This window comes from Nerophis ophidion, linkage group LG12 (genome assembly GCF_033978795.1).
Source record: "Nerophis ophidion isolate RoL-2023_Sa linkage group LG12, RoL_Noph_v1.0, whole genome shotgun sequence".
In the NCBI taxonomy this organism is placed as follows: domain Eukaryota; kingdom Metazoa; phylum Chordata; class Actinopteri; order Syngnathiformes; family Syngnathidae; genus Nerophis; species Nerophis ophidion.
Genome location: NC_084622.1, coordinates 49,941,051 through 50,072,607, shown reverse-complemented (window position 1 = coordinate 50,072,607; position 131,557 = coordinate 49,941,051). Strand labels below are relative to the sequence as shown.

Sequence of the window (131,557 nt, the reverse complement as noted above, 5' to 3'; positions counted from 1 at the left end):
GGACCAGGCACTCTACAGTGCTGCCAGAGCCAATCTGAAGAGAGGTATCAGAGAGGCAAAAGCCGAGCACAGGAGGGAAATGGAAGACCACCTGCAGAGCAACAACACCAAGGAGGTATGGAAAGGAATAAAAGACATGACCAACTTCAGACCCAGTAACCCTTCGGCTGATGGCGACGCCTCTCGAGCGGGGGAGTTAAACAGCTTCTTTGCCCGATTCGAAAGAAAAACACCTGCAGCCGTCACAACACCCCCACCCAACACCCACAGCAGCTGCACCATTATACTGGACGAGCATGAGGTGAGACGCACACTGAGGGCTGTGAACCCGAGGAAGGCTACGAGCCCAGATGGAGTCCCGGGACAGGTACTAAGAGACTGTGCAGACCAGCTGGCCGGAGTATTTACGAAGATCTTCACCCAGTCCCTCTCTCAGGTCGTCAACCCATCTTGTCTGAAGACCTCCACAATAATCCCGATGCCGAAGAAGAACTCTGTCAGCTGCCTGAATGACTACTGTCCAGTGGCACTTACACCTATAGCTATGAAGTGCTTCGAGAAGCTGGTACGGACCCATGTCACCTCAGTCCTCCCTCCGGAGCTCGACCCACTCCAGTTTGCCTACAGAGCCAACAGGTCCACAGAGAACGCCACAGCCCTACACTTTGTGGATTATAGTTTGGCATTTAACACCATTATACCTGATAGACTGGTGTCCAAACTGTCAGACCTGGGTCTATCGAACTCCATCTGCATGTGGATTAAGGACTTCTTATCCAACCGCCCCCAGAGGGTGCAGTTGGGTCGCCACATGTCATCGAGCCTGTACCTCAGCACCGGCTCTCCACAAGGCTGCGTGCTGAGCCCCCTTCTCTACTCCATCTACACATACGACTGCACACCTGCCCACTCCAGCAACTCCATCATCAAACTTGCGGATGACACCACCGTAGTGGGGCTCATCTCGGAGGGAGACGAGGCTGCATATCGGGACGAAGTGGAGAAGCTGTCGGATTGGTGCAAAGTCAACAACCTGGTCCTGAACACCTCCAAGACCAAAGAGCTGGTCATAGACTTCAGGAGGAAAAAAAAGGACATCCTGCCCCTGATCATCAGTGGTGACTGTGTGGAAAGGGTCTCAGACTTCCGCTTCCTTGGAGTCCACCTGGCCGACGACCTATCCTGGAGCACCAACACCACGGCTACCATTAAGAAAGCACACCAGAGACTGCACTTCCTGAGAATACTCAGGAACAACCACCTCTCTCAGAAACTGCTGGTGTCCTTCTACCGGTGCTCCATTGAGAACATCCTGACCTACTGCATCTGCGTGTGGTTCAGCAGCTGCACGGCCGCAGAGAGAACGGCACTCCAGAGAGTCATAAAGACCGCCCAGAAGATCATCGAATGCCCCCCCCCCGGCTGACCTGTACAGCTCCCGCTGTCTCAGGAAAGCACAGAGCATCCTGAAAGACCCATTCAGGCAGACGCTACAGGGTGCTAAAAGCGAGCACCAATAGACTAAAAAACAGCTTTTACCTAAGAACCATAGTAGCATTAAACAGGCACTGAGTGAGCACAATATGTCCATCATGTCCTCGTGTGTAATGTTTAAATTTTTTTTCAATTTTTTCGGACTACAATGTGCAATAATGTTATATGTATGTGTGTATATATATTCATATGCATGCATATATGCATCTGTGTGGATATATATACATATGCATGGATACATCTCTCATCTTTATCTTTTTTTTTACTATTTATATTACCATATTGTATATGCACCTTGGGAGGATCTGCTCCAATTCCGTTGTTCTTTGAACCTGTTCATTGCAATAATGACAATAAAACTCTATTCTATTCTATTGTAACTTTAATCGGCAATATTTCCATAGCAATAATAAATAAGTATGGAGACAAAGGGCACTCTTGTTTTGGACATCTTAATAGAGATATTGTCCCTGTATCCATTATTGATCATTCTACAGCTAGTTTTATTATATATAGCGTCTTGATCCAGTGTAATAAGGAGTTGCCAAAATTTGAACAAACTAAGCTTTGCGTGTGAACAGAGGCATATTGGACATGTTTCAAACATTGGCGGGGTTTTTGCGTGAGACAGAGCCTGCGCCTTCATTTACCAAGCTGCTGCACGATCACCTGTCTGTGCTTTTAAAAGAGTTTGAGCGCTACTTCCCAACTTCAAAAGACCCACGAACTGCCAAGGAATGGATTCGCGACCCATTTGTCAACAAAGCAGATGAATCCAGCATGTCTGTGCAAGAAAAAGATCAAACGCTGGAGATCGCAAATGACGGCAGCCTTAAAAGTGTATTTCAGACAAAAACTCTGCCTGTTTTCTGGATTAAAGTCATGGCAGAATACCCCGAGATCGCCGCCACAGCACTAAAAGCACTGTTGCCATTTCCAACATCCTATATGTGTGAAGTGGGATTTTCTGCAGTGACAGCCACCAAAACAAAACAAGGTAGCAGACTGGACATAAGCAACACACTTAAGGTGTCTTTGTCTCCCATTACCCCCAGTTGGGACCGTCTCGTGGCGGAGAAACAAGCCCAGGGCTCTCATTGATTTATTGTTACGGTGAGTTAAAAATCTCATGCACTTTATATACGTTTTTAATGTATCTGCATCTTATTTTGAAGGCATGTAAACGTTACCATAGCAACGAAAATCAGAGCGCGTTTGGGCAGAGGGAGGTGAGGGAGAGGAGAGCGCACAATCATGCAGGAGGCTTATCTGACGGTTCAAACTGACAACTTTATTTCAGCTGTTGAAAAATAACATTCATAATGACAGTAGTGTGAAATTGCTGGTTCTTGTCATTTATACATTTTTCCACATCCATCCATCCATTTTCTACCGCTTATTCCCTTTCGGGGTCGCGGGGGGTGCTGGCGCCTATCTCAGCTACAATCGGGCGGAAGGCGGGGTACACCCTGGACAAGTCGCCACCTCATCACAGGGCCAACACAGATAGACAGACAACATTCACACTCACATTCACACACTAGGGCCAATTTAGTGTTGCCAATCAACCTATCCCCATTTTTCCACATGATTTTTTTATTTATGTAATGGGTAGAGAGGAAGTTTGCAGTTACTTTGATGTTATACTCATGTTATGTTGTTGGCGCAATGTGCTAATAAATGGGTTGTACTTGTATTGCACTTTTCTACCTTCAAGGTACTCAAAGCGCTTTGACACTACTTCCACATTCACCCATTCACACACACATTCACACACTGATGGAGGGAGCTGCCATACAAGGCGCTAACCAGCACCCATCAGGAGCAAGGGTGAAGTGTCTTGCTCAGGACACAACGGACGTGACGAGGTTGGTACTAGGTGGGGATTGAACCAGGGACCCTCGGGTTGGGCATGGCCACTCTCCCACTGCGCCACGCCGTCCCTAATAAAGGTCCATATGAGTACACAGTGGATTCACGTATATTATTTTACTTTTTTCATGACAAAAAAAAACAAAAAAAAAGAACCCCCCCCAGGCTCCCCGCCAGGCCGCGGGACAAATGATCAAGCGTTGACCGGTCCGCAGATACAAAACGGTTGGGGACCACTGCTCTAAGGTACGCGCCTGTGCAATTGCACACTGCTCACGTGTCCTCTGCGCACGGCAAATCTAGGCCGCGCACAAAATCGAAAAAAAGATAAGCGCATAACAGTGTGCAGGTCTGCCGACGCTCACATGTGCGCTCAAGGAGTTTGGGCGTTTGCTCACACCTGAAAAATTGGAGGGAAAATTGTCGTAGACCATTTGATAACATTCAAAGAACATAATATGTAACGTTTTGGTAACTGAAAAAATGCAAAAGGTTTTTGATATCAAATTTATTTACATGCTTATCTAATTACATTACACATATATTTATATAGAAGTACACATACTTCAGAACTGTATAACTGTTTTGAGTCCAAAGACTATAAAAATGTGACCCATTACCTCCCTGCTTGGCACTCAGCACCAAGGGTTGGAATTGGTGGTTAAATCACCAAAAATGATCCCCAGGCGCGGCCACCACTGCTGCTCAGTGCTCACATTACCTTTGATTATGGGTCAAATGCAGAGGATAATATATATATTATGCTGCTTGTTGCTTTCACTAGTAAAATTATGTTTCCTGCATTGAACTTGCTGCACTTGCAAGACACTGTTTTCTTGACATAAAACCACATCAGTAGTAGCGTTCCACGTTACATCAAGCTATCACTAACGGCGATTATTATTTTTTAGATTACTCGTTACCAACGCTATTATATTATAAGGCTGTTATTACGAACACCGCTTAAAAGTAAGCCTAAAAAGTTAGGCTCCATTCATCAAAATGCGTTATATTGATGTTAATATGCATTGGATGTTTATGATGACTGATTACTGAGTTTTACATGAATGATTTTACGTGATTGGTTGAAAAGTTATCTTGGTGGCAGAGAGCAGTATGTGCATATGAACAATGTAGATTCAGACAAAAAGATCATAACACATGGAGTACCCCAAGGTTCTGTACTGGGACCAAAATTGTTTTTACTGTATATTAATGATATTTCTAAAATTCTTAAACTCAACCGTATTCTTTTTGCTGATGATACAAGTATGTACTGTTCTGGGCAAGACCTTGACCAACTCCTACGGACTGTAGAGATTGAACTCCACATACTAAAGCAATGGTTTGATGCCAATAAACTATCAATCAACCTAAATAAAACTAAATATATAATTTTTGGAAATAGGAAAAATAACATACACCGTCATATAAGAATTGATGATATGGAGATAGAAAGGGTGTTGTTGTGATCCGGCTTCCGGATCACACATCTCTAGCATGTTTGTCTTTTTTGTATTGTCCTACTATGTTTTGATCATGTTTTGGACTCTACCGATCCCGTTTGTTAGCGCACTTCCTTGTTTTGTATTGTCACCATGGCAACCTAAGTATGCCTCCTGCACGGACTCATTACGCACACCTGTTTTGAATTATTTGTGTTGTATTTAAGACCACCTGCTACCTTAGTTCCTCCTGGCTGTTTTGTTTGCTACTTGCAACACGCACGTTGGTTCTTATTTTCGTAATCACTATTGCTAAGTCTCGCCTTAGCTTTGCGTGCGCTCTGCACCTCTATTCCTGTACTCTGCTCTCGTTGCTAATTATTAGCATAGCTCTCCGTGCATTCGGCACGCCTTTTCTTTGCATTTTGTACCAGTATTATTTTTGTTTTTGTATTAAATCTAATCTTACCTGCAACTCCTGCCTGTCCTGGTCCTCTTGCATCCCTGGGGTAGCAACACGCATCCATTATGCCTCGCCATCGTGTCAGAAAACAGCCAGCACAACGCCGCCTCGCAGTGGACCACCAAAAGTCTTCCCTTCGCCAAGCCGCGAAGACTTTTTCCCCGGACAGCAGCGCGCAGACAACAGCCCAGTACTCTTCCCTGAGGTTTGGAAGTTTTGTTTTTTCTCCATATTCCAACCACTCTTCCGACTGGGCTGTAAGGCCAGGGCATACCTCCGGCCCACCGGTCCATCACGGTGACGTCATTTCGTCAACGCCCCCTGGTGACTCAATACCACCCCCTGTCGATGATATTTTTTCTGAGGATTTTTATATTGTTGAGTCTTATTCTCAACCTGTTTCAAATATTGACTATGATTTTTTGGACTCTATAGACACAACTAAGTTCTATACAGATGTTATTTCTAGATGCAAACTAAGGCAACATGAGCTACCTACTTTTCTTCCTCCACCTGTGTTTCCCCCGGTCAAGCCACTAAGGCCACCTAGACCTCCTCCACCGACTTTTCGACTCGCTAGTCCACTACCTCCAGTGCGCCCTCCACCACCGGTGTTCAAGCCTAGTCCCAGTCCTGGTCCGACTTCTGGCCAACGTTGTAGATCAACTCGTAGACTGAGTCGTAGTCCGAGTCCTAGCCCAAGTCCTTGCTCAAGTCATTCTCTTAATGGTAGTCCAAGTCCCGGTCCCAGTTACGTACCTTCGTGTAGTCTTGATCGTAGTCCGTGTCCTAATTCCCCTCGTGGTCTTAGTCCTCACAGTAACCCTAGTCCTTGCCCAAATTCTTGTCCGAGCCCCAGTGTCACTGTAAGTCCTAGTCTTTGTCCAAGTCCTTGCCCGAGCACCAGTATGATTGTAAGTCCCAGTCCTTGCCCTAGGTTGACCTCAAGTCCTAGTTCCTGCCCAAGCCCTGGTTCGACTGTAAGTCCTGGTCCTTGCCCAAGTCCTTATAAAAGCACTAGTTTGATTGTAAGTACTGGTCCTCACACAAGTCCTTGCCCAAGTCCTAGTGTTAGTCTAAATCCTCATAGTAGTCCTAGTCCTCCTCTCTGCCAGTCTCTTAGTGCTCCTCGGCTGACGCCGACACCTGCTCCTCGGCTGACGCCGACACCTGCTCCTCGGCTGACGCCGACACCTGCTCCTCGGCTGACGCCGACACCTGCTCCTCGGCTGACGCCGACACCTGCTCCTCGGCTGACGCCGACACCTGCTCCTCGGCTGACGCCGACACCTGCTCCTCGGCTGAAGCCGACACCTGCTCCTCGGCTGAAGCCGACACCTGCTCCCAGTCTGGTTCTCACACCAGCTCCCAGTCTGGTTCTCACACCAGCTCCCAGTCTGGTTCTCACACCAGCTCCCAGTCTGGTTCTCACACCAGCTCCCAGTCTGGTTCTCACACCAGCTCCCAGTCTGGTTCTCACACCAGCTCCCAGTCTGGTTCTCACACCAGCTCCCAGTCTGGTTCTCACACCAGCTCCCAGTCTGGTTCTCACACCAGCACAAACTCCCAGTCTGGTTCTCACACCAGCACAAACTCCAAGGCTGGAGCCCACTCCGGTACCAGCACCACGACAGGTACCGGTGCCAGCTCCGTGCCGCCAAGCACCGGTGCCAGCTCCGTGCCGCCAAGCACCGCCGACGACGGGGCTGGAGCCCACACCAGCGCCGACGACGGGGCTGGAGCCCACACCAGCGCCGACGACGGGGCTGGAGCCCACACCAGCGTCGACGACGGGGCTGGAGCCCACACCAGCACCACCGACGACTCCTGCGGCTCCCAGGCCGCCTCCGACGACTCCTGCGGCTCCCAGGCCGCCTCCGACGACTCCTGCGGCTCCCAGGCCGCCTCCGACGACTCCTGCGGCTGCAGCACCCGCATCATCCTCGCCAGCTGCACTCGGGCCTGCTTTGGCTGCAGTCCCCGCACCCTCGTCTGCTGCTTCCAAGCCTGCTGGGATTTCGGTGCTGAGGCGTCGTCCACCACGTCGACCACGGGCGTGGCCTCTGCGAGGTCATCCTCCTCGCCAGATACTCCCTCCTCCATGTCGGCCACGGATGTGGCCGTGCCCGGGTCGTCCGCCTCGCCGGGCACCTCATCCTGCGAGGCGGCCACTAATGTGGCCTTTTCGAGGTCGCCCGCCAAAACTTTTTCGGCAGCAGCGTTCCACCCGCCGCCGCCACATGATGTGTCCTCGGTGGATTCGGGGACATGCGATCTGGCGACCCTCCACCGTGGACTCCTTCCGCCCTCCCTTCGTTTGTGAACTTTCTGGTTTTGGGAGGGGGTTCTCTTTATTGCAGTTTTTTGGGGGCATCTGGGATCTGCCCCTTAAGGGGGGGGTAATGTTGTGATCCGGCTTCCGGATCACACATCTCTAGCATGTTTGTCTTTTTTGTATTGTCCTACTATGTTTTGATCATGTTTTGGACTCTACCGATCCCGTTTGTTAGCGCACTTCCTTGTTTTGTATTGTCACCATGGCAACCTAAGTATGCCTCCTGCACGGACTCATTACGCACACCTGTTTTGAATTATTTGTGTTGTATTTAAGACCACCTGCTACCTTAGTTCCTCCTGGCTGTTTTGTTTGCTACTTGCAACACGCACGTTGGTTCTTATTTTCGTAATCACTATTGCTAAGTCTCGCCTTAGCTTTGCGTGCGCTCTGCACCTCTATTCCTGTACTCTGCTCTCGTTGCTAATTATTAGCATAGCTCTCCGTGCATTCGGCACGCCTTTTCTTTGCATTTTGTACCAGTATTATTTTTGTTTTTGTATTAAATCTAATCTTACCTGCAACTCCTGCCTGTCCTGGTCCTCTTGCATCCCTGGGGTAGCAACACGCATCCATTATGCCTCGCCATCGTGTCAGGTGTATTCAATAACATTTTTGGGAATCTATATAGATGATAAATTAAATTGGAAACTGTACATAAATATACTTAAGACAAAGATGGCAAAAAATATTGCTATGTTACATAAAATTAAAAACTCTGTGAATCAAAAGGCTCTTATCATGTTGTATAATTCTTTCATACTCCCATATCTTAACTATTGTGTTGAAATCTGGGGAAACAATTACAAATCAAACATCAACTCTATATTTTTACTTCAAAAGAAAGCGATTAGAATTGTAACTTATGCGAATTATCATGACCATACCAATGCTATGTTCATTAAATTAAAAACATTAAAACTGCACGATCTTGTTGACCTCAATATTACTATTGTGGCTTTCAAAGCTCATAACCACATGCTGCCTGGGTGTTTACAAGTGAGATTTAAACCCAGAGAGAATCCCTATGACCTCAGAGGTTCAGCTTTCTTTCAGAAAGCAAAAATAAGAACAAGCTTAAAAAGTAGATGTGTTTCTGTTAGAGGAGTTCCACTGTGGAACAGCTTGGATGATTCCTTAAAATGTTCCAGTTCCATTCACACATTTAAAAAACACTTTTAGACCAATGTCTTGAAAAAATATATCACTCTTGAATTAACATTGTAGTTAATACTATGATTAATGTTAATTAAAAATTAAACATGAGATATAAATAATAATAGAAGTACAATTGTTTGTATATATTGTATATATAATTAGTGCAAAGGTCTATATGTACACAGGGATATTTCACATGCCTGTACTGTGTATAAAATTGAACTACGTTCATGTTGTTTATAATGTGTATTTATAATAAGTTGTGCAAAGGACATTTTATAACTTTCGGAAGTTTATTTTCTACTTAAAATAGTTTATAGGGTTAGGCGCAATAAGTGTTTAACTTCAGCCTAAACCCTTTCGGTCTGTAACATTTTTTATTTTCAATCTATGAATGTACAACTTTTTATTTTCAATCTATGGATGTACGGTGGAAGAGGGGTTAGTGCATCTGCCTCACAATACGAAGTTCCTGCAGTCCTGGGTTCAAATCCAGGCTCGGGATCTTTCTGTGTGGAGTTTGCATGTTCTCCCCGTGAATGCGTGGGTTCCCTCCGGGCACTCCGGCTTCCTCCCACTTCCAAAGACATGCACCTGGGGATAGGTTGATTGGCAACACTAAATTGGCCCTAGTGTGTGAATGTGAGTGTGAATGTTGTCTGTCTATCTGTGTTGGCCCTGTGATGAGGTGGCGACGTGTCCAGGGTGTACCCTGTCTTCCGCCCGATTGTAGCTGAGATAGGCGCCAGCGCCCCCCGCGACCCCAAAAGGGAATAAGCGGTAGAAAATGGATGGATGGATGTACAACTGTTTGTTTGCTTTGTTGACCATTGACCGAAGAACAATAAACTTGAATAAACTTGAAAAATGGTGATTTCAACTTTGGTAATAAAAACTCCAACTCGATTCCCAGGTAGCAGAACTTGGTACTGTTACAGTTCAAATGTGAAAGGTACCCAAGTCATCACCCCTCGCTGCTCCGGGATTGTTATTATTACTAGACATACATACAAAGCTATAAAAAAAAACATCACAGTATCCAGAGGCTACAACATGTTGGTCATCATGAAAAAGTTTAATGAAAAAACATTCTAAATACGGCCAATGTAAATTCTGAGAGTATATTAGCTGTCTAGTTATTCATGAAATGCATTGAATTGTAAAGAAATATATTTGCTCCTTATCTGACATTGTAGTTTACAAGCTACATCCTCGTTAACGTGCTCGTCTAACGAGCATTTTTTTCAAATAAACCAACATTTTAAACAGGGCCATATTTACGTGTAATACTTCATTACTATGAAAATCAAGCATTTTCATAATAATACTAGGGCTGGGCAACGATTAAAAATTTTAATGGAAGTTATTCGCACTATTTCTCCGATTAATCGCGATTAACTGCATTGTATACGCAAAGCCCAATAATGAATTCAAAAGTAGTGTGTAGTGCACCTTCATTGGAATACTCTCCCACATGAACGAAAGCGCCAAAACATTTGTTGTGCAAACACAATTTAAATCAGTCCTTGTTAAACAGTAGCAGTTAAATAGCATATTTTATGAAAATCAACTCAAAAAATGTAAATACAAACATTTAAGCTTATTGCCACTGCCAGAGTATTTAAGTTATCCTGTTTGTTATGGAAAATAAATATAATCTACATACAAATCTCTGAGCCACAATCATAACATCTGAACAGGCAATTTCTGAGGTAACAGCAGAAACATTTTTTTTATCAGGGTCTTATGTTTAAAAAACCTATATTATAGGTAGTGGGCTGTTTTAGGGAATTTTTGATCAAATTATCCGTAGTAGCAATATTAATAATGTTGTGTTTATTCTGCGTAGTGCACTTAAAATAATTATGACCATATCTAGGAATTGATATGATGGGAATTTTCCGATTGTTTGCTTGGTGCTTTGATAAACTGAACGCATATACATGGTACTATATTGTGATGTTATGAGCCAGGGAAAAAAAGAACTACCCTACCCAGCATGCAACAGGAGTGACAAGCATGCGCGGTAGCCCGGTATAGGTTGTGACGCCATGACGGCATCTTGTATGTTGTGATATGCACGCTCTGAAAGCAAACGTTAAGAACTCAGCCAACACTCCTCGTCTGCATTATTCATAAATAGACAGACAACACATATACTCCGCAAAGTATTCCCATGCTAGCTAGCCGGTCTAGCAAGCACGCATCATTCAGTCCAAAACGGCCCGATCTATCCACATCCAGAATTGTCTGGCGGTCTTAAGTGATCCCGGAGTGACCACGCTGTCAGCCAGCCATGAAATTTGCAGAATTGTCCGGTATTTTTGCCAAATGTTCCATTTTTACCAATAGCCCCTCGACGCCGGGCGACGCCATCTTGTTAAGAAAAGGCGTTAACAAAATAAAAGCATGTAAACAACATACGCAAATGTGCAATAAAATAATTGTCGGCGTTAATAGATTGATGAGTTAACTCATAATTAACGCGCTAATTTGCCCACCCCTAAATAATACATAATGCTGGATATACCTACCTAGTGGTTAGAGTGTCCGCCCTGAGATCGGTAGGTTGTGATTTCAAACCCCGGCCGAGTCATACCAAAAACTATAAATGCTGAGTGTCAGGCACTCAGCATCAAGAATTGGAATTGGGGGTTTAAATCACCAAAAATTATTCCCGGGCGTTGGTGGCCACTGCTGCTGCCCACTGCTCCCCTCACCTCCCAGGGGGTGAACAAGGGGATGGGTCAAATGCAGAGAACACATTTCACCACACCTAGTGTGTGTGTGACAATCATTGGTACTTCAACTTTAACTTAACTTTTATACTGCAGACATCTTGAATTATGTAAGTGTAAATATGTGCTACATGTACATTAATGTAACTGACAATTACCATTATCATAATACAATCAAACCTGTCTAGCGACCACAGCAATAGTGGCTAGTATACACAGCCAAGCTGCCAACTTCATTTTTCAGTCCGTCCATTTACATGTGTGATTGAGTAATAGGAATAGCAATGTAGTTGTGGAGAATTAGGATTGTTAGATGTTGTTTAGGGGACTTTCTGGGACACCTCATCCACACAGACTCTCTTATTAAAAAGCAAGGTTTGGACACTGCACAACAAATAACTTAGCTTGATTGGTCAGTGTTGTATGTGGGACACAGGGGGTGTCGGAGACATGTTAGGGACATTAGTCAGAATTACCCCTTACGTACATTACTGAAATGCTGTCATGTAAAAAACTGAAAAAATATTCTCTCACGCAAACTACTGAAATCCTGTCATACACACTACTGAAATGTTTTTCTCTCATACACTACTGAAATCCTCTCACACGCTACTCAGATTTCTCTCTCTCTCACAAACACTGCTGAAATCCTTTCATACACTCAACTGAAAACCTTTCACACATACTCCTGAAATATATTTTCTCTCATACACACATACTACTGAGTTTGTTTTCAGTAGTGTGTATGAAAGGATTTCATTAGTGTGTGTGTGTGTGTGTGTGTGTGTGTGTGTGTGTGTGTGTGTGTGTGTGCGCGTGCGTTTGCGTGTGTTCATGTGTTCGAGATGCCACCTCAGTAGAAGCATTTAAGTCTCACCTTAAAACTCATTTGTATACTCCAGCCTTTAAATAGACTCCCTTTTTAGACCAGTTGATCTGCCGTTTCTTTTCTTTTTCTCCTATGTCCCACTCTCCCTTGTGGAGGGGGTCCGGTCCGATCCGGTGGCCATGTACTGCTCGCCTGTGTATCGGCTGGGGACATCTCTGCGCTGCTGATCCGCCTCCGCTTGGGATGTTTTCCTGCTGGCTCCGCTGTGAACGGGACTATCGCTGCTGTGTTGGATCCGCTTTGGACTGGACTCTTGCGACTGTGTTGGATCCATTATGGATTGAACTTTCACAGTATCATGTTAGACCCACTCGACATCCATTGCTTTCCTCTTCTCCAAGGTTCTAATAGTCATCATTGTCAACGACATCCGACTGGGTGTGAATTTTTCCTTGCCCTTATGTGGGCCTACCGAGGATGTCGTAGTGGTTTGTGCAGCCCTTTGAGACACTAGTGATTTAGGGCTATATAAGTAAACATTGATTGATTGATAGATGTGTGTGCGTGCGTGTGCGTGTGTGTTTGTGTGAAAGGTTTTCAGTAGTGTGTATGAAAGGGGTTCAGTAATGCGTGTGAAGGAATTTCAGTAGTGTGAGTGAGAGAATTTCAGTGATGTGAGAGAGGATTTCAGTTGTGTATGTAAGAGGTCATTCTGAATATGGTCCCAAACGGCCCCTCATATTTTGCCATGACATATCAAACAAAGGACTTTTCACAAAAAGTTATCAACTCGACATTTCGCTCTGCCACAAAGCTAATCTCGTTATAAAAACAAGATGAGGTATTTTTATAACAAGCTCAGCTTGTTATAAAAATATTCTGTTTCATGACAGTAAACATTTTTGTGACTTTCACAGTTAACCAAACTGCAAAGGAGGAACATGTTAATACGGGAATGATGCATAAAAGCTGTCCTTTTCTTCTTCCGACATCTGTCTGGCGAGAAAACAGAAGTGCCCCTCAATCATAGTAGTCCGACACTATAGTTTCGCTCTACCAATTCCCAGTAATATTATCTAGTCTCACAACAAAGTTTTGAGTGTACCATACAAGCAAATAATATCACATACAGTACTGTGTAATAACGCTGAAATATTCAGCATCATTTCCTAATTGACTATTGTTAATGGGTCATTAACACTCACCTTTCTCACAAACACAGACAGTCTGTAAAGGAGAATAAACCCCATTTGTTGCAAAACATTCAACAGGTGTGGATTGCTGCCAGGATCTGCGGTGGTTGGGCCCATAACGAATAGCGTTGTAGTTAGATATGCTAAAAGTATATAGCTGCTGCTAGCTGATTGGTTGAGAATTGAGGGAAAGGTTGGCGTATGCAAACGTCCACATCGTAGCTAGCTAGCGAGCATCACTATTAAATGCTGTTTGAAGGGCAGGGTCGTCAAAAACACGTTGGTATTGAACACGTGGCTAATGTAAAAGTGGGGCGTGTCGGTAAAAGGAAAACGAACATTATTGAATGAAACACAAAACAATTCATTTTGAGCAAGTTTTGAAATTACAGAATAAAACAAATTAAACATTTCGGGATGCAAAAATCGGGCAGCACGGTGGAGGACGGGTTAGTGCATCTGTCTCACAATACGAAGGTCCTAAGTAGTCCTGGGTTCAATCCCGGGCTCGGGATCTTTCTGTGTGGAGTTTGCATGTCCTCCCCGTGACTTCCCTTTGGGTACTCCGGCTTCCTCCCACTTCCAAAGACATGCACCTGGGGATAGGTTGATTGGCAACACCAGGGGCGTCGCCAGACATATTTCACTGGGGCACGTGCCCTACTGTTGATCTGCAGTGCCCCAGTAAAAATTTCACCAATAAAAAAAAAATGCTTCAGAGTTTTAAGTCTACATAACATAGAAAACAGCGCACATACTACTTAGTATGGTAATTGATTGCTACTGTATTCACTCCACGAAACAGTGAGCACATGGCTACTTAATATGGTAATTTATTCACGTGTGGATCGAGACTTCGGTTGAGAGAGAGAGAGAGAGAGAGAGAGAGGGGGGGGGGGGGGGTTCGAATTACTGCGTGAGGTAGGTGACGTTAGCCAACAACAATTTGTTAATTACAATATTTTGATTTTGATATGACTCAAACTGTAACTCCTAGATGGATTTAAGAAAGTTATTCGCCCGCAGCAGAGAAGAAGCAGCAGGAATGAGAGATGTAAGTGAAGTCCTAGCTAGCTAGGCAACATCATTGTCTTAAGTTGATGCTAAGTTTGCTAACGTTCTTCCTTGTATCAAGACAAACATATTCATTTGCTGTACGAGCTGTCGGGGGAATTTCCAATGAACAAGAAACATAATGTTGGTTATTGTCTGCTGGTTCTGCATCAATGATGATTTGGAGTAAGCATGTGTGAGTTGAGTGCTTCTCAAATGCTTTATCTTCAGGAAGAAAAACATTTTTCCATATCATCAAATCGTGAGCCAAATTTTTAAATCATTCAAGTTTATTTCACAGAAAAATAGCACGGTGGACATGTCTTGTTAATCGGTGTGACTTTGACTAACATAATCTTGTTTTGTCACCAGAAAAATGGCTACAGCTAAAGCATCTGGTTTTATTTCCAGAAAAAATAGTAACATTTCTGTATTTGTTTTCAAAAAGATGGCTGAAAATATCGGGTTTTGTTGCCCCATTTAGATTTTTTAAAAATATATTTCCATGTCTGTCCTGAGTCCTCCTCCAACTTGTTAGTCGGTTTGCCTTTTGCTAAAATACTCACTAATAGTCACTAGAAAAAAGGCTAAAATAATCTGGTTTTGTTGCCACAATCTGATTTTTTTCTCCCTAAACTTTTTTTTTTCATGCACACATCTGACTGGACTCACTGAAAATGACACACAATCCACTTTTATGTCACGACCCAGCAGTTGGGAACCACTGGTCAACTGTATAACAGTTACTGTAATATTTCCATGTCTGTCCAGAGTGATTGACCACTTTGCAAAAATGAAAAGGAGACGTTACAGTTTACTTCTCAGAAAATGATTCCCTGAACAGACACACAACAGTTGTTCATTTATTTTACTACTGTGGCTTTATTGTTTTGTGTATATTTTATAGTTTTGTGTATCTGAAATAGGATTAGCCACATTGCCATAAATGGAAATTAAATAATATAAAAGAACCCAGAGATGTAGGGGTGCTTTATTTTTTGTTTTACTTTTGTAGATGTTAAATTTGCAGATGATTACTGCAATAAATATTTAAAAAAGATTCATTGCTCTTCCTTTTTGCTTTTACCAGTAGCAGTTTAGAAGTCTGGAGTAAAAAAGTGCACAAGTAGGTCAAATGCATTAGTTAATTTCAGGTGGTTAATCAAAGATCCATACAACATAATCTGATATGATTTCATAGTTTAAAGCACTATTTATGTATTTTTTATGATAAATAAGTGCTAAAAATGTTTTTGCTTGCACGCTTTGCATGCTCACATGAATTATTTGTGCCCAAGGTGTGCCCCAGTACAGTATTAGGTCTAGTGACGCCCCTGGGCAACACTAAATTGGTTCGAATGTTGTCTGCCTATCTGTGTTGGCCCTGGGATGAGGTGGCGACTTGTCCAGGGTGTACCCCGCTTTCCGCCCAATTGTAGCTGAGATAGGCCCCAAAGGGAATAATCGGTAGAAATGGATGGATGGATGGATGTGATGCAAAATCAGCGGCCGCTCACGACAAACTTATAACATTAATGTGTGTGGCTGCTATCGGCAAGAGGTCGCCATAGAAAGGTGTACTCTGTGATGTTGCAGTTGAATTTGTAAAGTACATATACTCTCTGATAATGAATTCATTGTGTGCTTCTTTTCAGACATTTTGAGAACTGGACCGGTGCTCGGACATTACAGGATGTTCACATGGAGCTGTTCACTGGCTTGCAGAGGCTGTATGTCATTAAGAATTCCCTCCAAATGTTTTTTTTGTCACCTGTTTCATATTACCCTACCCTTGCCTTACCCTAATTTAGGTCTCTCCAATTAATACCCAAAATATAGGTTCTCAGGCTATTGAACCGATCGCAGCTGGACTGTTTAATCAGTTCATGCTCACGTAGGGCAGGGATGTCAAACTGGTTTTCATTGAGAGCCACTTCGCAGTTATGGCTTCCATCAGAGGTGCGCTTGTAACAGCGAATTATGTATGAATTTGCCTCTGGATTTCATTATTAATTATATAAATTGTTTTAAGTAGACTGTCGATTTTACAGTAAAAACTTAACATTTACAAAATTTTACTGTAAAGTATAGTATATTTTTTTTGTGTTGTTTACAACATTTTACGGTAAATGGAAAAAAAGTACCACTATTTTTTGGGGGGAAGGGGCGTTACGAAAAAACCTAGCAGCTTTGGTGCCAGAATTTTGCTGTAAATTGACATTGTTTTTTCACATCATTATATTGTTAATTGAAAAACAGTACAAGTTTTTATTTTTTATTCTGGCAATATAGCTGCCGTAAAAACAAATGTACCGTCTTTCCATTTACAGTAATATACAGTTAAAAACAGCAACAGTAGATTTTACAGTCAAAAACTGGTAGTTTTTTTCAATTTACTGTTATATGCTGTAAAGAACACTGTACGATTTATTATCATTTTTATTACCGTATTTCCTTGAATTGCCGCCGGGGCGCTAATTAACTTAAAACCTCTTCTCACTCCAGCGCTTACCAAAGACATGCAGTAAAAGTAAGCATGCGTTAATTATTTTAAAACTTTTTCTCACTCGGGCACTTACCAAAGATATGCCGTAAAAATTTGAGTGTGATGTTAGCTTGGACCTTAAATCCTACTGAATAGCTCTTAATCTTCTTCCCTTTATGCGATTTCAAATTACCGGTATTGAAATCAGCCTCCTCCATTTTGAAAATGATGACAGAGGAAGTGTCACTCGTGACGTCAGGAGTTTGACCAGGCGGTAATACTAAGCTAATTATTTTGGGAAGCGAGTTTGACCCGGCAGTAATTCAAGGCAGGCACATACTATATGCCCTGCGGCAATTCAAGGAAATACGGTAATTTCATTGGTAGTTTGCTGTAAGTTAAGCATTTTAATTTATCTTTATTAAGACAGAAAGTATGATAATATACAGTAATATTGGTTGAAATATTGGATACTATTGAACTTTAAAAGGCATGCAATATCAAGAAGTACATATATTTTTTTCTGTCAAAATAAAATAAAAAAAATCTGTTTCATTTAGTGAAAAATTATTGAGTATTTTATTAACACATATAATTCCCAGGTGATTGCGGGCCAGATAAAATGATGTTGTGGGCCAGAACTGGCCTGTGACATAGGGACAAGAAAGAGCAAAGCCCTCTCAAATAAATGTATTTTCCTCTCAAATCAAAATGTGTTAAGTTGAGAAAGTACATTTTAATATACCCACAAAACGTGTATATTACAAACTGACAACATTATCTGCAATAGCAGATAAATCCGCATAAAAAGGGGACACGCTACAACAGTGGTTCTCAACCCCTGGGAGTACTTGAAGGTATGCCAAGGGGTACGTGAGATTTTTTTAAAATATTCTAAAAATAGCAACAATTCAAAAATCATTTATAAATATATTCTTTGAATAATACTTCGACAAAATATGAATGTAAGTTCATAAACTGTGAAAAGAAATGCAACAATGCAATATTCAGTGTTGACAGATTGATTTTTTTGTGGACATGTTCCATAAATATTGATGAAAAAGATTTTTTTTTTGTGAAGAAATGTTTAGAGTTACGTTCATGAATCCAGATGGATCTCTATTACAATCCCCAAAAAGAGCACTTCAAGTTGATAATTACTTCTATGTGGAGAAATATTTCTATATAATTGAATCACTTTCAACACGTTTTTAGTTATTTGTTAATCTTTTTTTCCAAATAGTTCAAGAAAAAACACAACAAATGAGCAATATTTTGCACTGTTATACAATTTAATAAATCAGAAACTGATGACATAGTGCTGTATTTTACTTCTTTATCTCTTTTTTTCAACCAAAAATGCTTTGCTCTGATTAGGGGGTACTTGAATTAAAAAAATGTTCATGGGGGGTACATCACTGAAAAAAGGTTGAGAACCACTGCGTTACAACACTCAAATGACCTCTTTTCTGTCCGCCAACTGCTTCAGGCTGCGCTAGTCTGCGCTAGTCTGCGCACACAGACGCACACCCCCTTCCTCTAAACCCTCACTAAAGCAGCGTTGACCAATAAGAGACTAAAAGTTGTCAGAAACGAAGGTGGGCCATAAAACGGATGCTGTTCTTTCTGGGATGAGGCAGTTCAAGTTGAATGTCTCCCTGGCAGAGCCAAAACTAGAAGATGTGAATTTAACATGTTTTACATCATAATTTGGCATAAAGGCAAAAGGATACATTTTATTATTTGTTTTAAAAACCCCGTTTCCATATGAGTTGGGAAGCGGTGTTACATGTAAATATAAACGGAATACAATGACTTGCAAATCCTTTTCAACCCATATTCAATTGAATGCAGTACAAAGATAAGATATTTAATGTTCAAACGCCATCCATCCATTTCCTACCGCTTATTCCCTTTGGGGTTGCGGGGGGCGCTGGTGCCTAGCTCGCTACAAGCGGGCAGAAGGCGGTATACACCCTGGACAAGTAACCACCTCATCGCAGGGCCAACACAGATAGACAGACAACATTCAGACTCACATTCACACACTAGGGCCAATTTAGTGTTGCCAATCAACCTATCCCCAGGTGCATGTCTTTGGAGGTGGGACGAAGCCGGAGTACCCGGAGGGAACCCACGCATTCACGGGGAGAACATGCAAACTCCACACAGAAGGATACCGAGCCCAGGATTGAACCCCAGACTACTCAGGACGTTCGTATTGTGAGGCAGACGCACTAACCCCTCTGCCACCGTGAAGCCATGTTCAAACTCATAAACTTAATTTTTTTTCTTGCAAATAATAATTAACTTAGAATTTCATGGCTGCAACACGTGCCAAAGTAGTTGGGAAAGGGCATGTTCACCACTGTGTTACATCACCTTTTCTTTTAACAACACTCAATAACCCTTTGGGAACTGAGGAAACTAATAGTTGACGCTTTGAAAGTGGAATTCTTTCCCATTCTTGTTTTATGTAGATCTTCAGTCGTTTAACAGTCCGGGGTCTCCGCTGTTGTATTTTAGGCGTCATAATGCGCCACACATTTTCGATGGGAGACAGCTCTGGACTGCAGGCGGGCCAGGAAAGTACTCCCACTCTTTTACTTCTGAAGCCACGCTGTTGTAACACGTGGCTTGGCATTGTCTTGCTGAAATAAAAATAGGCGTCCATGACAACGTTGCTTGGATGACAATATATGTTGCTCCAAAACCTGTGTGGACCATTCAGCATTAATGGTGCCTTCACAGATGTGTAAGTTACCCATGCCTTGGGCCCTAATACACCCCCATACCATCACAGATGCTGGTTTTTGAACTTTGCGCTTACAACAATCCGGATGGTTATTTTCCTCTTTGTTCTGGAGGACACCAAGTCCACAGTTTCCAAATATAATTCGAAATGTGGACTCGTCAGACCACAGAACACTTTTCCACTTTGCATCAGTCCATCATAGATGATCTCGGGCCCAGCCAAGCCGGCGGTGTTTCTGGGTATTGTTGATAAATGGCTTTTGCTTTGCATAGTAGATTTTTAACTTGCACTTACAGATGTAGCGACCAAATGTAGTTACTGACAGTGGTTTTATGAAGTGTTCCTGAGCCCATGTGGTGATATCCTTTACATACTGATGTCGGTTTTTGATGCAGTACCACCTGAGGGGTCAAAGGTCCGTAATATCATCGCTTACGTGCAGTGATTGCTCCAGATTCTCTGAACCTTTTGATGATTTTACGGACCGTAGAAGGTAAAATCCCTAAATTCCTTGCAATAGCTCGTTGAGAAATGTTGTTCTAAAACTGTTCGACAATTTGCTTACAAAGTGGTGACCCTCGCCCCACCCTTGTTTGTGAATTACTTAGCGTTTCATGGAAGCTGCTTTTATACCCAATTATGCGACCTACCTGTTCCCAATTAGCCTGCACACCTGTGGGATGTTCCAAATAAGTGTTTGATGAGCATTCCTCAACTTTGTCAGTATTTATTGCCACTTTTCCCAACTTCTTAGTCACGTGTTGCTGGCATCAAATTCTAAAGGTAATGAATATTTGCAACAAAATTTTTTTTTATCAGTTTGAACATCAAATATGTTGTCTTTGTAGCATATTCAACTGAATATGGGTTGAAAAGGATTTGCAAATCATTGTATGCCATTTATATTTACATCTAACACAATTTCCCAACTCAAATGGAAACGGGGTTTGTATGTTGCCATCAGCAGGCAAGCCATCGATGTCTACAGACTGTAAGTTAAAGCTGTGTGTATTTACTGCTTCAGATGTTCTGACGGTAAAGTAAAACATAACTTAGAAAAAAACATTACTATGTCAAGAGTGGGAGCAGTCTTGTTAGTTTAATTTGAGAATGCAGAAACTTTTTGAGGCATGATTAAGCTGACCTGATGATGAACTAGTTTGAGAAGAATGTTTGTGTATTATTCATAAGACCCCTGTAGTTTCCAGTTTTGTAAATATTGAGTATTGTGTGTGAAGTCTTACTTATGGTTAATTTCAGTTTAAAAATCAGGCCATCAAGGTAAACGTTGTGATGGTTGATATAATGTGGATGTAGTAGGGCTGGGCGATATGGCTAAAATCTATATCACAATATAAGTTATTTTCATATCGTTCGATATCGATTATTTTTGATATGTTTTGTGACCTGAGAAGAATATGATAAATGTTAAAAAAAAAAATTTTTCAAATGCAATCTTCCTCTGATTAAAATGCCCACAACTATCGAGGCAGGAATGAATCCCTCCATCCATTTTCTACCGCTTGTCCCTTACATGGTTGCGAGGGGTGCTAGAGCCTATCTCAGCTGCAAACGGGCGGAAGGCGTCGTACACCCTGGACAAGTCACCACCTCATCGCAGAGCCAACACAGATAGACAGACAGCATTCACACTCATGTTCACACACTAGGAATGCAATTGTCAAAGCAGGCATGGAAAACAATGAGTCAATGTAAACAAAACTCTAAAATCACAATAAACACTTAAAAATAACCTATTTCTGTTATGTACTAGAGAAGGGAAGGAGGTGACAACCAGGGCAGGACTGCGGTTTACAAGGTTTATTAAAAACGTTTGAGGAATACGTGGCGTGTTTATACTACTCAAAGGGAATGAGTATAGACTTGGGGTGCCCACACTTTTTCTGCAGGCGAGCTACTTTTCAATTGACCAAATTGAGGGGATCTACCTCATTTATATATATCATTTATATGTATTTATTTATGTAAGAGACATTTTTGTAAACAAGTTAAATGTGTTTAATGATAATACAGCATGTGTAACTCATATAGATGTCTTTCTTTCACGAAGACAAGAATATAAGTTGGTGTATTACCTGATTCTGATGACTTGCATTGATTGGAATCAGACAGTAATGATGATAACGCCCACATTATCAAATGGAGGAGAAAAAAAGTTGTCCTTTCTGTACAATACCACATGAAAGTGGTTGGTTTTTGGCATCTAATTCATCCAGCTTCCATACACTTTACAAGAAAAACATTGGCGGCAAATTCCGTAGCTTGCTTGATTGACATTCACGGCACCCGAGGGTCTTGTGAGATGACGCTGGCTGCTGCCAGTTCATTATTATGAAAAAATGACAGAGAGGAAGGCGAGAAACACTTTTTATTTCAACAGACTTTTGCGCCGTCCCCTCCGTCAAAACTCTAAAGGCCGACTGCACATTTCCTATCTTCACAATAAAAGCCCTGCTTCATGCTACCTGCGCTAACAAAATAAGAGTCTCGGAAAGCTGGCGTGCACAAGTGATGTGCACGCCAGCTTTCTGAGGGATCGCTTGTGCACGCCAGTTTTCCGAGACTCTGTATTTAGTTAGCGCAGGCAGCATGAAGCAGGGCTTTTATTGTGAAGATAGGAAATGTGCAGTCGGCCTTTAGAGTTTTGACGGAAGGTACGGCGCGAGAGTTTGTTGAAATAAAAAGTGTTTCTCGCCTTCCTCTTGATCATATTTTAATAATAATGATCTTGCAGCAGCCAGCGTCATCTCAAAAGACCCTCCGGTACCGTGAATGTCATTTAAGTGACGTCTTGGTGAAGATTGATGATCACTAATTTTTAGGTCTATTTTTTTTAAAAGCCTGGCTCGAGATCGACTGACACCCCCCGCGGTCGACTGGTAGCTCGCGATCGACGTAATGGGCACCCCTGGTGTAGACTATGTGTAATATTATATATGTAAATGTTGGTTGTATCTTTCGTCGTTATCCAAGAAGGCAAGGTGAAGAGGCAGGTCGTGGACAGGCAAGAGGTCATGGACAAGAGCAGGGCAGCGTGGTCTAGGTCCGAGCAGGCAGATCGTGGATCGAGGAGAGCAGTCGGGAATCCAGATGGGAGTTGAGTGACAAGACACAATCATGGAGGACAGGGGAGTCACTGAGGAAATACAAAAGGACATGAACCAGGGGAAAACACGGAGAGATAGAGCAAAACAAGGGCCAGAAAATCACTTGGAAAACAGGGAATGCCAGATGTGATGCTTACTGGAAGGTTAGCGACGTTCTGGCAAAGGTTCCTCGGGTCTGCTGGTCTTTATGCTGCTCCCTCTCATCAAATCCAGGTGTGTTGATTATTGATAGGCTGCAGGCTCGTTGCTGCTTGGGCGTGCTGCACTCAGCACGAGTGAGGGCGTGTCTGAGTGCGCTGTCAGTAGAGGCGCACGCAGCTCCAGCCGCCGAGGAAACGCGGGTTCAACTCCGCGTCATGACAATTTCAAGCTAAAAAAAACAACCTATAAAGAATATGTAATAAATGCCTAATAAAGTGTAACAGAATAGTGCAAAGTGTGAAAATGTAAACTTAGGGAAACCTGAGAAAAACAAGTATTTGCAGGTTTTATGCCACAGAGTAATTTAATTCAGTAATTAAAATCTTAATTTTCCATCCATCCATCCATCATCTTCCGCTTTTTCGAGGTCGGGTCGCGGGGGCAGCAGCCTAAGCAGGGAAGCCCAGACTTCCCTCTCACCAGCCACTTCGTCTAGCTCTTCCCGGGGGATCCCGAGGCGTTCCCAGGCCAGCCGGGAGACATAGTCTTCCCAACGTGTCCTGGGTCTTCCCCGTGGCCTCCTACCGGCTGGACGTGCCCTAAACACCTCCCTCGGGAGGCGTTCGGGTGGCATCCTGCCCAGATGCCCGGACCACCTCATCTGGCTCCTCTCGATGAATCTTAATTTTATTGGACAAAAAATATCAATATAAAAATAGCACATTTTTTATATTTTGTTATTTATTTTAGTTATACAGTCCCACACTTTAGTTCCTACCTGTACATCGGGATAGAGAACAGGACATGAGTTGATAAGAACAGATGAGCGCAGCAAAGGACTATGGTCCGTTCGACAAAAAAACAACAACTGTTGAGGTGACTTTTCCTGGTTTATACACTATTGTCAGACCACAGAACACTTTTTCACTTTGCATCAGTCCATCTTAGATGAGCTCGGCCCAGCAAAGCCAGCGGCATTTCTGGGTGTTGATGATTAATGGCTATCGCTTTGCAATGTTAGAGTTTTAACTTGCGCTTAGAGATGTAGCGACCAACCGTAGTTACTGACAGTGGTTTTCTGAAGTGAGGTATCCAAGGTCACCGGCATTCAATGTTACGTGCAGTGATTTCTCCAGATTCTCTGAAACTTTTGATGATATTACGGACCGTAGATGGTGAAATCCCTAAATTCCTTGCAATAGCTTGTTGAGAAATATTGGACAATTTGCTCACGCATTTGTTCACAAAGTGGTGACCCTCGCCCCATCCTTGTTTGTGAATGACTGAGACTTTCATGGAGGCTGCTTTTATACCCAATCATGGCACCCACCTGTTCCCAATTAGCCTGGTCACTTGTGAGATGTTCCAAATAGGTGTTTGATGAGTGTTCCTCAACTTTCTCAGTCATTTTTGCCACTTGTGCCAGGGTTTTTGAAACATGTTGCAGGCATCAAATTCCACATGAGCTAATATTTGCAAAAAATAAAGTTTTCCAGTTCGAGCGTTAAATATCTTGTCTTTGCAGTCTATTCAATTGAATATGGGTTGAAAGGGATTTGCCAATCACTGTATTCTGTTTTTATTTACGATTTACACAACGTGCCAACTTCACTGGTTTTGGGTTTTGCACACACATGCACACACACACACACACACACACACACACACACACACACACACACAGCATGTCTCACACTCTCTATTTTTGTACATTTGTTTATATTATAGAACTGTGACCAGCAGCAGCCTACAGACAGTCCAGCCAAGTGATTTCTTCAACAACCCACAACTGAGTTACATGTAAGTGTTCCCACTTGTGTCACTTTAGAAAAAACCTTTACAATATGTGTAGGCATTCACACAATTTGGAGTCAAATTGTGCGTATATAACCCCTCCTCTAGGGTTGTCACGGTACCTGAATAACAGTAGTCGTCACCAATATCAATGCATTTCCATGAACCTATTTGATACGACAATAAAACTACAAAAAACTAAACTCATGTACTTTTAAATTCACTACTTTTATCGACAACTGTTTCAAAGTGTCATGTATGGCCTACTGAAATGAGATTTTCTTATTTAAACGGGGATAGCAGGTCCATTCTATGTGTCATACTTGATCATTTCGCGATATTGCCATATTTTTGCTGAAAGGATTTAGTAGAGAACATCCACGATAAAGTTCGCAACTTTCGTTGCTAAGAGAAAAGCCCTGCCTCTACCGGGAGTCGCAGACGATGACGTCACCCGTGTGGGGACTCCTTACTTATTCACATTGATTTTAATGGGAGCTTCCAACAAAAAGTGCTGTTCTGACCGAGAAAACGACAATTTCCCCATTAATTTGAGCGAGGATGAAAGATTCGTGTTTGAGGATATTGATAGTGACGGACTAGAATAAAGAAAAAAAAAAAAAAGAGTTAAAAAAAAAAAACAACGGATTCCGAAGTTTTTAGACACATTTACTTGGATAATTCTGGGAAATCCCTTATCTTTCTATTGTGTTGCTAGTGTTTTAGTGAGTTTAATATTAGTCGGAAGGGTGTCTCCACGGGTGTGTTGACGCGCAGTGTCTCAGGGGAGTCGACTGCACAAACTCAGCTTTTCTCCGGTAAGAACTGACTTTTTAACCACAATTTTCTCACCGAAATCTGCTGGTTGACATTCCGTCATGATTCATGTTTGCTTGACCGAGCTCTGATCCATAGGAAAGTTTTACCTCCAGGAATTTTAAACAAAGAATCACCGTGTGTTTGTGTGGCTAAAGGCTAAAGCTTCCCAACTCCATCTTTCTACTGCAGGGGTGCCCACACTTTTTCTGCAGGCGAGCTACTTTTCAATTGACCAACTCGAGGGGATCTACCTCATTTATATATATCATTTATATTTATTTATTTATGAAAGAGACATTTTTGTAAACAAGTTAAATGTGTTTAATGATAATACAAGCATGTGTAACACATATAGATGTCTTTTTTTCACAAAGACAAGAATATAAGTTGGTGTATTACCTGATTCTGATGACTTGCATTGATTGGAATTGGACAGTAATGATGATAACGCCCACATTTTCAAATGGAGGAGAAAAAAAGTTGTCCTTTCTGTACAATACCACATGAAAGTGGTTGGTTTTTGGCATCTAATTCATCCAGCTTCCATACACTTTACAAGAAAAACATTGGCGGCAAATTCCGTAGCTTGCTTTATTGACATTCACGGCACCCGAGGGTCTTGTGAGATGACGATGGCTGCTGCCAGTTCATTATTATGAAAAAATGACAGTGAGGAAGGCGAGAAACACTTTTTATTTCAACAGACTTTCGCGCCGTCCCTTCCGTCAAAACTCTAAAGGCCGACTGCACATTTCCTATCTTCACAATAAAAGCCCTGCTTCATGCTGCCTGCGCTAACAAAATAAGAGTCTCGGAAAGCTGGCGTGCACAAGTGATGTGCACGCCAGCTTTCTGAGGGATCGCTTGTGCACGCTAGTTTTCCGAGACTCTGTATTTAGTTATATTCTTATATTCTTGTCTTCGTGAAAGAAAGACATCTATATGTGTTACACATGCTTGTATTATCATTAAACACATTTAACTTGTTTACAAAAATGTCTCTTTCATAAATAAATAAATATAAATGATATATATAAATGAGGTAGATCCCCTCGAGTTGGTCAATTGAAAAGTAGCTCGCCAGCAGAAAAAGTGTGGGCACCCCTGCTGTAAAAGATCAATCTTGAGGACGTGATCTGTGAAGTAAAAGAGGAATGACGTTACTATGTCCTTAATGTTTTGTGTTTTATCGTTTATCAGAATTATAGTTAATATAGTAAGTCGCTTACGATCACCCTCATGTAATCGTGACAGCCAAAATTGTGATTGCGATAAACATTTGGTGAATTGCGCAGTCAGTAAGCCAGTATTAAAAACGGTGTTTTATTATGAAAATCAACCACATTTATTTTGTTTGTGTTGTACTTCTTGTCGCCCTCATCCCATCCGTGCGAAATTTCTGCGGCTTTTTCCGGCATTTGGCAAAAATAAAAGCTCCGTGTATTTTTACGGCAGACTCTGGGCTGTCAGAGTCGTTCTGGATCCATGAAGCAGTGCGTCCGCAGGCAGTTGAAACTGAAACATTGCCTGGAAAGGAAACATTTAGGCTACGACGCCATCCAATAGCGGCGCCGCAGCCATTATGCATCCAGTGGAAATCCGGGGTCATCTACCAACATCATGCATCATTGCAGCAAACTCAGTGAAAAAAATAATAATAAAAACTTCAGGATGTTGGCCATGTTATACAGGGTGGCAGTGTGGACAAGGTTTATAACACTACTTTTCTCTGCGTGGGAAATTTTGGTGGCCAATAAATAGGTGGCCACAAACAATAATTGAGTGTAGTAAATAGTCATTGAAACAAAACAAATTAAAAACAAGTACAGAGTAACTTATTGCACTAATTAACAATGGGCTTTGCTTATTAGAAACAGCTGTTACAACTTCGCAATTGTAAATTGCTTTACTAAAACAGATCTGGACAAGGTTTTGCTATAACACTGTATCTGCTTTGTCACCCACCCGCCTGACGGAGAGCACACATTGATTTTAATAATCATCTATTTTTCCAATCCCTTCTACAAATGCTTTACTCTTATACTTTGTCCCGCAGAAACCTGTCCAAGAACCCCATGTTGACGACTTTGTCCTGGAAGAGCTTTGAAAACGTCCAACTCATTGAACTGTAAGTTGTCATTTTCCAAAGATTACAGTAAATACAACTGAAAACTGATACTATATAGGCAATGTGTATGATAAGCAAGGTCAAAATGAGTTAGCCTGTTGGATTGTGTGCACTGAGCTCTTATTCTATTACATAAAGAGGTCAATTTAAATATAACATCCAATTTAAACGTAATGTGTTAGATGTTGTTGTAAAAACAAAATCTTAACAATATAAGATACGATTAATATGTAATTGGTGTCAGGTCAGTCAAAAGAAAAGCGTCGGTAAATAATTGTATAAATCAATGGTGTTAAAATAACATATTTCTGAAATGAAAGACAGATTGGCCCTGGACCCCGAGATGAGCAGTCGCATTTTCTTTCGATCCCGCTCGGGAATACAATCCACCGCTCGGATCATACCACTCTTCCTCATTTTTCTACTGTGGATCACGGATTTATATTTGAAACCACCATGGATACAATACCCTCTTGGAAGTGAGAGTCGTGAACGCGAAATGGACAATCACTGCGATTTCTACCTCCTCGGTAATTCATCGGCGAAGCACCTGGGCTTCGGAGGTAACGTGACCCACTCATGCCTCACAGCGGATCGGAACAGAAGAAACAAGCCCCTGACTGGTAGGATAGACCGAAAATCTACAATTTTACTGTTACTTCTACTCTCAGGAGACACTGAACTAAACCCTGGACCAATAACCACCCGGTTAATGTTGTCTCGCCTGGCAAAGCCTAGCAATGTTGTTGCTAACGACGCCGAGGAAGCTAGCGTAGCTGCGGGACCTCGTCGGAGCTATGCTAAAAACATTAGCTCTCCACCTACGCCAGCTCTCACTTGTTCATCACCACACGAGCTCACCTACGTTCCGGCGGTCGGCGGCACGACGGAGGCCTTCATTTCGATCATCGGTGCGGTTGGCGCCCCGGAGACGGAGGAAGACAGCTCAGACACCGGTGAGGACAGCGGCTCGGTGGCGGACGGCGTAATGGCTTTTGACGACACCCTGGCCGCCATTAAAGTCAGCAGTGCGGAGGTCCTCTTTACCTCTCCCGAAATCCTGAGGGTCATCGCCGCGTAACCTGGAACCCCCACTGCCTACACAGGTTTCGGGGGACTCTTTGTGGATCCCTGGTAATTGTTCTCCACCTCACCAAAACTCGCGAAAACCACGTCAACCCCCACCACTCCTACCTGGCCTCTCTTCCCCTCCCCCAAGTCTTGCCACACAAACCTCAATAACAACCAACATCCCTCCATCTTATGGACAGTACCTCTCCCCAACGGACTCTGATGTTCTTTTTGGTTTTGGTCGGCTACACATCATCCATGTTAATGTGAACAGCCTCTTTGGAAATAAACTCGACCAAATCAGAGAAATGTTCCACAACAATAAGGTAAAAATCCTGTGTTTCTCCGAAACTAAATTAAATGAAGTATTTCTGACTCAGAAATAGAGATAGAAAACTTTTCGGTCATCAGAAAGGACAGGAATAAACATGGTGGTGGTGTTTGTATGTATAGTCCCCAGGATATTAAATACATAACTCGCTCTCATCTTAACCACAATGCCCTTGAATCTGTGTGGGCAGAAATCAAATTCACAAACACTAAACTGATAGGGACTGTATACAGACTCCCTAATCAGAGGGATTTCTATGGTGCTCTTGAAGAGTGCTTAGCTGGTGTAGACAACGTGGAGAAAATTATAACTGGAGATTTGTGCACAGATATTCAACGCAGAGATGCGCCTGTCTTCAAATCTTAGAGCAAGTTCTGTAATCTACACGCTCTCTCCCAGTTAATAACACTCCCCACACAGGTGTGTGATTTCACCCAATCAACCATAGATCTCATCCTCACATCAGACCGGCATAACATAAAAAATAGTGGGGTCATGATCTGTGGTCTTTGCGACCACTATATAACCCAAAGCCAATGGCCACATAACAGCTCAATCCAGATCCCTTAAACATACTCCAGTGATGATTTGAACCTTAAATTAGGTGAGTGGGACTGGTCCCCTGTGCTCACGAGCAACCTGGTTGAAGATGCTTGGGATTGCTTCAAAACAGCATTCCTAGCAATACTAAACAATATGGCTACAGTGATAACAGTCAGGATCAAAGCCCGCTCCGAACCATGGATCAATCCAGACCTATTAGCTGCCATAAAAGACAGAGACAGAAAATACTTCTAATACCAAAAGTGTAAAACCGAATTAAATAAACAACCCATTCATAATAACCTCAAATCACTCCTTTCAATGGTCAAAAAGAAATGCAATAAATTAAGAAATAAGACAAACAACCTGATTAAATCCTTAAAAATATATATATATATCAACGACAAAATAGAGGAAACCACAAATAAGCCACGTGAACTATGGAAAATTCTCAACAACTGTCATGATCCGCTACTCGGATCATGGCATATTCTGGTTCCGGTTCTGTTGTTGTATCTCTTGTTATGTGACTTCCTTAGTTCCTGGTGTCACTTCATGTTTTGTTTCTTTGCATAGTTATGCATTTAGTGTCACCTGCTTCTTGTTTTTCGTCGCGCACCTGCCTCCTAATTTCTGCCTATATTTAAGCCTGCCTTTGTTTGCCATTCGGTCTCGCAGTGTAAAAACTTGCCTTCAATGCAACAGGTGACGTCGCTATCCCGCATTGTGGTAAATACATTTTTGAACTCGATTAGCTTCCATGCCATTTTGTTTGTTTCCCTAGCTCACATGCTAGCGTTATTTGTTCCTTCTAGCTCACATGCTGGTTCTGTTGGTTTTGTTTGTTAGTGCCTTAGTGCAAGTATTTCTGTTCTTAGTTTATTCTTAGTATAAATAAATATTTTCTTACCTTTACGCTGTGTCCATTCTGCATTGCATCAACGAGAGAACGCAACCACACCACGATTCCAGCCAAACGTCACAGTACACTGCACAGTACACTGCATTCTTCGCATTGGGAATCGAAGAATTCAATGACTTTACGGGGAAGATAGCCCAAGCGGTGGAGGCTGGGACATTTCTCTACATGCCGGAGATGATCTGGGGCCCTGGAGGTCTCCAAGCCCCACTCGACTCCAATTGGCACAATGATGTTCCCTCTCGCCCTGCTCGCACTCGACAGCGAAGGCGGAAGTCGCAGAGGAAGGCTTCGCCTCGCGATGGAGACACGCTCACCCCACCATCACTCTCTCAGGGACACAGCCATTTCCAACCCGTCCAGGAGTCACCCTACATGTCTGGTAATAGTTTTTTTTTGTCCCTCTATTGACTCCTCCGGCTGGCCTGTCAGTCACGGGTACTTCAGTTGTGACGTCACTCCTCCAACGTCTCCTGAAGATAGTGGAGACGAGGAGTTTTTTTTGAAACATGCACTCCCTCAGTCTTCCACAGGGGGCTTAAATGAAGCCATAACGCTTCTTAAAGCCATTTGTTTTCAGTCCAAATATAAGTCTTTATTTTCTGAAACCCCGCCACCTGTGACTTGGGCCCCGCCCCCAGTTACTTTTCCTCCCACCCAGTCTATCTCTGTCCTTACCTCCCTCCACCCACCCCTAGAGGGATATTCAGACCACGAGGAACGCGTCTGGCATCCGCTTTTTGAGGGGGGGGTTAGTGCTGGTAGCCTCAAACTCCAGCTAGACCTCCTCCACCGGTCTTTTGTCCAGCCAAACCGCTACCACCTCCTAGGCCGCCTCCACTGGCACCGCGGCTAGCTGCACTTGTAGCTAGCCCAAGCCCTAGTCCAAGCCCTAACCCAAGACCTAGTCCAAGTTGTAGTCCTAGTCTGACTCGTGGTCCGACTCGTGGTCTGAGTCAGAGGCCGAGTTGTAGCCCAAGTCCTAGCCCTAGACCTAGCCGTAGTCACAGTCACAGTCCTAGCCATAGTCATAGTTCGAGTACTGGTCCTAGTCCTTGTCTTGGTCTAAGTCTTGGTCTAAGTCTTGGTCTAAGTCTTAGCCTTGGTCCTAGTCTTAGTCCTTGACCTAGTCTTAGTCCTTGTCGTAGTCCCAGTCTTAGTTCCAGTCTTAGTCCTAGTCATAGTTTGAGTCCAAGTTTTAGTCCGAGTCTGTGTCATAGTCTTAGTCCAGGTCTGGATCCCATTCCAGCACCTGACTTTTTGCTGGAACCCACTCCAGCACCGGACTTTGTGCTGGATCCTATTCCAGCACCTGACTTTTTGCTGGATCCCACTCCAGCACCTGACATTATGCTGGATCCCACTCCAGCACCAGACTCAATGCTGCATCTCACTCCAGCACCTGCTCCTCGGCTGACACCAGTACCTGCTCCTCAGTCGGTACCAGTGCCTGCTCCTCGGCTGACACCAGTACCTGCTCCTCAGTCGGTACCAGTGCCTGTTCCTCGGCTGGCACCAGTGCCTGCTCCTCAACTGGCCCCAGTACCTGCTCCCCGGCTGACACCAGTGCCTGCTCCTCGGCTGGCACCAGTGCCTGCACCCCAGCTGGTTTTGGTTCTGTTGTTGTATCTCGTCTTGTTATGTGACTTCCTTAGTGGCACTTCCTGTTTTGTTTCGTTGCATAGTTATGCATTTAGTGTCACCTGCTTCTTGTTTTTCGTCGCGCACCTGACTCCTAATTTCTGCCTGTATTTAAGCCTGCCTTTGTTTGCCATTCAGTCTCGCAGTGTAAAAACTTGCTTTCCATGCAACAGGTGACGTTGCTATCACGCATTGTGGTAAATACCTTTTTTAACTCGATTAGCTTCCATGCTATTTTGTTTGTTTGTTTCCCTAGCTCACATGCTAGCGTCTTTTGTTCCTTCTAGCTCACATGCTAGTTCTGTTGGTTTTGTCTTAGTGCCTAGTGCAAGTGATTTTGTTCTTAGTTTTTTTTGTAGTTTAATAAATCATCATTCTTATCTCAACATTTTGTTCCATTCCGCTGCATCCACGAGAGAACGCAACCCGCACCACGATGCCAGCCAAACGTCACAACAACCAGCTTCCTGGATACAGCCAGAAACTCAAAACCAGACTTATCAACATCAAGGAGGGTGACTCCCTCATTACAGACAAAATGGAGGTAGCAAGCAGACTTAACACCTTTTTCACCAGCATAGCCACACCTCTCGTTAACAAGGTGTCCCATCACTCTGGTCGCTTTGGTGGAGGAACACATTAGAGCCTTCTACAGAAAGCTAGGAGTAAACAACAATTTCAAATTAGAAATGGTCTCAGCTAACAAGGTGCTTAATGAATTGAGCGCGCTCCACCCAAACAAGGCCACCGGCCTTGACAAAATCCCCTCCAGATTCCTCATGGACTCTGCCACCACCATTGCCCCAATAATCACTCATATAATAAACCTCTCAATCAAACAAGGCCAAGTACCCAAGGATTTCAAGATAGCAAGCATAACCCCCTTTTATAAAGAAGGAAGCAAATTAAAACCTGGTAACTACCGACCTGTTTCTATTCTCAGTTCCATTTCAAAAGTAATGGGAAAAATAGTTTATGAACAGTTTAATAGATACCTTACTACTAATAAACTAATGTACAAATTCCAATCCGCCTTCAGAACTAACCACTCCACTGATGCATGCCTTCTCTATCTGACCGACCACATCAAACATGAGGTGGACGCGGGCAAATACTGCGGCATGGTCATGCTGGACATTCAGAAGGCCTTTGACACCATTAACCACGCTATACTGTTGGATAAGCTCAGAGCAATCGGAATCTATAAAACCTCATCGAGCTGGATGCAATCTTACTTGGAGGGGAGGAAACAGGTGGTAGAGGTGGACGGCACCATGTCCCCTCCCCTCTCAGTAAGCTGTGGAGTCCCCCAAGGCAGTATACTAGGACCTTTACTGTTCCTAATATACGTAAATGACATGCCATCAGCACGCCACTGTGAATTGTTCCTGTTTGCTGATATCCGGCAAGGACAAGTCACAGGTGGAACAAACCCTCAGTGCTGAACTCTTTAATATTTGCACCTGGCTCGCTGACAACAAGCTATCCATACACTTAAGTAAAACGGAATCCATCCTATTTGGGTCCCATATCAACCTTAAGAAAGTCAGTGACTTCACTATAAAAGTGGGTGACATTATCACCAGGAAAGATGAGATCACCTACCTAGGTTCCATTCTAGAGGCCAATCTTTCCTGTGATTAAATGGCAACCAAGGTAATCAAAAAGGTCAACCAAAGAACGAGATTCCTCTACAGAATCTCCTCTCTGGTCAACAAAAACACCTAGAAGATTCTAGCGGGAACTGTCATTCAACCCTTTTTCCATTACGCTTGCACTTCCTGGTTAAGGGTTTTGGAGGTGCTGCCTCCAATCTTTAAGATTGGATTTAATCTTAAATCTAGACTCCAAACATCCCAGAACAAGCTAGTCCGGTTACTTTTAGACCTCCACCTCAGATCACACCTCAATCCAACCCACTTCTCCAAAGTGGGCTGGCTCAGGGTGGAGGACAGAGTAAAACAACTTGCACTGAGCCTAGTCTATAAAATCCACTACACTTCCCTGATACTGAAGTACATGTCAAACTACTTTCTTAACGCAAATGACCGCCATAACCACAACACCAGGGGGAGCTCCACAAACCATGTTAAACCCAGATTCCAATCTAACAAAGGTCTTAACTCATTCTCTTTCTATGCCATATCAATGTGGAATTCACTCCCAACAGGTAAAAAAGTAAGTGCATTTCTATATTCCTTCAAAACTGCTCTAAAACAACAACTTCAACCCTTTACTAATACCCTCCTCCATTCACATCCCACCTCCCCGCATTGTAAATAACCTAATGTAAATAATCAAATGTATTTCAAATGTATATACTTGTTCTTATGCTATCTTAACTCACTATGTACTCTGCTGGCTGTACATATCCTACCAAATAAGACCTACACTGTTTCAATGTCCATTTCTCTGCTGATGCAATTGTTGATGACTGAAGTACTGATATCAACCAAAGCTCCTCATCCCACCCCCCGGATTGTAAATAATGTAAATAATTAAATGTATATACTATGATGATTAACCTGTGTGATGACTGTATTATGCTGATAGTATATATTTGTACCATGAATTGATTAACGTGGACGCCGACTTAAACAAGTTGAGAAACTTATTCGGATGTTACCATTTAGTGGTCAATTGTACGGAATATGTACCGAATTGTGCAATCTACTAATAGAAGTTTCAATCAATCAATCAATGCGAGCAAGCTAGACCAAGATAAGACGGCTGAGCAAATAGATGGGTTGGATACATCCATCCATCCATTTTCTACCGCTTATTCCCTTTTGGGGTACAAACAATATTATTTCTGTCACTGCACATCTTCATCCAAGATCATTTTCATCATTTTCGGTACTATACAACTTCAAAAAAGTACCGATCGACTCTAGCTAGCTAGGTTTATGTACCACCACAGTCTCATAATGAACCGAAAATATTTATCTGTTAGCCGTGATGCTAATTTTCTCTATGTTAAATCCCATTAGTTTATGCTAACAAAATTAGCGATCCGAATTTACCTTTTTTGTGATCTGTAAAATATTTTTAAAGACTACTCCATATGATTAGCTGACTCTTCATATCTGTGTGGCATTGATCAGTGTTTCACAAGCTTCTCAGAATAAGATGGATGGTGTCCAACTTTGGATAATCAAAAAATGGTCAAAATTCAGTTGAACTTAACTTCCCGTGGTAAATTTCCGGAAAGTTTCCGTAAATTTACTGGAAACTTTCCACCCCTTTGCAACCCTAATCACAACATCTTGTTTCATTTTATAAATGTATATCATGTTTATAAACTCAGGAAATATTGTATGTCACTGGACACATGCAGACTGTGAATATGACCAATGTATGATCCTGTAACGACTTGGTATCAAATGTAAAGTATCAAACAACAGAAGGATACGTGATTATTACTTTTTAACAGAAGTGTAGATAGAACATGTTGAAACGGAAAATAACCAGATATTAAGAGTAAATGAGCAACTGGATTAATAATCCATCTTTGTCCTTTATCATTTTGACAAAACAATAGAATGGAAAATGACGCAATATGTCACTGCATATGTCAGCAGCTTAATTAGGAACCTTTGTTTGCTTACTTACTAATAAAAGACAAGTTGTCTATTGTTCACCATTTTATTTAAGAACACACTTGCAATAAGTAACATATGTTTGATGTAGCATAATGTTTGTTGTTAAAATACAGCCAATAATGCAATTTGTTGTAGTCCTCTTTATTTAGAAAAGTACCACAAAGTATCGAAATAATTTTGGTACCAGTACCAAAATATTGGAATCGGTACAAAACTAGTATGAACTTAACATAAACTTGTAAACGCCTGTCTGGATTTATTTATGTTCGTATTCTCCATATAGTTCAGCAGTTTTCTTGAGGATACTTCAACATGGAATGGAAGAAAACATCACTAAATAGTATTAATATCCACCCATCCATCCATCCATCTTCTTCCGCTTATCCAAGGTCGGGTGGCGGGGGCAGCAGCCTAAGCAGGGAAACCCAGACTTTCCTCTCCCCAGCCACTTCGTCTAGCTCTTCCCGGGGGATCCCGAGGCGTTCCCAGGCCAGCCGGGAGACATAGTCTTCCCAATGTGTCCTGGGTCTTCCCCGTGGCCTCCTACCGGTTGGACGTGCCCTAAAGACCTCCCTCGGGAGCCGTTCGGGTGGCATCCTGACCAGATGCCCGAACCACCTCATCTGGCTCCTCTCGATGTGAAGGAGCAGCGGCTTTACTTTGAGTTCCTCCCGGATGGCAGAGCTTCTCACCCTATCTCTAAAGGACAGCCCCGCCACACGGCGGAGGAAACTCATTTCGGCCGCTTGTACCCGTGATCTTATCCTTTCGGTCATCACCCAAAGCTCATGACCATAGGTGAGGATGGGAACGTAGATCGACGGGTAAATTGATAGCTTTGCCTTCTGGCTCAGCTCCTTCTTCACCACAACGGATCGGTACAACGTCCGCATTACTGAAGACGCCGCACCGATCCGCCTGTCGATCTCACGATCCACTCTTCCCCCATTTGTGAACAAGACTCCTAGGTACTTGAACTCCTCCACTTGGGGCAGGGTCTCCTTCCCAACCCGGAGATGGCACTCCACCCTTTTCCGGGCGAGAACTATGGACTCGGACTTGGAGGTGCTGATTCTCATTCCGGTCGCTTCACACTCGGCTGCAAACCGATCCAGTGAGAGCTGAAGATCCCGGCCAGATGAAGCCATCAGGACCACATCATCTGCAAAAAGCAGAGACTTAATCCCACGGCCACCAAACCGGAACCCCTCAACGCCTTGACTGCGCCTAGAAATTCTGTCCATAAAAGTTATGAACAGAATCGTGACAAAGGCCAGCCTTGGCGGAGTCCGACGCTCACTGGAAATGTGTCCGACTTACTGCCGGCAATACGGACCAAGCTCTGACACTGATCATACAGGGAGATAAGACAGTCCGATACCCCATACTCTCTGAGCATTCCCCACAGGACTTCCCGAGGGAGACGGTCGAATGCCTTCTCCAAGTCCACAAAGCACATGTAGACAGGTTGGGCAAACTCCCATGCACCCTCAAGAACCCTGCTGAGAGTATAGAGCTGGTCCACAGTTCCACGACCAGGACAAAAACCACACTGTTCCTCCTGAATCCGAGGTTCGACTATCCGGCGTAGCCTCCTCTCCAGTAAACCTGAATAGACCTTTCCGGGAAGGCTGAGGAGTGTGATCCCACGATAGTTGGAACACACCCTCCGGTCTTCTTAAAGAGAGGGACCACCACCCCGTTCTGCCAATACAGAGGTACCGCCACCGATGTCCACGCGATGCTGGAGCGTTTTGTCAACCAAGACAGCCCCAGAGCATCCAGAGCCTTAAGGGACTCCGGGTGGATCTCATCTACCCCCGGGGCCTTGCCACCGAGGAGCTTTTTTTAACTACCTCAGCAACCTCAGCCCCAGAAATAGGAGAGCCTCCTCTCTGAGCTGCCATCTTACCGTGGTAGAAGAGTTTGCGTGTCCCAATGATCCTATGTTGTCCGGGGGCTTTCATGCCCCCTGGTAGGGTCTGCCAAGACAAACAGGTCCTAGGTGAGGGATCAGACAAAGAGCAGCTCGAAGACTTTTATGGAATTACAACATAATGGACTCAGATTTCCTTCGCCCGGACGCGGGTCACCGGGGCCCCGCTCTGGAGCCAGGCCCGGATTTGGGGCACGATGGCGAGCGCCTGGTGGCCGGGCCTGTCCCAATGGCAACGAAGAGGCAACGTGGGTCATTTCTCCAATGGGCTCAGCACTCATAGGAGGGGCCATAGAGGTCGGGTGCATTGTGGGCTGGGCGGCAGCCGAAGGCAGAGCACTTGGCGGTTCGATCCTCGCCTACATAAACTTGCTCTTGGGACGTAGTATTATAATGCTGGATTAATTAATCTCTGGTAGGCAGCATATTCCATAGCAATGATACACTGTTTTAGCTCCGCATTAGTAGTCTGTGGACTGGAAGGGAATAATTGACGGCAGCGCCAGTGGAATGATTTCACTGACTGTTGGAGCCTATCTATATTATTTATTTAATAATTGTTTTGACAATGGAATCAAATCATGCCAATGATGATATTGATGGATTATTGTATGTTTCAGATAAATTCTATTGACTGATTGTTTTCAGCTGCTCACGCTCCTCTTGGTGGGCCACTTCCTCCTCCTATTAGTAAGAAGAGAACTCACCTGGGCCCTTTGTCTGTTTGTCATGCTGAAGGAGTGAGGAGTGATATAGTTTGTTTACCACTAAATAAGTTATTTTGATTATGTAGAAAGTCAACCACGGAGAATATTTTTTGTTTGTGAAAATAAATTATCAACATTTTTTGAATCTAGAAATATCTAAGCGAGTCATAAACCCCCTCCTCAAGGATACTCTGCTAACTTTATATTTATTTTTTCGAAACTTTTTTGCAACGCAAGAGTACCCGTAACACTGACAGTTATAAAGTGATTAAATGTGCGTCAATGGCTGGGTCTCTCCTTGGATGAGGATCAGCCAATCCCAGCTAATTAACCAATGTCTTGTTCTTGATGTGCAGGCAACAAAAATACCTTGCAAAAAAGAGCCAGGGATTCATGTGGTGTCGACGTTTCTCTTATTTTTCTTACTTTGTTTTTCCTTCTAGACATTTAGAAGATATGACCTTTGATTGTGGCTGTGAGATCCGCTGGCTGCAGCTATGGCAGCAAAGAGATGCTATGGGGCTAAGTAGCCAACAGATATATTGTTCCAACAGCTCCCAGAAGATACCTCTGCAAGAAATGAACATAAGCAATTGTGGTAAGTGTTAAGCTTAAAGCAAAAAAGGTATTTTGGGTATGTGTGGTTTCTTAGTCATTTAGGGCATGGACATCTTGAAGGCTGAATCAGGGCAATTGGTGTTATTACGTGAATGCTAAACAAGCGTTCACATGTAGGTTTCTTATTCCGCTCCATGTTTTGATAGGCTTCTCTTCTCACATTTCTTAACCCATTTGTATTGATGGTTATGGTCATTCAGGACATCTAAGCTTTCTTTCAACAATTTCTGTGAAATGTTCTCATTTTGCCATTGGAAATGAGTGGACATTTTTTTTCTATGGACTGACACTCAGCCCCTCCCAAAAGGAGACAAGTCTGTGCTCATATAATTGGTTAAGTTTAACTTTTTGATTAATTGTGTACCAATGTTGTCAATTAGCAGAATTTTGTGTTATCAAATTAGGCATCTTAGTAGGCAGATCAAGGTCCTTTTGTTACTACAGGGTTCCTTTCAGGCATTAACAGGAAATCTCTCAAGAATCAATCTTATACAAAAGTACTTTACATGCAATAGGGGATTGTCTTTTCTTGTTATAACACACACACATTCCTGTACACATGCACAAGCACACACACATGTACACACACACACACGCTGGCGGCGCACAAACACACACGCACAGTGACATGCTTACTTCGTGGCCATCTTAGTGAGGGCAAAGTTTTAATTAAAAATAATGCATGTAGTTCCTATGGTGCGTTCCACTTTTACTGGAAAGTAGGAATTTTTGAGTTCCATGTCAGACATTTCAACTGGAATGCCGCCACTCGAGATCGGATTCTGCTAGGAAAATCTGAGATCCTCACTACCCCCTAGGTGACTTTAAAAATGGCTGCGCTGATTGTTAACAAAAATAACACTTATGGCAATTTTTCCCACACTAAATAAGCCATATTCCATAAATATGGTATATGGTATGGTAATGTTACTTTACTGTAAATATTTTTTCTTGTTTTATATGTTTTGCATCACTAGCACTAGCATCTTTGTGTTTCCTTTTCATTCACCATATTTAAAGGTTGCAGAAGAAGTGCCTTTTTTTTTCATAAATTGTTTCAGAAAAGTCAAGCGCAAAAATAACTTTCATGGTTGAGGTTATCTTGATTTCTCAAAACTCATAAATTGCTCATAACTCTGCTGTGACTTCATTGCCAGCTTTATCTTTCATCTTCTAAGATTAATGAAATGCACCATCAGTGCGGGCAACATTTCCATGAGAGGCAATGTATGTTGTGCCTATGTGTCGGCCATCTTGGTCAGGGCAATGTTTCTAACAATGACAATCTACCCTAACTTTCTCATTTCTCAACCGATTTTTAAGTGTTTATTTTTTATCAATGTCAAAATGTGTGTAGAAAGCATTTGCTAAAAGGCCAAAATCTAGTCTTGCTCTTTCTTTGAAAGCCCATTTCAACTTCAATGGGGTGTGTCTTTGCTTACTATAAGTGACTGTACTTAGTATTCTGCTTACTTACCTTTGCCATCTACCGACTGCTTACCTAACTAAAGTTGCATTTTAGCTCAATGTATATTTCTGCACACAATTACGGCAATTCAGGTCAGTGTCAGCTTTTGAAGCATTCACACACAACTTCTCTAGAAATTGTCACATATATTGTCACTTCTAGTTACAGTAGTTAAATATGTTTATCCTTAATCCAAAAGGCTTCTGAAGTTCAACATTTTTTGATGCACAGTTCCTAAATAATGTCCAACCCGAAGGCACAGGAAATAACCCTCTCGTTCACCGGAGATGAGTCCAACACACATGCGCCAAGCTGGGTAGTTTATTATAAGCCTACACCTGCTCGCAGCCTATACCCCGCAGCAACTCCAGAATATAGCAAAGTCCAACCCCGCTCAAGTAGTTTGGTTGCAGAGCCTATTTTGTGCGTTGAGTTGAGCCGGACTATGTCTAGAGCAGGGGTGCCCACACTTTTTCTGCAGGCGAGCTACTTTTCAGTTGACCAACTCGAGGGGATCCATCTCATTTATATATATCATTTATATTTATTTATTTATGAAAGAGACATTTTTGTAAACAACTTAAATGTGTTTAATGATAATACAAGCATGTGTAACACATATAGATGTCTTTCTTTCACAAAGACAAGAATATAAGTTGGTGTATTACCTGATTCTGATGACTTGCATTGATTGAAATCAGACAGTAATGATGATAACGCCCACATTTTCAAATGGAGGAGAAAAAAAGTTGTCCTTCCTGTACAATACCACATGAAAGTGGTTGGTTTTTGGCATCTAATTCATCCAGCTTCCATACACTTTACAAGAAAAACATTGGCGGCAAATTCCGTAGCTTGCTTGATTGACATTCACGGCACCCGAGGGTCTTGTGAGATGACGCTGGCTGCTGCCAGTTCATTATTATGAAAAAATGACAGAGAGGAAGGCGAGAAACACTTTTTATTTCAACAGACTTTCGCGCCGTCCCTTCCGTCATAACTCCAAAGGCCGACTGCACATTTCCTATCTTCACAATAAAAGCCCTGCTTCATGCTGCCTGCGCTAACAAAATAAGAGTCTCGGAAAGCTGGCGTGCACAAGTGATGTGCACGCCAGCTTTCTGAGGGATCGCTTGTGCACGCCAGTTTTCCGAGACTCTGTATTTAGTTAGCGCAGGCAGCATGAAGCAGGGCTTTTATTGTGAAGATAGGAAATGTGCAGTCGGCCTTTAGAGTTTTGACGGAAGGTACGGCGCGAGAGTCTGTTGAAATAAAAAGTGTTTCTCGCCTTCCTCTCGGTCATATTTTAATAATAATGATCTTGCAGCAGCCAGCGTCATCTCACAAGACCCTCCGGTACCGTGAATGTCATTTAAGTGACGTCTTGGTGAAGATTGATGATCACTAATTTTTAGGTCTATTTTTTTTAAAAGCCTGGCTGGAGATCGACTGACACACCCCCCGCGGTCGACTGGTAGCTCGCGATCGACGTAATGGGCACCCCTGGTCTAGACAGTAGCTCTCGACCTCATGCACAAGCTCAGGCTCCTTCCCCACCAAAGAGGTGACGTTCAATGTCCCGACAGCCAGATTTGGTAACCGAGGACCGGGTCGCAGAGGCATTCGCCTTTGTCTGATACCTACTTCACATAGTACCGGACTGTTGTTGATTCCCTGGCAAGGGGGTGGGGGGGTGAGACCACGTTTCTCTTTTGGGCTGTGCCTGGCCGGGCTGCGGTTCCTCAATTTTATTTTTTTTGTAAGAGTCTTTTGAACTGCTCTTAGTCTGACCCATCACCTTGGACCAGTTGGCCTTGGGAAACCCAACAACATAGCTCCATGAATCATTTGGGTATTCAAACTCCTCCACCACGTTAAGGTGGCGATTCATAGAAGACAATATTGATATTAATACAGGTATATGTTTGATGAAATTTGGTTATATGCATAAGTGTATGTATGCATATGTGCTTGTATATGTATGTTTGTACCATGATTCCGTAAGTACTGTATTTGTGTATGTTTGTACCGTTAGTGTGTATGCTCTGTATTTGTGTATGTATGTGGGAGCGTATGTGCCTATGTATTAGGGTAAGTACTGATGTGTGCGCGTATGTATGTATGTTTGAATGAATGTACATATATATGTATGAATACTTGTGTATATGTGAGTATATACTGTATGTGTCAGAGTTGCCACTGACAGTTTTTTTGTGTTTGAGTTTCTCCTCTGTGTGTTTAGTATTTCCTGTCCTTAGTTCCTGTCTAGTGCTCTTATTTTGGTTCAGCTTCCTGTTTGTCTCCCTGTGTCCTGTTTTCACTCAGCTGTGGCTGATTGGCATCTGGTCACACCTGATGTCAATCAGCCATCTCCTATTTCACCTGCTTTGTTCCTCCAGTCAGTGCTGGATCATTGTATTGTCGTTGCCACATATCACTCTTGTCGTGCTACCTGTCGTGTCGTTTTGTTACAGCTACTACCTGTTATGCTACATTTTGTCCTGGTCGTCGTAGCGGTAAGCTGTTTCTGTTAGCATTAGTTATTTCCAGTTTTTCTGTTTACTATCCACTAGCTTCCAGTGCTAGCTCCCTTAGTTTGATATTCCGCCAACGTGCGTGCTTTTTGTTTGTTCTTGTTTAGTTTGAATTAAATCATGTTTTCATATTCTATGCCTGCCTCCGTCTCTGCATCTTGGGGTTCGTCAACAACAAATAACTCTGACAGTATGTGTATTTATATGTACAGTATAATTGTCTCCCGGCATGTGCGGGAGCCAAAGTACATCCCCAGCCACCCAGAGAGCCCAACCCAAAACAGCAGGTGATATGCCCAAGGCCCGCGCAATCAGGCCGGCCAGCGACATGAACCCCAGCATGCCAGCAGCAGGCCATAGACAGACGCAACCCGCAGAGGACAAGGCACGGGAGTAGCAGGGGGCAGCCAGCCCTTAAACCAGCCAAAGACCACACCCCACACCACCAGAAAGACTGGATGCCCTGCCCCGTGAGACCCAGAGACCCACCGCCCTGTCCCACTAGCATCCGGAATAGTGGGGCGGAACAGTGTGTGACCTCGGGGAACATACTTTTTCTCCGTACCAGAATATGACAGCGTATGTAACACTTGGCTACATACAGGGTACGCCGTGGTGAAGTTTGGAGAGTGGCCGTGTCAGCAATCTGAGGGTTACTGGGTCAATCCCCTACCTTCTACCACCCTAGTCACGTCCGTTGTGTCCTTGGGCAAGACGCTTCAACCTTGCTCCTGATGGTCTTGGTTAGGGCCTTGCATGGCAGCTCCCGCCATCAGTGTGTGAATGTGTATGTGAATGAGAGAATGTGGAAATACTGTCAAAGCGCTTTGGTCTCCTTAAAAATGGGTAGAAAAGCGCTATACAAGTACAGCCATTTACCATTTTTCACTGTAACCACTTTTGGAGACGAGGAAGGGCCGGTGTGATGTCACAGCAGAGAGTTTGGGGGAGGGTGGGTTTGAGTATTTTCTTCTTCCTAGAGGGGGGGCGCAACAAAAAATCATTGAGAAACACCGAGCTAAATAAACTTCTCCATGACTTGAGCTCCAGAATTCTTCTGTTGGTTTGAGATTGTCGTTACAGCCATGAGTGGTGGAAAAGTGTATTACAAGTGCTTAGCTGCGGTCCAAACGGACCACAGCTGAGCAACAGATATTTTTCCGCAGTCCTCAGAGGTGCCTCGGTGGTAATGTATAAACAACATTTCGAAATTTTCTTTTGGGAATTGGTTCTTTCAGTGGACTGGGGGTGTTGTTCTGGCTGGGGGAAGCGGCTAGAAGTGCAAATGTGATGTTTGGATGAAACACTTCAGAGTTTCTCTGACAAACCCAATAATGTAAGGGAACACAACATGTCCCCTTATGTTTTTTCACCCTTTGTTTCTTGGTATATTTCACAGAAACAACACCTCTCTGTTGTGTGTATGCTTTTTATGTCCTCTGTCTTTTTGGTAGGGATGGTCTCTGTTGTGTAAAAAGCTTGCAAGGGTTTATGCAAGTGATGGGAAGAGTGGGTGCTGGTCTGTGTGGTTAAGTTTTTGTAGACCTCAAATGCTTTTATTCCAAAATGTGACTTCTTCCCGTAAATTGATAATAGCGTTGGTCAACAAAGCCAAGATGGCTGTTCTGGAGCAAGCAGTGCGTAATCTATATGAGCACGCAAGGGGCCTAAATCTTCCTGCAAAAAGAAATAACAATTAAAATCAAACAAAAACAAAAAATAACTATTCAATGGAATAGGTCCCTACACAATATCAAAAAAAGATTTGTTGAGGGATATCAAAGATTGTCACCGATTCTGTTCATAACTTTTATGGACAGAATTTCTAGGCGCAGTCAAGGCTTTGAGTGGTTCCGGTTTGGTGGCCGCAGGATTAGGTCTCTGCTTTTTGCAGATGATGTGGTCCTGATGGCTTCATCTGACCGGGATCTTCAGCTCTCACTGGATCGGTTCGTAGCCGAGTGTGAAGCGACCGGAATGAGAATCAGCACCTCCAAGTCCGAGTCCATGGTTCTCGCCCGGAAAAGGGTGGAGTGCCATCTCCGGGTTAGGGAGGAGACCCTGCCCCAAGTAGAGGAGTTCAAGTACCTAGGAGTCTTGTTCACGAGTGAGGGAAAAGTGGATCGTGAGATCGACAGGCGGATCGGTGCGGCGTCTTCAGTAATGAGGACGTTGTACCGATCCATTGTGGTGAAGAAGGAGCTGAGCCGGAAGGCAAAGCTCTCAATTTACCGGTCGATCAACGTTCCCATCCTCACCTATGGTCATGAGCTTTGGGTCATGACCGAAAGGATAAGATCACGGGTACAAGCGGCCAAAATGAGTTTCCTCCGCTGGGTGGCGGGTCTCTCCCTTAGAGATAGGGTGAGAAGCTCTGCCATCCGGGAGGAACTCAAAGTAAAGCCGCTGCTCCTCCACATCGAGAGGAGCCAGATGAGGTGGTTCGGGCATCTGGTCAGGATGGCACCCGAACGCCTCCCTAGGGAGGTGTTTAGGGCACGTCCAACCGGTAGGAGGCCACGGGGAAGACCCAGGACACGTTGGGAAGACTATGTCTCCCGGCTGGCCTGGGAACGCCTCGGGATCCCCCGGGACGAGCTAGACGAAGTGGCTGGGGAGAGGGAAGTCTGGGTTTCCCTGCTTAGGCTGTTGCCCCCGCGACCCAACCTCGGATAAGCGGAAGAAGATGGATGGATGGATGGATATCAAAGATGTATATGTCAGTGGAGTTCCCGGACGTATTGAACTATCTTGTGCTCTGCGTCATTCTACACGACAAAACAGATGCAAGTTTACAAAAGCATGGAGGCCTACAACTCCTTTGTGGTTTGGGAGAGTCAAGACTCTCCCGGATAAATACACATTGTTTTTACTCAGGTAAGGTTGCATTTCATGATTTATCTTTGTGTCTTGCGTCCATGTAAACAAATTACTACCTGACAGCTCGACACCCGTGATTGCATATCCATTTAACAAACTGACAATTACTGAATCCTCACCACATTTGATTTTAGTCTTGTTTTCATATGTAACTCTGATGCATTTGTGTCCGAGTATCATTGACTCTGACTTTCTGGTTTCTTTTTGTTAAAATTAAAATACAAATCATTTCAAGATAATACTAAACGAGTAAGGTATCTTAAAAGTGTATCAAACAAACGTAGTGGTCACTGCAAACGTGTGCATTCTTAGACTCTTCTCCCTTGTACTGGAGTGTGTGCCACTTTTGTCAAAGTCTTTTGTAAAATCTTGCACTCTTACGCCCTTCTTAATTACCTCTCGAGGAACTCTGAAGAAATGTTCGTCCTTTTTGTGATTTGAACAAATCATACAGCATAAAACAAGGCAATCTTAAGGCATTTTACTTTTAGAAAGGCCAAATGCCGCCTGTTACCCATTGAGCAAAGATGATGCTTGAATATGTGTGGTGACCCAAGCAAAATTAAGGCCTTAATCTAACCCTGCATTTAGTTCACAGTCCAGAACGGCAGTGCATCTTCTTTGCTAGTTGTCACTATTCAACATTCGGCCTGAAGGCTTAATTTTTTTATATTCGTGGTCATATGTTTAACTTTACGAATGCCATGCTCCTCAACCAATTTCATAAATTTTTCCAGTGACTTTTCAATATCTGTATTTGCAAAACATACGTTTGTTTTTTTTTTTGGATGGAAAGTTCATGAAAATATGTTTTTACTTATTTTTGCTACGTTGGGCATGTGTGGAAGTAATTGTTTTTGTTGTATATTGCATTTTCTTTTGTTTACAGACCTTCCAGAAATTACCATGAGCCACAGCGTCATTACAGTGAAAGAGGGCGAAAGTGTAACAGCGACATGTAATGGATCTGGATCCCCATTACCTGAGGTTGACTGGCCTATTAGCGGGTTACACACTTTAACATTACAAGAGGTAAAAGCACCATTAGATACAGACTTTATGTCTTTTGTACTGTACTTTTGATACACAGGCTTTTTGTCATGTTAATGTGCCCCAAAATGCACATTTTACATGTAAGCATATATGTGTGTGAAAAAAATATTGACAAGTCTATTTTAAAGAGTTTTATTTTAAAGTGTGCTTGGTTTGAACTTTGATAAAGTGACTCGTTTCTTGTGACCATGTCACATTTGAGTGTTGACAAATGTTGTTTTTTGTCTCATTTTTGCCCACTTTGTTTATTGCAAACAAGTCAAAGAGGTTAATAAAAAGCTGATTAAAGGAGCACATAGACTCTTATAAATACTATATATATTGACCAAAATATATTTTTTAAAGTTCATTTTTTTTCGTTCATATTTGAAATTGTAAATCCTAAATACTTATTTTAAATACATTCTGGGTGCCGTATTTAGTAAAAATCTGTTTTGAGAAAAAAATAAAACCCACTGTGGCCTGCAAAACAAACTTCTCCCTGTCCCTTTTCTCTAATAATGCATATGCAATTATTATACATATTACTTTTGTTTAGTTTTTAGTTATGATCTAATGAGCATGTATTTGCTGCAGGCCAGAATCTACGACAACAGCACCGTTCGTTCTATAAACATCACTTTGGTAAACGTAAGCAGAGATGATAACAATTCCCTTTTGACCTGCGCAGCCACCAATGTTGTAGGCACAACCAACGCTTCCATTCAGCTTATTGTCCACTGTAAGTACACACACACACACACACACACACACACACACACACACACACACACACACGACGTGATTGTATGAATTCAACAACCACATTAGCATTACTGGCAATAAATTAAAAAAAAGAAAACCTTGAAAGTGATGTTTGTTGTTGCAATTTACAATTAAGAGTTAAATTGAAGGATTTTGGTCTTTTTGATGATGTCATAGTGTTGGTGCAGCACTAATTTTATTAGAGGAGGAATATTATAAAGGGAGTCACACGCACGCTCCAAAAGATTACAAGTTCCTGTTATTGTCTTGCAAGTGGGTGCATTGGATGCCCTACAGCACAGGTCTCAACCTGATTGATTGATTGATTGATTGAAACTTTTATTTGTAGATTGCACCGTACAGTACATATTCCGTACAATTGACCAGTAAATGGTAACACCCGGATACGTTTTTCAACTTCTTTAAGTCGGGGTCCACGTTAATCAATGCATGGTAAACTCAGAACTCGCCCGCGACATCATTTTATCTGGCCCGCAAACACCTGGAAATGATATGTGTCAATGAAGTACTTAATATTTCCTTGCAAATGTAATTGATTTTTTTCAATTCGACAAAAATAAAAAAAGTGTACTGCTTGAAATTGCAAACCTTTTAAACTTTAATAGTGTTTGATATTGCAACAAATATTACAGTATATTATTATACTTTCTAAACATGTATTTGTCTAAATAAATATAAATACTTAACTTTACAGCAAACTACCCATCAAATTAATAAAAATTACATTACATTTTACATTGTTCTTTACAGCATACAACTGCAAATTGAAAAAAAACAAGTATTACTCTTTTTGCGTTAAAATTATTTTGAATGAGCTGCCAGTATTTGACTCTAAAATATATGGTTGTTGTTTTTAACGATGTTTTACTGTAAATGGAAAGATGGTACATTTTTTTTACGGTAGAAAAACTGGCAGCTAAGTTGTGGGAATAAAAAAATAATAATCATACTGTTTTTCCATTAACAATATGATAAACCAATTTAATAGTAAAAATCTGGCATTCAAGCTGCCAGCTTTTTCCCGTTAATAACCCCCCAAAAAACAGTAATACTGTTTTTCCATTTACCGTAAAATGTTGTTAAAAAAAACAAAGATACTATTTTACAGTAAAATTTTGTAAATGTACATGTGACGTTCTTCTTAGTTCTGGGTTCTTTGAGGACCAACAATGCACATCCACACCTTTCGTTGGCAGAGTGACAACAACTTTTTATTTATCTTTTTAAAGTCTTTACGCTTTGCAGCAATCTCAGGCTTCTTCTGGGCATGTGTATTTCCAGCAGTCTTGCTCTTCTTTCTTGTGTGCTTTTCGGCAGTCTGGTCCTTTCCCTTTGTTGGCCGTCTCGCCTCCTGTCACACTCAGCCTCTCTCCCCCCCTCATGGGGACAGGTGATTAGATAACTTGTTCCAGCTGAGATATCCACTCACCTGCTTGCTGCTTCACAGCTGGGTTCCGCACATGCCCTGCCCACAGGGACCGCGTGGACCATGCTCCTTCCACAGTAAAGTTTTGACAATTTATATAATTATTGAAATAAAAATCATACGTTATTCGCTGTAACAAGCGGCCCTTTAGTGGCAGCCATAACTGCGATGTGGCCCTCAATGAAAACCGTGTTTGACATCTCGCTCGGACATTACATTGATGGCAGCAATATTTGAAATGTGTCACTTGGCGTTTGGAGTTTTTTTCTCTCTGGACAATTACTGAACTTTTTTAGTTGGCTTTGCTAGCGAGCTAGCTGTGCCTGTGAGCAGTCTCTAGTATCCAGAATGTGACAGCTTGTACTGCAACATGGATGCTGATTATTTTGAAAGACTGCCGACGTACGAGATTAACTTCCAGCAGTGGGGGAAGAGTGGATCGTGAGATCGACAGGCGGATCGGTGCGGCGTCTTCAGTAATGCGGACGTTGTATCGATCCGTTGTGGTGAAGAAGGAGCTGAGCCGGAAGGCAAAGCTCTCAATTTACCGGTCGATCTACGTTCCCATCCTCACCTATGGTCATGAGCTTTGGGTCATGACCGAAAGGATAAGATCACGGGTACAAGCGGCCGAAATGAGTTTCCTCCGCCGTGTGGCGGGGCTCTCCCTTAGAGATAGGGTGAGAAGCTCTGCCATCCGGGAGGAGCTCAACGTAAAGCCGCTGCTCCTCCACATCGAGAGGAGCCAGATGAGGTGGTTCGGGCATCTGGTCAGGATGCCACCCGAACGCCTCCCTAGGGAGGTGTTTAGGGCACGTCCAACCGGTAGGAGGCCACGGGGAAGACCCAGGACTATGTCTCCCGGCTGGCCTGGGAACGCCTCGGGATCCCCCGGGAAGAGCTAGACGAAGTGGCTGGAGATGGGGAAGTCTCTGGGCTTCCCTGCTTAGGCTGCTGCCCCCGCGACCCGACCTCGGATAAGCGGAAGATGATGGATGGATGGATGGAGAAACTTTGTGCTACGTGGGTGAAGCAATTTGAAGCGGCCGCCCGTGCCCAGGTCAAACACCAAAGTTACTCTGCCGCAAGGGCAAATCTCTTCCATCCAGACTGAACGGGGCGGCTTTTCTACTGTGGAGCAGTATGTCGCCAGATATTCAGTATGATTATCAGCATGTGAAAGTGAAGTTTAAGTAGGCATTTTGACAAGAACAGTCCATTCTGTACTTCCGATCTCTGCGCAACAGCGCCAGCCGAATGAGAACTTGCATGCGTATGCAGCTGACGTTTCCAGACACGTTGCTGAGGCATATTCCGGATATGACAAAGCTGCCAGGAACGGTGAGACTTTTAGACCTTTTCTTCTTGCTGAGCTCGATCTTGACCTTCAGGCCAAGTTCCACGAATTAGGGGCAAAAGATGTGGGGAGGTTCTAACCACCGCGGGGCAGTGTGAACGTACCAGACAGGTTTTACAGACAAGCGCCCCTGTACGCTGCTCCAGCCAGCATCCCACATTGGGGGCACCACAAAACGTACCATCACGTGCGGGTGTGGATCGTGATGCTGGCTCTAAATAACAGCTCGCTTCAAGGATGGAAGACTTGAGGGCGCAGGTGAGGGATTCGAGGCAACGTACCCATGAGGCTGATTGTGGCGATCCTCGCTCCCCTTTTCCTGGGGAAGATAAGCAGAACTTGAGAAAGCACAAGAGCAGCAGCATCTCGGTCAATGTTTGTGGCGGCGTCATCTCAAGGCTAGTCTGGATGGACAACGGCGCAAGAAACCTAACCAAGCGCCGTGGGGGTCTGGTCATGAACAATAACAGCAAATGTTCTCCACAGAACACACCACTGCTGCAACCCCCAGTCTTGTGGACACGGCTACTGAAACAGTGGTGAATGATATCCCTATGACTGTGTGCGCCATGGAAATTTCCGCCACGATCCTTGCAGCAAACCCCAGTTCCAGCCCAAGACCCCTTTTGGCCCCTGACCCCCGAGCTCTTGTGGACCAGTCCTTCGTCTATACTCTGTCACACAATGGGTCAAATATCAAAACATTTCAAAAGGGTGACACTAACATCAATCAGGTTTTGGCCTGGTTTGAGGATGGCAGGAGACCACCTAGATGGAAGTTGAAGGAATCCAGTCAGAGTTTGAACAGGCTTTGGCATGAGTTTCCCCGGCTGTCTTTAATTAATTGACTCTTGTGGGACAGACGATCTGGGTAGTGATGCCGGCTGCTTAGGTACCAAAGGTCCTGGGACACCTCCATGGCACACATGTGACATCTCATCTTGCCTATGAGCGGGTCTTGGCTCGTGCTGGATGTGTTTGTTATTGGCCCACTATGTACAATCACACCGGAGCTTGGTGTGACCAGTGTGATGCCAGTCTGAGGAGGAAGTCCCCAGTTTTACAACACCATACATACCCCTGGTAGAACTTCAGTGGTGCACAGGCCTGTCCGACCAACATACTTTATCCCTTAAGAGGCGTTCACACGCCTTTCTCAACAAATTATGAGCATGGCGCCAACATGGATTGGCACGGTTGTACCACTGATATTACCGAAAGGCGGCGGAGTCCTCTACTCTCTACTCTGCATCAACTGCAGTGCCTCTGAGCAGCTGCTTGATGAACCCCGCCACCTCCATGTAGTTACTTTGTTCTTATTAACACTTTCATCACGGGTCTTGCTGTGCAAACACCAACGATGCCAGTCTTTACACAGGAAAAGGTGTTTTGAACACAGTCTGGTTCAAACTGCCACTCAATTCCTAGGGTTTTTGGTGGATTATTGGTTTATGTAGTGGATCACGCCAAATTGCCGAACTGTCCTTTTTTTTTTGCTTCCTGTTGACGGGAGCGGATGCTCACTGCTTAGCTCAGTAGTAGTGACTGTAGTTTGACTTTTGACTACAAATCTTAGCCACAAAAACTGAATTGTTTCTTGAGTAGGGTGCAGGTACTTTTCTCTGTACAGTCAGGTATATTTGATACAATAACCATCTGTTGTCTTTTCTTTACAGTTTGTCCTTCCATTGTAAATCTTAAGGAGCCAGAGGGTCGCCATGATACATGCATCGAATTCACTGTAAGAGGCTCACCCGAGCCAACATTAAGATGGTTCCACAACAATGAGGTGCTCACTTTTATTTGTCAGTGGCATGATTTATTGTCCCGTGTGAACAAATTGTTATTTTTTTTGGCCATTGCTTTTCTTTGAGTATTTTGATCTGTTCCTGTGTGTCTTTAGTAGTGTCTTGTCATCAGCTCCCTCCTTCCATCGGTGCCTTATCCAGCAAAGCCTTGCGGTCTCATTTGTCTCCTTACAGCGTTACTTCGGAATTCGAGTTTATTCGGTTCTGTGACGCTGCTCATACTGCAAAAAACTCATATTGCGAAACAGCGCTTTGAAATTAATTGCAATTATTTATTCTGTGCTTTGCGCCCCCAAAACAGTACAATTTCAACATTGAACATGCCTTTTAAAAACAAAAAAATACTTTTAGATAAATAGTGTAGGAAAATCATACGATAGACTGTAGTACAAACTATTACAATAGTAATGTATTAATAATATACATAATAATATACAACATTTACCTTGGAGAGTGGACTTTTACGGAATCTTCTTTGAGCTGCTTCTTCGGCAAACACATTTAGCAGCTTCTCCATATTTTCATTTCTGCTTTTTAGATACTATTTTAACGTCCTTGGCTGATGTTATTGACACATTCTGCTTCAGTATGGTGCAGAATAGCAGAATAATTTGCCGAGAGATACCTTGTATCCCAAAATACTCATAAGTTAGGGCATTCGCATCCCGTGGTACCGATGTATTTAGTTGATTAGCTGGTTTGGGTTACTCTGTTTTTGTCTACTCTGTATGTAATGGGTTTGCCCCTCATGATTTTAGTGTTTTCAGGCTTATTTTTGTATTCCTTGATCGTGAATGTTTTCGACCCTCGTCATGTTTTTTGTTTTTTTTCAGCGTTTTTTTACAGCTCGACAATTACAAAAAAACTAATGAGATGGCAAGGCACGGGAATTCAGGAAGTTGAGAGTTGATGGGTGATGACACGAGGAGCAAGGTATATGCTTGAAACAAAAAAAAAGCAGATATGACTAATAAAACAATGGGAGGACTCACAGGAGCACAAATCAAAACCCTGAAATAAAAAACAATCAATAGTTCAAATTGCATGTACGAGGCTTAGTATTAGGAGTGTCCCAATGCAACTTTTTCACTTCCGTTGCTGCATATAATGGAGCCTTAAGTATTGGCTGATACCAATATTTTCATTATTTTGTAATGTGAAATGTTCGAAAAGATTTGATCATTTGAAATTAGTCTGAACAATTGAAGGTAGGAAAAGCACTAACCCGTTTAATATTAACCATTTGGAATTGACCTATTCTGTCTAAACTGAAGTGGAGTGGTAATTGTACTTTTAAAGACACCTTGTGGTCACAATAATTCATTAAATTAAGGTCATGGCGCAGTAAGCTGAATGCCGACACGTTTGTTATTGATTACTTTTTTTGGCTTCTTTCTGCCTTGGAGACTTTGTATGTAGTAGGTAAAATTTTGATATAATTATTTGATACTTGTTTATATTGAAAAATGTTGGGTTTTAGACTGCAGTATTGTTCAATTACTTATTTTGTGTGTCTAGCTTGTGGGCTGTTGTGTTGGTGTGAGCTCCTATGCTTGCCTTTTGTAAATTAATTTACTAAGACACCGTAGAAGAAAAGACTGACCTTGTGTGGTTATTGGAGGTCATTTAGATATTAACTGGTTGTCCAGTTTTGCACATGTACACATGCAGCTTGACTGCCTGTATTGGAGCTTAGATCGAAGCTTATATGGAAAATTTTAGATGCAAGCCAATATCATCCGATAGCCAATTTCAATATTGAATCGGGACACTCATACTTAGTACTATGCCACTAACTGTTAAAACAGTACTTTGACAACATTTAGCGATATATTTGTTTGCTTTTTAATTCTAGTCATCAATTGAGTGGACTATAACCTCAAACTTTGAATGTTTAATTGGGTCCTGATTTTTAATAAATGATGTCCTGCCATTTATTATTTGCTGTCTTTGTCAATTACAGGAAATATCGCATACTGAGTATGTGCATCCAGATACAGATAGGTACAATGACTACATAGAGGGATGCCTTACATTCAAAAACCCAACTCATCACAACAATGGCAACTATACACTGCAGGCTACAAACTACCTGGGTGTGGTCAACAGCACTGTTCATGGACACTTCCTTGACAAGCCCTTTGAAAGTAAGGTGATGAGTGTTGTTGTCTCTAGTGTATGTGATGACAGTACAATTTTTGCAAAGGAAAAAAACAACTCTTTTTACAGAACTAGAGGGAAGCAACACAGCACTCTCAATTCCACCAAATATACCTTTAAGGAGCTTTATGTAAGAATTTCATGTCAAGTCATTAAATGGCCCTCATATGTCAAAAGGCATTAATAAATCATGTTCTTTTCGAATACCTCTATCACTGATAACTGTAGTTCAACGGGGATATGCTCATTTCAAAATTAAATTTACAGCCCCGAAATCTTGTAATTGTTTTCATTTCGATGTCCCGCCCTCCACAGTTTAACCAATTAGAAAGTCTGTGAGTTTGTCACATCCAGGTTGCCAGTTATGCACTGTCATCTTTGTCTAGCTACTTCCACTGGTAAAGATACCAAACATGTCAGGCCTTAGTAAATCTAAAAAGAGTTGTTACGATTCTCAACTTATTCATGACAAAGCCAGGAACAAAAGGAGGATTTTTCTCGAGGATGCCTTTGAAAAATGGAAACGATTAAAGGCGGAGAAGATTTCTTCATCTGACGCCAAACTTGCTAATTTCCTCCTTGATAGGTTAAGTAAGACATTTACGTTTTCGTATTACTTGTAATAAATGGAAATGGACATTTTGTATGTAAACTATATTGTCCAATACAGTCTATGATATTTTCGAACAAAGCTAGTATGTTCGTGCAACAAATGCTTAGCATGCTCGCCTGGTCAATGGGTCAGTACGTATAGCCCAGTTTGATGACACATCGACATATAGACTAACGGAGGAAATATATGCCCGTTAGCTTGTAAGTTGATGCGTACTCGAACTGACAAGTTTTAATTGTCGAAAATATATTTTGCCCTATGTGTATACATATGCCTATGTGTCAGTGCTTATTTCGTTCTCAATATACTGCAACGCTGAGGAAATGGGTTCCAACATTAACACGGCTGTCATGGCAATGTGAAACGTATGGAGACAGCCAAATCACATGATAAAAAAATTCCTCATTCGTGTTTGCTTATTGTAGACCACATGTACCAAGTTGTATGGCAATCTGAAACGTTTGAAACAGTAGCCTATGTGTCCTCTTTAGTTTTGGGCGTACAATAGGCTGCTAAGCATGCTCTACTTATTTTCACCAATATAACCATTGCTAGCGTTGGTTGTAGTTCATTTTAGTCTTTGTTTTCTAATAATACTGAAAATAACTATTTATATGATTGCGATTTGTGGTGATATTGTACCCAGGCATGATGTACTTTTTCCTGAAAATAGCCTAATTTCTGTGTAAAATGTGCTGGTTAGAGATTCGGCTGCGTGTCTGGCAACCTCGGTCAGGGAGAGGGGGAGGGGACTGCAGAATTTTGACTGTGATTGTAATACCGCTTCTGGCCAAATTCTTACATTTGGCTCCTTTAACAATAACACAGTACCATGCCGTCCATCCATCCATTTTCTATCACTTATTCCCTTCGGGGTCGCGGCGGGCGCCTATCTCAGCTACAATCGGGCAGAAGAAGGGGTACACCCTGGACAAGTCGCCACCTCATCGCAGGGCCAACACAGATAGACAGACAACATTCACACTCACATTGACAGTACCATGCACTGATCCTAATTCTGATACAAATGGAAAAACATATCATAATTATGAATGTTGTTACGTCCGCAAGGAGGTTTGCTGTTTGTCATTTCCAGGGTTTTTCAGTTAGTTAGTTGGCAATGTAACTCAAAAAGTGATGGGAAGAATTTTGATGAACCTATCCGGAATGTTTGAAATGAGAGGAGCAAGTGATGACTTTTTAGTAGACATCTGGATCATTTCTACTACTGTACTTTTACCTGATGAGCGTCAACTTCTCTGTCTCTGTGCCTCCACCCACATTGACAAAGTCAGTGGATGACCAAAATGAATCTTCACTTTGTTGGTTTCATTCCGCTGGTAACTCAAAAACTTAAGGTTGGATTTTAATAAACAAATCAAGAAATGTCCTAAATGGGACAGGGAACAAGTTATTACACTGAGGGGGAAATCCAGGTCACCAGCGGAATTCAGGATATTTTACTATTGGGAGATAAGGCCTTGCAGAGTTCCTCGGTTTCTTTGTGCTTTTTTAAAACGTTTTTTAAGACAGAATAATCATTGTGTGCTATGACAGATGCATCAATCAAAAAATCAATCAATGTTTACTTATACAGCCCTAAATCACTAGTGTCTCAAAGGGCTGCACAAACCACTACCACATCCTCTGTAGACCCACATAAGGGCAAGGAAAACTTACACCCAGTGGGACGTCGGTGACAATGATGACTATGAGAACCTTGGAGAGGACGAAAGCAATGGATGTCGAGCGGGTCTAACATGATACTGTGAAAGTTCAATCCATATTGGATCCAACACAGTCGCAAGAGTCCAGTCCAAAGCGGATCCAACACAGCAGCGAGAGTCCCGTCCACAGCGGAGCCAGCAGGAAAACATCCCAAGCGGAGGCGGATCAGCAGCGCAGAGATGTCCCCAGCCGATACACAAGCGAGCAGTACACGGCCACCGGATCGGACCGGACCCCCTCCACAAGGGAGAGTGGGACATAGGAGAAAAAGAAAAGAAACGGCAGATCAACTGGTCTAAAAAGGGAGTCTATTTAAAGGCTAGAGTATACAAATGAGTTTTAAGGTGAGACTTAAAATGCTTCTACTGAGGTGGCATCTCGAACTGTTACCGGGAGGGCATTCCAGAGTACTGGAGCCCGAAATGAAAACGCTCTATAGCCCGCAGACTTTTTTTGGGCTTTGGGAATCACTAATAAGCCGGAGTCCTTTGAACGCAGATTTCTTGCCGGGACATATGGTACAATACAATCGGCAGCATGCATATGCAACATGTGACTAGAAATAGCTCAATACCAATACGGGTGTCTCTAGCAAGCCTGGTTACCAATCGCGAACTGCCCCGAGTCATTTGAGCCATACTCTACGCTTAGAGTCTCGGCAGACCAGCCCCTCTTTGTTGAGTCCAATGCCAGGCTCAGAACCTGAAGAGATCAATCAATCTATCAATCTAAATGTATTTATATGGTCCTTAATCATAAGTGGCTCAAAAGGCTTCACAAACAACAATGATATCCTCTGATCTGAACCCACATCTGGGCAAGAAAAAAACACAACCCCAATCGGAGGAAAGAGAACCGCACCCCCAACCACCACCCCAACCCCCAGTCCTTAGGGAGGCCAGCAGGGAGATCCTCTTGCGTGTAGTTAAGTCGGGGCAGCACAAATACATCATCAACTGATGCAGATCAAGTAGCAGGTCTTAGACTGTGGAGGAGCTTTATCAAGAAAAACTCCAAAAGCCCAAGATGGGGAAAAGGAAGAAACCTTGGGAAGGGGCCGCAGATGTAGGTGACCCACTCCAATGAGTACAGAGTGGGTACAGTTATTGAATTGTTACATTCATGATAATGTTAGAGTCCAGTCCATCGGGAAGCCAGGAAAGGGGTACAGGGGGATCTTCTTCCATTTAGACAAGACGTCACCGATGATGCATAGAGGAGTGGTCCACCCGGGGTCACGACTCGGGACAGCTAGTGCCTCTTCCAGATGGTACATCTCCAGAAGGCAGAGCAGAAAAGAAAACTGTTTAAATAAGATGGTTCTAGACCGTTTAATATTTTGTACGTAAGTAACAATACCTTAAAATTGCCTCTGAAGTGTACTGGGAGCCAGTGTGGGTGAGCCAGTATAGACATAATATGATCAAACTTGTCCTAGTCAAAAGTCTATCAGCCACATTTTGTAACAACTGTAATATGTTGATGCTGGACATTGGGAGACCCGAAAATAATACTGTGGAAGGTCTCTGTCCCAGATTCCCTGTTGCTTGGCTGGAATCACCACACTCGGTCTCAGTGATTTACTCTCTTTTATTGATCGCAGCACATGCAACTGCATCAGTCCAGTGCTCTCCCTTTTGTTCACTGTCTCTCGCTGTGTGTGTCTTTCTCTCTCCGTCACTCTCATCATTTCCCCCCTCAAGATCTCCAACGCTGCTGATAAAGGGAACAGGTGATTAGATAACTCGCTCCAGCTGAGGTATCTGCTCACCTGTCTGCTGCTTCGTGGCCGGCCCCTGCACACACCTCGACCGCAGGGAACGCGTAGGCCACGCCCCTCTCCACAAATACATTACAGTAATCAAGACGAGACGTAACAATCTCAAATGATTTCAGCGTCAGTGGTGGACAAAATGAGACAGATTTTAACGATATTACAGAGATGAAATAAGGCTGTTATAGAAACACTGGTAATGTGCAGCTCAAACGAGAGAGTTGTCGAAAATAATGCCAAGAGTCACAGAGTCGCTTTGTACAATTGTTTTATTGTCAAATTTCAAAATGGTATCTGTAAACATGTGTCTCTATTGAGTAGGACCGATAATCAACATCTGTTTTCTTGGTGTTAAAATGCAGGATGTTTGATTTCACTTAAACACTCTTCCAAATGACTACAGTCTGGCGTGTTGGTCAGCTTTAGAAGTATAGGAAGTTGGGTATCACCAGCATAACAGTAAAAGTTAACACCAGTGTATAAATAGTTGAAAGTGCAGGACCAAGAACAGAACCCTGTGGAACTTCACAGGGTTCACTTCAGAATCCTTAACATCCTTTGAGGTCACATTGTTATGGCATACACATTGCATCCTTTCAGTTAGTTGGGGTTGAGCCAAGAAAATGCTAAGTCTGAGCCTGCGATGAGGTCGCAACTTGTCTAGGGTCTACCCCACCTTCCGCCTGATTGCAGCTGGGATAGGCTCCAGCACCCCCGCGACCCTGAGTGCTAGACAATTATTGGACGGATGGAGAGATTGATGGATGGACAAACCAATATGTAATTTGATGTGTTCTAAAATATGTCCTTTCTATTGGGCTCAATTTTTATAGAAAATAATTGCATAAAGGGGACTTACTGGGAGAAGACCCTGTCGGGTTAGCGATGCTATTGCTTTAAACACATATTTAGGATCCTTTTTATTGAGGTGGATGAGGTTAGAGTAATTTAGTTTCAGCCAAGGCAAAAGCGTGTTTGTAGTTTATCAATTCTATGCTTGATGAAAAACCTCTAGTTTCGTCGCATGCCATTGCATTACAGCTTTCTACTTGATTGTTTTTAATAGCTCTGACATGAACATGGTCAGTTACGGACAGATGGTTATTTTTATACACACAGACAAAGCACAATACGGACAGATAATTTAAAACACACACACAAGGATCTGATTACACGCACACATTAGTACACGCACACATGAATTGGATTACACACATACAGATTGAGATTCAGGTTTGTAAATTATTTTTCTACAATAAAATTCCATAAAATTGAACATTTATAACTTTGTGATTCCAGAATGTAATTTCTGTCTTTTCTAACTTTTTATTTTTCTTTCTCAGAAGAGGAAACAGATTATGATTATGGTAAGTTTCTCAGAAAATGTGATTGTCAATCTATTGCTTTTTTTTTTTCTTGTTTGTTTTCCCAGTGCTGATGTGTCATGCAAGGGTCAGTGGGCAAATACTCAAAATTTACAGGATCTCTGTAATAAAGTTATAAATCATTTAAATATCTAATAACGCTTTAGGTACCTGTTTAGGGATGAGAATTGATACGATTCTTTCAGTTCCGATTCCATTTCTGTTTCTGGTTAACGATTCGGTTCCTTATCAGGTGATTGTAGCTCATCATGTGTGCATCAGTTACTTTGGTTTAGCACACGAACGTGGCACGCTTTATTACTTACCTCTATTTTTGCCAGGGTTTCTTTGTCCGTACGTTCATCCATCCATCCACCTTCTTCCGCTTATCCGAGATAGGGTCACGGGGTCAGCAGCCTAAGCAGGGAAGCCCAGACTTTCCTCTCCCCAGCCATTTTGTCCGGCTCTTTCCGGGGATACCAAGGCGTTCCCAGGCCAGCCGGGAGACATAGTCTTCTCAACGTATCCTGGGTCTTCCCCGTGGCCTCCTACCGGTTGGAAGTGCCCTAAAAACCTCCCTACAGAAGCGTTCAGATGGCATTCTGACCAGATGCCTGAATCACCTCATCTGGCTCCTCTCGATGTGGAGGAGCAGCGGCTTTACTTTGAGCTCCCCCTGGATGGCAGAGCTTCTCACCCTATCTCTAAGGAAGAGCTCTGCCACCCGGCAGAGGAAACTCATTTCGGCCGCTTGTACCCGTGATCTTATCCCTTCGGTCATGAGCCAAAGCTCATGACCATAGGTGAGGATGGGAACGTGGATCGACTGGTAAATTGAGAGCTTTGCCTTCCGGCTCAGCTCCTTCTTCACCACAACGGATCGGTACAACGTCCGCATTACTGAAGTCGCCGCACCGATCCGCCTGTCGATCTCACGATCCACTCTTCCCTCACTCGTGGACAAGACTCCTAGGTACTTGAACTCCTCCACTTGGGGCAGGGTCTCCTCCCCAACCCGGAGATGGCACTCCACCCTTTTCCGGGAGAGAACCATGGAATTGGACTTGGAGGTGCTGATTCTCATTCCGGCCGCTTCACACTCGGCTGCGAACCGATCCAGTGAAAGCTGAAGATCCCGGCCAGATGAAGCCAACAGGACCACATCATCTGCAAAAAGCAGAGACCTAATCCCGCGGCCACCAAACCGGAACCCCTCAATGCCTTGACTGCGCCTAGAAATTCTGTCCATAAAAGTTATGAACAGAATCGGTGACAAAGAGCAGCCTTGGCGGAGTCCAACCCTCACTGGAAATGTGTTCGACTTACTGCCGGCAATGCGGACCAAGCTCTGGCACTGATCGTACAGGGAGCGGACTGCCACAATAAGACAGTCCGATACCCCAATTAATGGTGTCCTATTATGCAAAACCAATGTATTTTTACTTGTTGGTACCTGATTTGTGTATTTGGGATTCACCTAAATCTGAAAATTTTAAAATCAAACCATGGAGGTATGGCAGAGATTTTTATAAAACAATCTTGCTTTCTTTCAAACTTGCTCCAAACGAAGCGTTTGTAATTTGAGACTTTAGTGAAGTATTTTGTCTTGGTTACGTCAGCAAATATCTCCAAATATGGCATAAGTTGACCCACAGAGATTTGCGCAAGTATGCCATGTTTTTTCAGTCGTTGTCCAAAGTCGTAGTCAATAACTTCCTTATATTCCTGTTGTGGCAAACTGGCTCGTACATGCACATGTATGCAAAAATGCTCCGTTTTTGCCATTGTTGATAAAAAGAAGCCAATATTTGTAACTGACAATAAATCTGTCAGTTGAGTTGATATGGAAGCGCTTAAAATACAACATGGCTGACAGGGAGAAGACGCAGTCAAAAAGGGCATGGCCTGGAGGAGGACTTTGGCACGTAAATAAGACCACCCACAAAACAACGCATTCTAAAGAGACAGTCAGAAAGCAACTTGAAGATGGTCTGTGAAACAAAATCGTTGCAATTTTTGGACCAAGGCACCACCATCACATGTTATCTAGACCACTGCTGCCCGACCACTAGTGCGTTATTGATTGGCAGACAAACATTAAATAAATTATAAGTGACTGCATTTTTTAGACATAACTTTCATCTGTCCTGCTAAACATAATCTTGTTCATAGATGTGTAATTAAACTCTTGATAGGAAGTTACCATTTATTACATTAGTTATATCTTTGTTTCATGATACAATGTACATTAATGAACTTATATCAATCAATCAATGTTTACTTACATAGCCCTAAATCACTAGTGTCTCAAAGGGCTGCACAAACCACTACGACATCCTCGGTAGGCCCACATAAGGGCAAGGAAAACTCACACCCAGTGAGACGTCGGTGACAATGATGACTATGAGAACCTTGGAGAGGAGGAAAGCAATGGATGTCGAGCGGGTCTAACATGATACTGTGAAAGTTCAATCCATAATGGATCCAACACAGTCGCAAGAGTCCAGTCCAAAGCGGATCCAACACAGCAGCGAGAGTCCCGTTCACAGCGGAGCCAGCAGGAAAACATCCCAAGCGGAGGCGGATCAGCAGCGCAGAGATGTCCCCAGCCAATACACCGGCGAGCAGTACATGGCCACCGGACCGGACCGGACCGGACCGGACCCCCTCCACAAGGGAGAGTGGGACATAGGAGAAAAAGAAAAGAAACAGCAGATCAACTGGTCTATTTAAAGGCTAGAGTATACAAATGAGTTTTAAGGTGAGACTTAAATGCTTCTACTGAGGTGGCATCTCGAACTTTTACCGGGAGGGCATTCCAGAGTACTGGAGCCCGAAATGAAAACGTTCTATAGCCCGCAGACTTTTTTTGGGCTTTGGGAATCACTAATAAGCCGGAGTCCTTTGAACGCAGATTTCTTGCCGGGACATATGGTACAATACAATCGGCAAGATAGGATGGAGCTAGACCGTGTAGTATTTTATACGTAAGTAGTAAAACCTTAATGTCACATCTTAAGTGCACAGGAAGCCAGTGCAGGTGAGCCAGTACAGGCGTAATATGATCAAACTTGTTTGTTCTTGTCAAAAGTCTAGCAGCCGCATTTTGTACCAACTGTAATCTTTTAATGCTAGACATGGGGAGACCCGAAAATAATACGTTACAGTAATCGAGACGAGACGTAACAAACGCATGGATAATGATCTCAGTGTCTTTAGTGGACAGAATGGAGCGAATTTTAGAAATATTACGGAGATGAAAGAGGGCCGTTTTAGTAACGCTTTTAATGTGTGACTCAAAGGAGAGAGTTGGGTCAAAGATAACACCCAGATTCTTTACCGAGTCACCTTGTTTAATTGTTTGGTTGTCAAATGTTAGAGTTGTATTATTAAATAGAGGTCGGTGTCTAGCAGGACCGATAATCAGCATTTCTGTTTTTTTGGCGTAGAGTTGCAAAAAGTTAGCGGACATCCATTGTTTAATTTCATTAAGACACGCCTCCAGCTGACTACAATCCGGCGTGTTGGTCAGCTTTAGGGGCATGTAGAGTTGGGTGTCATCATCATAACAGTGAAAGCTAATACCGTATTTGCGTATGTCACCTAGCGGCAGCATGTAGATGCTGAAGAGTGCAGGGCCAATGACCGAACCCTGGGGAACTCCACACGTTATATAAAATGTAAATGTGCCAGATTGTTGCCAAACAATTATTTCCATCTGCATTCCATAGCTGGTTGATGGTATATTATATATAACATTTCCTAGCAAAGAAACTATAGGGCTCCCACTAATTTTGCATTATGGCGGGTTGTATTTTGCATGCTCTTATTTTTGCTATATTTGTCTGCCACATGTGTAAGGCCGGTCTGTGAAATGAATGCTTACATTGAAAGGGCGCCTGGTGCAAAAAAGTTCTGGGAACCCTGACTTGACCTCAACAAAATGTTAAAACATCATTATTTGACCCTTTTAAGTCACCATAAAATATTTTTTCCATTTGAAAATCTACTGTGATTATTCTTACTGATTTTTTTTTAGTCAGGTATTTTTATTTTTCTCGTTGAGTCAGCACACCAGAAAGTATTTTAACATTCTGTCTTCATCTGCTTGCATTTTTCCTTAAGTCACCTCAACAACAGAGACTCCTGCCCAACATGATGATACCTTTTGGGTGAGTGTTAATGTTTTCTTAGTCTTTTTCTGTATTCTGCCTGTTCATACACACTTTCAAAATGGATCCCACACACACTTCTCACTCTTACCAATCTGTTATTGTTGAGTCCTGGCCAATTGCCTCCTCCTGGGCTGGAGGATGTTTCTAGTGTGTAGATTGACAAATTTGTTGAACTAAGAGGAACTATATTAACAAACTGGCATCACTATAGGTTCTGGAGTACCTGGATTGAGTCAAGACAGACAATGTTCCCCCGCGTGTGAGCCAGACACCCAGTTTAATGGTCAAATATGATATCATTTTAGCTAATTCAACACGTGCAATAATCTGAGTGCCGTAAAAAACGTTTTGTCCGCCTGATTCTGACATTGGTATCACATTGAGCTATGGCCTAGACCAGGGATGCTTACACTTTTTCAGCAGGCGAGGTGATCTAACTATACATAGAGTACAGGCCAAAAGTTTGGACACACCTTCTCTTTAAAAATGTTTTCTTTATTTTCAAGACTATACACCGTAAAAATGTGAAAAAAATGAAATGTTTTATAGTCTAGTTTCTTCAAAATAGCCACCCTTTGCACTGATTACTGCTGTGATCTTGGCATTCTCTCCATGAGCTTCAAGCACACCTGTGAAATTAAAACCATTTCAGGTGACAACGAAGAGTGTGCAAGCACTAATCAGAGCAAATGGTGGCTTTTTTGAAGAAACTACAATATAAAACATGTCTTCAGTTATTTCACATTTTTTTGTTAAGTACATAACTCCACATGTGTTCATTCATAGTTTTGATGCCTTCAGTGACAATCTACAACAGGGGTGCTCACACTTTTTCTGCAGGTGAGTTACTTTTCAATTGACCAAGTCGAGGAGAGCTACCTCATTCATATATATAATTTATATTTATTTATTTATGAAAGAGACATTTTTGTTAACAAGTTAATGGTATTTAATGATAATACAAGCATGTTTAACACATAGATTCCTTTCTTTCATGAAGACAATAATATAAGTTGGTGTATTTGATTCTGATGACTTGCATTGATTGGAATTAGACAGTGGTGCTGATAACGTCCGCATTTTCAAATGGAGGAAAAAAAAAGTCCTCCTTTCTGTCCAATACCGCATGAAAGTGGTTGGATTTGGCATCTCATTTGTCCAACTTGCATACTCGTTTTTAAACACTTTGTTATGAGAGTAGCATATGTGTGTGGCCCTTTAATGTCTGGCAGCAGGTGAGTGACGTCAGTGAGTGTGCGGGTGGGCAAGCAAGTGAGAAAGCGGTCGCTGAGGGCGGGGGAGAAATACATTGGCATCAAACTCCGTAGCTTGCTAGCTTGTGCACGCTAGCTTTCTGAGACTCTTATTTTGTTAGCACAGGCAGGATGAAACAGGTCTTTTATGGTGAAGACAGGAACTGTGCAGTCGGTCTTTAGAGTTTTGACGGAAGGGACGGCGCGAAAGTCTGTTGAAATAAAGTGTTTCTCGCCTTCCTCTCTGTCATTTTTTCATAATAATGAACTTGCAGCAGCCAGCGTCATCTCACAAGACCCTCGGGTGCCGTGAATGTCAATCAAGCAAGCTACGGAATTTGCCGCCAATGTTTTTCTTGTAAAGTGTATGGAAGCTGGATGAATTAGATGCCAAAAACCAACCACTTTCATGTGGTATTGTACAGAAAGGACAACTTTTTTTCTCCTCCATTTGAAAATGTGGGCGTTATCATCATTACTGTCTGATTCCAATCAATGCAAGTCATCAGAATCAGGTAATACACCAACTTATATTCTTGTCTGGCTGGAGATCGACTGACACACCCCCCGCGGTCGACTGGTAGCTCGCGATCGACGTAATGGGCACCCCTGGTTTAGACTACTGCAATGCCCTGCATGCAGGCATTAGCCAGGCCTGCAGCTGGTGCAGAAGTCTGCTGCTCGTCTGCTAACACAGACCCGCAGACGTGAGCACATCACCCCTATATTAGCGCCCCTTCACTGGCTCCCTGTGCGTTATCGAATCAATTTTAAACTCCTTCTATTTGCTTTTAAATGTCTAAACAACCTCGCGCCAACATATCTCTCCGACCTCCCTCAGCCTTACTGCCCCACCCGATCCCTAAGATCAGCCGATCAGCTGCTACTGACGGTCCCTGACATAAGGCTGAAGCTTAGAGGTGACAAAACTTTCGCTGCTGCTGCTCCCAAGCTCTGGAACGACCTACCTCTGACTGTTAGACAAGCTTCCTCTCTTCCTGTTTTTAAATCTCTCTTAAAAACATATTTTTATTCCTTGGCTTTTAACATTAAGGGGTATCCATCCTGCAATGGCGCCCCATTATTCACCTGCTGTGAACCTGTTTTTATGTTTTATTTATTAATTTTTTTATGATGTTCTGTTCATGTTGTGTTTGATCGGTCCTCGTATTATCTTTTAACCTGCCCATTGTACAGCACTTTGGCTACCCCTGTGGTACATTTTAAATGTGCTTTATAAATAATGTTGATTTGATGGCAGTTTTGAGTGTCCAATAATTTCTACACCTCTTATATTTTGGTGATAGTGATTGGAGCACATACTTTTTGGTCACAAAAAACATTCATGAAGTTTGGATCTTTTACGAAATTATTATAAGTCTACTGAAAATGTGACCAAATCTGCTGGGTTAAAAGTATACATGCAGCAATGTTCATTTTTGGTTGCATGTCCCTTGGCAAGTTTCACTGCAATACAGCGCTTTTGGTAGCCATCCCCAAGCTTCTGGTTGAATTTTGACCACTCCTCCTGACCAAATTGGTGCAATAAATTTGTAGGTTTTCTGACATGGACTTGTTTCTTCAGCGTTGTCCACACATTTAAGTCAGGACTTTGGGAAGGCCTTTCTAAAACCTTAGTTCTAGCCTGGTTTAAGCTATTTCTTTACCCTTTTTAACGTGGGTTTGGGGTCATTGTCCTGTTGGTACACCCTACTGCGCCCAAGACCCAACCTCCGGGCTGATGATTTTAGGTTGTCCTGAAGAATTTGGAGGTAATCCTCCTTCTTCATTGTCCCATTTAGTCTCTGTAAAGCACCAGTTCCATTGGCAGCAAAACAGGCCCCGACCATAATACAACCACCACCATGCTTGACGGTAGGCTTGGTGTTCCTGGGATTAAAGGCCTCACCTTTTCTCTTCCAAACATATTGCTGGGTATTGTGGCCAAACAGCTCAATTTATGTTTCATCTGACACCGCATGGACAAAGATAAGACCTTCTGTGGTCTGTGGTTCTGTGGTTTTGAGCTGATTTAATATTCTTCACTTTTATCCTGTTTGTATATAATTGAGTTTTGCATGTCTCATGACGGGCTTCACGGTGGAAGAGGGGTTAGTGCGTCTGCCTCACAATACGAAGGTCCTGCAGTCCTGGGTTCAAATCCAGGCTCGTGATCTTTCTGTGTGGAGTTTGCATGTTCTCCCCGTGAATGTGTGGGTTCCCTCCGGGTACTCCGGCTTCCTCCCACTTCCAAAGACATGCACCTGGGGATAGGTTGATTGGCAACACTAAATTGGCCCTAGTGTGTGAATGTGAGTGTGAATGTTGTCTGTCTATCTGTGCTGGCCCTGCGATGAGGTGGCGACTTGTCCAGGGTGTACCCCGCCTTCCGCCCGATTGTAGCTGAGGTAGGCGCCAGCGCCCCCCGCGACCCCAAAAGGGAATAAGCAGTAGAAAATGGATGGATGGATGTCTCATGACACATTATCTGTATGTTATATTGGCTGCATTTCTGATAGTTGTTTGTGTGCCATATTGTTCCAGACCACGGCAAACATTATCTAGCTTTGCAAAGATTGTAATAAATCTATTAAAATAAGACAGCCTGCCATTTCCTTTAACTTGGACACACACATCGATACATTTGGCCATTAAAGGCCAGTAATTTCCAGGAGTCATCTCACCTTCTGAGTAAATTGTCACACCTTCAAAAAAAGTTCATTGTTCATGAAACTAATTTAAGTGATATATTGTATTATATTGTATTCCAAAGACATGCACCTGGGGATAGGTTGATTGGCAACACTAAATTGGCTCTAGTGTGTGAATGTGAGTGTGAATGTTGTCTGTCTATTTGTGTTGGCCCTGCGATGAGGTGGCGACTTGTCCAGGGTGTACCCCGCCTTCCGCCCGATTGTAGCTGAGATAGGCGCCAGCGCCCCCCGCGACCCCAAAAGGGAATAAGCGGTAGAAAATGGATGGATGGATGGATATTGTATTAATGGGTATACTGTACATAGTCTAATATTTACATACTACCGGCTAAAATAAGTTTGAAAAACGGCACACACATTATAAAAACGTTCTTCATCGCTTTATTTAAAAAAAAAACAACAACAACATGCATTTAAATGGCCTGTCAGAAGTGCGTCAGCTGGTCGCGCAAAAGAGAGGAGAAAAAGCTGATGAGAAAGGTATGTCAAGCTACATATTCCATTTTTTGTTCAAGCCAGTGTTAATTGACCTAAATCTTTTTACATTACTACCGACAATAATGTCTATTTTTACGCAATGTGCGTCTTCGAACCTCAATTTAGACATTGCTGTGTGGAGTGTGCATTTGTCCCCATGCGTGTGTGGGTTTTCTTCGCGCACTCCAGTTTCCTACCACATTCCAAAAATATGCATGTTTGCTTCCTTGAGACTGCAAATTGTCCCTCAATATGAATGTTAAAGTGAAAGATTGTTTATATAATTCAACTGTATTGCTTTTTTCAGTTTATGCAAATGTATACTATTCATTTAACATTATTCCTACATGTATGTCCACTTCATGCGTATTTATAATGTGCTTTCTTTAGTGTGGTTAGTTCAGGGGTCGGCTTCCCCAAAAATTTGAAAGAGTCATATTGGATCAAAAATACCAAAAACGAATCTGTCTGAAGCCGCAAAAAATTAAAAGCCGTATATAAGTCTTATAATGAAGGCAACACATGACGTAAGTCTCTATATTGGCTATAACAGCACTATGAAAATAAGTACGTGTCACAGGCTGAAGCAAATCTTCGTTGACAAAAATGTGTACATGTTATATTTATTCTACACAGTTTTACAACATTAGGGTCAAATGCAGAGAGTAATTTCACCACACCTAGTGTGTGTGTGACTATCAGTGGTACTTTAAATTTAACTTTAACTTTAACAATAAATACATTGACGGCAAGCTTGCTAGCATTTGTGCGCTAGCTTTCTGAGATTCTTATTTTTTTAAGCACAGACGGGATGGAACAACACTTTTATTGTGAAGACAGGAACCGTGCGGTCGGTCTTTAGGCTTTTCAAAAAGTGTTTCTGGCTTTCCTGCCTGTGTTTTTTTTCTTAATACTGAGCTTGCAGCAGCCAGCGTCATCTCACAAGATCCTTGGGTGCCATTAATGTCAATCAAGTGAGGAAAGTGACGTCATTGTGAAGCAAGGGCGTCACTAGACCTAATACTGTACTGGGCCACACCTGGGGCACAAATAATTGATGTGAGCGTGCAAAGCGCGCAAGCAAACACATTTTTAGCACTTATTTATCATAAAAAATACATAAATAGTGCTTTAAACTATGAAATCATATCAGATTATGTTGTATGGATCTTTGATTAACCACCTGAAATTAACTAATGCATTTGACCTACTTGTGCACTTTTTTACTCCAGACTTTTAAACTACTACTGGTAAAAGCAAAAAGGAAGAGCAATGAATCTTTTTGAAATATTTGTTGCAGTAAACATCTGCAAATTTAACATCTACAAAAGTAAAACAAAAAATAAAGCCCCCCTACATCTCTGGGTTCTTTTATATTATTTAATTTCCATTTATGGCAATGTGGCTAATCCTATTTCAGATACACAAAACTATAAAATATACACAAAACAATAAAGCCACAGTAGTAGAATAAATGAACAACTGTTGTGTGTCGGTTCAGGGAATCATTTTCTGAGAAGTAAACTGTAACGTCTCCTTTTCATTTTTGCAAAGTGGTCAATCACTCTGGACAGACATGGAAATATTACAGTAACTGTTATACAGTTGACCAGTGGTTCCCAACTGCTGGCTTGTGACATAAAAGTGGATTGTGTGTCATTTTCAGTGAGTCGCACTCACATGTGTGCATGAAAAAAAAAAAGTTTAGGGAGAAAAAAATCAAATTGTGGCAACAAAACCAGATTATTTTAGCCTTTTTTCTAGTGACTATTAGTGAGTATTTTAGCAAAAGGCAAACCGACTAACAAGTTGGAGGAGGACTCAGGACAGACATGGAAATATATTTTAAAAAAATCTAAATGAGGCAACAAAACCTGATATTTTCAGCCATCTTTCTGAAAACAAATACAGAAAAGTTACTATTTTTTCTGGAAACAAAACCAGATGCTTTAGCTGTAGCCATTTTTCTGGTGACAAAACAAGATTACTTTAGGGACGGCGTGGCGCAGTGGCAGAGTGGCCGTGTGCAACCCTGGGGGCCCTGGTTCAAATCCCACCTAGTACCAACCTCGTCATGTCCGTTGTGTCCTGAGCAAGACACTTCACCCTTGCTCCTGATGGGTGCTGGTTAGCGCCTTGCATGGCAGCTCCCTCCATCAGTGTGTGAATGTGTGTGTGAATGGGTAAATGTGGAAGTAGTGTCAGAAGCGCTTTGAGTACCTTAAAGGTAGAAAAGCGCTATACAAGTACAACCCATTTATTTAGTCAAAGTCACACCGATTAACAAGACAAGTCTACTGTGCTGTTTTTCTGTGAAATAAACTTGAATGATTTAAAAATTTGGCTCACGACTTGATGATATGGAAAAATGTTTTTCTTCCTGAAGATAAAACCATTTGAGAAGCACTCAACTCACACATGCTTACTCCAAATCATCATTGATGCAGAACCAGCAGACAATAACCAACATTATGTTTCATGTTGATTGGAAATTCCCCCGACAGCTCGTACAGCAAATGAATATGTTTGTCTTGATACAAGGAAGAACGTTAGCTAACTTAGCATCAACTTAAGACAATGATGTTGCCTAGCTAGCTAGGACTTCACTAACATCTCTCATTCCATATCCATCTAGGAGTTACAGTTTGAGTCAAATCAAAATCAAAATAATGTAATTAACAAATTGTTGTTGGCTAACGTTACCTACCTCACGCAGTGATTCGTATCACCTCTCTCTCTCTCTCTCTCTCTCTCAACCAAAGTCTTGATCCACACGTGAATAAATTACCATATTAATTAGCCATGTGCTCATTGTTAGTGGAGTGAATACAGTAGCAATCAATTACCATACTAAGTACTATTTGCGCTGTTGTCTATGTTATGTAGACTTAAAACTTTGAAACGTTTTTTTTTTATTGGTGAAATTTTTACTGGGGCACTGCAGATGAACAGTGGGGCACATGCCCCAGTGAAATATGTCTGGCGACGCCCCTGTTGTGAAGATTGATTGAATAATTGACACACCCACCAAAAGCGACCGGTAGCTCGCGATCGACCTAATGGGCACCACTGTCCTTGACATGTACTCAACAAGTGCTACATGTTCAAGAGTGAGGCCATTTCCTCTATATGCCTTATAACACTCTCCGGCCATCTCTCATCTTGTCTTAGACGTGGAGTACTAGATTGACGTGTCTTAATTGAGTATTTTACGCTCTTGCATTTCTTAGCATAAACTGCAGAGGAAAACAGTTAATTGTTGAGTGCAGTGCCAAAAATACAGGCACTGCACTCTGGATTAAGTCATATCTGAACAATAGACAGCAATTCATATCCATCAATAACTCCACCTAATGTGGAGTCCTTTATGTACTCACATGTACTTTATGTGTGTGCAGCCTTTTATGGGGACTATCGACCATAATCAAAATCTGCTTTATTGGCCAGGTATGTTTGACACAAAGAATTTGACTTGGTAGACTTTGCTCTCTTTGTACAATATATACATCCATCAATTTTCTACCGCTTGTACCTTTCATTGGTCGCGGGGGGTGCGGAATGTTATCCCGGCTACAGTCGGGCGGAAGTCAGAGTACACCCTGGACAAGTCGCCACCTCACCCCAGGGCCAACACAGATTGACAACATTCACACACTAGTGTTGCCCAAGCAACAAGCAATGTCATGACGTGATGACACGCCGTCAATCAATCAATCAATCAATGTTTATTTATATAGCCCCAAATCACAAATGTCTCAAAGGACTGCACAAATCATTACGACTACAACATCCTCGGAAGAACCCACAAAAGGGCAAGGAAAACTCACACCCAGTGGGCAGGGAGAATTCACATTCAGTGGGACGCCAGCGACAATGCTGACTATGAGAAACCTTGGAGAGGACCTCAGATGTGGGCAACCCCCCCCCTCTAGGGGACCGAAAGCAATGGATGTCGAGCGGGTCCAACATGATACTGTGAAAGTTCAATCCATAGTGGCTCCAAGACAGCAGCGAGAGTCCCGTCCACAGGAAACCATCTGAAGCGGATCAGCAGCGTAGAGGTGTCCCCAACCGATACAGGCGAGCGGTCCATCCTGGGTCCCGACGAGCGGTCCATCCTGGGTCTCGACTCTGGACAGTCAGTACTTCATCCATGGTCATCGGACCGGACCCCCTCCACAAGGGAGGGGGGGACATAGGAGAAAGAAAAGAAGCGGCAGATCAACTGGTCTAAAAAGGAGGTCTATTTAAAGGCTAGAGTATACAAATGAGTTTTAAGATGAGACTTAAATGCTTCTACTGAGGTAGCATCTCGAACTGTTACCGGGAGGGCATTCCAGAGTACTGGAGCCCGAACGGAAAACGCTCTATAGCCCGCAGACTTTTTTTGAGCTCTAGGAATCACTAACAAGCCGGAGTCTTTTGAACGCAGATTTCTTGCCGGGACATATGGTACAATACAATCGGCAAGATAGGCTGGAGCTAGACCGTGTAGTATTTTATACGTAAGTAATAAAACCTTAAAGTCACATCTTAAGTGCACAGGAAGCCAGTGCAGGTGAGCCAGTACAGGCGTAATATGATCAAACTTTCTTGTTCTTGTCAAAAGTCTAGCAGCCGCATTTTGTACCAACTGTAATCTTTCAATGCTAGACATGGGGAGACCCGAAAATAATACGTTACAGTAATCGAGACGAGACGTAACAAACGCATGGATAATGATCTCGGCGTCTTTAGTGGACAAAATGGAGCGAATTTTAGCGATATTACGGAGATGAAAGAAGGCCGTTTTAGTAACGCTTTTAATGTGTGACTCAAAGGAGAGAGTTGGGTCGAAGATAATACCCAGATTTTTTACAGAGTCACCTTGTTTTATTATTTGGTTGTCAAATGTTAAAGTTGTATTATTAAATAGAGGTCGGTGTCTAGCAGGACCGATAATCAGCATTTCCGTTTTTTTGGCATTAAGTTGCAAAAAGTTAGCGGACATCCATTGTTTAATTTCATTAAGACACGCTTCCAACTGACTACAGTCCGGCGTGTTGGTCAGCTTTAGGGGCATGTAAAGTTGGGTGTCATCAGCATAACAGTGAAAGCTAATACCGTATTTGCGTATGACGTCACCTAGCGGCAGCATGTAGATGCTGAAGAGTACAGGGCCAAGGACCGAACCCTGGGGAACTCCACACGTTACCTTAACATAGTCCGAGGTCACACTGTTATAGGAGACGCACTGCATCCTATCAGTAAGATAAGAGTTAAACCATGACAGGGCTGAGTCTGACATACCAATTCGTATTTTGATACGCTCTAATAAAATATTATGATCGACGGTATCGAAAGCAGCGCCTGTAAAAAATTAAATATGGCCAATAGGTACTTTTCGAACAGAGTATAGTACCGTTTTTGATTCATTAGTACCGCAATTCTATTCTAGTACCGGTATACCATATAACCCTACGAGATAAAAAAAATATGCAGTGCACTTTGTTGGCAAGCATGAAAAAGCCCTGAGAGCTGACTATATGGCATAAAAACTGCTTGACACCAATGTCACAGGCTTCTGGAAGGAAGTTAAAAATATAAATAGGGTTAAAGCGGTATTGCCATGTAACATTGAGGGTGTACCTGGTGGAAGACATGTACAGTAACTGAACTATAGAGGCATCACTATGCTGCTTCATTCAACAGTGTCAGAAGGGGGGTGGGGGGGGGGGGGTTGCCCACATCTGAGGTCCTCTCCAAGGTTTCTCATAGTCAGCATTCTCACTGGCGTCCCACTGGATGTGAATTCTCCCTGCCCACTGGGTGTGAGTTTTCCTTGCCCTTTTGTGGGTTCTTCCGAGGATGTTGTAGTCGTAATAATTTGTGCAGTCCTTTGAGACATTTGTGATTTGGGGCTATAGAAATAAACATTGATTGATTGATTGAAGTGAGCCATATTGTATAGGCAACATAGAGGAGAAAGTGGTACACACCAGCCCCTTATGACATTTCCCAAGTCATCAGGCAACTAACTGATAACAAAGCATGTGGCATGGATAATATTACTGCAGAGCACCTGTAACTAGCAAGCTCTAGGGTAGCTGTGTTGCTCTCAATCTGGTTTACAGGGTTGGTAACGCATGGAATCCTGCCAGATGCTATGCTGACAGTTATTTTAGTACCTGCACCTATTAAAGATAGGGTTGGTATCGATCCATCACCCTAGCCAATATGCTATATACTCTCTAAAGTGCTGGAAAGTGTGATAATAGACAGTTGGGGATCTTATTTGCACCGCGGAAGACCCATTTGGCTTTAAGAGCAAGCACAGCACTGACTTGTGTATATATGCTTTTAAAGAAGCAGTAGAACAATACAGAGGACAGGGCTCTACAATTTTGGTAGGTTTTATTGAAGTATCTAAAGCAGGGGTGCCCATTACGTCGATCGCGAGCTACCAGTCGACCGCGGGGGGTGTGTCAGTCGATCTCCAGCCAGGCTTTTAAAAAAAATAGACCTAAAAATTAGTGATCATCAATCTTCACCAAGACGTCACTTAAGTGACATTCACGGTACCGGAGGGTCTTGTGAGATGACGCTGGCTGCTGCAAGATCATTATTATGAAAATAAAAGCCCTGCTTCATGCTGCCTGCGCTAACTAAATACAGAGTCTCGGAAAACTGGCGTGCACAAGCGATCCCTCAGAAAGCTGGCGTGCACATCACTTGTGCACGCCAACTTTCCGACACTTTAGTTAGCGCAGGCAGCATGAAGCAGGGCTTTTATTGTGAAGATAGGAAATGTGCAGTCGGCCTTTAGAGTTTTGACGGAAGGGACGGCGCAAAAGTCTGTTGAAATAAAAAGTGTTTCTCGCCTTCCTCTCTGTCATTTTTTCATAATAATGAACTGGCAGCAGCCAGCGTCATCTCACAAGACCCTCGGGTGCCGTGAATGTCAATCAAGCAAGCTACGGAATTTGCCGCCAATGTTTTTCTTGTAAAGTGTATGGAAGCTGGATGAATTAGATGCTAAAAAACAACCACTTTCATGTGGTATTGTACAGAAAGGACAACTTTTTTTCTCCTCTATTTGAAAATGTGGGCGTTATCATCATTACTGTCTGATTCCAATCAATGCAAGTCATCAGAATCAGGTAATACACCAACTTATATTCTTGTCTTCGTGAAAGAAAGACATCTATATGTGTTACACATGCTTGTATTACCATTAAACACATTTAACTTGTTTACAAAAATGTCTCTTTCATAAATAAATAAATATAAATGATATATATAAATGAGGTAGATCCCCTCGAGTTGGTCAATTGAAAAGTAGCTCGCCTGCAGAAAAAGTGTGGGCACCCCTGACATAGTGAAACCCAATATCTAAGTTACATTTAAATCAGTGTTGGTGGCACTTTTATAGAATGTGTAGAAGCATTTTAAAAGCATATTTTTATTGTTGCATTTGTTTGTTGGATGCCTACAATCATTGGTACTTTAACTTTAACTTTTAACTTTTACTGAATATGCACAAGCACTATTTTAATATCATTTGATATAGACTGTATTCTTTGTTTTATGTACCGTATGTGATTGTATGTCTACTTGGACGTTTGTGTCTGCAATAAAGCTTGATTGGTATGTATGCTTGCAGCACAACTTATGGCGAGGCACTGTATTAGATCATTCTCACCCAGGATTTGTTTTCACCTGGATGTAACTCACCAATGATATGACACTGTGGGGACACATTTAATGTATACGTTTAAACCCAAAACCAATGGTAAGCATAACAGTGTGTTTTTAAGGTACTCTAATCTCCTTGGCCTGACACAACTGTGTGCAGAAGGTCTTAGTCTGCACACACACAGAGAAGCTGACATATAATGTCACAGGTCAGTGAGTTTTCCAAGATTTTTTAAAGCAACTTCAAAGACACTCCAATCAGTACAATCAAAACAGGCCTGTAATTACTCTTTTGATTCCTTTGACCATCTCTTTAAAGTCTACAGGCTTAGCAGTTTTTAACTTTTGCCTGTAGGTCGGGAATCGGGATGAAGGGAATTAGATAGATTTCCAAAGCTGCCATGTTAACAGAACAATAAGACTCCTTTATTACTGTTCCGCACGCCTGAGGTAGGATGTAAACAGCCACCATAACAAACGAGGAGATCTCCCGGAGTTAATAAACTGGTTTTTAGTTTCAGTAAACCCCAGGACAACGGATCTACAAAAATCTGTGTTTTTAGTGTCAAGGTGTTTTTGGTGTTCGTCCAGCTTATTAGCCAGGGAGTGGATGTTTGCCAAGTGAATGGATAGAAGCACTGTGCGTAATCCCCTCTACCTTAGGGACGGCGTGGCGCAGTGGGGAGAGTGGCCGTGCGCGACCCGAGCATCCCTGGTTCAATTCCCACCTAGCACCAACCTCGTCACGTCCGTTGTGTCCTGAGCAAGACACTTCACCCTTGCTCCTGATGGGTGCTGGTTGGCGCCTTGCATGGCAGCTCCCTCCATCAGTGTGTGAATGGGTAAATGTGGAAGTCGTGTCAAAGCGCTTTGAGTACCTTGAAGGTAGAAAAGCGCTATACAAGTACAACCCATTTATTTACCTCTGTTTAATGAGTGCACCTGCTTGTTTTCCTTCTCTGCGGCGTCTCCGGCAATGTTCATAAAGAGTTGCTCCTCCTCCAGTAAAAATCTCTGTTTAACTTTAAGGTTCAATGTAAAAAAAAGTTTGGCAGAGGACTGTCCGATATTTTAGAGTTTTTCTTTCGAGAAAGAGACCAAAGAAGGGGAGCCAAAAATTGCAAAAACTAGGAAAAACGCAACAATTACACTTCAACACAACCTTGGACTTGCACAATCACGAAAAAAAAAATCATATAGTACTTAATTTCAACAATTGCTTGATTGATTGATACTTTTATTAGTAGATTGCACAGTTCAGTACATATTCCGTACAATTGACCACTAAATGGTAACACCCGAATAAGTTTTTCAACTTGTTTAAATCGGGGTCCACGTTAATAAATTCATGGTACATGCTCTGACTATTAATGACAGGGTCCCCTCAGGTCAATAAAAAGTCTTAAAAGTATGCATTCATAGTAAGTAAACCATATTACATTAAACAAGCATAAGTTGGCTGTGATAACGTGGCGACTTGTCCAGGATGTACACCGCCTTCCGCCCATGTGCAGCTGAGATAGGCTCCAGATACACTTACAATTAGTGCACCAACCCAAAAAACCTCCCTTTTTCATGATAAAAAATAAAATTAAAATTAAATAAAATCAGTTTATATGATTTTGTCAAGTCTATCTATGACTGTAAGGCTTCCCAAAGACTTGGACTTGACTCAGAATTTAACTCTCACTTTTTATTACACATTTTTACTCAGTGGAATTAAGTAAAAAACATTTAAACAAAATTGTATTCAGTAAATACAAAACCGTTTATAAACATACCCATTCTAAACATTTATTTTACAATTCTGCTTTTTTATATACAGTTTCAGGATTTTACCAACTTTGTATCATGCCTTTCAGCATTAACGTTTTGATCTTTGCTAAAAAATAGTATCACCTATAAACTACTTTTACCGTCAGTCACAACATTAAGACAGCTAATTGATAAATTATAATATTGCATTTTAAACTTAATTTCATGCACAGCCACATCAAAACTATGCAACCAAATTTAAATGTACCTAATAACATTTTTACTTGAATAGTATATTACATCTAAATCAATTAAATAAACTGTACAATTACAAAGCAAATGTTTTATTCCGATTTATAAGACACCAGATGACCCCTCTAATTACAAATATACTGAACTCTCCCTCAACTCCGGTTCTGTTTCTACCTCATTCAAAGCTGACTCTCTGACACCCGCCTCAAAAAACCTAGACTTGACACTAAAGCCATTAGCAACTTCTGGCCCGTCTTCAACCATCTTATTTTGCCAAAGAATATTGGAATGTGCAATGACGAGCCAAATAACAGTTCAGCATAATGTCAATAATCTCTCCAGTTCATTTCAGTCTGGTTTGCGTTCCCCCAAAAGCACTAAAAGAGCCCTTTACAAAGTCTTTAATTCACCTCCCCCTCGCATCTGACCTACGCCACCTCAATCTCTTCATTCTTCTCGATCTCCTTGCAGCTTTTGATGCCATTAATCACGCCATTGCTCTCTTGAACCTGGAAACTTTCGTCAACATTACAGGCACTGCACTCTGGATTAAGTCATATCTGAACAATAGACAGCAATTCCTATCCATCAATAACGCCACCTAATCCGTTGCCCCCTTGTACCAAGGTGTCCCCCAAATTGGCCATCTCTTCTTCAACCTTAACATACTTCAATTTGGGCAATTAATAAGTCACATGGCCTTAATTATTACTGCTACACTGATAATATACAGATCTACAGTTCACCAACTGCTTCACTGATGTAAACATCTGGATAAACATAAACGTTCTCAAACTCTACTACAAAAAACTAATCTCATAATTATTAGTCCAAAATACCTCACTGATTCTCTTAAAGATTTCAACATATCACTAACCAGCATTGCTTCTCTAAGCGCTGGCTCCTTCACTTGTCCTTGATTAGCAATCAAAGGATTGATAATTACGATGTTTTATGCCAAAGTGCTTTGTACCTTAATGCCGCACAGCTTTCCCTGTGCCTATTTTGCATTGTTTGCACTTCCTTGCTGCATTATCCTATTATTAAATACATTTTACCTGCGCTTTGCCTGCCATCTCTGCACCCTGGAGTCACGGCCAACAAGGCTGTAACAACTGTTTCACCTTCATTCGATGAAATGGCGAAAACAAACACATCCCACAATCCTTTCTGAGCATGAGAACTGATTAATATGTTTGCTGTATGGTTTGTATAACTTTAGTACATCAAACCGTGTACAAGCATACATCCCGGGTCCAAATTACGTTTTTAATAACGGAAAAAATCCTTGATTTGGAATTGGCATTTTTCAGAAGTCTTCAGAATATTTATTATATTCTGGTTAATGCAGGAACATTATGAGCATGTGATTGAAGTGAATGGTACAGCATTTTTTTTGAAATAATAATCTCTTTACCTCCTCCCATTTCAAGGTTTCTATAGCAGTCGGACTTGCAGGGTTTGCTAGCGTCACGCTGGTGGTTATCTTCCTCTTCAATAAGTGTGGGCGAAATTGCAAGTTAGCCATCAATGGTAGGTCTACACACACTGCAATTTTAACTATGGCTGAACACATTTCTGACAGGGCATACTATTGCGCCACCCCTAGCTTTTTCTAAATTTGTGTGATGTTTATTAGTTTTTTCCACATTAAAGATGATTCCACGTTTAATGGAATCAGTAATTCTACTGTATAGCAGCGCCATTTTTTCTATTGCATCCGACTGATAAATGGTGGCTCATTTGAGACAGCAATATGATTGCTCTCTGTACAGTACAGGCCAAAAGTGTGGACACACCTTCTCATTCAATGCTTTTTCTTTATTTGTATGACTATTTACATTGTTGCCCCAAGTGGAGGAGTTCAAGTACCTAGGAGTCTTGTTCACGAGTGAGGGAAGAGTGGATCGTGAGATCGACAGGCGGATCGGTGTGGCGTCTTCAGTAATGCGGACGTTGTACCGATCTGTTGTGGTGAAGAAGGAGCTGAGCGGGAAGGCAAAGCTCTCAATTTACCGGTCGATCTACGTTCCCATCCTCACCTATGGTTATGAGCTTTGGGTCATGACCGAAAGGATAAGATCACGGGTACAAGCGGCCGAAATGAATTTCCTCCGCCGTGTGGCGGGGCTCTCCCTTAGAGATAGGGTGAGAAGCTCTGTCATCCGGGAGGAACTCAAAGTAAAGCCGCTGCTCCTCCACATCGAGAGGAGCCAGATGAGGTGGTTCGGGCATCTGGTCAGGATGCCACCCGAACGCCTCCCGAGGGAGGTGTTTAGGGCACGTCCAACCGGTAGGAGGCCACGGGGAAGACCCAGGACACGTTGGGAAGTCTATGTCTCCCGGCTGGCCTGGGAACGCCTCGGGATCCCCCGGGAAGAGCTAGACGAAGTGGCTGGGGAGAGGGAAGTCTGGGCTGCTGCCCCCGCGACCCGACCTCGGATAAGCGGAAGAAGATGGATGGATGGATGGATGGACATTGTAGATTGTCACTGAAGGCATCAAAACTCTGGATGAACACATGTGGAGTTATCTACTTAACAAAAATGTGAAATAACTGAAAACATGTTTTCTATTCTCCTCTCTGAGCTGCTACCTTACCGTGGTAGAGGAGTTTGCGTGTCCCAATGATCCTAGGAGCTATGTTGTCTGGGGGCTTTCATGCCCCCTGGTAGGGTCTCCCAAGACAAACAGGTCCTAGGTGAGTGATCAGACAAAGAGCAGCTCAAAGACTTCTATGGACTTACAACAAAATTAACCCAGATTTCCCTCGCCCGGACGTGGGTCACCGGGGCCCCGCTCTGGAGCCAGGCCCGGAGTTGGGGCACGATGGCGAGCGCCTGGTGGTCGGGCCTGTCCCCATGGGGCCCGGCCGGGCACAGCCCGAAAAGGCAACGTGGGTCATCCCTCCAATGGGCTCACCACTCATAGCAGGGGCCATAGAGGTCGGGTGCATTGTGAGCTGGGCGGCAGCCGAAGGCAGGGCACTTGGCGGTCCGATCCTCGGCTACAGAAGCTAGCTCTTGGGACGTGGAACATCACCTCACTGGGGGGGAAGGAGCCTGAGCTAGTGCGCGAGGTAGAGAAGTTCCGGCTGGATATAGTCGGACTCACCTCGACGCACAGCAAGGGCTCTGGAACCAGTTCTCTCGAGAGGGACTGGACCCTCTTCCACTCTGGCGTTGCCGGCAGTGAGAGGCGACGGGCTGGGGTGGCAATTCTCGTTGCCCCCCGGCTCAAAGCCTGCACGTTTGAGTTCAACCCAGTGGACGAGAGGGTAGCTTCCCTTCGCCTTCGGGTGGGCGGACGGGTCCTGACTGTTGTTTGTGCTTACGCACCAAACAGCAGTTCAGAATACCCACCCTTTTTGGGTACACTCGAGGGAGTACTGGAAAGTGCTCCTCCGGGTGATTCCCTTGTCCTACTGGGAGACTTCAACGCTCATGTTGGCAACGACAGTGAAACCTGGAGAGGCGTGATTGGGAAGAATGGTCGCCCGGATCTAAACCCGAGTGGTGTTTTGTTATTGGACTTTTGTGCTCGTCACGGATTGTCCATAACAAACACCATGTTCAAACATAAGGGTGTCCATATGTGCACTTGGCACCAGGACACCCTAGGCCGCAGTTCCATGATCGACTTTGTAGTTGTGTCATCGGATTTGCGGCCTTATGTTTTGGACACTCGGGTGAAGAGAGGGGCGGAGCTTTCTACCGATCACCACCTGGTGGTGAGTTGGCTGCGATGGTGGAGGAGGATGCCGGACAGACCTGGCAGGCCCAAGCGCATTGTGAGGGTCTCCTGGGAACGTCTGGCAGAGTCTCCTGTCAGAGAGAGTTTCAATTCACACCTCCGGGAGAACTTTGAACATGTCACGAGGGAGGTGCGGGACATTGAGTCCGAGTGGACCATGTTCCGAACCTCTATTGTCGAGGCGGCTGATTGGAGCTGTGGCCGCAAGGTTGTTGGTGCCTGTCGTGGCGGTAATCCCAGAACCCGTTGGTGGACACCAGCAGTGAGGGATGCCGTCAAGCTGAAGAAGGAGTCCTATCGGGTTCTTTTGGCTCATAGGACTCCGGAGGCAGTGGACGGGTACCGACGGGCCAAGCGGTGTGCAGCTTTAGCGGTCGTGGAGGCAAAAACTCGGACATGGGAAGAGTTCGGGGAAGCCATAGAAAACGACTTCCGGACGGCTTCGAAGCGATTCTGGACCACCATACGGCGCCTCAGGAAGGGGAAACAGTGGACTATCAACACCGTGTATGTTGCGGATGGTGTTCTGCTGACTTCGACTGCGGATGTTGTGGATCGGTGGAGGGAATACTTCGAAGACCTCCTCAATCCCACCAACACGTCTTTCTTTGAGGAAGCGGTGCCTGGGGGATCTGTAGTGGACTCTCGTATTTCTGGGGCTGAGGTCGCTGAGGTAGTTAAAAAGCCCCGGGGGTGGATGAGATCCGCCCGGAGTTCCTCAAGGCTCTGGATGCTGTGGGGCTGTCTTGGTTGACAAGACTCTGCAGCCTCGCGTGGACATCGGGGGCGGTACCTCTGGATTGGCAGACCGGGGTGGTGGTCCCTCTCTTTAAAAAGGGGGACCGGAGGGTGTGTTCCAACTATCGTGGGATCACACTCCTCAGCCTTCCCGGTAAGGTTTATTCAGGTGTACTGGAGAGGAGGCTTCGCCGGATAGTCGAACCTCGGATTCAGGAGGAACAGTGTGGTTTTCGTCCTGGTCGTGGAACTGTGGACCAGCTCTATACTCTCGGCAGGGTTCTTGAGGGTGCATGGGAGTTTGCCCAACCAGTCTACATGTGCTTTGTGGACTTGGAGAAGGCATTCGACCGTGTCCCTCGGGAAGTCCTGTGGGGAGTGCTCAGAGAGTATGGGGTATCGGAATGTCTTATTGTGGCAGTCCGCTCCCTGTATGATCAGTGTCAGAGCTTGGTCCGCATTGCTGGCAGTAAGTCGGACACGTTTCCAGTGAGGGTTGGACTCTGCCAAGGCTGTCCTTTGTCACCGATTCTGTTCATAACTTTTATGGACAGAATTTCTAGGCGCAGCCAAGGCGTTGAGGGGTTCCGGTTTGGTGGCCACGGGATTAGGTCTCTGCTTTTTGCAGATGATGTAGTCCTGATGGCTTCATCTGGCCGGGATCTTCAGCTCTCACTGGATCGGTTCGCAGCCGAGTGTGAAGCGACCGGAATGAGAATCAGCACCTCCAAGTCCGAGTCCATGGTTCTTGCCCGGAAAAGGGTGGAGTGCCATCTCCGGGTTGGGGAGGAGACCCTGCCCCAAGTGGAGGAGTTCAAGCACCTAGGAGTCTTGTTCACGAGTGGGGGAAGAGTGGATCGTGAGATCGACAGGCGGATCGGTGCGGCGTCTTCAGTAATGCGGACGTTGTATCGATCCGTTGTGGTGAAGAAGGAGCTGAGCCGGAAGGCAAAGCTCTCAATTTACCGGTCGATCTACGTTCCCATCCTCACCTATGGTCATGAGCTTTGGGTCATGACCGAAAGGATAAGATCACGGGTACCAGCGGCCGAAATGAGTTTCCTCGGCCGGGTGGCGGGGCTCTCCCTTAGACATAGGGTGAGAAGCTCTGCCATCCGGGAGGGGCTCAACGTAAAGCCGCTGCTCCTCCACATCGAGAGGAGCCAGATGAAGTGGTTCGGGCATCTGGTCAGGATGCCACCCGAACGACTCCCTAGGGATGTGTTTAGGGCACGTCCAGCTGGTAGGAAGCCACGGGGAAGACCCAGGACACGTTGGGAAGACTATGTCTCCCGGCTGGCCTGGGAACGCCTCGGGATCCCCCGGGAAGATCTAGACGAAGTGGCTGGAGATAGGGAAGTCTGGGCTTCCCTGCTTAGGCTGCTGCCCCTGCGACCCGACCTCGGATAAGCGGAAGATGATGGATGGATGGATGGATGGATGTTTTCTATTCTAGTTTCTTCGAAATAGCCACTCTTTGCTCTGATTGTTTTTTCGCACTCTCTTGGCATTCTCTCGATGAGCTTCAAGAGGTAGTCATCTGAAATGGCTTTCACTTCACAAGTGTGCTTGAAGCTCATCGAGAGAAATGCCAAGAGTGTGCAAAGCAGTAAACAGAGCAAAGGGTGGCTATTTTGAAAAAACTAGAATATAAAACATGTTTTCAGTTAGTTCACCTTTTTTTGTTAAGTACATAACTCCACACTCATAGTTTTGATGCCATCAGTGACAATGTACAATGTAAATAGTCATGAAAATAAAATAAAAATGCATTGAATGAGACGGTGTGTCCAAACTTTTGGCCTGTACTGTATGTTAGCTGCCATTATCTGTGTTGATGTTCACTTTCTGTGCATATACAGTAGGACTTTGAGTTTGTTTCATTAAATGACGGAGTGATAATAAGTTATTGCGTTTGTAATTTTCAGACACTACCAATCTATATAAAAAAAAAGATTTAAACTTACCGTTTGTAAATGACGGGCACAAGTAAAGTTGGGCAAACCTTCTGATGAAGATGTGTTCACGACAGGAACCTCAGATTGGCCAATGCTTCCACATCCCATCTTCAAATGCGTGTTCATCTCCTTTCTGAAAAGTGTAAATCGATTAAAACACTACTTTGACTGGAATAAAGTATTTTGGATTTGAAGCACAACATATATTTTTTCAAGCTGATAGGGCATACTTATATATATGTATTGTTTTTTTAAATGTAAACTTAAGTGTAGTTTGTGCACACATTGCGGTAAAAAAGACCCCAACAAAGGTGGATTTGAAAAACTGTATCTGTAGATTTATCCATACGAAAGCCAACAATGGCCGATCGTCCATCATTTCAATGATAACTTCCGATCATTTTAGCTCTCTCTGGTGAATTATTTGCACTTTTTAAAAGAAGTGGCGATAGCAAATGGCTTAGGAGCGGCTTCTTTAGCAGCAAGCATATTTAAACAGTCGTGGCGATGCATTTTATGTGGTTGATGAGGTTTGATATGTTGAAGTGTCATGTTTTTTTCCTCCGGGCAGAATGTTTGCAGAAGATGTAAAGGAAATAGCACACAAATTGTTTTCCTCTAAAACAGTAAAGAAGTCCCACACAATAAACATCACGTTTGCTTGCAATTACAAAGTTTATGGCTGGTAAAAGGATCTCTCCCCTGTAATGCATAGTATGGGTAATCTCATTGTACATTATTATTTGTATATTTTTATTGGCTATCTGAGCTATTTTTTATGTAATAATTTATTGTACCAACCTGGTAAATATTAATCTCATATTTGTCATGCACTCTTATTGATTATGAATGCATGCCTCACACTTTGTCTAGGTCCTGGTGAGGAAGACTCTAGCAGCCCTCTTCACCATGTCAATCATGGGATTATGGGCCCGTGCACACTGGATGGTGGACTTGATGCTTTGATGATTGGAATGAACAGGATTCCTATTATAGAGAATCCACAATACTTCAAACATGGATACACCTGCAATAAACCCACCGCATGTGAGTACAAACTAAATACAAGCCCCTTTCTCACAGAAATTACTCAAAAGTAGCCCATACAAGACAAATTGTTAAGTCAGCATTCATTTATTTGTCCTATCAGACACTTGGCGAGCAGATGTCCTAAGAATAAACTAGGCAAAAACACACGGTAGAAAATAAAACACACAGGTCAGAGTCTCTCACTTCATGAGCCATTGGAATTTTCTTTAGTTTAAGACTTCTGGTCATTTGAAAATTTAATTGCAAATCTTACAGCAGTGATAAGCGCTGGTGCCTCACAGCGAGAAGGTATGATTCCCAGGCTCTTAGTCTTTCTGTGTGGAGTTTGCATGTTCTCCCCTTCCTTGCGTGGGTTCTCCCCGGGTACCCCGGCTTCCTCCTACCTGGGGAACAGGTTTATATGGCAACACTAAATTAGCCCCAGTGTGTGAATGTTGTCTGTCAGTGCTAGCCCTATAATGAGATGGCACAGTGTACCTCGCCTTCCGCCCAAGTGTAGCCGGGATAGGTTCCAGCCCCTCCGCTACCCAGAGAAGGATAAGAAGTAGAAAATGGATGGATGGATGGAAAAGGTTGGCATACAGGATTAAAAAGTTGAAAGGGGTTCAGTGTTTGCCCATTTCTGCCTTAACCCCGGATTCTCACAGGACGCTTAACGGGGCAGGACGTCTCTCTACCGCCGTTCTGATGGGCACTGTTGCGGCACCGCTGTGTATCAAAGTGGCAAAAATTCTTAGGAGATCTCGCAAATCTAGTCACGTGATAGAAGAGTTGTAGTAAAACGAAAACCAAATGGTTTAATCATGTCCTTCCAGGAATAACTCGATCCTGCCATTCAAGATACGTATCAGCTGCTGAACAGCAACACCACGGAACATATAGAGCAGGGGTGCCCATTACGTCGATCGCAAGCTACCAGTCGACCGCGGGGGGTGTGTCAGTCGATCTCCAGCCAGGCTTTTAAAAAAAATAGACCTAAAAATTTGTGATCATCAATCTTCACCAAGACGTCACTTAAATGACATTCACGGTACCGGAGGGTCTTGTGAGATGACGCTGGCTGCTGCAAGATCATTATTATTAAAATATGACCGAGAGGAAGGCGAGAAACACTTTTTATTTCAACAGACTCTCGCGCCGTACCTTCCGTCAAAACTCTAAAGGCCGACTGCACATTTCCTATCTTCACAATAAAAGCCCTGCTTCATGTTGCCTGCGCTAACTAAATACAGAGTCTCGGAAAACTGGCGTGCACAAGCGATCCCTCAGAAAGCTGGTGTGCACATCACTTGTGCACGCCAGCTTTCTGAGACTCTTATTTTGTTAGCGCAGGCAGCATGAAGCAGGGCTTTTATTGTGAAGATAGGATATGTGCAGTCGGCCTTTAGAGTTTTGACGGAAGGGACGGAGCCAAAGTCTGTTGAAATAAAAAGTGTTTCTCGCCTTCCTCTCTGTAATTTTTTCATATTAATGAACTGGCAGCAGCCAGCGTCATCTCACAAGACCCTCGGGTGCCGTGAATGTCAATCAAGCAAGCTACGGAATTTGCCGCCAATGTTTTTCTTGTAAAGTGTATGGAAGCTGGATAAATTAGATGCCAAAAATCAACCACTTTCATGTGGTATTGTACAGAAAGGACAACTTTTTTTGTCCTCCATTTGAAAATGTGGGCGTTATCATCATTACTGTCTGATTCCAATCAATGCAAGTCATCAGAATCAGGTAATACACCAACTTATATTCTTGTCTTTGTGAAAGAAAGACATCTATATGTGTTACACATGCTTGTATTATCATTAAACACATTTAACTTGTTTACAAAAATGTCTCTTTCATAAATAAATAAATATAAATGATATATATAAATGAGGTAGATTCCCTCGAGTTGGTCAGTTGAAAAGTAGCTCGCCTGCAGAAAAAGTGTGGGCACCCCTGATATAGAGCTTTGCCGTCCAACAATACGCACAGGCAGGCATCTGAGACAGCACCGACTCATGGAAAAGACAGTTTTACCTTGCAGAATGACAACTTTATTTTTCCAATTGTAGCAAACAACGACGGACATCCTCCCTGGCAAGCATTGTGCACAGACACTCATCTCATTCAACCACTCCCCTGCAGCCCTGACCTCCATACCAGCTGGTATTTGACATAGGCCCCCAAATAGCTGTCCAGTAATATGATTATTTGATTTTAGGCCTGTAATATCAACATGTCCTCATCCATTTGTGTGAACGAGGTGATGTTAGATCTGAAAACCTTTTACATGCTGACTTCAGGTCCGTCCTTGCCTATTAAAACATTTCAAAGTGTAAAATACGATCCGTCTTGAACACAAAGTAAACCGAATGATTTATGTTGTGTTTATGCATGACTTCTTGTCCCACAGAAGCAGATTTGAGGTAAATGAATCTGTTGTGCCAGGCAACGGCATGAATATAAACTTTGTGTATATTTCTGTAGAGTTTAAGCATACAGTGGAAATCCGGGGTTAAGCCCTATACCCCATAACCTTAACCCTTTCAGTAGTAGATATTTTCTCTCTCTCTCTTTCAGTTGTTCACCACATAAAACGGAGGGACATTATTTTACAAAGGGAGCTGGGAGAAGGAGCATTTGGCAAGGTCTTTCTCGCTGAATGTTACAATCTGAGTCCCACTAAAGACAAAATGCTTGTGGCTGTAAAGGTAAGAAGGCGTGTGTGCTACAAAAATACGAATAGAAGGTCTCCCAAATAAATATTTTGTTTGTTTTGCTCAAAGGTCTGCAACCCGTGGCTCTGGAGCGTTGCAGACCACTTGAATAGATACATAGTTTCCTAACAATATGTTGAACATGGTGTCCCTAAACTAAAAAAAAATATATATATATATATATATATATATATATATATATATATATACACGTCACCGGGCTTCACGGTGGCAGAGGGGTTAGTGCGTCTGCCTCACAATACGAAGTTCCTGCAGTCCTGGGTTCAAATCCAGGCTCGGGATCTTTCTGTGTGGAGTTTGCATGTTCTCCCCGTGACTGCGTGGGTTCCCTCCGGGTACTCCGGCTTCCTCCCACTTCCAAAGACATGCACCTGGGGATAGGTTGATTGGCAACACTAAATTGGCCCTAGTGTGTGAATGTGAGTGTGAATGTTGTCTGTCTATCTGTGTTGGCCCTGCGATGAGGTGGCGACTTGTCCAGGGTGTACCCCGCCTACCGCCCGATTGTAGCTGAGATAGGCGCCAGCGCCCCCCGCGACCCCGAAAGGGAATAAGCGGTAGAAAATGGATGGATGGATGGATATACGTCACCTCACTGGGGGGGAAGGAGGTATATCTCCTCTCTGAGCTGCTACCTTACCGTGGTAGAGGAGTTTGCGTGTCCCAATGATCCTAGGAGCTATGTTGTCTGGGGGCTTTCATGCCCTTGGTAGGGTCTCCCAAGACAAACAGGTCCTAGGTGAGTGATCAGACAAAGAGCAGCTCAAAGACTTCTATGGAATTACAACAAAATGAACTCAGATTTCCCTCGCCCGGACGCGGGTCACCGGGGCCCCGCTCTGGAGCCAGGCCCGGAGTTGGGGCACGATGGCGAGCGCCTGGTGGCCGGGCCTGTCCCCATGGGGCCCGGCCGGGCACAGCCCGAAGAGGCAACGTGGGTCATCCCTCCAATGGGCTCACCACTCATAGGAGGGGCCATAGAGGTCGGGTGCATTGTGAGCTGGGCGGCAGCCGAAGGCAGGGCACTTGGCGGTCCGATCCTCGGCTACAGAAGCTAGCTCTTGGGACGTGGAACGTCACCTCACTGGGGAGGAAGGAGCCTGAGCTAGTCCGCGAGGTAGAGAAGTTCCGGCTGGATATAGTCGGACTCACCTCGACGCACAGCAAGGGCTCTGGAACCAGTTCTCTCGAGAGGGACTGGACCCTCTTCCACTCTGGCGTTGCCGACAATGAGAGGCGACAGGCTGGGGTGGCAATTCTCGTTGCCCCCCGGCTCAAAGCCTGCACGTTTGAGTTCAACCCAGTGGACGAGAGGGTAGCTTCCCTTCGCCTTCGAGTGGGGGGACGGGTCCTGACTGTTGTTTGTGCTTACGCACCAAACAGCAGTTCAGAGTACCCACCCTTTTTGGGTACACTCGAGGTAGTACTGGAAAGTGCTCCCCCGGGTGATTCCCTTGCCCTACTGGGAGACTTCAACGCTCATGTTGGCAACGACAGTAAAACCTGGAGAGGCGTGATTGGGAAGAATGGTCGCCCGGATCTAAACTCGAGTGGTGTTTTGTTATTGCACTTTTGTGCTCGTCACGGATTGTCCATAACAAACACCATGTTCAAACATAAGGGTGTCCATATGTGCACTTGGCACCAGGACACCCTAGGCCGCAGTTCCATGATTGACTTTGTAGTCGTGTCATCGGATTCGCGGCCTCATGTTCTGGACACTCGGGTGAAGAGAGGGGCGGAGCTTTCTACCGATCACCACCTGGTGGTGAGTTGGCTGCAATGGTGGGGGAGGATGCCGGACAGACTTGGCAGGCCCAAACGCATTGTGAGGGTCTGCTGGGAACGTCTGGCAGAGTCTCCTGTCAGAGAGTTTCAATTCACACCTCCGGGAGAACTTTGAACATGTCACGAGGGAGGTGGGGGACATTGAGTCCGAGTGGACCATGTTCCGAACCTCTATTGTCGAGGCGGCTGATTGGAGCTGTGGCCGCAAGGTTGTTGGTGCCTATCGTGGCGGTAATCCCAGAACCCGTTGGTGGACACCAGCGGTGAGGGATACCGTCAAGCTGAAGAAGGAGTCCTATCGGGTTCTTTTGGCTCATAGGACTCCGGAGGCAGTGGACGGGTACCGACGGGCCAAGCGGTGTGCAGCTTTAGCGGTAGCCGAGGCAAAAACTCGGACATGGGAAGAGTTCGGGGAAGCCATGGAAAACGACTTCCGGACGGCTTCGAAGCGATTCTGGACCACCATACGCCGCCTCAGGAAGGGGAAGCAGTGCACTATCAACACCGTGTATGGTGCGGATGGTGTTCTGCTGACTTCGACTGCGGATGTTGTGGATCGGTGGAGGGAATACTTCGAAGACCTCCTCAATCCCACCAACACGTCTTCCTTTGAGGAAGCGGTGCCGGGGGAATCTGTGGTGGACTCTCCTATTTCTGGGGCTGAGGTCGCTGAGGTAGTTAAAAAGCTCCTCGGCGGCAAGGCCCCGGGGGTGGATGAGATCCGCCCGGAGTTCCTTAAGGCTCTGGATGCTGTGGGGCTGTCTTGGTTGACAAGACTCTGCAACATCGCGTGGACATCGGGGGCGGTGCCTCTGGATTGGCAGACCGGGGTGGTGGTCCCTCTCTTTAAGAAGGGGGACCAGAGGGTGTGTTCCAACTATCGTGGGATCACACTCCTCAGCCTTCCCGGTAAGGTTTATTCAGGTGTACTGGAGAGGAGGCTACGCCGGATAGTCGAACCTCGGATTCAGGAGGAACAGTGTGGTTTTCGTCCTGGTCGTGGAACTGTGGACCAGCTCTATACTCTCGGCAGGGTTCTTGAGGGTGCATGGGAGTTTGCCCAACCAGTCTACATGTGCTTTGTGGACTTGGAGAAGGCATTCGACCGTGTCCCTCGGGAAGTCCTGTGGGGAGTGCTCAGAGAGTATGGGGTACCGAACTGTCTTATTGTGGCAGTCCGCTCCCTGTATGATCAGTGCCAGAGCTTGGTCCGCATTGCCGGCAGTAAGTCGGACACATTTCCAGTGAGGGTTGGACTCCGCCAAGGCTGTCCTTTGTCACCGATTCTGTTCATAACTTTTATGGAGAGAATTTCTAGGCGCAGCCAAGGCGTTGAGGGGTTCCGGTTTGGTGGCCACGGGATTAGATCTCTGCTTTTTGCAGATGATGTAGTCCTGATGTCTTCATCTGGCCGGGATCTTCAGCTCTCACTGGATCGGTTCGCAGCCGAGTGTGAAGCGACCGGAATGAGAATCAGCACCTCCAAGTCCGAGTCCATGGTTCTCGCCCGGAAAAGGGTGGAGTGCCATCTCCGGGTTGGGGAGGAGACCCTGCCCCAAGTGGAGGTGTTCAAGTACCTAAGAGTCTTGTTCACGAGTGGGGGAAGAGTGGATCGTGAGATCGACAGGCGGATCGGTGCGGCGTCTACAGTAATGCGGACGTTGTATCGATCCGTTGTGGTGAAGAAGGAGCTGAGCCAGAAGGCAAAGCTCTCAATTTACCGGTCGATCTACGTTCCCATCCTCACCTATGGTCATGAGCTCTGGGTCATGAACGAAAGGATAAGATCACGGGTACAAGCGGCCGAAATGAGTTTCCTCCGCCGGGTGGCGGGGCTCTCCCTTAGAAATAGGGTGAGAAGCTCTGCCATCCGGGGGGAGCTCAACGTAAAGCCGCTGCTCCTCCACATCGAGAGGAGCCAGATGAGGTGGTTCGGGCATCTGGTCAGGATGCCACCCGAACGCCTCCCTAGGGAGGTGTTTAGGGCACGTCCAGCTGGTAGGAGGCCACGGGGAAGACCCAGGACACGTTGGGAAGACTATGTCTCCCGGCTGGCCTGGGAACGCCTCGGGATCCCCCGGGAAGAGCTAGACGAAGTGGCTGGAGAGAGGGCTGCTGCTGCCCCCGCGACACGACCTCGGATAAGCGGAAGATGATGGATGGATGGATATATATATATATATATATGTATATATATATATATATATATATATATATATATATATATATATATATATATATATATATATATATATATATATATATATATATATATATATATATATATATATACAAACCCCGTTTCCATATGAGTTGGGAAATTGTGTTAGATGTAAATATAAACGGAATACAATGATTTGCAAATCATTTTCAACCCATATTCAGTTGAATATGCTACAAAGACAACATATTTGATGTTCAAACTGGTAAATAGTTTTTTGTTTTTTTTTTGCAAATAATCATTAACTTTTGAATTTGATGCCAGCAACACGTAACAAAGGAGTTGGGAAAGGTGGCAATAAATACTGATAAAGTTGAGGAATGCTCATCAAACACTTATTTGTAACATCCCACAGGTGTGCTGTGGGATGTAATTGGGAACAGGTGGGTGCCATGATTGGGTATAAAAACAGCTTCCCAAAAAATACTCAGTCTTTCAAAAGAAAGGATGGGGCGAGGTACACCCCTTTGTCCACAACTGCGTGAGCAAATAGTCAAACAGTTTAAGAACAACGTTTCTCAAAGTGCAATTACAAGAAATTTAGGGATTTCAACATATAGGGTCCATAATATCATCAAAAGGTTCAGAGAATCTGGAGAAGTCACTCCACGTCAGCGGCATGGCCAGAAACCAACATTGAATGACCGGGACCTTCGATCCCTCATACGGCACTGTATCAAAAACCGAAGTCAATCGCTAAAGGATATCACCACATAGGCTCAGGAACATTTCAGAAAACTACTGTCACTAAATACAGTTTGTCGCTACATCTGTAAGTTAAAGCTCTACTCTGCAAATCGAAAGCCATTTATCAACAACATCCAGAAACGCCGCGGGCTTCCCGAGATCATCTAAGATGGACTGATGCAAAGTAGAAAAGTGTTCTGTGGTCTGACGAGTCCACATTTCAAATTGTTTTTGGAAATATTCGACATCTTGTCATCCGGACCAAAGGGGAAGCGAACCATCCAGACTGTTATTGACGCAAAGTTCAGAAGCCAGCATCTGTGATGGTATGGGGGTGCATTAGTGCCAAAGGCATGGGTAACTTACACATCTGTGAAGGCACCATTAATGCTGAAAGGTACATACAGGTTTTGGAACAGCATATGCTGCTATCTACGCACCGTCTTTTTCATGGACGCCCCTGCTTATTTCAGCAAGACAATGCCAAGCTATGTTCAACATGTGTTACAACACCGTGGATTCGTTAAACAAGAGTACAGGTACTTTCTTAGCCCGCCTGCAGTACAGACCTGTCTCCCATCGAAAATGTGTGGCGCTTTATAAAGCGTAAAATAAGACAGCGGTGACCCCGGACTGTTGAACGACTGAAGGTCTACATAAAACAAGAATGGGAAAGAATTCCACTTTCAAAGCTTCAACAATTAGTTTCCTCAATTCCTAAACGTTTATTGAGTGTTGTTAAAAGAAAAGGTGATGTAACACAGTGGTGAACATGCCCTTTCCCAACTACTTTGGCACGTGTTGCAGCCATGAAATTCTTACTTATTATTTGCAAAAAAAAATAAAGTTTATGAGTTTGAATATATACAACTCGCTGGAATAAAAAGACAATATAACATACATCCATAAACTTGGATGCATATGCAAAAGTGCAATATATTTATCTGTACAGTAATCTATTTATTTATACATGCACCTTATTGCTTTTTTTTTTTATCCCGCACTACCATCACTTAATGCAACGAAATGTTGTTCTTATTTGTACTGTAAAGTTCAAATTTGATTGACAATAAAAAGGAAATCTAAATCTATGAAATATCTTGTCTTTGTAGCATATTCAACTGAATATGGGTTGAAAAGGATTTGCAAATCATTGTATTCCGTTTATATTTACATCCAACACAATTTCCCAACTCATATGGAAACGGGGTTTGTATGGATGTATATATATATATATATATATATATACATACACACACATATATATATATATGTATATATATATACACATATATAAATATATATATATATATATATACATATACACACACACATATATATATATATATATATATATACACACACATATATATATATATATGTATATGTATATATGCATGCAGTTTATATATTATGTAATTATGAAAAAAGATAACAATTTCAAATGTTTAATAGAACATATAATACTGTAATCTGCCTCCAACCATATTGAGCTCCAATTTGCGCTCATGTGACCTCATCACATTCTCCCAAACCTTGTCTGGCTCATGATTGTCTAACTTTAGAGCATGTGCATGTGTCTTTTTGAGCAGTTTGACCTTGCAGGCACTGCAGGATCTTAGTCCATGACAGCAAAGTGTGTTACTGATGCTTTTCTTGGTGACTCCTTTATATTTCTGGGCTGGTCCCTCACCTTTCTCGAAGGCATCCTTACGTGAGCGGGTGAACTCTAGTATGGAACCCCAGATGGATTGATACAGTACATTCTTTATACATTTTTGTTATACATATTTATCTTCCTGTAGTTATTTTTATAAATTGGTAGATGATGGGAATCTGTACCAAATTAGACATTTTTATTAGAGATGTCCGATAATGGTTTTTTTGCCGATATCTGATATTCCTTGATGCCCCGCTGGATGCATTAAACAATGTAACAAGGTTTTCCAAAATAAATCAACTCAAGGTATGGAAAAAATGCCAACATGGCACTGCCATATTTACTATTGATGTCACAAATTCCATAATTTTTTTTTAAACATGGCTCAAAACCGCAACTTGGAATTTGGGACAGAGCATGAGGAGGTTGAGGTGGGGGGAGGGGGTAAGAGGTAGCGGGGGGTGCATATTGTAGCTTCCCGGAAGAGTTAGTGCTGCAAGGGGTTCTGGATATTTGTTTAGTTGTGTTTATGTTGTGGTGCGGAGCGGATGTTCTCCCGAAATGTGTTTGCCATTCTTGTTTGGTGTGGGTTTACAGTGTGGCGCGTATTTGTAACAAGGTTAAAGTTGTTTATACAGGCCACCCTCAGTGTGACCTGTATGGCTGTTGACCAAGTATGCATTGCATTCACTTGTGTGTGTGAAAAGCTCTAGATAATAATGTGAATGGGCCGGCACGCAAAGGCAGTGCCTTTAAGGTCAATTGACGCTCTGTACACAGCGCCGTATTAAAAAGTCATAAATTTTACTTTTTGATACCGATAATTTCAGATATTACATTTTAAAGCATTTATCGGCCGATAATATCGCCAGTCCGATAGTAGCGGACATCTCTAATATTTATAGGAACCAACAACGCTAGCATGTCCAATTGAACGTCTTCACTTGCACTAGCCCTTTTCTAATTTCCAATGGATATGCTATATACATGCTATTGATTAGCATTGGCGATTTCAACTCATCCAAGTTTGGTAATGACAAATACTACTAAGATGCATGTTACAGCTGGTGTGAAAGAGGCAAATAACAGCATTATATGATAGCGGTGTTAACACTGTTACTTTTACTAGTAAAAAGTAATCTAACTACTTGTATGTACATTACAACCCACATAGCGAGACGTTTAATATACGCTACGTTTGATGTTGATGTGGTATGTCAACAAGCGTCAGCAGTTCAATGCAGGAATTATATTTTTACTAATGAAAGTAACAACCAGCACCAAACTAAAATGAACTTGATGTTGAATGGAAAGAGGCAACATCGCACAGCAAACAACAAGATATACTACTTTGAGGGAATAATTAACAACAAATCAATGACTGAAATGACAAACTTGCAAACCTACAATACCCCGTTTAACGACAAGGACACTACAGTCATCAAAGCACATTCAATCTCTTTATTAACTAGCGTTACCAATCCAGTGAAAAAATTCAACCTGGCTGCCATTACTGCCGCTGCTAAGCTAACAGATACAGCTAAGCTAAATTGCCACTCTGTGTGTGCTCTCACTGATGTCACACGTGAATTGGCAACAGACACAGCCTTTAAAAGGCACACCCACACACACTCTGCTCTCATGAAACATCTCTCAACTGCATGTGCAAGATATTTGATGTTTTTTTTTTTAAGTCACGCATTATTAGTTTGCCTAGTAATGTATTACATTTATTAAAGAAGATTTCCGTTACTTTTTCGGTAAAGTAAGGAGTAACTGTAATTAATTACACTGTAGATTAGACAGTTGTCACGGGCTTTTGGGCGCCAGGGAGAAACAAATTCTATAGATGAAAATTACGCTGATTGGTGAAAATATGGGAGCAAGCTGTGGGTTTTGGACTAAGTTGCAAGGCCATGCATGAGTTGCAAGGATTGGTTCAAAATTGTATGAAATGGCACAATTTTGACATCGCAAAATCCTGGCGGGACATGCTTCCACCCCAAGAATGTTTGAAATAAAGCATTTCAATGGTCCGTCGTTGATATTTGATCAGCGTTGGTTGGCCAATTTCAGCATATGTAGGAGGAATGAAGCGATCGCATACACACAATACGACCATTGTGTCAATATCAGCCTTTTATGATTCATTGTCTTCTTCGTTCATCTCCAGACTCTGAAAGATTCCATGCTATCAGCCAGGCAAGACTTCCAACGGGAAGCTGAACTGCTGACCAATCTCCAACATGAACATATCGTAAAGTTTTATGGCGTATGCGCTGAAGGAGATCCACTCATCATGGTCTTCGAGTATATGAAACATGGGGATCTGAATAAATTTCTCAGGTGAGCTTAAAAAAAAAGTAGCGATACATTTGGAGATGTTGTACTGAAGCATCAGTGACTTCCAGACATAAATTATTTCAAGTTATGTATTATATTCCTGAGAAATATGCAGAAAAATATGCTTCTTCCTTTAACGCAGTCTGTTGCACGTAGACACTAGTATCAAGGTCAGTTCCTCGCTTCAATGACCATTTTTTTCCAAAAGATGCTAACAAGGTAAATATTTGTGGAGATTTGCAGTAGCCCAGGACTTTTTGTGACCTGCTGGGGAAAGGAAAAGACAAAAAAAAGAAAGAGCAAAAAGGCATAATGTAAAGAGATAAAGGTTAATTGTTGACACTAATAATTAGGGATGGGTAAAATAATTGATTTAATCGATTATGAATCAATTTCTTTTCAATTTTGCAATGTAATTTTACAAGACATTATATTGCAATTTGTAATAATTGAATGACAATGAATGTTCTCATTCTCGGGGCATTCAATCGATCGCAAATGAACTATTCTGTTTGTCTTACAAGGCTATGATCCTCTCATTGAGTAGGCTTCATCAGTTAATTGTCATAGAGAGAAGGGAATTATAATTTAAGAGGAGAACTACTTTTTAAGATTCAATATTGTAGAACAACGCAGAAACGAATGAGTATAACAATAGCAGGGGTTAAAATATGGAATTGTTTAAAGGATGAAATAAAACACAGCACCAACATAAACCAGTTTAAAAAGCTTTTTAAATCATTTATCATTAGTAAATATAAGAAAGAAGAGCAAACATTGTTTTAGAAAGACAATAATATATAATATGTGTATAAATACAATTTATGATTTCATAATTATACATATAGGTTATATTAAAATGTATATATTACCACTTCATATGGAATTTAAATACATTGTGTATATATATATGTGTACAAATGTATATGTTTGATTTAAATGTTAAACTGTGTATATGAGACGTGTGCTACATATATGTTGCTTATATATTGTTTAAAAAAAAAAAGTAATATAAGTGAAGCATGTTTTAGATTTTATATATTTTGAACCTTGTTCTTGTTGTGATGGGGTAGGTTTATATAAGCGTTGCTTCAACCTACACCCTTTCGGCTCAATCATTGCTCAAATGAGTGTTTTTTTTTTTCTTTTTTTTGTTGTTGTTCTTTGTTTTATGTGAAGATTGCCGAAATAAATAAATAAATAGACGTAGGTTGGTCAGGTCTGGTCTAGATGCTGGTGATATGTGTTGTTGATAAATGGCTTTCGCTTTAGTTTTAACTTGCACTTACAGATGTAGCGATGAACTGCAGTTACTGACAGTGGTTTTCTGAAGTGTTCCTGAGCCTATGTGGTGATATTCTTAAGACACTGATGTCGCTTTATGATGTCGTACTGCCTGAGGGCTCAAGGGTTCCCGGGCAATCAATGTTGGTTTCGGGCCTAGATGCTTACGTCCAGAAGCTTATGATTTAAATACAGACCGTTTAAGGTGAAATCTCTAAATTCCTTGCAATAGGGGACGGCGTGGCGAAGTTGGGAGTGTGGCCGTGCCAGCAATATGAGGGTTACTGGTTCAATCACCACCCTCTAACATCCTAGTCACATCAGCTGTGTCCTTGAGCAAGACACTTCACCCAAGCGCTGTGCATGGCAGCTCCCGCCATCAGTGTGTGAATGGGTGAATGTGGAAATAGTGTCAAAGTGCTTTGAGCTCCTTAAAAAAAGGTAGAAAAGCACAACACAAGTACAACCTATTTACCATTTTAGCTGGTTGAGATATGTTCTTCTTAAACTGTTGGACAATTTGCACGCATTTGTTAACGAAGTGGTGACCCATGCCCTATCTTTGTTTGTGAATGACTGAGCATTTCATAGAAACTGCTATTATACCCAATCATGGCACCCACCTGTTCCAAATACTGTAAGTGTTTGATGAGCATTCCTCAACTTTCTCAGTCTTTTTTGCCACTTATGTCAGCTTTTTTGAAACATGCTGCTGGCATCAAATTCCAAATGAGCTAATATCTGCAAAAAAAAAACAAAGTTTACCAGTTTGAACGTTAAATATCTTGTCTTTGCAGTGTACTCAATAGAATATGGATTGAAAAGGATTTGCAAATTACTGTATTCTGTTGTTATTTACGATTTACACAACATGCCAACTTCACTGGTTTTTTTTTTTTTTACAATTTTACTTTAACATATTGAAGACACTTTCAATATTTACACATAGGTGTGGATCGCATTGAATCTAATTGTGACTATCGAATTAGAAGCTTATGAATCAAAAATGAATTGATTTTGAAAAAAAGTCTATAACGCCTCGCACTTCTAATAACTAATTATTTACAAATGAACTCCAATTTTCCTTAGAGCCCATGGGCCAGATGCCATGATCCTGGTGGAAGGACAGCCCCTGCAGACTAATGGGGAGTTGGGTCTGCCCGAGAAGCTTCACATCGCCAGTCAAATCGCTGCAGGAATTATCTACCTTGCATCGCAACACTTTGTGCATCGAGATTTGGCTACAAGAAACTGTCTGGTGGGGAATGGCCTCCAGGTGAAAATAGGAGACTTTGGCATGTCAAGAGACATATACAGCACAGATTATTACAGGGTAAGTTCATACATTTATTGTTCATTGTAAAATGAATCCTATGTGAAATATGCATTGTGTACAAGAGATTGAATTCAAATCATAGTGTAGTCTGCATTTTGCATGTTAGACTTTTTATCTCATGTTATTGTGAAATAGACTAAAAGATAAGTAAGATGAGTATAAGTTTGCGGTAAAATTTCATATGAAAGTTCCTGATTTGACATTTATTGAAATTGACAGTTTACATGTTACTCCTCTTCTCCCACCGCCATCCGTGGGAGAAGAGGTTAAACATGTAAAATGTCTACGGATAGCGTGTGATTCAACTCAAGTTGAAAAGCCCTGCGTTAGAGGCTTGCTAGAAACCGACATACGTCCCTCGCTTATCACGCCTAATTGGGACAGGACATGACAGCAATAAACACATTTCTACAAAGTAAGGACATTATTAATACCGTATTTTTCGGATTATAAATCGCTCCGGAGTATACGTCGCACTGTCCGAAAATGCATAATGAAAAAGAAAAAAAACATATATACGTTGCACTGGAGTATAAGTCGCATTTTTGGGGAAAATGTATTTGATAAAATCCATCACCAAGAATAGACATTTGAAAGGCAATTTAAAATAAATAAAGAATAGTGAACAACAGGCTGAATAAGTGTAGGTTATATGAAGCATAAATAACTAACTGAGAAGGTGCCTGGTATGTTAACGTAACATATTATGGTAAGAGTCATTCAAAAAACTATAACTTATAGAACATGCTATACCTTTACCAAACAATCTGTCACTCCTAATCGATGAATCCGATGAAATTTTCTTCCTCGATGTCGCTTCTAAACAACTCTGCCAACTCCAAAGGTATGCGCTGCTTCCTCTTGTCGTTTTCTGCTGCATATTTCACTACGTCCAGCTTGTAATCTGCAGTACATGATTTATTTTTCGGTCCAATTTTTGTTCAGCCCTTTCCAGTTTTTATAAGTTACCGCCAACGATGAAATGATCCATTTCAATAGCTACGGCAGTAGCATATAGCAGTTAGCATTCCATGACCCACATTGCACTTCTGCCATGACCCTCCCCCGCCGAATTCTCATTGGTTGACATGTATGTGACGGTTGCTGACGTGTGTGTGACGATTGCTGATATTTTCTTGGTCTCTTCCGCGAATGAGATAAATAATCCATTCATCCATCCATCCATCCATCATCTTCCGCTTATCCGAGGTCGGGTCGCGGGGGCAACAGCCTAAGCAGGGAAGCCCAGACTTCCCTCTCTCCAGCCACTTCGTCTAGCTCTTCCCGGGGGATCCCGAGGTGTTCCCAGGCCAGCCGGGAGACATAGTCTTCCCAACGTGTCCTGGGTCTTCCCCGTGGCCTCCTACCAGCTGGACGTGCCCTAAACACCTCCCTAGAGAGGCGTTCGGGTGGCTTCCTGACCAGATGCCCGAACCACCTCATCTGGCTCTTCTCGATGTGAAGGAGCAGCGGCTTTACGTTGAGCTCCTCCCGGATGGCAGAGCTTCTCACCCTATCTCTAAGGGAGAGCCCCGCCACCCGGCGGAGGAAGCTCATTTCGGCCGCTTGTACCCGTGATCTTATCCTTTCGGTCATGAGCCAAAGCTCATGACCATAGGTGAGGATGGGAACGTAGATCGACCTGTAAATTGAGAGTTTTGCCTTCCAGCTCAGCTCCTTCTTCACCACAATGGATCGATACAACGTCCGCATTTCCTTCACTCGTGAACAAGACTCCTAGGTACTTGAACTCCTCCACTTGGGGCAGGGTCTCCTCCCTAACCCGGGGATGGCACTCAACCCTTTTCCGGGCGAGAACCATGGACTCGGACTTGGAGGTGCTGATTCTCATTCCGGTCGCTTCACACTTGGCTGCGAACCGATGCAGTGAGAGCTGAAGATCCCGGCCAGATGAAGCTATCAGGACCACGTCATCTGCAAAAAGCAGAGACCTAATCCCGTGGCCACCAAACCGGAACCCCTCAACGCCTTGACTGCGCCTAGAAATTCTGTCCATAAAAGTTATGAACAGAATCGGTGACAAAGGACAACCTTGGCGGAGTCCAACCCTCACTGGAAATGTGTTCGACTTACTGCCAGCAATGCGGACCAAGCTCATACACTGATCGTACAGGGAGTGGACTGCCACAATAAGACAGTCCGGTACCCCATACTCTCTGAGCACTCCCTACAGGACTTCCCGAGGGACACATTCGAATGCCTTCTCCAAGTCCACAAAGCACATGTAGACTGGTTGGGCAAACTCCCATGCACCCTCAAGAACCCTGCCACAGTTCCACGACCAGGACGAAAACCACACTGTTCCTCCTGAATCCGAGGTTCGACTATCCGGCGTAGCCTCCTCTCCAGTATACCTGAATAAACCTTACCGGGAAGGCTGAGGATAAATAATATTATTTGATATTGTGTAATCTGCAGTACATGATTTACTTTTCGGTGTCATTTTTGTTCAGCCCTTATCAGTTTTTATAAGTTACTGCCAACGATGAAATTATCCATTTTAATAGCTACGGCAGTAGCATATAGCATACAGCAGTTAGCATATCATGACCCACAATGCACTTCTGCCCTGACCCACAACCGCCGAATTCTTATTGGGTGACGTGTGTGTGACGATTGCTGACATTTTCTTCGTCTCTTCCGGGATTGAGATAAATATTATTATTTGATATTTTACGATAATGTGTTAATAATTTCACACATAATATGTATATGTCGCACCCCAGGCCAAACTATTAAAAAGCTGCGACTTACAGTCCGAAAAATTCGGTAAATAAAATATTTCTAGTTGAAACATAAAAAAACCTGTTCCTATAAATGTTTTTTTTTTACTCCACTAGAGCCCTCTAAACGCCCATGTAGTCACCTTTATACTCATTTCACCCAGTATAGTTGCCTTAAATGTGTTTTACTGTAGAGTTCTCTATTTGGTTTAAATGTTCTGTTCTTGCCATACTTATTTTCTCCATTTGCTATGAACTTAACAGAATAAGCGGTTAGAATAAAAATGTATGACAATTTACATAGTTTTACCAATCTTGTGTAAGTGCAATATTGTCAGGCAGTGTCAGAGGCATGTCAAGTATTATGTACAGCAGGGGTCCCCATTACGTCGATCGCGAGCTACCAGTCGACCGCGGGGGGTGTGTCAGTCGATCTCCAGCCAGGCTTTTAAAAAAAATAGACCTAAAAATTAGTGATCATCAATCTTCACCAAGACGTCACTTAAATGAGATGACGCTGGCTGCTGCAAGATCATTATTATGAAAATATGACCGAGAGGAAGGCGAGAAACACTTTTTATTTCAACAGGCTCTCGCGCCGTACCTTCCGTCAAAACTCTAAAGGCCGACTGCACATTTCCTATCTTCACAATAAAAGCCCTGCTTCATGCTGCCTGCGCTAACTAAATACAGAGTCTCGGAAAACTGGCGTGCACAAGCGATCCCTCAGAAAGCTGGCGTGCACATCACTTGTGCACGCCAGCTTTCCGAGACTCTTATTTTGTTAGCACAGGCAGCATGAAGCAGGGCTTTTATTGTGAAGATAGGAAATGTGCAGTCGGCCTTTAGAGTTTTGACGGAAGGGACGGCGCGAAAGTCTGTTGAAATAAAAAGTGTTTCTCGCCTTCCTCTCAGTCATTTTTTCATAATAATGAACTGGCAGCAGCCAGCGTCATCTCACAAGACCCTCGGGTGCCGTGAATGTCAATCAAGCAAGCTACGGAATTTGCCGCCAATGTTTTTCTTGTAAAGTGTATGGAAGCTGGATGAATTAGATGCCAAAAACCAACCACTTTCATGTGGTATTGTACAGAAAGGACAACTTTTTTTCTCCTCCATTTGAAAATGTGGGCGTTATCGTCATTACTGTCTGATTCCAATCAATGCAAGTCATCAGAATCAGGTAATACACCAACTTATATTCTTGTCTTTGTGAAAGAAAGACATCTATATGTGTTACACATGCTTGTATTATCATTAAATACATTTAACTTGTTTACAAAAATGTCTCTTTCATAAATAAATAAATATAAATGATATATATAAATGAGGTAGATCCCCTCGAGTTGGTCAATTGAAAAGTAGCTCGCCTGCAGAAAAAGTGTGGGCACCCCTGTTGTACAGTAACAGAAGAGACAGCTGGTCCGTCTATTCCGCTGTCTTTGGGTCACGGCGGCAGCCTCAACTTCCTAGTCTCCAGCCTTTTCCTTTAGTTCCAGTGGGGGAACACTGAGGCGTGCCAATGCCTTCTTCAGTATGTCTTACTGTAGGTGTCTCTTCTGGTTGGGCATGCCCAGAACAATTCAATAAGTAAAGCATTTCGGCGGCGTTCTTTGTAGATGCCCGAGCCACCTCTACTGACACAATATTTTACTGCATATGTCAGCAGCACAATTACAAGTATTTGTCCGGTTTGCTTACTTACTACTAAAATAATTTGTCTAATATGTTCGCTAAGCCAAATTGGCCCTAGTGGGTGAATGTGAGTGTGAATGTTGTCTGTCTATCTGTGTTGGCCCTGCGATGAGGTGGCGACTTGTCCAGGGTGTACACCGCCTTCAGCCCTATTGTAGCTGAGATAGGCACCAGCACCCCCCCGAGACCCCAAAGGGAATAAGCGGTAGAAATGGATAGATGGATGGATGTTCGCTTTGTTATTTAAAGCCAACGTTGTTCTTTGATTGCATTAAGAAACATATGTTTAATGTATCATAATATTTTCTGTTAAAATAAGGCCAATAAGTAAATGTGTTACGAATAAAATACATTTTGGTATCGGGACAACCCAAATACCGGGTTAAAACGATCTCCATTTACACAAGTGTAGATTCAAAGGTGGCAACTTGTCCAGGGTGTACCCCGCCTTCCGCCCGATTGTAGCTGAGATAGGCGCCGGCGATCCCAGAAGGGAATAAGCGGTAGAAAATGGATGGATGGATAGATTCAAAGCTTCAAAGTTTACACGCAAACGCATACACTCACTTTCATGAACATTTTGTCTAATCAGAAGCCTGGAAAAACAGCCACAGCAGACTTGGTTGCATTACGCCTCTGGTAATGTGATAATGTTCATTTTAATATACTACTACATGTATAATTACATGTACATTATCTTTAAAATCAACCCAGTCTTACACAGAGCCCAAGAAACATGATGAAAGTGCCTAAAGCGCTCATATGCGTGCATGCTGCTGTGAAGCCCAACACTCATTGAATTATAAAACATTTAATCATCAATACGGTGATATACTACATGTTCAGTAAAGTGTACATTATATTTAAACTCAGTGCATAATAACAAGGAGCCCAAGAAACATCATGAAGGATTTTAAGTGCCTAAAGTGCCGCACAAAATTGAACAAACTCGAATGGAATTACACCACATTTGATCATCAATTTAGCTATATATTACATGTGCTATGAGGTGTGCATTTTCTTCAACAAGTAGCCCAGGAAACATTTTTTTTCTAGTGGCCTGGGTGGTTATAAAACGTAAACAACTTCATGATCTGTTGTTAAATACGTAAAGGTTAGAAACATGAGATAATCTTACAACACAAAGCAAAAAGCATTGCTTGTCAAAGTTGTTCCATCAGCTAAAGGTCTTATCTGAAACAGTTGACTGTAATTGCCGCCATTGGGAGTGTCTCATCACAAAGGGAGTGTTTTTCAAAACAAAAAGACGTATTTGCGTGTGGACAAGAGGCCAACATGCATAAAAAAGTATGTGTTTTAAAAGTATACACATTTTTGTGGACATGACCTTAATTAGAACTCGGCGAGAAACATTTAAATACACACCATGAACATTAGTCAACAGACCAATGTCCCAAAGAAGGCAGCAATGGCAGACTAACCCTTCTGATTAGTGATCGGAGGCAGGTGAGTCCCCTGATCACTAATCAAAAGCAGGCGAAGGGAACAGCTCTCACAAACAGTGGTGGAGTCACTGCGAAACTAAACTAGAGCGCAAAACAGAAAGAAACACCAAACACAGGGCAAACAACACAAAACCCCCAACATTGTCACATGGATTGTGACGGAACTAAATATTATGTAGCAGACCTGGGCAATTTTGATGAAAAAAATGCTTCCAGAAGCCTGTGTGTGTGTGTGTGTGTGTGTGTGTGTGTGTGTGTGTGAGTGTGCGTGTGTGTGTGTGTGTGTGTGTGTGTGTGTGTGTGTGTGTGTGTGTGTGTGTGTGTGTGTGTGTGTGTGTGTGTTAATTGTTTTTTATATACGTTCATACATATGTAGGTACAGCAGAGCACACCTGTGCATTTTTTTTACTTGGGGGCCATATTGATAGAAAAAATATATATAGGGGGACTCTGTGTGTGTGTGTGTGTGTGTGTGTGTGTGTGTGTGTGTGTGTGTGTGTGTGTGTGTGTGTGTGAGAGTGTGTGTGTGTGTGTGTGTGTGTGTGTGTGTGTGTGTGTGTGTGTGTGTGTGTGTTTGCGCGTGCGTGTGCGTGTGTGTGTGTACTTTTCGGTAATTTTCGATACTTTTCTAAATAAAGGGGACCACAAAAAATTGCATTTTTGGCCTTATTTTAACAAAAGAATCGTACGGTTCATTAAACAAATGTTTGTTATTTCAAGTTTGTCCTTAAATCAAATAGTGAACATAATTGTCTTTTATTAGTAAGTAAGCAAACTTACTAATTGAGTACCACTTAGTAAGTTGGCACTAATTGGTACCAATATGTTACTGGCGTATGCAGTAACATAGTGTGTCATTTTCCATTGTATTATTTTGTGGTAGAAAATGAATTATTCATACACGTTAATTTACTGTTAATATCTGCTCATTTTCTGTTTTAACATGTTCTATCTACACTTCTGTTAAAATGTAATAATCCCTTATTCTTCTCTTGTTTGGACGATTTACATTAGTTTTGAATGATACCACATATTTGGATATCAATCTGACACCAAGTAGTTACAGGATCATACAGTGGCCATATTCAAAGTCCTCATGTGTCCAGGGACATATTTCCTGAGATTTCCGGTACGTTTTAGAGTGGGTATAGTACCTAATATGATTCATTACTACCAGTATAACCCTATTTGGAACAATTTCTATCGTTCAAGACTTATGGAATTTTGGAAACACCACAGCCCAATATATTGTCGGCTACAGTTTGGATGTTAAAAAGGTTTAACAAAATTATTTGAAAACATCTGTTAGGCCGAATTTATAGTTTAACGAGCCGTATACGGCCCATGGGCCGTATTTTATCCAGGTCGACAGTAAAGGTTCCTATTGTCAACGAGCAACATCACACAATTGAAAAACCACATGCATGGGTATGTGCACACAGGTGGGAGGTCACACGATGCTGCCCATTCGATGGATGCCCCCAGAGAGTATCATGTACAGGAAGTTCACCACAGAGAGCGACGTGTGGAGCTTCGGAGTTATTTTGTGGGAAATATTCACTCATGGCAAACAACCATGGTTCCAGCTGGCCAACAATGAGGTACATTTTCACTTACATGCACATGTGTACAGATTTTAAATAGGGCTGTCATATAATTGCCTTTTTTCTCCAGATTATTCCCAGTTCCTCCTGCTAGCTTGCTGCAAACGGTTTAATCAGTTCTGAAACGGAGACACGTATTATTACACCATGTCCAATGTGCCCCCTCATTTTTAATGTTCTTGAGAGAACACACAAACTCCCTGAGCATTCCTTACAACATGTGAGCCAAAACCTGACATGTACACTATCCAGCTTCACATAATAATAATAATAATAACAAAATATGAATGTTATATCATTTATATTTCCAGAATAATGAAATTACAACAGTCATTTCAATTAGATTATTTTCAACTATAAATTATTTGGCACACTTATATTGCAAATTATTTGTGACTTGCTTAAATAATTTCCGTAGTTTTAGGCTATTAACTTATTTTTAGTTATTGACTTGACTTCATAATCTTTTTTTTATATGTTATCTATTTTCCAGTTTAAGAATGTTAAAATTGAGAAAATAACCATTCAAATAAGATAATTTGGTTTTACCCACACATAAAATCTCTTTTAAATACTCTACAACAGGGGTGCCCATTACGTCGATCGCGAGCTACCAGTCGACCGCGGGGGGTGTGTCAGTCGATCTCCAGCCAGGCTTTTAAAAAAATAGACCTAAAAATTAGTGATCATCAATCTTCACCAAGACGTCACTTAAATGACATTCACGCTACCGGAGGGTCTTGTGAGATGACGCTGGCTGCTGCAAGATCATTATTATGAAAATATGACCGAGAGGAAGGCGAGAAACACTTTTTATTTCAACAGACTCTCGCGCCGTACCTTCCGTCAAAACTCTAAAGGCCGACTGCACATTTCCTATCTTCACAATAAAAGCCCTGCTTCATGCTGCCTGCGCTAACTAAATACAGAGTCTCGGAAAACTGGCGTGCACAATCGATCCCTCAGAAAGCTGGCGTACACATCACTTGTGCACGCCAGCTTTCCGAGACTCTTATTTTGTTAGCACAGGCAGCATGAAGCAGGGCTTTTATTGTGAAGATAGGAAATGTGAAGTCGGCCTTTAGAGTTTTGACGGAAGGGACGGCGCGAAAGTCTGTTGAAATAAAAAGTGTTTCTCGCCTTCCTCTCTGTCATTTTTTCATAATAATGAACTGGCAGCAGCCAGCGTCATCTCACAAGACCCTCGGGTGCCGTGAATGTCAATCAAGCAAGCTACGGAATTTGCCGCCAATGTTTTTCTTGTAAAGTGTATGGAAGCTGGATGAATTAGATGCCAAAAACCAACCACTTTCATGTGGTATTGTACAGAAAGGACAACTTTTTTTCTCCTCCATTTGAAAATGTGGGCGTTATCATCATTACTGTCTGATTCCAATCAATGCAAGTCATCAGAATCAGGTAATACACCAACTTATATTCTTGTCTTTGTGAAAGAAAGACATCTATATGTGTTACACATGCTTGTATTATCATTAAACACATTTAACTTGTTTACAAAAATGTCTCTTTCATAAATAAATAAATATAAATGATATATATAAATGAGGTAGATCCCCTCGAGTTGGTCAATTGAAAAGTAGCTCGCCTGCAGAAAAAGTGTGGGCACCCCTGCTCTACAACATTACAACATCCATAAAATGCTTAATTTAAGAATTGCAAGTTGAATAATGCTTGTTTTCAGACTAAAATAATTATTTCTACCTTAAAGTCCCGCTAATCCCTAGATATACAAATCTTAATTCAGAATGTCTTATCAAGTAAAATTAAAACATGGACAGATAATTTTACGAATTTTCAGTATTTTTTTTCCTAAAATCTAATCTTTTTATCATATATTTTTGTCAGCTATTTTTGCTGTGTACAATAAATATAACAAATCTCATTTTTCTTGAGCTGCGTGGTGTATGTTTGGGTTGGAGTTGAGACATGTACAGGTACCTCTTCAGGGATCACATTTAGTTCCCCTTAAAGGAGTCCTTTTATCCAAAATAAAAATGTTCTTACCTACTGGCACCTAATTTTGTGTGCTTATGATCTCAATAAATCCCAAAAAATATAAAATCAAACCATGGAGGAAGTATTCATAAACCAATCTTGCCTTCTTCCAAACTTGCTCCAAATGAGCCGTTTGGAATTTGAGACTTTAGTGATGTATTTTGCTTTCGTTATGTCAGCGGATATCTTCTTACATGGTAGAGTTTGACCCAAAGAGGCAAACGTGAGTCTGACATTTTTATTCAGTTGAAGTCCAAAGTTGTAGTCAATATGTTCCTTATTTTTGTCTATCCTTAACCAATTGGTAGTGGGAGCATTGCTAAATATGCCTATTAGAATGCACTACCTCTATATTATACTGTATACCATATTTTCCGGATCATAGACCATTCATCACTGCGGATGAATGGTCTATTTTGGATCTTTTTTCATATATAAGATGCACCGGATTATAGGGCGCAGTAAAGGAGTTATATTATTATAATTTTTTTTCTAAATTTAAAACACTTCCTTGTTGTCTGCGTAACATGAAATGGTGGTTGTTTGGTCAAAACTTTGAATAGATGATGTTTTACAGAAAAATCTTCAAGCCGTTTTCTGACGGTCACTTCAGGATGTGCCGTTTTGTGGGCGGTCTTATTTACGTGGTTCACCTTGGTTGGTGTTGTTTATTTGAGTCATATTGCAGTCTGCACATACCTCTTATGTGTGACTGCCATCTACTGCTCACACTTATCATTTCACCATGTACCAAATAAAATAGCTTCGAAGTCGGTAAGCAAAACCAGAATTATTCTCTACGTTAGGCGCATCGGGTTATAAGGCGTACTGTCGAGTTTTCTCTCTCGGGTCAGGGTTCACCACGTCTTTTATTGTCATATACAGGTCAGAATTGCTTTCCGGCAGTCTCTTTCTCATCCGTGTGTGTGTCTCTCTCTCTCTGGCTCCAACTCCAACAACGTGTCTCGTACCAGTAATAATGGCGACAGTTGATTAGATAATTAGACCCAGCTGGGCAATCTACTGTTGGGCAAGCCGCTGGCTTCGAGGCCAGGCCATACACACCCCATTCCTGTAGGAGGCGCGCTGGCAATGCCCTCCTCCACATGCACCTTACAGTCCGAAAAAACTTTAAATTCTTCAGTAGGAGTGTTATTTGTTATTTTGAAGGTATCATATTTGGACGTAGGATAGATGGATAGATGTCACTATTGCATTATGCAACTGGTAGCTGTTTTTCGATAAGAAGCTGATTTCGACAGAAGGCTGGCAGTAATCAGTTTTGCTCAATAGAAGGATTGTTGACGCAAACCTTTTTTCCACCTTAAAACATCTTGACAGACATTAGAGGGGGCTGTGTCCATGTCTAATTGAGACACCTTCGTTTTCAAAAGCCATTCCACAGTTTGCAGCCAGCTCGTTTGTGAACTTGTGAAATCATTCCAGCAAACATTATACCACAGACATGGGAATCGGAAATCTCCGCAGGTTGGATTGGAACAGTTCCAATCTATGATTAATGCTGATCAGCTCCACCCCTACGTATATATATAATCTGAATATTGTGTCCTCTTTTTTTTAGGTGATTGAATGTATAACTCAAGGCAAGGTTCTGGAGCACCCACGGCTCTGTCCCAAAGAAGTCTATGACGTGATGCTTGGCTGCTGGCAGAGAGAACCACAACAGCGTCTTCACATGAAGGAAATTCAGAAGACTCTGTTATTGCTAATGAAGGCCACGCCGGTTTATCTGGACATACTTGGTTAGAAACAGAAGCACTTGAAGAGGAATGAGAGTACAAGTGTACTGTGTATTGTGACAACACACACAAAACTGGTTGTTTTTCATATCATAGTGCCACACATTGTGTACTAACACTTTTAATTTCAGTTGAGTTTGCTGGGAAAGAATGTTTAGCTGCCACCTCATACTAAAACTTTTGTTTGATAAGTTCTTAATAATAATGGATTTGATTTAAACTTTAACACTTTTGTTTTTACTCCCATCTTTCAGGAGTGAAACTTAAATATCTTAACATTGTGTGGCCACAAATTGGAGCAGTAGAGTCCCATGAACAATGCTCCAACTTAAACATAGGCTTTATGGTTACCGGTTAAGCCAATATTACAGGAGGACAACAAGATGATTCAGTACATGACCAGCTTTCTGCAATCAAAGTGGGTGGGTGTCTAAAAAGCTGCTTGGCTGAAACGATATCACACCGGTCAGATCATAAAGTTACATTACAAATTAAGGTGGTATTGCTGAGGTAGAGAAGCAAGCTGAAAAGAACACACCTTTCACAGAAACACAATGCTGGCATGGCCAAGAAAGCCACGTAAAAAAGCAGGAAAGAAGAAATTATTATTCATTATTTAACTGTGGAAGCCAAAGTACTTGTTGTCAAATATTTCGATAAACTGAATAAATATTGAAGATGACGTCATCCCGACCACAAAGTACTAAAAGACAAAGATTTGATGCAGCTTGAAGTCTACTCTAATCCGACTCATTCAGAATGAGTTTTTGTTTGTAATGTCTTTGTTTTTCTTATCTTTATTGAAAGTATTCAAAGGTAAAGAATCTGGGTATTATCTTTGACCCAACTCTCTCCTTTGAGTCACACATTAAAAGCATTACTAAAACGGCCTTCTTTCATCTCCGTAATATCGCTAAAATTCGCTCCATTCTGTCCACTAAAGATGCTGAGATCATTATCCATGCCTTTGTTACGTCTCGTCTCGACTACTGTAACGTATTATTTTCGGGTCTCCCCATGTCTAGCATTAAAAGATTACAGTTGGTACAAAATGCGGCTGCTAGACTTTTGACAAGAACAAGAAAGTTTGATCATATTACGCCTGTACTGGCTCACCTGCACTGGCTTCCTGTGCACTTAAGATGTGACTTTAAGGTTTTACTAATTAAGTATAAAATACTACACGGTCTAGCTCCATCCTATCTTGCCGGTTGTATTGTACCATATGTCCCGGCAAGAAATCTGCCTTCAAAGGACTCCGGCTTATTAGTGATTCCCAAAGCCCAAAAAAAGTCTACGGGCTATAGAGCGTTTTCATTTCGGGCTCCAGTACTCTGGAATGCCCTCCCGGTAAAAGTTCGAGATGCCACCACAGTAGAAGCATTTAAGTCTCACCTTAAAACTCATTTGTATACTCTAGCCTTTAAATAGACTCCCTTTTTAGACCAGTTGATCTGCCGTTTCTTTTCTTTTTCTCCTATGTCCCACTCTCCCTTGTGGAGGGGGTCCGGTCCGATCCGGTGGCCATGTACTGCTTGCCTGTGTATCGGCTGGGGACATCTCTGCGCTGCTGATCCGCCTCCGCTTGGGATGTTTTCCTGCTGGCTCCGCTGTGAACGGGACTCTCGCTGCTGTGTTGGATCCGCTTTGGACTGGACTCTCGCGACTGTGTTGGATCCATTATGGATTGAACTTTCACAGTATCATGTTAGACCCGCTCGACATCCATTGCTTTCGTCCTCTCCAAGGTTCTCATAGTCATCATTGTCACCGACGTCCCACTGGGTGTGAGTTTTCCTTGCCCTGATGTGGACCTACCGAGGATGTCGTAGTGGTTTGTGCAGACCTTTGAGACACTAGTGATTTAGGGCTATATAAGTAAACATTGATTGATTGATTGAAAGTTATTCATTTTCTTTCATTCTTTACAAAGTAGTTCAACAATCCACTGTAAAACTGGTAATGAGCCAGATTATAGCATAGTATCAATATAGCATTTCCATCTTTAGTTCCTCCTGGGAGCATGGTGGCTGACGTGTCTTGTCCAAGGACATAAAGGCAGTGACTAGGAGGGCCGAAGCTGAATTCATACCAGGAACCCTCAAGTTTCTGGACGACCGTCTGAGCACACTGCCCCACTTTAATTTTCTTGTTTTATTTAATAACTTTCCTATTTTAATCTAACATACATTGTATTGTATTTTTCATTAGGATTGTCCCGATTTAACGTTTTTCACTGCCAGTTCAATAACAACATTGGAGCTTAGAGTATTTGCCGATGCCGATACCGACTCACACACAATTGTATTATTTTGTAATGTGAAATGTTACTGTAGAAAAGGTTTGATCAAGTGAAATCAGTCAAACAGAGAACAATGGTATGTATGCAAATCACTAGCCTATTTCTTATTAGATGTCTATTATGAACTTATCCTGTATTTCAGTTAGAATATAGAGGTAACACCTACAGTAGTTTCAATAATCAATTGTCAAGTTTAGCTCACGGCACAAAAAGTTGAATGATAAGGACACGTTTGATACTAGATACTTTCTATGACATTTCTGCCTTGGAAACTTTGTATGTATGCAACTATAATTATTGGATACTTGTTTATATTGACAAATGTGCTGTTTTAGCAACATTGTTCAATTAAGGACACTTATCACATATGTCTGGCTTGTGTGATATTGCGTGCATAGCTGTTGTGTAGCTGCTATTTCCTCGTAGCCTATAGCCTACCATATTTAACACAGTAAACACTAACTGCTGCACAGAATTTTAAGAATCTCACCTGTTGTCATTTGTTTTCTTCGATTACTCCGGCTTCCTCCCACCTCCATAGACATGCACCTGGGGATAGGTTGATTGGCAACACTAAATTGGCCCTAGTGTGTGAATGTGAGTCTGAATGTTGTCTGTCTATCTGTGTTGACCCTGTGATGAGGTAGTGACTTGTCCAGGTTTTACCCAGCCTTCCACGCGAAGGCAGCTGGGATAGGCTCCAGCACCCCCTGCGGGACAAGCGGTTGAAAAGGGATGGATGGAAACTTTTAAAATTGCACATTTTGAGAGTGTTTGTCCTTTTATGTCCTGCAATTGGCATGTAACCTGTGTAGGGCGCTTCATTTGGGACAGGGTCCAGCTTACCCTTGGCCCAAGGCAGAGCTAATCATAAAAAGGAATAATAAAAAAGAGCACTCAAAAAGTAATAACAGAAAATAACAAAAGATGCGCACAAAAAGTGTGGAAAGGTAACTACATGGCAATGCCGGGACAAAGCCACAGGAAAGGAGAAATGTACGTGGAGCCAAAGCAGAGGAGATGAACACGACTTGAAGGTAGGGTTGCCACCCGCCCCGTTAAATACGGAATCGACCCGAAATTGGGACTGAAATGTTGCTTCCCGTAATGAACCAATACAGGGTGCAGTTTCTTCTTAATTTTCCTATTTGTCCCATGTGTCTGTCACACACACACGAACACTGAATTCAACAATAATGAACACAAATATAAGTTAAGCGGTCCACCGAGTGTGGCTGTACATCAGGGGTGCCCATTACGTCGATAGCGAGCTACCAGTCGACCGCGGGGGGTGTGTCAGTTGATCTTCAGCCAGGCTTTTAAAAAAAATAGACCTAAAAATTAGTGATAATCAATCTTCACCAAGACGTCACTTAAATGACATTCACGGTACCGGAGGGTCTTGTGAAATGACGCTGGCTGCTGCAAGATCATTATTATGAAAATATGACCGAGAGGAAGGCGAGAAACACTTTTTATTTCAACAGACTCTCGCGCCGTACCTTCCGTCAAAACTCTAAAGGCCGACTGCACATTTCCTATCTTCACAATAAAAGCCCTGCTTCATGCTGCCTGCGCTAACTAAATACAGAGTCTCGGAAAACTGGCGTGCACAAGCGATCCCTCAGAAAGCTGGCGTGCACATCACTTGTGCACGCCAGCTTTCCGAGACTCTTATTTTGTTAGCGCAGGCAGCTTGAAGCAGGGCTTTTATTGTGAAGATAGGAAATGTGCAGTCGGCCTTTAGAGTTTTGACGGAAGGGACGGCGCGAAAGTCTGTTGAAATAAAAAGTGTTTCTCGCCTTCCTCTCTGTCATTTTTTCATAATAATGAACTGGCAGCAGCCAGCGTCATCTCACAAGACCCTCGGGTGCCGTGAATGTCAATCAAGCAAGCTACGGAATTTGCCGCCAATGTTTTTCTTGTAAAGTGTATGGAAGCTGGATGAATTAGATGCCAAAAACCAATCACTTTCATGTGGTATTGTACAGAAAGGACAACTTTTTTTCTCCTCCATTTGAAAATGTGGGCGTTATCATCATTACTGTCTGATTCCAATCAATGCAAGTCATCAGAATCAGGTAATACACCAACTTATATTCTTGTCTTCGTGAAAGAAAGACATCTATATGTGTTACACATGCTTGTATTATCATTAAACACAATTAACTTGTTTACAAAAATGTCTCTTTCATAAATAAATAAATAAATATAAATGATATATATAAATGAGGTAGATCCCCTCGAGTTGGTCAATTGAAAAGTAGCTCGCCTGCAGAAAAATTGTGGGCACCCCTGCTGTACATGATACCGCTGCTCTCCTGTGTCAAATCCTGTCTGACTCAGTCTGCCTGCAAGCAGCACACAGCCCCGCCCCTCTGTCTGTCTGCACGCAGCCCCGCCCCTCTGCGCTATCTGTCATGGTGGATCCCTAGTTAAGATGCACCGAGCTTTTTAAAAAAAAAATGTCTACAGCAGACACTCTACCGCGTCCTCAACCGCAAAAATGAAAACATTTCCAAAAATATGCACTTTTTTTCCTTTTTTTTGTCTTCATCTTTTCATTTGGGTTCACACAAAAAAAGGGTTTCATTTTATTGTAGTTGTATTTAAGTGTCCCCTGACAGGCTTTGTTACAACACTTGATATGCATTTATTACAGTATATGCTCAAGTTCAGTCTATTCAGCCTTTAACATGTATACACACAAGTGTTTCATTTATTTCCTCTTGAAGTAAAAGTATCATTACATTTATAGCACTTTATATACTTACATTTCATTTAAATATTGTCCTCTTTCAGTAAAGGTGTCTCCAGACAGGCTTTGTTTAATTTACAGCACTCTATATGTATAGAATACAGCAGAGGTGTGGACTCGAGTCACATGACTTGGACTCGAGTCAGACCCGAGTCATGAATTTGATGACTTTAGACTCGACTTGACAAAATGAAAAAAGACTTGCAACTCGACTTGGACTTTAACATCAATGACTTGTGACTTGACTTGGACTTGAGCCTTTTGACTTGACATGACTTGCTACTTTCCCCAAAACCCAACGATTAAAAAGTTATTCAGGAGCGCTCCGTATCTTCCATAGTGTGCGATGACAGTGTGTGCGCTACCAATAGTATGTTAATGTTAAATCTTACTTGTGAAAAGTAATCCCCCGATTCCTATTTTTAACAGTCCGCTCATTTGAGCAGGAAAACGCTGAACACCAGCCCAGCATCTTTGTTTTCTACCTGTCAACTGTCTGTTTATGCTGCTCACCAGCTCCTCATCACCACTTCAAGATGGCGGCCAAATTGCTCACGTCACAGCATCCAATGCTGCATCTGCTTAAGATGTCTATGGTTATAACGTCATTGCAAACACGACAATCGGTTGCGTCCACTGCAGTTCGTTACCTTATTCATACTTTTCGTCAAGTTATTTTTTTTAAGCAGGGTTGCATGAGGTACCTACACATAATGTTACGTTAGTGAATGTATCACACACAGTAACGTAACGTTAGATGGTGGTCAGGAACACCGCATATTTTACCCACCTATAAAATGACAAACATAGTCAAATAAAGGTCATTTAAAATGTATACTATATTAAGAATATGTGTACGTATTCCATAAGGCCGTGAAATCTAAAAAGTAAAACTGTTCATTGTTATGTTCATGTATTTGTTATGTTTTTCATGTGTACGCACACATCAACACACATACAGTATGAGATGAGATCAATGAGATAAGGTAACAACAGGATAGAAACTGCTGATGAACTAGTTACAATGCAATATGCCTTGGAAATACAATATTAACACTTTTGTGCAAATAAGTACAGTTGCACTTGTTTTTTCAAATGTGTTTATTATGTAAGGGAATGAGTTAAATGATTAAAATAACTGGTTAATAGTGCTATTATGAAGTGCAATGTCAGCACCATTTTTCAAAATAATAAATACATACAGCGTTTTAAAAGCATACACAATCTGTGTAAATATATCAGTCTGTGGTTAAAAGGACTTAAAATGACTTGAAACTCAAAATGCAGGACTTGGGACTTGACTTGAGACTTTCCAGTCTTGACTTTGGACTTGACTCGGGACTTGCCTGTTTTGACTTCGGACCTGACTGGAAACTCGAGGGCAAGGACTTGAGACTTGCAAAACAATGACTTGGTACCACCTCTGGAATACAGTAGGCCAGGCCTATATGTTTAAGTTCAGGCTTGTTACGATACATGGACGTAATAATTAATCTAAACATCTAAACACTAGTTCAAGTGTTTCATTTAGTTTTTTGGGTGTTAAACTGCAAATCTTTGTTTAATTTACAGCACTGTAGAGATGTCCATTGCTAATAAAGCACTTTAAACTTTAAGTATAACTAAACGCTTTCTTGACTTTGTCTTTCTTACAGACTACCAACTGATCCCAGGGGCCAAATCCTAGAGGCTAATATGACGTGTGAAATAATGTCAATTAAATCGAAGCATTTAGTTTTTAATATAGAAGGTACACGTTTTTATGCATTTCAGGGTTTTTGGGAGCCAAACCGTCCTATTTGCCATGCCGCCGTGTTCCTATTTCCAGTTCTGAAAGGTGGCAACCCTATTTGAAGGGTGAATCATCAGGAATCTACTGCTGCCGAGTGTACTGGAAAGCTTAAGCAGCCAGGACAAAAATTAGTATTAGGTGTGCGCGCATGTGACCCTGAAACCAGGAACTGCAACAAAAAGAAGACGAGGCGGCAGTTGAGCTGTCAGATCATGACAGTACATCCCCCACACCCTCTCTATATGGTGGCCTACCTGGTTTCTCAGGATGGAGAGAGTGGAAGTCACACAGAAGGAATTAATTGAGAATATAGGAGCTCCAGACCCATGAGCATTCTTCAGCACCGTAGTCCTACCAGTCGACCTGATATTGAATAAGTCTGCCCCGCCTTCTGGAGTGTAAGATGGTCTTCATGCTGGCTGACCACCAATGTGCGGAGGGCACAGCGGACTGGTGGAAACTGGCTTGAGATTGGAGAAGCGGATCACCTAATCTCGCTTCATGGATAGAGGCAGCTGGGCTAGGCTGATGATCCGGGTGATCTTGAAGTCCCTCACAAACCCGGGAGAAAGCTTCCTGGAGAAGCAAGCCAATGGTAAGTCCCTAGACGACTGTCATACCTATTGTCCAGGTTGATATCCTGAGGCCATCTGCCAGTTTATGGTTCCCAGCGGCCTCTAGGTCCTTTGTTAGCTCGCACTGTCTGACTGTTGGTCGAGGGATGATAACCAGATAAAAAGTGTGCCTACTAACGCCTTGCAAAAAGCTTTCCACTCTTGGGATGCGAATTGGGGCCCACTGTTCAAGGCCAGGTTCTGAGGAATACCATGTAGATCAGGGGTGTCAAACTCAAATACAAAGTGGGCCAAAATTTTAAACGGAACAAAGCCGCGGGCCAAGGTTGAACAAATTAACCTTTTAATAGGGACCCAAACACGTTTTGCATTAAATATTGAACAAGCAAGGCTTATATGACTTAAGTGACATGCAAAATCTAGTTTCAAATAATAATAATAATAATAATAATTTAAAAAAATATCAATGGCATATCAAATAAAATGTTTACAAAAATGTAAGGCCTTTTTTTCTATTTACAATCTTCTGAGGTAAATATCAATTTTTTTCCAAATAAAATAATAATAATGAATGGACCAAACATTCAAGCCTTGAAGTAGCAAGAGAAAATGCATGAATAAAATGTTAATTATTGGTCAGTTTGCTGGAAGTTTCCAGGAAGAGTTAGTGCTGCAAGGGTTTGTGGTTATTTCTTTTGTTGTGTTACGGTGCGGATGTTCACCTGAAATGTGTTTGGCATTCTTGTTTGGTGTGGGTTCACAGTGTGGAGCATATTTGTAACAGTGCTAAAGTTCTTTATACGGCCATCCTCAGTGTGACCCGTATGGCTGTTGACCAAGTATGCCTTGCATTCACTTATGTGTGTGTGTAAAAGCCACAAATATTATGTGACACGCTGTTAGTATGGAGGAAAAGCGAACGTGACGACAGGTTGTAGAGAACGCTAAAGGCAGTGCCTTAAATGCACGCCCCCATTATAGTTGTCCAGGAGGATATCGGTAGAAATTCGGGAGAATAGTTGCCTCGGGAGATTTTCGGGAGGGGCATTGAACTTCGGGAGTCTACCGGGAAAACTAGGAGGGTTGGCAAGTATGAGTATTAGTGGTGAATGTGGTGTTACAGCGGCACCGACGCTGTATAACACCGGCGGGCCAGCTCTAATGCTAAATTGATATTGCCTCAAGGGCCAAATTAAATTACACGGCGGGCCAGAGTTTGACACCCATGGTGTAGATGAAAAACGTGCCTGACCAGAAGTTGTACAGTCTCTAGGGAAGTTGGTAGTTTGGACAGGGGAATGAAGTGAGCCATCTTAGAAAACCAGTCGACTACATTGAGTATGTTTGAGTTGCCCTTGGAAACTAGAAGGCCTGTGATGAAATCTAAGGTGATGTGGGACAATCGTAGTGACGGACTAGGCAGAGGGTGGGGGAGACCGGCTGGAGGATGCATTAAACCAGGGGCGCTCACACTTTTTCTGCAGGTGAGCTACTTTTTAATTGACCAAGTCGAGGAGATCTACCTCATTCCTATTTATAATTTATATTTATTTATTTATGAAAGAGACATTTTTGTTAACAAGTTAATGGTGTTTAATGATAATACAAGCATGTTTAACACACATAGATTCCTTTCTTTCATGAAGACAAGAATATAAGTTGGTGTATTTGATTCTGATGACTTGCATTGATTGGAATTAGACAGTGGTGCTGATAACGTCCGCATTTTCAAATGGAGGAAAAAAAAAAGTCCTCCTTTCTGTCCAATACCACATGAAAGTGGTTGGATTTGGCATCTCATTTGTCCAACTTGCATACTCGTTTTTAAACACTTTGTTATGAGAGTAGCATATGTGTGTGGCCCTTTAATGTCTGGCAGCAGGTGAGTGACGTCAGTGAGTGTGCGGGTGGGCAAGCAAGTGAGAAAGCGGTCGCTGAGGGCGGAGGAGAAATACATTGGCATCAAACTCCGTAGCTTGCTAGCTTGTGCACGCTAGCTTTCTGAGACTCTTATTTTGTTAGCACAGGCAGGATGAAACAGGTCTTTTATGGTGAAGACAGGAACTGTGCAGTCGGTCTTTAGAGTTTTGACAGTAGGTACGGAGTCTCTAGAAATAAAATGTGTTTCTCTGCGTCCGCCCTGTTAGTGATTTTTTTCCTAAATATGAGCTCGCAGCAGCCAGCGTCATCTCACAAGATCCTCGGGTGCCGAGAATGTCAAACAACTGACGAAAGTGAAGTCTTGGTATGATTGATGATTGCTCATTTTTATGTCTATTTTTTAATGCCTGGCTTGAGATCGACTGACACACCCTCCGAGATCGACCAGTCGATCGCGATCGACGTAATGCCCACCCCTGCATTAAACAATATAACAAGGTTCTCATTCAATGCGTTTTTTTTTTTTTTTCATGACTATTTACATTGTAGATTGTCACTGAATGCATCAAAACTATGAATGAACACATGTGGAGTAATATACTTAACAAAATGGTGAAATAACTGAAAACATGTTTTGTATTCTAGTTTCTTCAAAATAGCAACCTTTTGCTCTGATTACTGCTTTGCACACTCTTGGCATTCTCTCCATGAGCTTTAAGAGGTAGTCACCTGAAATGGTTTTCACTTCACAGTAGGGCTGGGCGATACTGGCTTTTATTGATATCGCAATATTTTTATGCCATATTGCGATATACGATATATATTACGATATTTTTCCTTGGCCTTGAATGAACACTTGATGCATATAATCACAGCAGTATGAGGATTCTATGTGTCTACATTCAAACATTCTTCTTCATACTGCATTAATATATGCTACTTTTAAACTTTCATGCAGAGGGAAATCACAACTAAGTCAATTGACCAAAACTGTATTTATTAAATACTCTTCATTCTCTCAGGGGTGACTTTTTAAATGAAAGAACAAATTAGTAGTGCTGCTACCTTTTGTAGTAACACTTCTGCTGCATGCTTTGCTCAATGTCTGCTGAATATCTTCCCACTTGAAGCCAAACCACCGCCAGATGATGGATCCCCTGCTCTTTATTTTGAGCATTCATTGTTCTTCCCCCATTTTTGATCAGTTTCGCACCATCTCTCTCTTGTATTGTCACAAGCTGGACCTGCCTCAGCTAACGTTACCCATGCTGCTACCTCTCTGATCGGCGAGAGCGTATGACGCTTGACGCGCGAGAGTATGTGACGTATGTTATAATCGAATATTACGATATAGTCATTTTCTATATCGCACTGACACAAACTTGCGATATATCGTTTATATCGATATATCGCCCAGCCTTACTTCACAGGTGTACTTCAAGCTCATAGAGTTTGCAAAACAGTGACAGTGTTTTGCACCCTTTTGCAACAGTGCAAGCGGGTGGCTATTTTGAAGAAACTAGAATATAAAACAGGCCTGGGCAATTATTTTGACTCGGGGGCCCAATTTAGAGAGGAAAATGTGTCTGGGGGCGGTTTAGCTCGGTTGGTAGAGTGGCCGTGCCAGCAACTGGAGGGTTGCAGGTTCAATTCCCGCTTCCGCCATCCTAGTCACTGCCGCTGTGTCCTTGGGCAAGACACTTTACCCACCTGCTCCCAGTGCCACCCACACTGGTTTAAATGTAATTTAGATATTGGGTTTCACTATGTAAAGCGCTTTGAGTCACTAGAGAAAAGCGCTATATAAATATAATTCACTTCACATCTATTTTTAGCAACATTAATACAAAACCTCACAATAGGGACAAGCGGTAGAAAATTGATGGATGAATGAATGCTAAAAACTCTATGACACACTGCTTGGTGCCTCACCTGAGCTGGCAGACTAATTTGATTAACTAATTAGATGACCATAGTAACTAATAGATTACTGTAGTAACTAATTAGATGACCATAGTAGTGAAGTGAAGTGAATTATGTTTATATAGCGCTTTTCTCTAGTGACTCAAAGCGCTTTACATAGTGAAACCCAATATCTAAGTTACATTAACAGTTCGAGATGCCACCTCAGTAGAAGCATTTAAGTCTCACCTTAAAACTCATTTGTATACTCTAGCCTTTAAATAGACTCCCTTTTTAGACCAGTTGATCTGCCGTTTCTTTTCTTTTTCTTCTATGTCCCACTCTACCTTGTGGAGGGGGTCCAGTCCGATCCGGTGGCCATGTACTGCTTGCCTGTGTATCGGTTGGGGACATCTCTGCGCTGCTGATCCGCCTCCGCTTGGGATGTTTTCCTGCTGGCTCCGCTGTGAACGGGACTCTCGCTGCTGTGTTGGATCCACTTTGGACTGGACTCTTGCGACTGTGTTGGATCCATTATGGATTGAACTTTCACAGTATCATGTTAGACCCGCTCGACATCCATTGCTTTCCTCCTCTCCAAGGTTCTCATAGTCATTATTGTTACCGATGTCCCACTGGGTGTGAGTTTTCCTTGCCCTTATGTGGGCCTACCGAGGATGTCGTAGTGGTTTGTGCAGCCCTTTGAGACACTTGTGATTTAGGGCTATATAAGTAAACATTGATTGATTGATTGATTTAAACCAGTGTGGGTGGCACTGGGAGCCGGTGGGTAAAGTGTCTTGCCCAAGGACACAACGACAGCGACTAGGATGACGGAAGCGGGAGTCGAACCTGCAAACCTCAAGTTGCCAGCACAGCCGCTCTACCAACCGAGCTATGCCGCCCCAATTAGTAACTAATAGATTATCGTATTAACTAATTAGATGATTATAGTAACTAATTAGATGACCATAGTAACTATCATGCAGATTCCAAGCATTGAAAGACTTAATATAGTTGAAGATTAGAAAACATCATTGCACTTCATAATGGCAACTACACTTTGCATCTTAAAGATTGAAAAAAAATATTTGGGAATGTCCAGCGGGCAAGATTGAAAAGTTTAACGGGCCGCATGCGGCCTTAAATTGCCCATGCATGTTTTCAGTTATTTCACATTGTTTTGTCAAGTATGTAGCTCCACATGTGTTCATTCATAGTTTTGATGCCTTCAGTGACAATCTACAAGTCATGAAAATAAAGAAAACAAATTTAATGAAGTGTGTCCAAACGTTTGGCCTGTATTGTATATGCTGACAGACCCTTACTACAATAAATGTATCCCCAAATCTACAACAGATGCTCTGCCAAAGCCAATTCTCTCCTTCTGATCTGAAAGAACCGCCAGTCATTCCCCTGATGACCTTGAACAGCTATGTGAGACCTTCCAATATCCAGAACTGACCCAAGACCATATAACTGCAGTAGAGCGGGAGACCAGAAAACAGCCAGGTTCCAAAATTTGGTTTTGACAAAGAGCTGGTAGAATTACCGCATCCAAATTGATGTAAGTTCTACACATTCATGCTGAAAAGCCAGCCAAGAGCCTAATCAAGGCAATTTGTTCCCCCGAGGCTAATAGATTCTCAACAACAGCAACAAGGTCTGGTACTGTAATGAGATATATCCGTCGCTAATGTCATATTGTGTAAAAATGTTGTGTTGTTCTTCCCTCAAATCAAATAGTGGGAATTTACTGTGTGTGTTACATTATGACATGATTGATTCAGGGGTCCATTGCATTCTTTTAACCCAGGTATGGATGTGAGGATGAGGCACAAGCAGGCAGAGACTAAAACATGTCAATGAGAGCTGAACATGATAGCTTTTCAGTGGCTGTCAGTGGTCTGTGGTTGAAGTCTAAATGGCTGTTCATGGGAGCCTCACCAGATGGGATCATCAATTGCAAATGTCATGGTACTGGGGTATGTGAAATCAAGGTAATGATTGAAAACAAACTTTCACAGAACCATGCATAATTCAAGCAAAAGTCGTTCACATGTCTGTTATTTAAGTGGTTAACATATAAGATCGGGGAATACAAGCTGATTTCAGAAAACCAAACTGAATATAAATGGGATCACACTCCTCAGCCTTCCCGGTAAGGTTTATTCAGGTGTACTGGAGAGGAGGCTACGCCGGATAGTCCAACCTCGGATTCAGGAGGAACAGTGTGGTTTTCGTCCTGGTCGTGGAACTGTGGACCAGCTCTATACTCTCGGCAGGGTTCTTGAGGGTGCATGGGAGTTTGCCCAACCAGTCTACATGTGCTTTGTGGACTTGGAGAAGGCATTCGACCGTGTCCCTCGGGAAGTCCTGTGGGGAGTGCTCAGAGAGTATGGGGTATCGGACTGTCTTATTGTGGCGGTCCGCTCCCTGTACGATCAGTGCCAGAGCTTGGTCCGCATTGCCGGCAGTAAGTCGAACACATTTCCAGTGAGGGTTGGACTCCGCCAAGGCTGTCCTTTGTCACCCATTCTGTTCATAACTTTTATGGACAGAATTTCTAGGCACAGTCAAGGCGTTGAGGGGTTCCGGTTTGGTGACCGCAGGATTAGGTCTCTGCTTTTTGAAGATGATGTGGTCCTGATGGCTTCATCTGACCGGGATCTTACGCTCTCACTGGATCGGTTTGCAGCCGAGTGTGAAGCGACCGGAATGAGAATCAGCACCTCCAAGTCCGAGTCCATGGTTCTCTCTCGGAAAAGGGTGGGGGGCCATATCCGGGTTGGGGAGGAGACCCTGCCCCAAGTGGAGGAGTTCGAGTACCTAGGAGTCTTGTTCACGAGTGAGGGAAGAGTGGATCGTGAGGTCGACAGGCGGATCGGTGTGGCGTCTTCAATAATGCCGATGTTGTACCGATCCGTTGTGGTGAAGAAGGAGCTGAGCCGGAAGGCAAAGCTCTCAATTTACCGGTCGATCTACGTTCCCACCCTCACCTATGGTCATGAGCTTTGGGTCATGACCGAAAGGATAAGATCACGGGTACAAGCGGCCCAAATGAGTTTCCTCCGCCATGTGGCGGGTCTCTCCCTTAGAGATAGGGTGAGAAGCTCTGCCATCCAGGAGGAACTCAAAGTAAAGCCGCTGCTCCTCCACATCGAGAGGAGCCAGATGAGGTGGTTCGAGCGTCTGGTCAGGATGCCACCCGAACGCCTCCCTAGGGAGGTGTTTAGGGCACGTCCAATCGGTAGGAGGCCACGGGGAAGACCCAGGGCACGTTGGGAAGACTATGTCTCTCGGCTGGCCTTGGAACGCCTCGGGATCCCCCGGGAAGAGCTAGACGAAGTGGCTAGGGAAAGGGAAGTCTGGGTTTCCCTGCTTAGGCTGTTGCCCCCGCGACCCGACCTCGGATAAGCAGAAGAAGATGGATGGATGGATGAAATATAAATGTATTCAGTACTCATAGTAACAGCCTGTTTGTGCACTGGTCATTCATGTAGTATGCGTTCTCTTGTTTTAGTGTTCACACTGTCACAAATATAAGGAGAATATCTAAACTTTTGCAGGTGAAAAAGGCTTTTCCTTGGTGAGGGATGGCAAAGAGGTGAAACTAGACAGGAACCATTGTTATTAGTTCCAAGTACAGACACAGCTACATGTCCTACCAGCAAACTACTGTGACTTTATTGTATGGAACAAATGTAACTTTTTGGTAGAGCGCATTATGCCGTATTTGGATTTTTGGGAAAATAAATATTTCCAAAAGCAGATACGTTTTTTAGAGAGTGCACCGTCCCTGAAGTTTTTGGCCAAAGAGGCTTCAACAGGCTTAAGTGGCTGATCACCTTACCAACAGACCAACCCATTTGGCTGCAAAGGTATTATTTGTTAATATTGCAGCCCTTTGAGACACTTTTAATTTAGGGCTATATAAATAAACATTGATTGATTGATATTCAATTCTATCAGTTACTCAAAATTAGAAAACAGAGGTTAGATCATACATTGTTGGTTATAATTGAAAGTGTACATTTAGGGTTTTTTATCAATGTACGGCTTTATATTAGCCACACCAAACAAAATAAAATAATCTAATGTATTGTGGCGTCCAGAAGAAAACAAACTAAGTCTGACTTTCTTTTTAGCTTTTATTGCCAAGTTTTTGATGACAACAGGCCCATTTCCAACAAGTATTTTTCTTTGTGCACACACGTCTGCCTTTGTTCTTAACTCCTAGACCAGGGGTGCCCATTACGTCGATCGCGAGCTACCAGTCGACCGCGGGGGGTGTGTCAGGCAATCTCGAGCCAGGCTTTTAAAAAAAATAGACCTAAAAATTAGTGATCATCAATCTTCACCAAGACGTCACTTAAATAACATTCACGGTACCGGAGGGTCTTGTGAGATGACGCTGGCTGCTGCAAGATCATTATTATTAAAAATGACCGAGAGGAAGGCGAGAAACACTTTTTATTTCAACAGACTCTCGCGCCACACCTTCCGTCAAAACTCTAAAGACCGACTGCACATTTCCTATCTTCACAATAAAAGCCCTGCTTCATGCTGCCAGCGCTAACTAAATACAGAGTCTCGGAAAACTGGCGTGCACAAGTGATCCCTCAGAAAGCTGGCGTGCACATCACTTGTGCACGCCAGCTTTCCGAGACTCTTATTTTGTTAGCGCAGGCAGTATGAAGCAGGGCTTTTATTGTGAAGATAGGAAATGTGCAGTCGGCCTTTAGAGTTTTGACGGAAGGGACGGCACGAAAGTCTGTTGAAATAAAAAGTGTTTCTCGCCTTCCTCTGTCATTTTTTCATAATAATGAACTGGCAGCAGCCAGCGTCATCTCACAAGACCCTCGGGTGCCGTGAATGTCAATCAAGCAAGCTACGGAATTTGCCGCCAATGTTTTTCTTGTAAAGTGTATGGAAGCTGGATGAATTAGATGCCAAAAACCAACCACTTTCATGTGGTATTGTACAGAAAGGACAACTTTTTTTCTCCTCGATTTGAAAATGTGGGCGTTATCATCATTACTGTCTGATTCCAATCAATGCAAGTCATCAGAATCAGGTAATACACCAACTTATATTCTTGTCTTTGTGAAAGAAAGACATCTATAAGTGTTACACATGCTTGTATTATCATTAAACACATTTAACTTGTTTACAAAAATGTCTCTTTCATAAATAAATAAATATAAATGATATATATAAATGAGGTAGATCCCCCCGAGTTGGTCAATTGAAAAGTAGCTCGCCTGAAGAAAAAGTGTGGGCACCCCTGTCCTAGACATTCAACACTTGTTCATTCTCCACCGACACGGTGAGTTCACAGACCATGGGAAAAATGACCTTCATAACACACGAACATACCCATTACCACTAGCATGTAGTTAGAGTATGATGGGCTATATGTAGTTTATTATTCGTGCACAATTGACTAATGATGGCTGGACAAAGACATACTTTAATCACTGTTCCGGTGATTAAAGTACAGGGTTGTCTGAAGCAGCAGGTCTGCGCTGTGGACGTACTTTAACATATTGGAGATATACTCGCGGACAGCCATCTTCACAATTTAAGATGACACTGGCGGCTTTTAATGAGACCACCTGAAGCAAGTGTGACACTTCAGGTGGCTTTTCATCACAGACATGGCGCCACAGTATCTAAACCAGGGGTGTCAAACTCAAATACAGAGCGGGCCAAAATTTCAAACTGAACAAAGCCGCGGGCCAAGGTTGAACAAATTAACCTTTTAATAGGGACCCAAACAAGTTTTGCAATGAATATTGAACAAGCAAGGATTAGATAGGGCAGCACGGTAGAACAGGGGTTAGTGCATCTGCCTCACAATACGAAGGTCCTGAGTAATCCTGGGTTCAATCCCGGGCTCGGGATCTTTCTGTGTGGAGTTTCCATGTTCTCCCCGTGACTGTGTGGGTTCCCACCGGGGACTCCGGGTTCCTCCCATGGAACAGGCAGAGCTTATATAACGTAATAGTGCAAAATCAACTTTCAAAAAACAAATGAAAAAACATCAGTGGTTTATTAAATAAAATGTAATTAAAAAAATGAATGCCTCTTTTCTATTTGCAGCCTTCTGAGGTAAATATCAACATTAACTTTTTCCACAGGCTAATAAATTTGAAAATAAAATAAAAATGAGGTTGGCGGGGTTTGGTGGTAGCGGGGGGTGTATATTGTAGCATTCTGGAAGAGTAAGTGCTGCAAGGGGTTCTGGGTATTTGTTCTGTTGTGTTTATGTTGTGTTACGGTGCGGTTGTTCTCTCAAAATGTTTTGTCATTCTTGTTTGGTGTGGGTTCACAGTGTGGCGCATATTTGTAACAATGTTAAAGTTGTTTATACAGCCACCCTCAGTGGCTGTTGACCAAATATGCGTGGCATTCGCATATGTGTGTGTGAAAACCGCATATATTATGTGATTTGACCAGCACGCTGTTTATATGGAGGAAAAGAGGATGTGACGGCATGTTGTAGAGGACGCTAAAGGCAGTGCCTTTAAGGCACGCTCCCAATATTGTTGTCCGGGTGGAAATCGAGAGAATGGTTGCCCAGGGAGATTTTTGGGAAGGGCACCAAACTTCGGGAGTCTCCCGGGAAAATTGGGAGGGTTGGCAAGTATGAGTATTAGCGGTGAATTTGGTGTTACTGGCGGGCCAGGTCTAATGCTAATTTGATATTTTCTCAAGGGCCAAATGAAATTAAACGACGGGCCATGTTTGCCCCGCGGGCCAGAGTTTGACACCCATGATCTTCAATAACACCAAAAATAGATGCTAGATTTTTGCCAGTTCCTCTTATTAAGGAAAAAGTGACTAAAAGGATTGGAGAAACTGCTTAAAATTCTCATTAAAAGTCTGTTTATATGTGTGTGTTGCCCTATTTAAAAAAAGTATAATGTTTAAAAACAATACAGTATTCTGATATCCTTATTTACTACACGGTCTAGCGCAGGGGTGCCCACACTTTTTCTGCAGGCGAGCTACTTTTCAATTGACCAACTCGAGGGGATTTACCTCATTTATATATATCATTTATATTTATTTATTTATGAAAGAGACATTTTTGTAAACAAGTTAAATGTGTTTGATGATAATACAAGCATGTGTAACACATATAGATGTCTTTCCTTCACGAAGACAAGAATATAAGTTGGTGTATTACCTGATTCTGATGACTTGCATTGATTGGAATCAGACAGTAATGATGATAACGCCCACATTTTCAAATGGAGGAGAAAAAAAGTTGTCCTTTCTGTACTCGACATCCATTGCTTTCGGTCCCCTAGAGGGGGGGGGTTGCCCACATCTGAGGTCCTCTCCAAGGTTTCTCATAGTCAGCATTGTCGCTGGCGTCCCACTGAATGTGAATTCTCCCTGCCAACTGGGTGTGAGTTTTCCTTGCCCTTTTGTGGGTTCTTCCGAGGATGTTGTAGTCGTAATGATTTGTGCAGTCCTTTGAGACATTTGTGATTTGGGGCTATATAAATAAACATTGATTGATTGATTGATACAATACCACATGAAAGTGGTTGGTTTTTGGCATCTAATTCATCCAGCTTCCATACACTTTACAAGAAAAACATTGGCGGCAAATTCCGTAGCTTGCTTGATTGACATTCACGGCACCCGAGGGTCTTGTGAGATGATGCTAGCTGCTGCCAGTTCATTATTATGAAAAAATGACAGAGAGGAAGGCGAGAAACACTTTTTATTTCAACAGACTTTCGCGCCATCCCTTCCGTCAAAACTCTAAAGGCCGACTGCACATTTCCTATCTTCACAATAAAAGCCCTGCTTCATGCTGCCTGCGCTAACAAAATAAGAGTCTCGGAAAGCTGGCGTGCACAAGTGATGTGCACGCCAGCTTTCTGAGGGATCGCTTGTGCACGCCAGTTTTCCGAGACTCTGTATTTAGTTAGCGCAGGCAGCATGAAGCAGGGCTTTTATTGTGAAAATAGGAAATGTGCAGTCGGCCTTTAGAGTTTTGACGGAAGGTGTGGCGCGAGAGTCTGTTGAAATAAAAAGTGTTTCTCGCCTTCCTCTCGGTCATATTTTCATAATAATGATCTTGCAGCAGCCAGCGTCATCTCACAAGACCGTCCGGTACCGTGAATGTCATTTAAGTGACGTCTTGGTGAAGATTGATGATCACTAATTTTTAGGTCTATTTTTTTTAAAAGCCTGGCTGGAGATCGACTGGTAGCTCGCGATCGACGTAATGGGCACCTCAGGTCTAGCGCCATCCTATCTTGCCGATTGTATTGTACCATATGTCCCGGCAAGAAATCAGTGTTCAAGGAACTCTGGCTTATTAAAAAAGTCTGCGGGCTATAGAGCGTTTTCTATTCGATCTCCAGTACTATTAAATGCCCTCCGGCTAAAAGTTAGAGATGCTACCTCAGTAGAAGCATTTAAGTCCCATCTTAAAACTCATTTGTATACTCTAGCCTTTAAATAGACCCCCTTTTTAGACCAGTTGATCTGCCGCTTTTTTTATTTTCCACTCTGCCCCCCTCTCCCTTGTGGAAGGGGGGCGGGGGGCACAGCTCCGGTGGCCATGGATAAAGTGCTAGCTGACCAGAGTCGGGACCCGGGATGGACCGCCTGTGCATGGGTTGGGGACAACTCTGTGCTGCTGACCCGTCTCAGCTCGGGATGGTCTCCTGCTGGCCCCGCTATGGACTGGACTCTCACTATTATGTTAGATCCACTATGGACTGGACTTTCACAATATCATGCTAGACCCACTCGGCGTCCATTGCATCCTACCCACAACTGCGGTCCTCTCCAAGGTTTCTCATAATCATTCTCATTGACATCCCACTTGGCTGTGAGTTTTTCCTTGCCCTTATGTGGGATCTGAACCGAGGATGCCGTTGTGGCTTGTGCAGCCCTTTGAGACACTTGTGATTTAGGGCTATATGAATAAACAATGATTGATTGATTTTATTTTATTTTTTATTAGAACAAATGTTTTCCACTATCATGCCATAATAACGATATAAGTGATGTTGGTGGTGAAAGCGAGACTGATTACATGAGCATGGTAACAGTTAGCAGGGGTTAACT

General features: G+C 42.8%; 1 protein-coding gene across 1 annotated transcript; it reads left to right on the top strand.

Moving 5' to 3' along the window:
• Positions 1–13,944: 13,944 nt before the first annotated feature.
• Positions 13,945–112,417, top strand: LOC133562846 (NT-3 growth factor receptor-like). The gene is made up of 18 exons (XM_061916653.1): positions 13,945–13,976; positions 16,236–16,310; positions 24,818–24,889; positions 27,759–27,830; positions 39,024–39,178; positions 46,970–47,112; positions 47,710–47,854; positions 52,358–52,470; positions 54,453–54,636; positions 60,108–60,131; positions 64,254–64,300; positions 79,862–79,961; positions 85,751–85,924; positions 88,484–88,614; positions 97,171–97,343; positions 99,714–99,957; positions 107,308–107,466; positions 111,068–112,417. Exons 1-18 carry the CDS (start codon positions 13,945–13,947, stop codon positions 111,251–111,253), a joined length of 2,229 nt encoding a protein of 742 aa, XP_061772637.1. The 3' UTR covers positions 111,254–112,417.
• The last annotated feature ends 19,140 nt before the right edge of the window (positions 112,418–131,557 follow it).

Excerpts from the sequence above, each read along its gene's own strand:
- LOC133562846 (XM_061916653.1), top strand. The coding sequence starts at position 13,945 with ATGCAAAAATCGGGCAGCACGGTGGAGGACGG. Across the intron at positions 52,471-54,452 it reads GATGGTTCCACAACAATGAG|GAAATATCGCATACTGAGTA; the intron begins GTGCTCACTTTT and ends TGTCAATTACAG. Across the intron at positions 85,925-88,483 it reads CTGCAATAAACCCACCGCAT|TTGTTCACCACATAAAACGG; the intron begins GTGAGTACAAAC and ends TCTCTCTTTCAG.